Raw genomic sequence first — 115,924 nt, 5'->3', positions numbered from 1 at the left:
ATGTGCACAAGAGGTTGTAAGGTAAGAATGAGTGTTTTTAACTCAACCATCTAGCTATAAAAGACAGTCATGTTGCTCTTAACAGACACCATCTCACTCTTTAAGGTCTGTTATCCCATGAACCACTAGTTGTAGGTCTTCTTCCATCTTGAATAGTTGATGGTCAACTATAGTATTGGAAGAAGGCTAATCGTGCATAGATGGACTGATGGTGTCAAGAAGGGCTATGGAAGGCTCTGTCTCTTCTGCCTTAGACTTAAATGAAGATGATGAGACAAATTTTCTCTTTCTTGATTTGACCCAATTTCCATCTTCATCCTCTTTATATCCCATTAGAAGTAAGGTCGCCTGGTTGAGATGCTTGGCTGGATTTGTGTAAATCTTCTTGAATTCTCCTAAAACAATTATTTTGGCATCCAATATGGTACTGACAGCCATACCACAAGCTAGTACCATGTTCTTCCCATTAAATGCATTGATCATCCAACTGACAATGCAAAATCACAAATCCACTCTTTTCATAGTGATAATCATGTATATTAATCATAAATATTCATTATTTGAGCAAAATTGTCTTTCTTAGGCGAGAGAACTTGAATATAAATTAAATGAATAAGCCTATTATAGAGTGATAGTCTTGTCATGTCATCCACATTTTTGGTCAATGAATCATTTTAAAAAATGACTTTGGTGGCTTCAACAATATTAAATGGCCAAGATTGATAACTTTCCCCTTCGTTGGGTATCTTAAAACAATTGTGAATCAACGATGTGTTTAGTTCAAACCTACTCCCCACAACGTTTGTTGTAAACCTATGGTCAGATTTTCTCCCTTTGTACATGTTCCAAACATTTGATTAAAATACACATACAACATCCATAGTGTGAGCAGAAGATCTACAAAACAAGATAGTTAGTGCAATATAATCGAAAACAAAATTAAATGAAAAATACACAAAGTATTAAATAACTCCCTTTGGTAATCACGATTAATGCATTCAAGGCTCATATTTGGGCAACAAATCACCACTTTGGCAACTCCAAGAATAAGGCCACCAAGCCCTAATGAAAACCCAACCCCAAATTGCCCAAGTCTCCCATCTCTCTCGGCCAAAAAAATGAAACGCTCTTGCCAACAGAATGCTCTTCCAAGAATTGACCATACCAAATATATAAAGAAAAAAATCGGTGAGGTGTGGTCCAAGAATGACAAGGAGATCATCGCACAAACCAGCAAGGAAGCAAATCAGCAAGGGGATGTCGCACAAAGTGGCAAGGAAAGTTGGCGAATGAGGAGGAGACATTGGCGCCGACAAGATGAGAGAGGGGGAGAGACTTAAGTCTCCAAAGAGACAAACAAGGTTTATATATGAGGTAGCTAAGGCATCCAACAAATAGGCTTGCACAAAGCAAATGGGCCATCACAATAAATGAGCTTACACAAAGGAAATGGGCCATCATAACAAATGGGCTTGCACAAAGCAAATGGGTTAGGCTTCTCCATCTCTTGAGCAAATGGGTCAAGGCCCATTTCTCCTCCAAAGAGATGGTAAATGGGCTTATGGCTCGATTTCTAATTGGCTGCCAATAAGTGGTGATATACTTCAATCATAAGCTAAAGCCTATGAAGATTATACCCGCCCGAAGCATCGTTACCACCTTGGGCCTTATTCGGAAACATAACCTAACAAATCTCCACCTTGTTTTCGAATAAGGCCATCACACACAGGCAACAAGCTATCATGCACATGCATCAAATGCATAATCATGCAACAAATGCATAAGTAATCACATACCTTTACCAATGTTTAGAAGAGCAAGGCAACTTCTAAATGTTGCCAATAGGAGCACCTAGTTCCCATATCCGAAGGGTTGTATTCTAAAATCACTTTCTCAAGCCTAATAACATCTTAAGACACAATATCATGTGAAACACAAGATTTTTACACAAATGAATTGTTGATTGACTATCATAGAAAATAGTCACAATATCACTTTAAAACACACAGTTCATTAAGTAATCTTTTAAGCCACTGAGCTTTCTTAATAGCTTTTGTAGCAGCAATGTATTCTAATTTAGTGGAAGAGAGTGCAACTAATGCACGAATCACACAAAGTGAACACATAGGATGACATGAATTTCCTATTGTCTCTATCACTAACATAATCAGATTTCGATAAACCCTCTAAGTTTCGCACTATCAGAATGATGTTTATACACTAAGTAAGTACCCTTCAAATAGCTTCCTAAAGGTAAAGATACTGGTTTGCTATCATGCATTCCAAAAACTTTAACACATATGATGATTAATGCAGAAACAACAATGAATTTGACCTATCTCTTTCAATTTCCACACCTAAGATTCTCTTAGCAATCCCTAGGTCTTTTATATCAAATTCACTACTTAAAGTTGTTTTATGCCATTAATCATCTTAACATTTGAGCTAATAAGGAGCATAACATTAAAATACAATAAAAGAAACACACCATCTTTAATTTACGTGAAAACACAAGCAATGATAAAAAAATACTTCTTTTGAAAACCAATTGATTTAACAAATAAATCTTACAGGTTTATTTTTACTAATGCCCTTCTTAACCTTATAAATCCATTTACATCTTATAATGGACTTGTCTTTAGGTTTTGGCACTAACTCCCAAGATGGTTTTTAGAGAAAGAACTCATCTCCTCTTTCATTGTTTTTACTCACTCTTTAGAGTATTCACTTCTAAAAGGCTTCCTCATATATGTTTGGCTCATTGTCGGGTAGCACTTGATAGCTAGCATAGGCTACATCAAAATTTTTTAGCCTTTGATGTATTCTTCGAGATCTCCTTTCTCTATTTCAGGATAACTGGAAATCAAACAAAGGTGATTGATCAATGAGGATGCCCATCTACTATTGTTTCTCTTTCCTCATCTAATAGAGGTTGGCTTTGTTTCTCCACCTCACTCGAGGTGGTGGGAATGCAGATACTCAATTTACTTGACTCTCATTTGGGGTTTCTCATGCTCATTTTCTTGTTGATTTTCATTAACTGATGACAACTTAGACTTATTAAATGTGACATCCCTACTCACAAAGATTCTCACTCCCTTTTGGCTCGTATCCCAAAATCTATAACCCTTGACTCCCTCAGGGTAACCTAGAAAAACACATTTTCTAGCTCTAGGTTCTAATTTTTCCTCATTTTAGTGAGAAAAAGTAGCACAACCAAAAGTTTTGAGAATTGAATAGCTAACACATATTCCATGCCATTTTTCATATGTAGCAGATGGACATAACATGCAGCATAACTGTCTTGCCCCAAAGAGACTTAGAGATGCCTGAACTAATCATCATACACCTAACTTTATCCAGAAGAGTCCTATTAATGCTTTTTGCCACCCCATACTTCAATAGTAGACACATAAATTCCATTTTTCCTAATACCACCATATCTCCTTTAATCATTTTTAATATATCTCACTTGGATCATAAGAGGTAACCCATACTTCAATATATCTCTCTCATTTTCTTTTTGTTTGCCCTTCTCGGCATAACAATCATTAATGAAGTGTCTGATTTTTCCACAACCGTAACACTTTTCACCTTTCCCTTGGGCTTTGGATTTAAACCTACTTTTTACTTTCTTCTCATCACCTCTTTCTTGATTCCTAAATTGAGGTCTACCCCTCATCATGTGGACCTCACCATATTTTCTCACTCCTTAATTCCATTTTCTTACTCCTAAGAGAATCTATGACAATTTCAGGGGTTAATGTGTCCCTACCATACTTAATGTCATTTTTAACTTCTTTATAAATATCAAGAATAGCATTTAACAAAATAACTGCCTTATATTCCTCCGACATTATTTCATCACCGTTTGTGATATCTTGTACTAATTTGTTAAAAATATCTAAATTGTCATCTAGATCCTTAGAGGGGTCAATTTTAAAGCTGAAAAAACTTTCAAGTAAGAAAAGTTTATTTGGAGTGGATTTTTTTCGCACAAAGTTGTTCAAGCTTTTCCCAAAGCTCTTTTGTGGTTTTTAATTTTCCAACCTTTCTTAAAATTGAATCAGAGAGGTGCAAGATTATAGATGTGTAGGCTAGTTCATCGGATTCTATATTTTGTTCTGTTGTGTTAGTTGTAGGAAATTTGCCATCAATGGCTTTTAAAACCTTTTGTTGAACTAAAATTCCTTTCATTTTTTATTGCCAAATAGAAAAATCACATTTTTCATTGAAAACACCCAATTCAAAATGATGTGTAGTCATGTTCATAAAGAATATGCACAACACAAAAAATTGCAACCTATAAAAGGGACTATGAAACACAAAGTTTCAATCCAAATAACTAGGCAGCCTATTCACAAAGAATAACTTCAACTAGGGCAAATTTTCAAGCAACAATCAACTAATACAGATTTACTTGCAGTATTTTAAAAAAAATGCACTTAACAGTTAATAATCACAAGTAAAACACACATAAAAATATTCAGAATAAAAATACAGTTACCATAATGAAGATAAAAAACAAATTCTGATACTAGAGAAAAGGTCGAAAATCAAATTGTCGTAGGTTCATGCGCTAATACATGCACCGCCTCTGGTTGCTCCACGCGTCACCACCGATCGGCGAATAGGCTCACATGCACTACATAGATCTAAAGCCCAATGATTGTTGGCTCCGGTTAGGGGATTATTTTGCCCCAAACCAAGATCTGCACACAACAATTTGAGAGAAATCAAATCTAGTTAATACAAAACTTATTGTGAAATTGGATCCGAAAATGAATGGGTTTTTTCGATCTAGCTTCAAATATGACAACCCAAAATCCTACCAAGGCTCTGATACCATTTGTGAGTGGAAGATCTACAAAACAAGATAGTTAGTGCAATATAATAAAAAAAAAAAAAAATACACAAAGTATTAAAGAACTCCCTCTGACTGTCACGATTAACGCATTCAATGCTCAGATCTGGGTAACAAATCACCACTTAAGCAACTCCAAGAATAAGGCCACCAATCCCCAACAAAAACCTAAACCCGAACTGCCCAAATAGCCCATCTTTCTTAGCTAAAAAAATGAAACCCTTTTGCCAACAGAATGCTCTTCCAAGAATCAGCCATACCAAATATATAGAGAAGAAAAACAGTGAGGCGCGGTCCAAGAATGGCAAGGAGATCACCGCATAAACTAGCAAGGAAGAAAATCAACAAGGAGATGTTGCACGACAAGGAAAGTCGGTGAATGAGGAGTAGACATCAGCGTCAACAAGAGAAGAGAGGGGGAGAGACTTAAGTCTCCAAAGAGACAAACAAGGTTTATATATGAGGCAGGTAGGGCATCCAACAAATGGGCTTGCACAAAGCAAATGGGCCATCATAATAAATGGGCTTACACAAAGGAAATGGGCCATCACAACAAATGGGCTAGGCTTTTCCATTTCTTGAGCCAATGGGCTAAGGCCCATTTCTCCTCCAAAGAGATGGTAAATGGGCTTATGGCCCGACTTCTAATTGGGCTTCCAATAAATGGTGATATTTGGGTTATACTTCAATCATGAGCCAAATCCTATGAAGATCTTACCCGCTCAAAGCATCGTCACCGCCTTGGGCCTTATTCGGAAACCCAACCTAACATGGAGCGTGATGAAATCCCACCAACCAAACACTAAAAACGCTAAGTATGGAAAGTTAATCAACTCTAGGAAGGGGATTTCAATGAACCTACCAAGGCATCTCAATTTGCAACATGATTAGAATACTTCTCCAACTGCTTCCTATTATTAAAACATTGTTAGATGTGTGTGGGCTCATGAGATTGGCGACTAGAATTTCCGTTAGCTTTCTTGGAACATACCATTGTTAAGATTAAATGAAGATTTTTAGAGGTTTTTGGCTCAAATTCAAAAGAAATGAGTTGGGGGCCAAAAGATGAACAAAAACTCAGTTGAAAATAGGATGGTCGATGGTTAGAATCGAAGTAGTAGTTTAAGAGTTGCCTAGATTGGGGCTTAGTCGATAGATACGGGTTTGAAATGTAGAGGAAATGAAGAGTCGAGGGTTTAAAAATGAGTTTTTAACAAAATTAGTCAATAGTTTTAAATTCTTTTGAGAAACTCTCGACAATTTTATGTGTCTGTATTGTATTTAGACCTTGCAAAAAAAAAATAGTCGACCATTTGCTAAAAATTAGCAAACAATTTTTCCCATTTCTAGAAAAAAAACCCGTCTAAATATCACAAATCATTTAAGTATCGTTCAATTTAGATAAATGCTACAAACACATATATGCAATCACATAATTTTTTTTAAAGAATGTGTTATTCTCCATTATTTTGGAAAATAATACCATTCATAAAGCATTTTTTTTTGAAAATTCATTTCAAATCTACAAACATAATGCATTCAAGGATTTATACACAAGAAAAAAAAATAGATATCAAATATTAATTATATCAACTCAAACATAAGGCTAATAATTAATATAAATGCACAAGGAAATAGACATATACCATCTAATATTGAATTTAAACATTTCTTACTCTTGGTTGGTAATTCTTCATTTGAGGGATTATTTCCTCATTCACTTTTCTCTTTTCTTCATGCCTGGTTTATCTTTTAATATTTTAACTTGCAGCTCCCTTTGGATGTCAAGCATGCTTGCAAAATTCATTTATCCACATGTTTTTGGTATCTAAACCATTTTGGGTCCATTATTATTAGCATAGAAAGTTCACTTTGGAACCCATATTTGTTTAAGTGTGGTGGGATAGTTTCTTATAAAGCACTTGTTGATAGAATGGCTACATTTTCCACCATAATGACAAATAATATTAGAATGTGATGCAAAAGATTTTTGTTCCATTTATATAAAATTGTTTTGCTCATTTCTTCTTTTATGAAAATCCTTTCTTTGGTTATCAAGAACAATTTTCAACATTTCCTTTTCTTTGTTGAGAATTTCAAGAGAAATCTTTAAATCTTGATTATTCTCTTGATATTCATCGTTTTGATTTTTCAAAGCATTTACTTTATTTTCTAAAGATAGTATTTTCTTTTTTAACTAAACATTTTTTCAAACTTAATTTCTTAAACTCATGGGCTAACTCATCAAAAGTATCTTGTAATTCTTCAAAAGAAAGCTTATCTTCTAAAGTAGCAAAATTTTGAGATATAACCTCAAGATTTTCATGTTAAACCATTAAGTAAATGTTTCCATCATCATCTTCATCATTTTATTTATTGCTTCATGTAGATTGATCTTCATCACTCTAAGTTGCAAGGGCTTTCTTTTTGGATTACTTCTCATTCTTCTCGACCAATGGATATTCGACTTTGACATATCCAAGCCTTTTGCATCCAAAATACTTGATTTCTTTTCTACATCGCTTCCCTTTATCTTGTATTTTTTCTCCCTTGGGTTTCTTTTTTCCATCCATTTATTCTCTCTAATAAATCTCTTCAAATTCCTTGTTACATCATCATCCTTTTCACTTTCTTCATCTTCACTTGAGGATTGTGATGCTTTGAAAGCAAGAAACTTATTATTTTTTTTCGGGTCTTCACTATCTTCTCATTTCATCATAATCTCATGAGTCATGAGAGATCCAATTAATTCATTAAAAGATAGGATATCCAAATCTTTAGTTTCTTAAATGGTCGTTACCTTGGGATCCCACTCCTTGGATTTACTTCTTAGTATTTTTCTAACTTTCTCCCTATTCAAGAAAGTCTTTTCAATGCCTTCCAAATCTTTGATAATATCATTAAATCTTGTGAACATATCCTTGATAGATTCCCAAGATTTCATTATAAAAAACTAAATAAGTAAATTTACTTTTGTTTCCTTAACTCGATTGATATGTTCATGAGTGATTTCCAACTTGTTTCAAATTTCTTTTGTTGTTTTGCATGTGGAAACTCTATTGGATTCCTCTGGGCTCTATGAACAATATAAAATGTTAATGACCTTAGCATTTAACTCACTCTCTTTGCTCCCCTATGCTCCAATCATTGATATTCTCCATTGATGGAACTTTTGCTCCATTTAAAATGGTTTCATGATCTTGGAATCCTGCATCATGACAGCAAAATATTCTGTTTTTTCAATACCCATAGTTGGTCTTGTTAAATATGGTAATCTGGTAATGCTTTGGCCTTCGGCTTGTTAAGCTCCAATAAGATGTGTCATTTGATATGATTTTCCTTAGGTAGTTAAACCTAAAAAACAAGGAGATAGTATTTGATACCAATTATTAAACAACCTTTACTTGTTTGAAACTACACACTCAAGAGGGGGTTGAATTGGATGTTTTAAAAAATCTGTTTTGAAGATCATTTTTGAAAAGCAGTGAATAGTATGAATGTTAAAATTTTGTAATTAAAGTGTAATGCAATGAAAAGTTTTGAGAAAATGTAAAAGCACAACAGACAAGAATATTTTAGAGTGGTTCAGCTATCCCAACCTATATCCATTACTCTAACTCTTCATTAGATGTTTCCAAATCCACTAAATCAAGACCCGGACTGCAAATCACAAAACAATACACTCGCTAGTTGTGACGATCCGAATTTTTTTCCCCAATTTTTAACTACAATTCAACTAATATCCCAATTTTTTCAATTACAATTCACTAATAATCATACATCACAGGAGTTCTGCCCCAAAATAATACAACGGAAGTTGGATAATTACGAAATAACCACTCAGGGGCTTAATCATACATGATAACATCACAACTAATCAAATCAAACAAACCACGATATTCGGGCCCCCGATCACATCTCGCACCTCACAGATCTTTTAGTTGGGATTGCCCTATACACAACTATCTACAACTGACACGCCAAACGGACATGCCATGGCATTAGCTCTCACACCTAAAATGATGGTAAAAATAAGATGAACCACAAGGCTCAGCAAGCATATCCAATGAATATAGGTAAGGCTGGGTATAGACCATCCACACTAGAGTACATCCCACTAAATACAGGTAAGACAGTCCAAAACTAGAAATAACCATACCCAACATATGCCTCGCTAGACAAAGATAAACCAGAAATAAACTACAATCAAAGTACACCTCACAACATAACAATGACAGTGCTAGGAATACATCTCTCACCTAGAATACACTTGCACAAAGTGCAATGCAGCATATGAACATGCCATGCCATACCGTGCAATAGAGAATCCAGTACTCCGCATAAATATAACAATGCACATAATAGTCCTTGGGGCCCACATAAGAAATGCACATCCTGGCACCCAAGTCCCAGCATACAAACCTGCCACAACCATGAACTGGCTGGTATAAAGCTCATGAGCCCGAGGCTCTCACAACACAATCCACACGAGCTCGAAGCTCTCATAACAGTCACATACTGGAGTCCCCGTGTCATAGCTATCTGGAGCCCAGCTCACACTCATAGCTATCGAGGGTCAACTCCATACTACAAACCACAATCATATACCAAATCAAACGGTAACCACGCAATGCAACAGATAATAAATGCAATGGCTATTGCACCATTAACGTGATGACAAAGCTCCCATAAGCCAAGCATCAAGCCATGTTACACCCATATAAGAATCCACACAAGCAAAATGCTCTAAATGCACATGCTCGCCTATTGTACCCAAATTGGCACTCAACAGGCCAACCGTGTTATGCTAATGAGCACACTTCCCCGTACATACAAAGTATGACCCCTAATGAATGTAAACCCAATCCCATGCACTATAATGTCACGCAGTATGCCACATAATGGCAGAGCCAATCGACAGTGATCAAGTATCGGTCGACAATCTGTAACTAGGAACAACCGGTCAACAGTCGCCCTCGGCCCGATGACGGTTGCTCCAGTGTCACAAACAGTCAACACGTTACCTCACCGAACGACAGTTCACACCGCTTGTCATTACCATTCACGCCCACAAGAAACTATAACCACATCATGATAGACACTACACCAAAAATGGGTGTCCGACGGTACTAGCTTGCCCGACCCGTCTATAGTCTATCATAACAACTGATAACTGGCGTCCATACATCCAACCATCAACTGCCACGACCCAACAATCGACGGTCAGTAGCTGTATACCCCACACCCTACAACTCACACAAGTAAAACCCCAAGACTCTCGGTTACAACAACTCATCCTAGAGGGTACCCACAACCATAATTGACTCACTAAGAACCTAGCCCAAACCAGGTTTAACATCATTCCCAAGGAAGTAGGTGGTGTTGTATTTTTTGTGTATTAGTTTTAATGATGAAAAACATATATTGGTTTAATCCCTAAGTTATGAGTCAAGTGTATGATTTTCAACATATATCAATTTAATATCAAGTATCACTTTGTGAAAATGAAAACTCTGTTTTGACTAAGTCTAGAAGGTTAGCACCTTATAAGGAGACATATATGAAAATATTTTCATTTTGGAAAACTATCTCCCGGTATTTTGATACCTAACATTCATAAGTGCTAAAACGATTTTTAATGAATTTTTCATTAAATAGAAAGTATATATTTTAGAGGTGGTTAAATCGCAAAATTGTAAGTTTGTACTAAAACTCAAAATCTACTTTCTTATTGTTTTGGATTTTGATTTTTTAGATATTTTTATTGAATCCAAATAGGGGGTACTTCGTTATTTACATTTATGTATTAAAGTAAATGGAGATAAAATATAAATAAAAGAAAATAGAGGTAAGTAAAATATAAATAAAAGAAAATAGAGGTAAAATGTAAATAAGCTGTGATGTATACATGCTGTGAATTGTGTTGTAATGCAAATGTTTCTGTAAATATGTTGTGTTTCCATGCATGTTTCGAAACCCCTTTGAAAATGTTTTCAAGTGCATATGCTATTTCGAAACATCTATGTATTAACATTTGTTTCAGGTTTTGAACTATGTTTCGAAACCTATATATCATGTTTCGAAACCTCATTTCCAGAGAGGTGTGTTTCGAAACCTATGATGGTATGTTTTGAAACCTATGATAGTATGTTTTGAAACCTCTGACATTCTGTCAACAGATTTATTCAAAATTGAGATGCATGTGTGCTGCATTTTTGTATGCTTCTCATAACATTTTTTAATGCATTCTCCATGGCTTGCAAAATTCAAATTCAAATTTGAAGTGGAGATCATTATTATGTGTTGGTGGGGAATAGATTATGTCTCCCACTCATTGTTGTCTCTTGGTGCATATCCAGCTGTAAAGGCTGTATGTTTCGAAACATGAGGAGTATGTTTCGAAACCTATTTTTTTGTCTTGTTTCTAACGACTATAAAACGGCCAGATTTCTATCTTTTGGTATAAATAGCAGGTATTTGAAGACAAGAAGAGATTGATTGAGAGACAACAAGTAAGAACAAGTGAGCACATACTAGAGACACACACAAGCACAAATGATATAAACCTATTCTTTTGACAAAGCTTTCAAAGAAGATCCATTCATCCATTTCTAGATGTGCATTGTGATGTGAAAAGGGAGAAACAAGTGCAAACAATGAGTCTCATCCTTCCAGCTCCTCCTCACCTCAAGTTAAGATGTTTGTACAACCACATTGGTAAGATATTCATTGCTATACTTTCTATTGGGTTGTAAAGATAAACTTTATTTATCTTGATTGTTATAAGGTTTGAGTTTAGCCTAAAACTCATTGTGGTGTAAAGCTTTGAGTTGAGCCTAAAATTCATTGTATCGAAGGTTCGAGTTTAGCCTTAAAACTCACTTGGTGTAAAATTTGAGTTAAGCCCGTAAAAACTCACTTGGTGCTAGGTTTGAGTTGAACCCATAAAAACCCACTTTATAAGGTTTTGGGGTGAACTGTGGTAAAACCCTTATTGTGGTGATCACTAGTAAAAGTGATTGGAATTACAAATCCTTCAAGTGGGTAAACTTGAAGGTAGTGGAGTAGGTGGGTGCCGAACCACTATATATCTTATGTGCAAGTATTCTTTAGCTTTCATGTATCATTATTGCTTATTGCACATGCTTGCATAAGTTTTGTTATCAAAGACTAAAATAGTTTTCTTGAGAACAAGTTTATACATATACATAGAAAACATATTTTTGATATACTCTTAATTACATAAATCATCTTTTCCAAAGATCGTTATTTTGAACTACAAGGTAAAAGATTTCGAATCAAGCAAAATATTGAAGTAGATTTCGAAACATACATTTCATATTTCGAAACTTGTAAAACAATGAGCTATATTTCTAAACATATATAGTAGATTTCGAAACCTACTTAACAAAAAGGTTTATTTCGAAACATATAACTTATATTTCGAAACCTAGTATTCTACCAACAATCAAAGTTTTAAATTATTGAAAATCTATACAAATTCCAATTCACCCCCCCTCTTGGAATATATTTGCCATCATTAGGAACCAACAATAGAGGCGCTACAATACCTCGTAAGTACTTACCGAATTAAACCCTGGAAGTCTCCTATTTAATTTAATTTAATAAAATTTGCACGATAATTAACTATAACGAACACAGTTAATTTCTATAACCAAATTGGGTTGAGGAAGGATATAGAATTCATAAATTGAATGAGAATCACGAAGGGAGTAAAAAGCTTGCCTTAAATTAACTAATTTCGATGATTATACGCCCACACACCGCTAAATTAATACATGCTGCAAATTAGTTTAATTTGATCAAAAATTAATAAAATCGTAGCCTAAATAAAATTTCAACCACACAATACTCTCAATATGATTTTCCTACTTACATGGCTAATTTAATCTTTAATTAAAATAAGTTTACTTGTAATTTATACCAAATTTTCTCTAATTTCTTAGTTTCTATGCCATCTTCTTCTCCCCAATTCCTTATCTGTTACTGCAAAATTACCCTGGCCAAATGCTCACTATAATTGGCTTAAATTGGCAAAAGAAATGGGCCACCAGAAGCTGGCGCGTGGCAGCCAGCTAGTGCCACTGCCTAGCCCCAAAACGAGTTTGTTGATTAAAATCAGCATTTTCCTCCCCTAACGCACGAAGCCTCCGCGGTTCAAACCCGCATCCAACACATGTACCCCTCACGTGCGTGCCACCCACACTACTTGCCCTCACTCAAACTTATAAACACACTACATTAAACTTAAGGTGATCCCACAACAGTTCTCAAAAATTACATTTAGACCCCCACACTTCCATAAGTTCTCACATACACCCATATAAAAAATAACTCTTATATCCACATTTTTCAACAATTAATTACCCATCACTCTAACATAAAATAAATTAATATTTCCCTTAAACTCATACATATTCGATAATTATCATAAATATAATAATTAATAATTACCTTAATTATAGTAATTAATAACTATTAACCATTCCAATTTAAGTTGTTAAATATTTCCTATTCCCAATTAATTTAACAATTACTAACTATTCTCAATCAAATTAATAATCATTAATTATTTTCGAATTACTGGGATGTTACACTAGTTATCCCACTAACCTTTTTGCTCTTCTTATTAGAAAAAACTATTTACAAAGAAGAATAAGAAATATACAACTAAAAACAAGAATCTCAACACGAGATTTGTTACCACAAGACTAAAATATATTTTATAGAATAAGAATTAGCCTTGAATGAGAAAAGATTGAAACAATTGCGTTTAAAAAGTGATTTGAAAATCTAATCTCTTAAATGAACAAGCCTACTCTTTCAATTGCTTATAAGATATTCAAAATGACTAGTATTTATAATGTCTCATGCAGAATTCTAACCGTTGGAGATTGAAATTACAAAGAATTAGTTTGCAGAAAACTAGTTGTTAGTAATTTTTCAATAGAAACAATCAATAATTTCAAAATGTAGTTAATAGTTTATTTCAAAATATTGAAAAACCAGTCAATAGTTTTTCCAAAAAACAAAAATTAGTCGATTGTTTAGTCTTAGAAAATAAATCTAAAATGTATATATTAAATTGGTTGACTTGTTTTAAAAGACAATTTACAATTATGAAGAATTGATCGACAAACTCAAAGAAGAAGTCGACAACTTGAAAAAAATCAGTTGATAGTCACATAGAATAGGTTAATAGTTTTGGATCGGATTCAATGTTTAGTTGATTTTTTTTCCATTTTTAATATTATTTTAGGATCCATAAGATTTCATTGATTTAAAAGACAAGTTCAAAAACTATTTTCAAAAATTGTTTAAAATTAAAATCTTGAAATCCAAAACATTTATCTCAACATGTCCAAAACCTTTTAAGTTCAATATCATCGACACTTTATTAAAGTTTTATGTTTAAAATATACAAAATCAAAATCAAGTCAACATCATTAGGGTAATTTTGGGTTCTTTTTGCATCTGATGTGAAATTTTTCTTAAAACTACATTTATAAAATCAAATATAAAATTATTTCTTATAAAATTATTTTTAGAAAAATTTCACATCAAAACTCCATTGGTTTGGTAAAAAATAATACCCCTGTACTTGTTACCCCTATACTTTTTTAAAATAACACCAACATTCCTTAACTTTCACCATTGTGCAATTCTTTTCCACTTGCCATTGTTTGATGTCATAAAAATTTTAAAAAGACCAAACTACTCCAATTTTCACTCACCCTAATATTTGTATATATATAAAACGAAAGTATCACAAAAAATTGATGCTTGAAATAGTGCTTGGCCCTCTTTTTCTCACATGCACATATTCGGACCTAGAATTCTCAACAGGTTCTAATCTAAAACCCATTGACGGTGCATGGTTTTTTTTATTAGGGTTTTGGGGTCAATCACTACCCAATTCATGCTACAATTGTGCTCTATTTAGGTTCTTCTTGATCTAGAGCCTAAGATTATCTAAATTGGTTCTTCATACGAAAAGAAAGTGGGGCTTAATCCTTCAGTAGATCTATCGACACTCAAGTTAGTTACTATACTTGGGAATGATGTAGTAGTGATAGAATAAATGTGTAATAAATATTATATCTAACTTTTGAGAGACCTTACTTTTATACAGACAGGATAAAAGGTTAGTATATGGTAGGATAATGTTACGTGGATGGTTAGATTTGATCCTCTAAATAGACTAGGTGAGCCAACTATGGCAATAAGCTTGGGCCTAGGCCCAAGCCCTCATTGGTACTCCTTGTTTGGATATCTTTGGACTAGGTTTGAAGTAGGCCCAATCCTTCAACCTCATATTATTGGGGTCTCAAATTAAATTTGGGTTGTTGTGGACTTGGGGTTTTGCCCCAAGGAGTTGGAGATCCTATCATTAGTTTTGATCAAAACCTAGAATGAGAAAGAAAGAGAAAGAGTACCTCATCCATGGCTGATTGTTTTCTCTTATGCATCAATAATGACAATGGGTACGTTGATCGTCCTTTTTTCCCCTCTCATTTCTTTTTCTTTTATTTGTTTCCTTACTTCTCATTTTCCCTTGTTTCTAGTTGGTATTGTTCTTTTTGGTAACAAGTTCATGGTTGCCACCCCATTGATCATGATGGGATTTCAACTATTAGATAGCGACAAACTAACAACTAAAACCCTATCAAGATTTGATGAGGTTTTAATCATTAAATGACGATAGGCTTTGATCGTTGCTAGAATAAGACCAAGAATAGAAAAGGAGAACGATGAAGAGCAAAAGGAAAGATGAGAGAAAATGAGACTATAGAAGAACTACGACATTTTTGGAGATAATGACAATGACTACTCCAATTGAGGGAGAATTAGGATAGGTTCAATTTGATGAAAATAAAGAGATAGGTAAGAGGAGGTGAGAACATAGAGGAAAGGGAAAGACCGTAGAAGTTTAAATATAGGTATAAAATGGTCAATTTTAATTATTAATTAATAAGAGAGGTTTACATTATTTTAAAAAAAAAAATGGATGATGAATGCCTTCCTGACAAATCTCAAAGGTGTCTTGTGAAATTTAACCTGTTTATATCAATTTGTTTGTAATAGTATTATATGTATTTTGATGGATAATTGAAAAATGCCTTTGTTTTGACAAATCTCAAAGCTTGTTTGTGGTGGCTTCAATAAGGCCTTTGTTTTGTATAACTACTACTAATCAAGTTATTGGAATGCCAACTGTAATAAGAAATCTTCCCAAGGACATCTAGGAAGGAACATGTTTCTTGGGAAAAACTTTTAATAGGTTAACCTACCAATAAAAATGGCGCCCACCCACCCGGCCACCCCAAAATTTTGATAATTTGCAAGAGCATCTTTTGATTTTTCTACCCTCCAATTTACTTTGAGGCTCCCAACAACCAATTTTGGCACAAGGTCACAGCGCTGAGCCACCGGGATTCCCTTGGCTTTCTGTGTATCACTACTTCCATGTGTGCCACTTCGCAGTCAGCTCTAGCCCTGGAAAGATGGAAGATCATCTCCCCTTACTTCATTGGTTTCTTTTAGTACCAAATGCAATGAAATTTACACTGATGTCATCAGATAGAGCCCATCGTCCAGTCAGGGGGTTGTATACAAATCCAGCTAACTCTTGGACCTGAACAAACAAGAATAAAGGAAGGAAACACCTTCACCAATGAAGCAAAGAGAAATCTAAAAAAGTACGAGATAGAGGTGGCTAAATTTTCAAGATGCAGTTTACTTACCGTTATGGAAGCATGCTGTAGGATCAGCACTAGCTCTTCAGGAGTAAGTAAAGTCGACCACTGATGCGTGCCTTTTGGGAGCTGTTTGAGGATCAAATGCACAAATGCAGAAAAAAAAAATCAAAACAAGCACAGTTTGGGCAAACATAAAACATTCGGATGATCATTCAGAAGCATGAAATCTAAAAAGTTTATTTGTGTAGCACCTCATCATCAGCATACTAATTAAGGAAATAAATAAAAGAGAATTCTCCAATAACAACCCCACCCCCCCTCCTTCTCTCCTTCCTTGCATTGGGCATGGCACCTGTATGTTGCCCCTAAATTGGATCCATGCACACATCCTTGACGAAGAGTGCTTCAATAAATGCACTTACATTTCTTGTAGGACTGGTAAGAGATCAACTCAAAAGCTACACTATTCCTTTTTTATTATGTTGATCATTTTAAGTAAAGAAACCATGCATGGAACAATTATTTTATTATTTTTACTTATTTACTGTTTTATTTTTTGCAAAATGACCCCATCTAGTTGTTGTGGTGTAGCCCACCAGGAGAGTTTTTCCAAAATAGCCAATGCATTAGCAATCCCGGATGAGGCAATCCCTTCAGTGAAAGACCTTCTCAAGGTTAGGGTATATCTCTCCTGAGAAAGCCCTTGATTGCCCATCATTCGTCTGGGACTAGCTTCCCGAACTTGCATGATTCCCCTGGTCGAGCCATGCTCTCGGAGGAATCCAGGGAGATATGTCCCCCGCCTGCATTACCACGCATTACCCCCCACAACAATGTGGCTCGCTTGTACTAGGCCCACTTCCTACTGGGGGTCCTTCCCAACAGAGGGGTTTCTCCCGAAGGCCCTTTCGAGCTTAACTTCGAAATAACACCGTGGATGGGGGAGACGCACTGCCCCTTCTCGGGAAGGAGCACCACACCTTCACACACACGTCACGTGTCCTTGTCCCCCATTGATGCCTATAAATAGCCCTAAACTCTCTCATTTTGGGACAAGTCCAGACAAGTGAAGTATGCCTAAGCTAAGCTAGCTAGAGCAACGACCTTAGAGTGATGCTCTTTCCGTTCATCACAAATTTCCCCCACACGACATTTCTACATCTTGTACTACATGACAAGCTCATTTCACTTAAGCATTGGAGGGCCCGCACTTGAGAAATCCCTATGTGCCTCTGACTACTTTTTGTCTTACAGACCTGCTCATAAGATAAAAGATCTCCTGCCGTCTCTCAACAATACTAGTTGTAATGACCCGTTTATTTATGATTTATTGAATATTTGTGGATTTGAGAATTTATGGAAGAAATTAGAATTTAATGTAATTCTAAAGAGGGAGGTGATTGTGATTTTTCAAAAGATTTTGGGGTCTAAGTATGATTTCGGAAACTATAAGCGGGATTAGCTTAAATTTAATGATTGCACATATATAGGTGAAGAGGCTTGCAGATAGGGCAATCGTGCACGAGAGCAGGTTCTGGGTTTGAATAGTGGGGCAGGCGGACGTGTGGGCTGTTGGAGGAAAATGTTGGAATTTTTCTAGCCAAGGGGGGCCAAAACGACGTCTTTTTGGGCCCCACACGGTGGCCATGCAGCTGCCTTGCTGCGCCACGCAGTGGCTGGAGCTGCCCTGCTGTTGTCTGCCCCTAGTAATGCATGAAGCCCTCCCAGCCAAGTGATTTTAGGTGAGCAGAACGCATGCAATCTTGGGTTGAGGAATTACAGTGGTCTTGCAGCTAGAAATTAATTTAGGCTGAAGGTAGGTTATAATTGCAATGAGTGGAATTAAGAGTAAATAGGGAGGGAACTTGGAGAAGGAGGCGTAACTTTGCAAAGAAAATTAAAGGAAAAAAAGGTCAGCGTGAGAATAGAAGGGAAAAGCCAGTGAAGGCTAAGGCCAAAGGTAAGTGGAAAAAAAAAAAAAAAGGATGGAGTTGGGTCTAAGTCTCACGCCTTAACATTGTTGTTTTATTATGTTTTGCTAGTAGAAATCCGAAGTGTGCAACGGTGATTTGAAATCTTCTGAGAAAGTTCTTCTTCCTCTTTTTCTTTTAAGAGACAAGTTCCTTTACTTCTTATTCTCCTTTTTAGTTGCAAGTTCTTCTATAACAACAACATATCCAGCCTTTATCCCACTATGTGGGGTCGGCTATATGAATTCTAGACTTTCATGTATTTCTGTCTTTTGTCATATCTTCATTTAGACCCATACATTTCATATCAAACTTTAATGTCTCTCCCAAAGTTTTCTATGTTCTTATTAATTTGCTAAATCTTGATGAAATCCTTTGGAGCTCAAATAGGGTTTGTTTCACCCTATAATTCTTTAGGAATGATGTTTTCTTTGCTAGAATAGAGAACATGCAAGGATTTGATGTTACTTGTATGGATGTTGTTCTTGTGCATGCTGTTTCGGATTGCAGGTTGCAGAGACTGTTGACCGTTTTGCTTGGACTGTTGACAGTTCATGAGGTGGCTTTGTTCTGGCGGTTGCCCGACTGTCCCATGTGTCACATTCTTAGGGTTAGCTAGGATTGTGATAGGAATTAGGAGAGAAATCAGAATTGAAGAAGGGGGAAATCAGTAGAAAGAGGGAGAGATATTGAGAGAAAGAGGGAGAGAAACAAGAGGGAGATTGGGGAGAAATCTTAGAGAGAGAAATGAGAGTTTCATTCATTCAATTCAAGCATGCCTTTCTTTACATATTAGGGCTTACTTATAGGCTATTTAATAGTAAATGAAATATGGAAAATAGCATCCATGTGCTCCTAACAACTCACAAAATACCTCCTACTAACTACTACAATCTTATTACAATAATACCCTTCTAACTACCCTTGAGTTGTGACATTCCCCTCCCCTTGAAATGTTTCTTGTCCCCAAGAAACTTATTACAACCAAGCCACTATTTTTTCATCCAATGACCATCTTCACCCATTGGTTTCTTCTTCACTTTTCCTTCTTCTTACCTTGTTTTTCCTTGTTCTTTTGCTTTCTCTTTTCTTTCTCCTCAGCAACAATAACATTATGTCTTGCTGCAACACCAATGGAAACATAAATAAGCAAAACAACAAGAGTCTTGGTCCCTTCAATAAAAAATCCCTTCCCTTTCTTCCTTTCATCTTGTTTCACTTTATCCTTTTGCGTCCTCCATTGGTCCAGATCAAAAACGTACTGCTGAAAGGTTTTAGTGTAATCAATTTCAGGCAAGCATCCTCTAACCAATCTTGAACTGCCCTCCATTAGTTATCCACTTCGATTAAGGCACAAGTGTCCTCCCAATTGACTAATTTCTCAGTTGGAGTTATGTGATTCATAGTAGGAAATTCAACAACTCCTTCCATTCCTATTCTTTCAAGAGAAATAAATTTAAGATCTCCACAATCTAAGACTGTTGTGGTCGTCTCCATTCCAAAATCTTTGGCTCCCGGATTGCTAGCAAACATCTCAGTTTCATCCTCAACAGTTACCTCCTCCAACAGTGTCATATTGAGGGTTTTAGCATCTGGATTCTCAGTACCAGTAGGGGTGCTTGAGATGCTACCAACCATTGAACTGCCATCCCCCAATTCTTCAATCCCTTCTTCCATGTACTCCTCAGCCCTCTCCATAGCCAAGACCAAGAGAGTAGTATGCTTAGACCCTTCCATATCTTCAGTAGGGGCCTCCTCAAGTGGAAATACTTTTAGTTGCTGGTAGCTGGAGTACACCAAGAATTTACTTTCAACAAGGTTGTCCTCCTTCGGCTGCTTCACTTTAAGGAATTCCTCCTTGTTAAAACTTCCTCGATAATCATCGAAGTATTGTGGGGAAGTTGTAATGATACTTCTTAGTCAGTATCATTGCAAACTCCTGTAGCTTCTCGCGGAATATTCGACCGAATTCCTCACACTCTTCATGTATCCCACTGGTTGTTTCCTTGCGCCTTAGATTGAACTGATTATCCATTTTCTTTTCCCATGTCCCATGATTCTGGCCAAACTCATGGTTTCTGTTATATCCAACTGAGATTATAACATTCTGCTTCATGTATGCACTGCCTCCCCTAGCTTCACGAGTAGGACACCCTACTGAAAATGCAGCCTTATTCTGTTGCAATTGAGACTCCATTGTTCTCATACGTGCACTGCCGTCATGGCTGAAATCTTGTGCTACAATTGAGGCTCCCATGGTCTCATGTGTGCACTGTTCGTCATGGAAGAAAGCTCACGAGCAAGACAAGCTAAAGGCCAATAAACAGGAGCTCCGTACATCTTCTAAAATTAGCAACCGAGGGTCACTTGCTGGAATTTCGAATTCTGTCAAATCCACCAATCTCTGGAACAATCGATTCACCGAGGTTGCCTAGATCTATTGGGTAATCAATCTCCTCATAGCAGTTGGCAACCTATAATCGGCTTTTGTGGCTTATGGTTAATAAGCGCCCACCTCACCCGCTGCTTCAAGAAGTCGCCCAGATTTAATCTACCTCAAAGGGAACCCGCCAAGAGCTGGGTCTGCTTCACCTTCAATTCTGGACTCGATTAAATCAAGCAGAAAGAGTTGGTGGCTAAGAAACTACTCAATTAACTCAGTTGAAATTTCTTTGGACTGAATTGCACTTGCCGATGTTTAGCGATTGTTACTTAGGTTCGGTCAGATTTGTGCTCTCTAATGGAAAGCTTCGCACCCAATCAATCGGCAAATTTTCTTAGACTCTCGTCTCCTTCCTCCGGTTTTGCTCTACCTGCGATCACTTCCAGTTGCGAACCTTTTGCCAGTGACAACCCAACTAGTGATGCATCAACGCTTCCTTCTTCAAGTCCACTCATTGACCAAACCACGATCGCCAGAAACCGATGCACAACCGCAATCGCTAGGAACTCCTGCACCAGTCACGACCTCTTGGCCATTCACGTCAACCTCTGGTCACCCATTCTAGTCGTCCGACCAACTCGCATCACCCTCTCTAGTCACGACCTTTTGGGCCGAGGACCACTAGCAGATGGTAGCTCCTTGAATTCGCCTGGGTTGCCGAGAATCGTGGCCATATCTCACCTCCTCTATCACGGTCGGATCTGAAAAATCACTAGCTTGATACCATCCTTCGAAGTCGCCTCCAGAAGTCGGCAACACTCTCGAGTTTCACAACCGAGAGTCACTGCCAGCTTCACCTTCAAAACTTGGACATGAGTGTCTTTGATCTGCAACTGAATTGCCGATCAAATCCACCTAACACAATGGATCAGCCACCTCCATACTCTGGTTTTAATCACTAAAATTAATTTCAGTAGCCTTTTAATCGCATCCGAACCAAAGTCAGGGAACAACTACCACCAGATTTGATTGCGGTCACTGGTAATCGATTTTGTTGCAGTTGTTGGTCTCACCAAATTGCCGTTCAAGCATGTCACCCGAATCGTTTGGGTTATCTCCTAAGATTTCAACCTACCTTGTTGCTACCTGTTTCCGAAATCACTTTCAGATTTCGTGAATCCACTGCATCGAACAGTAACCATGGACTTTCAACGGACCTTAATCAGTAACAAAAATGGCCGAGGAACGATGCTCTGCTCAATCAATTCCGACGAGTCATCGGAATCAACTACCAAAATTACATGAACCACAACTGAAGAAAGACCGCTCTGATACCAATTTGTCACATTCCTAGGGTTAGCTAGGATTGTGATAGGAATTAGGAGAGAAATCAGAATTGAAGGAAAGGGGAAATCAATAGAAAGAGGGAGAGATATTGAGAGAAATAGGGGGAGAAACAAGAGGGAGATTGGGGATAAATCTTAGAGGGAGAAATGAGAGTTTCATTCATTCAATTCAAGCATGTCTTTCTCTACATATTAGGGCCTATTTATAGGCTATTCAACAGTAAATGAAATCTGGAAAATAGCATCCATGTGCTCCTAACAACTCACAAAACACCTCCTACTAACTACTACAATCTTATTACAATAATACCCTAACTACCCTTGAGTTTTGACACCATGTTGTCGATTGTTAGATGTATGGGCTCTAGCCGTCGACCGTTGGGTTGAAAAATGCCTAAGCTATTGACCGGTGTTTGGTAGCTGTCGATTGTTTCGTCCCTGCTAGCCCAATGCTTCAATGTTAAGTTATGTTGTTGTTAACTTGTTCCCTCCTTGATTCTATATTATGATTGCTTGTTCTTGAGGGCAAAGTGCATACATTCATGGGCATGTCAATGGGTTCATGTGGGATCATGTGAAAGAATATGCTAAGAGATTGTTATGAGTATGGTTATAGTGGTGTATGCACAAGTGCATAGCATAGGCATAAACATGTTTTGAAAGGTATAATGTTTCATGTTTTGAAAGATGGTTTGGAGTATGTATTTAATAGCCTTGGGTTGAGCTAGATATGGGCCCAAGGACCGTATGGTATGGATGTTAAGGCTTTGGGTTGAGCTATAGATGGGCCCCAAAGACCGTTTGCTATGTTTATATGAAATCATGTGATTTGAAAGGCCTATGCGGCATAAATGTTTGCATGTTTTGTACACTATTTTCATGATGTGACGAAGCATGGCATAGGAGCATGTGATGATGTTAGCGGTGTTGTGTTGCATTGATTCTCGCTGGTGATTCTCTCTATTGTTGACTCCTATTGCCTCGTGGTCTTATATAGAGTTGTTTCCATTGCTCCATGTCCATTCTATATTATGCTTGCTGGGCCTTGTGGCTCATTCTTGTTTGCATCATTCTAGATAAGGGGAAAGCTAAGACTATGGGTGAGCTTGGTGAAGCTTGATTTTGATCCTTGTTTGATAGTTAGGTGTATAGAGGCCTCCTGACTAAAAGGTCTTGGGGATGGTTTGGGTGCAAAGGAAGGTAGTTAAGTTTGTTGTAATTCTATTGAGATGTTTGGGCGATTAAGCCCTAATGTATATGTTAGATGAATGGTGTTGTTAAGTAAAAGATTATGGCTTCCGTTGTTATATGAGGAATGCTTGTGATTGTATGTATTTGAGTTTTCCTTTGTACAATTCTTTTAGGCACTCCCTCTTGGATTCCTTGGTTTCGGGGATTCTGGGAGCGAGGTCCTGACACCAGTTCCTCCAACTCCATAGCTTTCCCAACCAGCGGATCGAGCCTCTTTTGGGTCAATGGACCAAGTCCACCTTAGATGACTTCCTTCTCCCTTGGGTCTTGCAGTCAGGATAGGAAGGCTAAGGGACACCTCGGGTTCTTCCGATTGCTCGTTGAGTTTCCTCACAACAAATAAATTTTAATTGTTATATCCTAGTAACAACAATAGTGGGATTATGGCATATGATTATTGTTATTATCGATTTATTTATTTGCAAAATGAAATGAATTTCATAATTCTAGCTTTATTGTTTTTCATGTCAATGTAAAATATTCTACCATGTATAGTTTCTTTTTCAGAAATTAGTTAGGGTTTTAAGGAATTGGGGGTTTTACATGCAAGGTTTTCAAAAAGGGGTTTTGCATCTAAGGGATTAGATTTAGGGTTATGAAAACTTAAAATTGATTTTTAGATTAGGGGTTTTCATGTAAGGAGGTTTACATGAAAGGGATTCTTGGTTTATGAAAGAAGGCAGGTTTCAAAACCAAACAATAAACACACAAAAGCTTGCAAGAACTATTTCTGGGTAAGGGGTATAGAGTTTTCAAAATAGCCAAGTAGGGCTTCAAACCAAGAAATAAACATGGGAAAACACATTTGGGAAAGGGGTTTAGGGTTTTTGAAACAAGAAATTAGGTTTCCAACCCTCATTTATGCTCTCCAAACAAGGGGAAAGAAACGAAAAACAAAGTTAAGAGGGCTAAAAGCCTTCTTGTTGTGAACCTTGTCCTTGTCATCAGCATAGCACCCTCCCAGGGGGGTAGGGTGTGTATCTGAGATATAAAATCAATATAAGACTAGGGTTCAAATGGCTTACTTCACCCCAGAAGTTGCCCCAATGCATCAGTTGTACGGGCAAGTGCAAAATTATCTCAACCCTCCAACCAGATGAAGGTATTTTTGTCTATTAACATTCAGTTAAAATATCTGCTACTGTCCGAGCAGAAAGCCAACAGAAAAAAGTCAATGCACCCACTTCACATCTGTTTAACAGAGGGGAATGTAATGTAATTTCTATAATGAGAGGGGGAAAAACTATAATTTAGTGAAACCTCAGGAGTGCCAAGTTTAATTTACTCTAAAATTTAAGGGTAAATTACACATAGTACCCCTAAGGTTTCACTAAATTACAGCATGTACTCCCATATTCTAAAAATTACACCAGGTGCTAGCCTCCCCTTGGGCAAATAATTGTTAAGAAATACATGCAATTTTATAGAACTCCAAGAGTACCACATATAATGAAAATCTAACCTAGAGGTGATCTGATAGAAATTTTGAACAGTAAGGGTAGTTAGTGTAATTCAAAAAAGTGGGCGTACTCTTTGTATTTATACCAAATCTCAAAGGCATCAAGTGTAATTCACCCAAAATATAATAATCCAAATTCCTCATAATATGCCTTCTCTTATTTCATCCAAATAACATATGCAAAGGTGCCTAGTCTTGAATATGCTCGATGACTTCATCCATCGTTAGAGCAAAAGGGACAAATGGCTGAATTGCCAATAACTCTCAAAGTCAAATTAGAAACATAAATGCATTATTAATTACAATAGACATTAGTGCATGAGTAGAAAGACCAATACTGAAGGACATAACTTCCTTGAAAAGCAAGGGAAGGATAATATCATGGAAAAGTATTGCAAGGATAATATAGAAAAGACAAACCCAGATGGTGGAGTTATTTCATCTCAAAAGAAGACAATAGAAAGCAAGAATACCATGTCAAATGCCAAGCAGAGTATTCCAAAAGCAAATGCCTAAACATATAATGTGGATATCAAGTAAGAAACAAATTAGATTTATACCCAGTGAAGGAGGTACTCGGCTGCAATAATGGCAGTGGCATAAGATCTCATTGTACGATTAATTGTTGATATCACAGTGGCTCCATCAGAAACAGTTAATGCTGCCAGAGATTTGCAGAATTCAGCAGGATCTGCAACATGCTCAACTACCTGAGTAAAATACAAACAATATTGAAGATTTCAAAATGAGTACAGATGAACAAGAAGGAACCCAAAGAGAAATAAATGCAGACCGACAATTTTCTATAATTAATAGTGTTGCAAGAAAAAAGCTTTAACCATCAGAGTACGGTATTTTGCAATTTATTTCTTAACAATGCTAAATCTGAAAGCTGAGATCAGATCATTGTTTCAGATATCCATGTCTCACGATGTACATTCAGCAGGTTTCATTGCAGCAACTTGAACCAAAATGGAAGTGGAAAGCCAATCATCTTTAACACAATCAAAGAATTCATGTTTGCACTTGTATTTTAAATTTATATAACCATTTTATAATGTCAGATACATGCATAGATAACAAACATATGAATATGCATACATGTAAAGTAGATTTTAGGATAGTTAAGCAGCAAGCAGTTCAAAGCAGATATTCCAGAATCCAACTTGATTAACAAGTTCCTGCTACTTTGAAAGTTCAGAACTACCATATCTTAGTTTGTGTTGGTGACAGTTAGCAATGGGAACATTTGCTGACATCAACCAATATAAAAAGTGAATTTGAAGTCTTAAAATTGATTCTCAATTACCAAAAAAGAAAAAAGACCAAAACATAGTAGAGATTAGGAGCTTTCTGTACAAAACAAGTTTGTCCCACTGCTTTCTGGGACAAATGCAACCTACTTGTCCTTATAATTTAAAACACACATTAACTCACTCAGATACCAACTTGAAAATAGAGAATTACAGATAAGAAAAAAGGTCTAGAAGAGAGAAAGGAAGAAGAAACTGGACGGAAATACTGTAGGTTGAAGCATGTATTTGTTTCCGACCTGCTCTATTTATTATAGTTGGAGAAAGAATACTAAAAATAAAAGGTTCTGACAATCAACTATCAAACAATCAGCTATCAATCAATCATCCTAAATTATAGCAATCAACAAAAGCATTTGTCAAGATTAATGAAATAAAAATCAATCAGGATTCTAGTTACTAATTCAAAAAGGCTAAAAACACCTTTTTGTCCCTAACTCTCCCTGTTTAACCACTTATGCCCCTTAACTCGAGGGGGGGGGGGGGGGGGGGGGGGGGGGGGACCTATTGTGCCCCTCAAGCTGCAAAAGGGACCTATTACACCCCTCAAGTTTCAATTTTAAACCAATCATGCACCTCATTGTCCAGTCAGCACCACAAGTGAAATCACACGCAGTTGAGGAAGGTGAGGGATGAAATGGGTCTCTCATCTCTCTGCCTTCTCTCTCTCTCCAGAGCCATCCCAAGCTTCTCTGTCAATGTCAGCGCCTCCATCTCCTCCATGGCGGTCGAACACCAATCCTAGGCAACATCTAATGATAAAATTTTATTTGGACATCAACATATATATATATATATTGTATTAATATAACATTTTGATATATAATTGTGTATAATTCATCAAAGATAAAATAATTATGTATAATTTATTAACATATATATTATATTAATATAAAATTTTGTCCAAGCGCGGGTATGTCACGTTCAGGATTTTGGGATTTGAGAGGTGTAATAGGTCTCTTTTTACAACTTGAGGGGCACAATAGGTCCCCCCTCAAGTTAAGGAGCATAAGTGGTTAAACGGGGAGACTTTAGGGGCAAAAAGATGTTTTTAGCCATTCAAAAATATCCAAGTATGTCACTGATCTTAATCATGAGAAACTAATCATTTAGCTCATATAGCACAAAAATCTCAAAAAGGCAGCACATAAACAAAATTTGATAACTTGAAGAACACATTGCTAAAAGGTAGCAATTATTAGCTAATAGCAGTTAAAAATAATATCATACCTCTAAAGCAATCACAGCATCAAACTCTCTGTGCTCCTCGACAAGTTTTTCTGTTCACGGAATTGGACGTGCAAGTTCTGTGTATTAGTTTAGGAGGTTTGAAATAAGGATAGGTAACATGAATGTGAAAAATTAGCCAAATAATTAAAGATCTGTGAGAACAGCTTTGGTATTCTTAAAATAATCTATCTTACTAGTCAAACGAGATAATTCCAAGGTCATATGGGAATTTCACAACTCTGTACAACAAAGCTAAGTGAAAAGTCCAACAGTAACTTGATAGAACACTTTCTAAATGAGCCAAAAACAAAATCTAAGAAGTATGAACAGTGATGCTTTTATGTAGCGCAATGTTGCTTCAATTTAGAGACGTTAAAGACTTTAAAATAAACACACATATGATACGTCAGGGAAAGTTTTCAGAAATTTTAATTACGCCCTGTTTGGAACTTCTTTTTCCCTTTTTCTTTTTTTTTTTTTTTTTTTTTTTTTTTGGGGGGGGGGGGGGGTGGTTTGTTATGGGAAGATAGCTAAGAAAAGCAACAGAAAAAAATAGTAGACGTTAAAGACTTTAAAATAAACACACATATGATACGCCAGGGAAAGTTTTCAGAAATTTTAATTATGCTCTGTTTGGCACTTCTTTTTCTCTCTTTTTTTCCCCCCCGGGGGGGAAAAGAAACAGAAAAAAACAGTAATTAAGTGTTTGATAACTGTCTAAAAAAGATACTTTTTGTTGGTCATTTGTAGAACACAATTTAAAAGGTAAGAGTAAATTAAACTAACCACCATTGAGGTTTGACATAATTACAGGAAGTATCCCTCTACTTTGGTAAATTAACTTGACCACTCCTACCATTAAAAATAAAGGTGAAATGACTATTTTGCCCGATAATTTTCTCTCCACTCTCCCCTTTTCTCTCTCCTCTGTTTTTTGAGTTAAAAAAAGAAAAACAACATCAGTAGCAGAGAAGTGGTGGCCAATGAACCCAAATTGTTTTTGAGTTCATGACCTAGATGTCATTGGGTTCGCATGAACCCAAGTCACCTGAACCCAACCAATGCTGAGTTCACCAAAATGTAGTTGTGGTTGGGTTGTGAACTTAGGCAGCGATGGATTCCAAGCAACCTAATATATATATATATATATATAAAGAGAGAGAGAGAGAGAGAGAGCTTAATGGCAATCCCTAATTTGCGTGCACACATATACACACAAATAGACAAATTAGGGACTTGTGATTCAGTCTTCATCGCCACTCCTTGGCGAAACCCTAGCCGCTACTACTATGGGTGACTTATGATTCTGCATGCCATCACTGGCAATGGAGCCCCTTCAAAGACTAGATATCCCTCAATTTATCTCCTTTCATCTCCGTCTGCCCTAGGCTGTCTTCTTTTTTATAGTCATACCCATAGTGTGGATGGATTCATCTCCCTCCTTTTTCGATTGTCAAAAGAAATAGGAGGGCTAAGCAGTGGGACTATTGACATTCTCGGACAAAAAGTGCCATCGCTACAATCATCGAAGGAGAGAGAGATTAAATAAGGGTATTTTTGACATTTAATACAAAATAACAACATAAGTTTAAGCATTTGAAAAAAATAACATAGGATATAATGATAAGGTAAAATAATATGGATTTGTAAGTCCCTCTAATTTTTCCGTTTAGGAATTCAAGAGACTAAAGTTCAAATTTGTTTATGAAAAAAGTTTTCTAAACTTTATAGTCACTTCTCTCTGAATATATGCAAAGAGAAAAATGGTATCCTAAAATTTTGATACACTTGATGAGTGTATAAGATGATGAAAAAATGAATAAATAATTATATTTCTATATACTTAAAAGTGTTGTCCTATTATTTCAAAACTACAATGTCAGTGTTATCGTTGTCACCTTGTATCTTTCCCTTGTCACCTATCCATGCCCTTGCTACTTAAACTCAGGAAGCTAAGAAGTCAGCTAACTAGCATTTGAATATAACTCGTGAAAGTGCCTGGGTAGATTAAGTAACAATTGCATGCTAATGTAGACATCATCATGGATGGTGACTCTGGCTGGAGAAGGAAAGGAGTGTGATACCTGAATTGTGTGTGTCACGTGGTTGCAATCTGGAGTTGTGCAATATGTGCTGCGCAAAGAGGAGAATGACTGGTTGAGAGCCATGACCAATGTGATGAACAGCAGGCGAGACAGCAGCTGGTGTCAGGCACACTTGGTGAAGATGACAGTGAGAACCACAACGAGCAGCAGCTGGGTTTTCTCCAAAAAAGGACTGCAATGGAGGACAGCAACAATGAAGACGACTGGGTCTTCATGAGAGAACAGATGAAGGAAACAATCAGATTGGAGGGGTGGTAAGGAATTGCACAGGAAATCACACCAAACTGGTGTTTCACGGATTTTTGTACAGCAATGATGTGGTTGAATCAGTTGATGCCATGTGCCCTTGGCAAAGACCCAGAGGTTGGAATTTGCTTCCTTGTGAAGGAGGAGACCAGATTTGAGAGGTAGCAAAGACTTGATGGAGAAGACCAGATCAGATAGTTGGACAAGTGTCATGAGGCACAAAGCAGCAGCATGTAACAGTGAAAAATAGATGTTCACAGCAACAGAGCAGAGTCACTAAGGTTGCTTCAGAAATTGAAGGAACCCTACCACTGTTTAATTTTCCATACCACATCAGATTTAACTGAGAGAGACATAAACAAGCAGTAATTGGAGAGCAGAGAACTGAGATTCATCCATGGGTAAAGTTACGAACTTTGGCTCATGCAACTAAGGTGAGAGGCCAAACCCCGAAGGTCACAGGGCAGCAACAATCGAAGACAGAGGATCGGATGCGCCTCCAAAAATCACTGTAATACCCTGAGAGACCGTAAAAATCTTGATTTTAGGCCCTAGAAAAATTATTAAAATTTTAGCGAGTATGTAGTGAAATTCATTTAATAATTTAAGTATGAGACCCTAAAGAAATTATTGGAATTTTAAATGTTTATGATGTTTAAATTTATTTTTTTAGTTGTATGTAATTAAATCATATAGTATATGCTTATTATATAGTATGCATATTACTGTTATATGTATATGTATGAAAAGAAGTGTAAATGTATAGGTATATGTACGTATGTATATATGTATGATATAAAGGTATATATATGTATATATCCGTATATATATATATATATAAATGCAAAATTTGGCAGAGAAGATCGGAGCAGGCACGCGCCATGCTCTGGCCGCGCCTACAAACAAGAAATCAAGGAGAGGGGGGGGCGTTTAATGGGAAATGACCTTAGGAATGGCCTCAGGGACGCGTGGCACCCTTGATTTGACCATTCGCGACCGAATTTCGTTATAAATAGCCGCGATCAAACAACCCCAGTCATCCAAAAAAATTTTACTTCTTAGAGCAGTCAATTGAACCAGCATTTGCGAGTTTTGAAAGTAGAGTTGTGATCCTTGCATCGTGGGCAAGCTTCATGGAGCATTTGGTGGCCAACGTAGCAGTGAAGGAGGAATCAAGCTCGCTGGAAAACGCACAAGTCGCCGGAGCCACACCTTCGATCGACAAATCGAGGTACCTCTTGTGCTTTTTTCTCGATTTTGAGGCTATATTTGGGTTCGGGAGATCGGGTTTAGGGGGGGGTAGGGGCCTCATTTCGAAGCTCGGAGGCCTGGGAGGTTCGCCGGCGACGAGGAAGCCGCCGGAGAAGAAGAACCAGACCGGGCGCGTGGTTGCACGTGCTTGCGAGTGGGAAGAAGGCGCGTGCCTTCCACGCGCCCGGCAGAAAATAAAATAAGAAAAGAAAAAGAAAAGAAAAGAAAAGAAAGGAAAAGGAAAGAAATAAAGAAAAAATAAAAATAAAAGAAATAAAATTTTGCAAATTTTTTTATTAAAACTGGAATTTTATTTATGTTATGTTTTGTGAAAAATATTTCTGGAAAATGTTAAATTAGCCATTTATTTAAATAGTTCTTCTATTATGGAAATAAGGAAAAATAGGAATTTAATTCAAAAAATTCCAAAAAAATTCCAGAATGTTAGAAATATTATTTAAGGAATATTGGTAAAGAGAAATTAGATTTTATGAAAGTCTAGATAATTTTTATGCAATTTTTGAAGAGATAAGGCTTAAAAATAAAAGAAAAATTGAAGAAATTATTAAAAATAGTAAAATGGTATTCTAAAAATAAGTTTAATGTTTTAGGAGTCCTTGAGGACAAGAAGAGTAAAAAATAGCCGCCCGTCACGATTTTTGAGGTCGGCACGCCTTTCAAGACAACTTAGCTGTAAGTGTACCGTTTCGAACTTAGTACGATTATAAATGTTTATCTTCGAGAATGCTTACATCATATTGACATGCTATGATATGTACCCAACACATAGACTGCATCTATGATATGATTATGAAATGCATAAATACACGTTGATGTCATTGATCACACGCATATGAGGCCGTAAGGAGTACGAACTGGCACCGCTGCCTTACCAAGAATGCACCCATACACCCCGGCTTCGATAGAGGTGGCCGCTAAAATGGTAGGTAGCATGAGGGTGCAGTTGACATCTACGAGGTAAGACATTGCATACACACATGACATAACATTATGTACCCTTACTTAGATGGTTCATCATCTAACTTGGGTTCGCTCCTGGAACATTCAACGTTCAAGTGGAGACTTGCAGTGATGATACCGAGGTTGGAGATGTGTAGTGATGCGAGACGTCAGGAAATGAGGAAATGTGCCATGTTATGATGTAATATGAATAGTTTAAGAATTATGTACAATTGTTTTATTTCAGAAGCTTCTGTAATAACTTCGTAATAAATGCTAAGTCCAGTTATTCATGTATGTATTGCCATAAGCAGGTTCGATTCAACTTACGCTTTGTATTTATTTTTTAGTGTAAATATCTCGCCTAGCATTAGATAAGGTCTTAGGGAATTTAAAAAAAAAAATAAGTCCAAATTTTCTAAGGCATAACACACCCTGAAGAGGTGGGCTGTTACAATTGGTATCAGAGCTCAACTCAGTGGAGTACTTAGGAAAGAAAACTTAGACTGATCCTAGCAGGTTGGAAGTGCCAACTCGAAGACAATTAGGGGTACTAACGGAAGTTGTGATAACAGGATGGCTGAAAATTTCTCGGAGCAGGTCTTGGTTGATCATTGGGCCCATTGTTTGGAGAATCGGATCCCGGAGCCAAACGAGGGCATCATGGAACACCTCGTCCAAATGGAGGAAATCCTTGATGACGTACCCCCCCAAGTTATCGACTCTGGCCTAACCTAGTCCAACTTCAGATAGACATGATGGTCGGTGTCTTGGAAGGCGACTTGCAGGATTTTGCAGATTGGATTCGACATGGCGAGCAGTTCCCTGATTTCAACCTCTATTGTGCATGGATTCGTGAGCTACTGGTAGAGCTGTACGAGCCAGTACTAGCAGATGAGCCCGACGAAGAAATAGGAGACCCGCTTGAGGAGGAAGAGGAAGAAGAAGTGGAGCGATCTGATTGAAGCAGAAGAAGAAGACAACATACCCATGTTCTGGGCCGGAGATGACCTTCTCGAGTTCGAGGACACCGATTCCGAAGGCGAGGAAGAGATTGAAGAAGTGATGGACGATCCCGAGGCACCGCCATACGAGTCTGAAGATGAGAAGAATGTTTAGATATGGAGGTCATCGGGACCAAAGTAGATCTAATTAGAAATATTCTAACTATCTATGTGACTCGTGTTGTGTGATATATGTGACTTATGTAGTACCTAGGACATTTTGCCGAATGTATAATATTTATAGAATTAATGAAGGAATTATCTTCTTGGATGGCAGGACCCTGTTATCTAATCCAGAATGCTACTGTCTTTTCAGATGGTGAATACTCAAAAGAGCTTAACAGTAGGACCTAGAACGCCAAACCAACAAGCTGGCAATACAGAAGGGAATACAAGTGGGCACCCGGAAGGCAACTCCAGCCAGAAGACCGGGAGTAGCTGACTGGATCAAATGGAAAGAATACTAGGGAGCATGGTGGGATTCATGCAAGAAACTCACTTTCGGGACAGCCATACGGTCAACATGCTCGACATTTACCATCGCAGAACCCTCCTGTCTTTCAAGGGAAGCTTGGCGCAGACCCCAACGAAAGGGAATTTTGGATCGAGCAAACAGAGAAGCTGCTAGACCACCTACATTGCGTAGAAGAAGAGAAAGTCAATTGTGCCACCTTCATGCTGCAAGATGAGGCAGATAGATGGTGGAAGGGAGTCAAAAGGGCAATGACCCCTAGATCTAGGGCACCCTACATCACTTGGGAGCGATTCAAGGAACTCTTCAATGAGAAGTACTTTCCCTGAATTTAAGAATGAAGAAAGAGAGAGAATTCATGGAGCTAAAGCAAACCGGGGACATGTCTGTCGCCCAGTACGAGGATGCTTTTAGCTGATTGATCCGGTACATGCCTATTTATGAAGGAGATGAAAAGATCAAAGCTCAGAAGTTTTTGGGAGGGCTAAATCTGAAGCTTCAGAGGGCGTTGAGTAGTATAAGTACTCAGTCCTATTCAGAAGTGGTGTTGCAAGCCTTTACCATTGAGGCTAACCTAAGCCGGATCGAAGCTATCCAAGGAGAAAGTCAGCAAGGGAGCAGTCATAAAGCAGGCGAGAAGCTGGAACTTCAGAGGCCGAAGTTCAAGCCTAGTACTCTGTGCCAAAAATGCCAGAAGCAACACCATGGGAAGTCGTGCCGACTTGGAATGAAAGGTTGCTACAACTGTGGAGAAATGGGACATCTCAACCAGAACTGCCTAAAGAGAGGAATCACTTGTTTCAACTGCTAGCAGACGGATCATTTTGCAAAGGACTGTCCCAAGCCGCGACTGATGAGCCAACCTCAAGGGACGTCCGGGAATGCTAGAATGCTAGAGTACAGCAGAGAAAAGTGTTTCATCTGACGCGACAAGATACGGCAGAAGACCACGGCAGAAGACCCAGCCATAATTGAAGGTACCATGTTATTATCTGGTATTCCCATGCATGTTTTGATAGATTCAAGCGCAAGTCACCGATTCATTTCACATGCATTTGCTGAAGTATTAGAAGAAAAACCAGAAAACATGAATTGTCGTATGATTGTGGCAACCCCAATGGGGAAGTCTCTAGAAACTTCTTCAGGATACAAAAATAGGAAGATTCAGATAGAAGAAGTTGAGTTCCTGGTGGATCTAATCCTTCTGGAATTTCAAGATTTTGATGTGATTTTAGGAATGGACTTCCTAACCAAGTACAACGCTACATTGGACTGTAAAGCTAAAACAGTCTATCTTAAGAGCGGAGACTTGAACCTCAAGTTTTGAGGGCAAAAGGGGGCAAGTGATCGGAAGTGGATCTCGGCTCTAGAGGTTGAAAAACTATTACGTCAAGGAGCACAAGGATACTTGGCTTGTGTCAAAGGAAAAAGCGAGGAGCCGTTAAAAATCGAAGAAGTGCGAATCGTTAGAGAGTTCGGAGATGTGTTTCCCGAAGAATTGCCTGGATTGCCACCCTAGCGAGAGATCGAGTTCTCGATAGAAATAGTACCAGGGGCAGGTCCGGTTTCAATACCCCCGTATAAAATGGCTCCTGCAGAATTAAGAGAACTAAAAACCCAACTTCAAGAGTTGTTGGACAAAGGGTTCATCGAACCAAGTATGTCGCCATGGGGAGCACCAATACTCTTTGTTAAGAAAAAGGACGGGAATCTGAGGATGTGTATCGACTATCGACAGCTAAACAAGATAACGGTCAAGAATAAGTACCTACTCCCCAGAATCGATGAGCTGTTTGACCAGTTACAAGGAGCCAAGGTCTTCTAAAAAATCGACTTGAGATCAGGGTACTATCAATTGAGGATTAAGGCAGAAGATGTGCCCAAGACCGCTTTTCGTTCTCGATACGGGCACTACAAATTTCTGGTGATGCCGTTCGGGCTGACCAATGTCCCAGCAGCTTTTATGGATACTATGAATCGAGTCTTCAGACCATTTTTGGACAAATTTGTGATCGTGTTTATAGATGACATACTGATATACTCTCCCTCGGAAGAAGAGCACGAATCACATTTAAGAGTAATATTGCAAACGTTGCAGGAACATAAGCTGTATGCCAAATTCTCAAAATGTGAATTTTGGTTATACCAGGTGGCGTTTTTGGGGCATGTTATATCGGCCGAAGGAACATCGGTCGACCCGGCCAAGATGGCAGCTGTGACGAATTGGAAGCAACCTCGGTCAGTTACTGAGATTAAGAGCTTCTTGGGATTAGCTGGATATTATAGAAAGTTCGTGGAAAGGTTTTCCAAGATTGCAACACCCCTCACCAAGTTAACTCAAAAGGGGGTGAAGTTTGACTGGAGTGAACGGTGCGAAGAAAGTTTTCAGACACTTAAGGATAAGCTGACAACCGCTCCAGTACTAGCCATGTCAAAAGGATCAAGAGGATTTATGGTGTACACTGACGCCTCTAGAAATGGGTTGGGGTGTGTACTAATGCAGCACGGTAGAGTCATTGCCTATGGATCCCGACAGCTCAAGAATCACGAGAGAAACTACCCGACTCACGATTTGGAGTTGGCTGCGGTGGTATTTTCCTTAAAGATTTGGAGACATTATTTGTATGGCGAGAAGTTCGAAATTTTTACTGATCACAAGAGTCTACAATACGTCTTCTCGCAAAAAGAATTAAACATGAGACAACGGAGATGGATGGAGCAGTTAAAAGATTATGACTGCACTATTCAATACCATCCCGGTAAAGCTAACGTTGTAACAGATGCTCTAAGTAGGAAAGAAACCACTTGCGTGGCCGGAATGATGGTGGCAGAATGGAAGCTAGTTGAAGCCTTTAGCCTGATGACGGTAGGAGTAATTTCCCAAGGAAACTCTGCCTACGCAGCTAGTCTCACGTTTCAACCAGAATTAATGGATCAAATACGACAAGCCTACTCAAAAGACTCTCGAATTAAGATGTGGGTTGACGAGCATGGGCAAGTAAAGAGACCAAAATTTGAGGTAAGAGAAAACATCCTTCGTTTTCAAGATAGGATATATGTACCTCGTGTTAGGGAATTGCGGTAAGTAATTTTGGGAGAAGCCCATCGATCTAGATACTCAATACACCCTGGCGCCACCAAAACGTACCAAGACTTGAGGGCTATGTATTGGTGGCCAGGAATGAAGAAAAGCGTGGCAAGATACGTGAGTCAATGCGACACGTGTCAAAGAATCAAGATCGAGCATCAGAAACCAGGTGAAAGTTTACAACCATTAGAAATCTCGGAATGGAAATGGGAACACATTACGATGGATTTTGTGACTGGATTGCCAAGAAGTCCTAAAGGAAATGATGCCATTTGGGTGATCGTTGACAGACTGTCTAAGTCTGCTCATTTCTTGGCTATGAAAGTAAGCTAACCAATCAGCAAGTTAGCTCAGCAATATCTTAACAAGATTGTCAGGTTGCATGGAGTGCTTGTAAGCATTGTATCAGATCGCGACCCGAGGTTCACTTCTAGGTTTTGGGAAAATCTGCAAGAGTTTAGGTACTCAGCTTAGGCTAAATACAGCCTATCATCCCCAGATAGATGGTCAATCAGAAAGGACCATTCAAACCCTAGAAGATATGCTGCGAGCTTGTGCTATCGATTTTCCAAGTAGCTGGGAGGAGCATTTTCCATTAGTAGAGTTCGCTTACAATAACAGCTACCACAACAGCATTGGAATGGCCCCCTATGAAGCCCTGTATGGACGAAAATGTAGGTCCCCGATATGTTGGACTGAGGTAGGTGAACGCCAAATCTTGGGACACGAGATAGTTCAGGAGACGACAGAAAAGATAAAGATCATTCAAGGGAGAATTAAAGAAGCTCAGAATCGCCAGAAATCCTACGCAGATACGAGAAGAAGGAAATTGGAGTTCCAAGTAGGTGACAAAGTATACCTAAAGATATCTCCACTAAGAATGGTGACCAGAAGCAATAAGAAAAGGGGCAAGTTAAGCCCCCGGTATATAGGACCATATGATATAGTGGAAAGAATTGGACCAGTCGCTTATCGACTTGCTCTACCCCTGGCCCTATCAAACCTCCACGACGTGTTTCATGTATTGCAACTTCGTAAGCATGAGCCAGATCCCTCTCAGGTAATGCCAACTGAAGCTATCGAGATTCAAGAAAATCTCTCGTACGTTGAGAAACCAGTCAGAATTTTGGATCATAGGGATCAGGTCCTGAGAAGTAAGTCAATTCCTCTTGTACAAGTTTTGTGGAGAAACCCAGTGAGCGAAGAGATAACTTGGGAACGAGAAGAAGACATGAAGCTTAATTTTCCATACCTATTTGAAGACCCTATAGTTGGAATGAGTGAGGAATGATCAAATTTAGAGGACGAAATTTTGTAAGGATGGGAGAATGTAATACCCTGAGATACCGTAAAAATCTTGATTTTAGGCCCTAAAAAAATTATTAAAATTTTAGCGAGTATGTAGTGAAATTCATTTAATAATTTAAGTACCTGACCCTAAAGAAATTATTGGAATTTGAAATGTTTATGATGTTTAAATTTAGTTTTTTAGTTGTATGTAATTAAATCATATAATATATGCTTATTATATAGTATGCATATTACTGTTATATGTATATGTATGAAAAGAAGTGTAAATGTATAGGTATATGTACGTATGTATATATGTATGATATAAAGGTATATATATGTATATATCCGTATATATATATATATATAAAAATGCAAAATCTGGCAGAAAAGATCAGAGCAGGTGCGCGCCATGCTCTGGCCGCGCCTGCAAACAAGAAATCAGGGAGAGGGGGGGGCGTTTAATGGGAAATGACCTTAGGAATGGCCTCAGGGACGCGTGGCACCCTTGATTTGACCATTCGCGGTCGAGTTTGGTTATAAATAGCCGCGATCAAACAACCCCAGTCATCCAAATTTTTTTTACTTCTTAGAGCAGTCGATTGAGGCAGCATTTGCGAGTTTTGAAAGTAGGGTTGTGATCTTTGCATCGTGGGCAAGCTTCCTGGAGCATTTGGTGGCCAACGGAGCAGTGAAGAAGGAGGAATTGAGCTCGCCGAAAAACGCGCAAGTCGCCGGAGCCGCACCTTCGATCGACAAATCAAGGTACCTCTTGTGCTTTTTTCTCGATTTTGAGGCTATATTTGGGTTCGGGAGGTCGGATTTAGGGGGGGTAGGGCCTCATTTCGAAGCTCGGAGACCCGGGAGGTTCGCCGGCAGCAAGGAAGCTGCCGGAGAAGAAGAACCAGACCGGGCGCGTGGCTGCACGCGCCTGTGAGTGGGAAGAAGGTGCGTGCCTTCCACACGCCCGACAGAAAATAAAATAAGAAAAGAAAAGAAAAAGAAAAGAAAAGAAAAGAAAGGAAAGAAATAAAGAAAAAATAAAAATTAAAGAAATAAAATTTTGCAAAAACTTTTATTAAAACTGGAATTTTATTTATGTCATGTTTTGTGAAAAATATTTCTGGAAAATGTTAAATTAGCCATTTATTTAAATAGTTCTTCTATTATGGAAATAAGGAAAAATAGGAATTTAATTCAAAAAATTTCAAGAAAATTCCAGAATGTTAGAAATATTATTTAAAGAATATTGGTAAAGAGAAATTAGATTTTATGAAAGACTAGATAATTTTTATGCAATTTTTGAAGAGATAAGGCTTAGAAATAAAAGAAAAATTGAAGAAATTATGAAAAATAGTAAAATGATATTCTAAAAATAAGTTTAATGTTTTAGGAGTCCTTGAGAATGAGAAGAGTAAGAAATAGCCGCCCGTCACGATTTTCGAGGTCGGCACGCCTTTCGAGACAACTTAGCTGTAAGTGTACCGTTTCGAACTTAGTACAATTATAAATGTTTATCTTCGAGAATGCTTATATCATATTGACATGCTATGATATGTACCCAACACGTAGACTGCATCCATGACATGATTATGAAATGCATAAATACACGTTGATGTCATTGATCACACGCATATGAGGCCGTAGGGAGTACGAACTGGCACCGCTGCCTTACCAAGAATGCACCCATACACCCCTGCTTCGATAGAGGTGGCCGCTAAACTAGTAGGTAGCATGAGGGTGCAGTTGACACCTACGAGGTAAGACATTGCATACACACATAGCATAGCATTATGTACCCTTAGTTAGATAGTTCATCATCTAACTTGGGTTCGCTCCTAGAACATTCAACGTTCAAGTGGAGACTTGCAGTAATGATACCGAGGTTGGAGATGTGTAGTGATGCGAGACGTCAGGAAATGAGGAAATGTGCCATGTTATGATGTAATATGAATAGTTTAAGAATTATGTACAATTGTTTTATTTTAGAAGCTTATCGTAATAAATGCTAAGTCCATTTATTCATGTATGTATTGTCATGAGCAGGTTCGATTCAGCTTCCGCTTTGTATTTATTTTCTAGTGTAAATATCTCACCTAGCACTAGATAAGGTCTTAGGGAATTTTAAAAAAAAAAAAAAAAGTCCAAATTTCTTAAGGCATAACACGCCCTGAAGAGGTGGGCTGTTACAATCACAGTGGTATGGGTCAGCATGGACTGAGGAAGAAGATGTCAGAGAAAGTCCTGGATCATCTCCAGCAAGATGGCAGAGGCAAGGTGGCATGAGAGGGCCAGGTCTTTGCTGCCAAAGCAGCAGTGGCAAGATCCAGGCAAAGGGTAACCAGTGGCAACAGGGTTAAACAATGAGTCTTACTGTGCAGAGAGACGAGGTTGATGGCAGCTGTGGCGACATAGTGGCATTGCAATGGAGAGACAATGAGCAGCACAGTGATTTGGTGATGCAGTGATGACGAGGAGGAGTTATCAGTTGTGACATTGGCAGAGGTCTTACAAAAATGTGGATCTCAAACCACAGTTACCAGATTCACTCAGCACCCCTAGAACTGTGATCCAGATCAAGCGTTGCAGATCGCTGTTCTTTTGTGGCCCCAAATCGCTGGCAACGCAATCTGGATCCCTAAAAAGGGGGAACCCAAGCTGCGTAAACTCAGTTAAAACAAGAGAAGAAATTTAAACTAAAAATAAGTTTCAAAGAAAATTAGACAAAAGAAAGTTTGCATACTTCCCCAAAAATGGGGATCCCAAGCTATGTGTAAACTCAGTTAAAACAATTTAAAACAAGAGAAGAAATTTAAAGTAAAATAAGTTTCAAAGAAAATTAGACAAAAGAAAGCTTGCATACTTCACTTTCTTGAATGTTCTATTGCATTTCGTATATTTTGTTGTAGGTCTCTGTTTTGAGGAAGAATGCTGAATCTCTCTCTCCCTCCCTTCGTTTAAACTTCGAAGGATGGTTAGGCAAGGGAAAGGAGAAAGTGTGAGATGGGGTAGAGGAATAGATAAAAAGAACTAATTCTGGTGTTGCTCTTTGTTTTGAGTAAGAATGCAGAATCTCTATCCATCTCTTTGGTTAAACTTCCAAGGACGGGCTGGAAAACGTTAGATGGGGTAGAGGAATAGATAAAAAGAACTAATAGGAGTTTTCTTCGGTATTCTGAAGATTTCTGACCAAAGGGGACGGATGACTAGTTACCGTTTCAAGTGTTTTAGTTTTACGTAAACAGAATAAATAGGAATTTACTTCAATATTTGAGATCTTTCTGACCAGGTAGAGGAAAATAAAAACGTTTTATATCATTAGTTGAGGAGACAAGAGAAGATAGCTGTACAAAATTAAAAACTTGTGGTAATATTTCCAAGAGAAGGCAGTTGTAGAAGATAAAATGATGTTTCTTTATATTTTTTAATGAAAGATTTTCTTTATTTGGCACTTCCTGGAATAGTTCTAATAAATAAGTATGATTGATTTACAATAGATGCATATGATATACTCAATACAGAATATAGCAAAGTATCAACCCAACTAATTTTGACCCAAGTGCAACCATAAAACTGTTAACGGATCGAGTCCATGGGCGATTAGCTAAATCAAAAGCTAATCCCTTCAAGGACTTTCATCCCTGCCGACCTATGTTGAACTAGGGCTCATTAGAGAGAACCCTTCGATGTCTTGCACACAATGTATGCTGGAAAAATAATTCTCATTATTCCTTCTAATCAACTACAAGGGAATGTTTATAATCAAACCCTAAAAGTAAGACTCCTACTAGGAGACAAATAGCAACTAATTGCAGTCTCTAATCCAACTGCAGTCTCCCAATCCAACAGAAAAACAAAGAATCTAACTGAAAATAAAGACTAATAATAGTAATGGGAAACAGAAAAACAAGGACTCCTAATAGTAATGGGCAACTGACTAATCAAAAATAGGAATAGCAATAATCCTATTCTAATCAAATTAGGCAGCAATAGATATAAGCCTATTCCATTTTGGTTTTAGATCTACGCTTGTAGATTTGGTTAATTGGAGGACGGCTAATCTTGCCCTTAACAAAAACATACGACGACCCCAACTAACAAACCAATTAAGCCTAACCCCACCGAACCAAAAATTAGCAAACACACATCCTACACCACATTCCTGGTAACAATGTCTCAAACTTCCACACAACACAGAGAACAAAGGCTTGAAGATGATGATGCAGCAAACAAGGAAAAAAGCATAGAGAAATTAAAAGAACTTGCTCCATAGAGAACAAAGAGGTTCCTTATGTTGTACAGTATACCCATTCATCCTCCACCTGTCCTATACTCAAGTGAGTTTGAAGTATGTCAAGAAAGATGTTGAGATTTCAACTTTTCCACCACTAACTAAAAATCTATTCCTAAATGGTGGAGACAAAACAAATAAAGCAAAAAATAGGGAAACCTATTGCTAATAGAAGCTAATCTGTCACTGGCCAAGCAATAAAGATTGGGAAATAGATCCCAAGAAAGGCAATGACCACACCAATAAAAAGCCAAAACTACCAATCTTGAAGGAAACAAACTTAAAAGAATTAGCTGAGACTTTCATGATCCTACCACCCAATAAGGAGACCAGCTCCCAATTGTAGACCACAGCCCCACTGGGGACATACCTGAACCCAATCTAGAGCCTATCCCTCACAGACAAACCTCCAAAACCAATTTCCTAGCAAGGCCTTGGTGGAGACCATTCCCTAAATCCAAACCTCCTGCAGCTACAGGAGACCAAATCCCATCTCAACTGACTTGATGGTATTTGAACTCATCCCCCAAGCCACTCAAAGGAAATCCCACTGCAAGTTTCAAAGCCTAGCGGCCACATGGCAAGAAAAAGAGAACAAGGACAAAAAGTATATAGAGGTGCTTAAGATGGTGCTATAAGAGTCACCCTCCCAACTTCAAATAAACATTCTTCTAAGAACCAAGTCTTGATTCACATTGTGGGCTCCTATACAACAACGTTAAGTGGAATGATTATTAAATCCAAAAGAACCCCTCTTGAAAGCAAATATAGAATTGCAAAAAGCATGAACTCTGACACCTATACATACCAAACCCATTTGATGCAACATAGATCAAAATTATCAACAACCAAATGACAGAGATTAACTTCATTTTAAATGTCATCAACAGCCCAAATCAAGAAAACAACATTGCTTAAACAAGTAACAGATGCAGATGCCGCAGTCATGATATTTGTTGAGAAAAGGAAATATAAGGCTTTTAAACCCTATCAGTTCAGTAGCAGTCTGAAAAATGTCTGCATTATATTATAAATGAGTGTCAAAATATTAGTAATCATTGATTGTGCAACCATGATAGGTAGCACCAGGCAGAACTCCAAAGACCAAACCTCAAGTATAGATTACTTCAGATTTGTTAAAGCACAAAGTTCATAATCATCTATTTATGAGAAGCAGTATACAAGACATGGTTTGTTAAAGCATAAAAGCCTGATGTAACCATCTATATATGAGAAGCAAGATGCAAGATGTGGTTTTATACACTTCACAGACCGAAAGTTTCCATACAATAACTGGAATTTCTATACCTGTATTTTTACGAACATCAACATAGAAAGGTACTACTTAAAATTTAAAAATGCTTCTGGTCCTATAGAGGCACCTCCCTGGCCTCAAATTACCATTTTCCACTCTTCCTAACATTTGAATAAATTTCAAGACACCAAAATAGTCAGGTATTCAGCTCAAGAACTAAAATTTTGAATCAGAAGGTGCCAAAGATTCACATACTGTCACTAGGACATTTTCTTTGATAAATTTAAGTTGGATCACTTATCTAATCTGGTAATTCTTGGACATGCCCGTAAAGCCTGATATATATCTACTTCAACTGCAAACTTGTTCCTCAAACAATTTGAAACCCAGTGAAACTAACTAAAACAGAATTCAAAAGAAAGTTAAGAAATATGATTTGATATGATCTAAGAGTTAATTTTATTTAAACTTTCACTATTTAGTGGTCTCACACTCACTCAAAGAACCTCATATGGCACTTAACCCTCCTTGGGAAGTTCCTACTTCCTTTCCTTCCCTTCCCCTTTTCCTGTTCTTTTTAGTACGTCCTGCTCAAAGGGGGTTACAAACAGCCAGTAGAGGCAGGGAGAAAAAAGATAAGAGCATAAAAATTGAATAAACAGCTTAAACTCTAGTAAATAAACAAAACTGCATGTACCAGCTGTTGCGTAACGATACTCAATTGCTGAAGTTAAGGGATCCAAATCCTGGAGAAGTGAATAATGTTCATGAGAATCAATGTTGAAGTTGTAAAAGCATTCTAACAATACTAATCAAGTCAGAACCAAACAACAATAATAAAGTAAATATTAGTAAGTGAATTCTGGGTTATAAGTACAGTTCATCTTGACCATCATTGTTAGAATTATTAGTATAATTGTATATATATTGTAATTATTGTATGTGTGTGTTTTATTTGTAATTATTTGTAATCAGATTAAGCCCACGGGGGTTTGAGACCCATTATGCCTATTATAAATAACAAGTTAAGAGAGACTAATCTCTTAAGTTTTTCTCTCATAATTATTTTCTCACATGGTATCAGAGCCACCAGTGAGAAAAATCCTAGGCATCGTTGTGTATTTTTTTTCCAGCGATCTTCAAACCCTAGCCATCGTCACTGCCCATGCCAGAAAACCATTGTCTGGCCACCATTTGCTAACACCACCACCACCCTAGGGTTAGCCACCACTAGATCGATCGACCGCCGAAGATCTATCGTCGACGAACCACCCAAGTGCCGCCATGCGCTGCCTCCGCTTCCACACATTGACACGTGATAGCGCGTCCGCCGATAAATTCCCTCTGGCTTCTCCAGATCTAATCCCCGATGACCCCTCAAGTTGTTTCCGGTGTCAAAGTCCTCCCCATATTTGATCTTAGTGACGCGGTTTCTGCCGGTGCTTCTCCCACTTCGGCATTAGTTGCCCATGTTGTCTCTCAATCCTTCGTTGTGTCCAATCTTGGGACAGCCAATATTACCATTGTCAGGTTGATAGGGTCTACCAATTATCTCTCATGGGCAGCCTCTATCAAAATGTGGTTCAAAAGGCAAAACCAAGCGGATCATCTTACCACAAAGGCTGAAAGTGTGCCAAAAGCTAATCGGGCTAGATGGAAATAAGTTGATACCCAGTTATATAGCCTTCTATGGTAGTCTATTGATCCGTCTATCATGCAAATTTTTTGCCCGTTTGAAACTTGTGTTGATGTGTGGAAGGAAGCTGAAGAATGTTATACAAATGATATCCAACGTTTGTACACTATGGTCTCTAATATCAAGAATCTCAAGTAAGAGTCGTCCATGAAATCTTATTTGGGGCAAGTTCGGGCTCTTATGCAAGAATTTGATGCTCTTCTTCCTCTTACTACGACTCGCACCGAACAGATTACTCAACGAGAAAAGTTTTATATGGTTATTGTGAAAGAAAATGTTACATAAGCTATTTGATTTTTTTGTTATTCATTTATATTGTATATGTTGATGTATGTTGTAGCAATAGTTAGTTTAAACTTGCGCTTATTGCTGATTCTTTTATTATGTCGATAGTTTAGATTTAGCTAAGTATATATAATCAGCTTAGCCTTATTTCTATAATTCATTAATTCCATCTATCGAAATATTCAGAGCATTCTCCTCCTCATTGTTTGTGTTCTATTCTCTGCCCTAGCTCAATCTTTACATGGTATCAGAGCCAATGACTAAGGTCAATGGCATTCAATTCTAATCATAGTGCTTCTTCCTTTCTTCCTCCTCGATCTCTTTCAGCTTTATCTTCTGCCTCAAATCTGATTTTTCAGCGATGGCAAAAGCTTTTAGCTATATACCTATCAAACTGGATCCGAACAACTACATTTTCTAGAAGGTGCAGATTTCTGCTATAATTCGAGCGTTTGATCTTCAATCCTTTCTCAACAAATCTCAGCCTCCTTCTAAGTATATCATAGATCCGAATGCTAACGAAGACAGAGCACCAATGTTGAATCCAGAATTTTTTAGTTGAACGCGATCGGATCAGCTGCTTCTTGGTTGGCTCTTCTCGACAATTGACAAAGAAGTCTTGACGCAGGTGATTCACTATGAATCATCTGTTGAGGTATGCTTGGCACTTGAAAATTTATACTCTCGTCAAACAATTGACAAGTCTTTTCAATTAAAGCAGCAACTTAGGTCAATTAAGAAGGACTCTTTGTCTATAAATGACTACATCCTTAAGATCAAAACTATAGGTCACTCTCTTGCTGCCATTGGAGAACCTCTAAGCGATAAAGATTTGCTTTTAGCAATCTTAAATGGACTGGATTATGATTATGAGACAGTAGTCAGTCTCATCACATATCAAATGGATGATATAGATCTTGAGAAGGTTCAATGCTTGCTATTGATGCATGAACAAAGATTAAACTCTAAAAATTTGGCACATACGTCAACTGTTAATGTTTAGTCAGTTATGCCTTCGTCTATGCAAGTAAACACAGTTGCTTATACACAAAAGAGTTCTAGAAATTCTGTTAATAATAGAGGAGGTTTTGCTCAAAATAGAGGTGGTTTTGTAACTCGAGGAGGTAGAGGCAAAGGTAGACAATCAGGAAAAAGATTTTGCTGCCAGCTTTGTGGCAAGCCAGGGCATTTTGTTGATAAATTTTATCATCGGTTTGATAGAAATTTTCAAAGAAGTTCTCCTATGTCTAGTTCAAATTTTGGAAGGCCACCTATGGTTTCCCAACAATCAGATTCAAGAGCTTTTGTAGCTTCTCTTAGTGATTCTAACAAAGCTTACATGAGTGATCTAGGTTTTACACAAGGAACTCATTATAATCATTTTTCTCAACCTATTGATTATAATACATCTTTGTCACAGCCTTCTTTTCAAGATCCAGCTTAGTTTGTTGACTCAGGAGCTACAAACCACATAACCTCAAACTTCAATAACCTCTCACTTCATGCTCCTTACAACGGGAATAACAAAGTCTCCGTTGGTAATGGTAAGCAACTTTCAATTTCTAATATTAGTCTTGGACATTTGTTTACTCAAACTGCACTGATCAGCATATTTTGCACTCTTATTTAGTGGTTCAAGCTTAGCATTTAAGTATTCAATGAACATGATTGCTACTCATTTTGGGCTCAATATTTGTCAATAGAATCATGCTAGATGTACACCCATTTTATACATCTTGAGCTACATAAGGGGGTATTATGACCAAAATACCCTGCGCCTCACATGCGCCTCACGCGCCTCATGAGGGGTTTTTTTTGTCATAATACCCCCTTATGTAGCCCAAGATGTACAAAATGGATGTACCAATAGCATTTTCCTTGTCAATATAGGTACACATCACATGCAAAGCGGACATGGAACAAAAAGAAACAATTTTGGTGCATGATAGGAGTGGAAGAGAAACTTAAAGGCATGGTCAGCTATCAACTTGAAATAAGATGGAGAAAGTGAAAGTGGAACAAGAGAGAAAAGTGAAAAGCGAAGAAGAAAGAGGCTAAGGAAGAAATCTAGTGGCCTATAGCAGAATGCATACCGCTGTAAAACCGTTATAAGAATTAGTTTCTAGAGCTCACGGTCCTATAGCGAAATGCATACTGCTGTAAGACCGCTTTAGGAATTGCTATATGGAGCTCACAGGTCTGCAACAACAAGCATACCGCGGTAGGACCGCAGTAGCGTTCTGAATTTCAATTCAAAGCCCGATTTCAGCCCATCTCTGTCCAAATCAATGGGAAACGAGAGTTTTTACTGTGCACGACTTTAATAACCTAAAAAACATTATATAAAGACTTATTCTTGAGGGATTTAGGGAGTTTTTTCGATGGAGAAGAAGCCGACGGAAGATTGAGGAGGTGAAGGAAGGCAACTTGAAGATTATACTTTTGATTGTATTTTTCTTTTCTTTCTCAATCTCTGCTATGGATTCCAACTCTTTTCTTTTTCTTTTGATTGCAAGAATGCATTGTTAAGTGTTTATAGCTAGGGTGAATGATGAAACCTCCACTTCTAATGGTTTGATTTAAAGTTACTCGGTTTGTTATTTTCTTATTCATTTGGATTGATTGTTTGTTATGTTCATAATGCCATTTTAATGCTTGATCACCATTGAAACATATTTGTGATTCGTATTGCTTTCGAGAAATTCAATATGGATTAGACATGGTAGCAAACAATGTAGAGTCCTATAATAGATAGAGATACCGTTATGCCCTATGAAATCATTTTGTGATGATCACCGTGATTGAATGCATGTTTATATGTTCGAAGGTTGACTAGAGATAGTTAATCTCATATATATACATAGAACTGAATAACCATCAAGAGAGGTTTTTTTATTGTAATTGGATCATCGATTTTCAACCTAAGATAAGGAATAGTAAGATCCGAGTAATGAACAATTGAATCATAGAAGGCCGACGGTGGATTCATAAACTCTAGTGCCTTATCCTTGTGAGTTTTGAATCAAAGAAATTGTTTTAGTTGCATCTTTTATTAGTGAATTAGTTTTCATTACAGTTGAAGTCTTTGTTAATGTGTGTGTTGGGTTAAGGTTAAATCAGTTAGAGTAAACGTCAAAAATTCATCCTCGTGGGTACGACACTCTATTCATCACTATATTACTTGTCACGATCCGTTCACTTACGGGATAGAATTAGGCGGACAAGTTTTTAGCGCCGTTGTCAGGAACTAGCTCTTTTGATTATTGCTTTGATTGATAATAGCTTTAACTGTAAAATTTTGTTTTCATTATTTTTTGGGCTGAGCTATTTCAATTTGTGTGTGTGCAGGGATTGAGATAGTGCATGAGCTATTCCGAACGATCGCATATTTGTGAGTTCGATCATGAGATAGAAAGAACGTTCTATCAAAGGCATCGTGAACAAAGAGCAAGGAGGGAAGAGCAACTGAGTAATATGGGTGACAACGCAAACCAACTTGTTCAAATGACGCAACCCGTTGAAGTTAATGAAAGAGACATTCTGATGGGGAACTTCATGATGCCCCCAACGATTGAGAACTAGTCAAGCATAATCTATCCTCCCTACGGGCATGAAAACTTTCAATTGAGGCTGGACGTGATCAATCTCTTCGCCAACAACATATCCTTTTATGGAATGAGCGAGGAAAATCCACACCATCACTTGTCTCGATTTCTGGAATATTGTGGGAATTTCAAGTATCAAGGAATTAATGAAGAGGCACTCATGATGCGCCTTTTCCCTCACACTCTGAAGAATAGGGCTCGAGAATGGTTAGATTCATTATCACCAGGTAGCATTACTACATGGACAAATTTGGTACAGAAGTTCACACTTAAATACTTCCCACTAGCCAAGATTAACAAGCTTAAGCATGAGATTTCAACTTTTCAGCAAGCTGAGTCTGAAAATTTTCATGAAACATGGGAGAGGTTCAAGGAGCTATTGAGGAAGTGTCCTAGTCATGGTTTTCCATTACTAGCTCAAAATCATTTTTTCTATGCTAGACTCACTCCTCATAGCCGCTCTGCAATTGATTCTACAGCAGGAGGATCAATTCGAAACAAATCAGCCGAGGAGCTTCATGACCTTTTTGAGACAATGGGTGAGCAATTGGTGATGTGGCCAGATAAAAACTCACATAAGAGAGTAGCCGAAGTGCATGAGGTGGATGTTAACACGTTGATGTTGGCCAAGATTGATGCACTATCAAAGCAGATGGAAGCCTTAAAGTATAGTTCGAATGTTAATATGGTGTAAGGATCACTCCCCATATGTGAAACTTGTGGAGCAACTCATCCATCATCTGAATGCCCGTTGCTTATAAATCCACCATTCACGGAGCAAGCTGCCTATGCAAAAAATTTCCAAAGGCAGTAGAATAACCCATTCTCACAGACATACAACATGGGTTGGAGGAATCATCCTTATTTCTCTTATGGTAATACTCAGAACATCCAAAATCCACTAAAACAAGGGCGTCCACAAGGGGAAAAAGGAGGATGGGAAGAAGCAGTTTCAAATCAAGAACAAAGTGACCGGACCGATGCAGCTATTAAGAATATTGAAAATCAGATTGAGCAGCTAGCAAAAATCCTAACAGAGAGGCAACCGGGCACGTGGCCTAGCAACACTGAGGTGAACCCGAAGGAGCAAGTAAATGAATCACAACAAGGAGCAAGGTATAACTCCCAGAAATTCATGTTAAGAGGCCCAGAGTTGCGAAAGAGACTAAAAAAGTTCAAGAGACACCAGCAGAATCAAATGAATTCGAGGCTCCAAATAATCAAGAGGAACAAGAAGCTTCAGCTAAACAAGAGCTCCAAGAGAAGGTGATGCCACCACCGGTGAAGCCATATGTCCCTCCGATTCCATTCCCTCAGAGGTTGCGCAAGTACAAGATGGATAAGCAATATGAGAAGTCTTTGGAGGTATTCAAGAAACTTCATATTAATATACCGTTTGCGGATGCCTTAGCCCAATTGCCCAGCTATGCAAAGTTCATGAAGGAGATCCTTTCGAATAAAAGGAGGTTGGACGAGCACGAGACTGTCATGTTGACGAAGGAGAGTAGTGCTATATTGCAAAATAAGCTACCACCAAAATTGAAGGATCTAGGGAGTTTCACTATCCCTTGTACCATTGGTAGTTTATATTTTGAACAAGCTTTATGTGATTTGGATGCTAGTATTAATTTAATGCCTTATTCTATTTTCAGGGAACTCGGGCTAGGAGAAGCAAAGCCTACAAGGATGTCATTGCAATTGGCGGACAGATCGGTGAAACATCCATGTGGAATTGTCGAAGATCTCTTGGTGAAAGTGGATAAATTCATATTCCCTGCTGATTTCGTCATTTTGAATATGGGAGAAGATAGGGATGTTCCACTCATATTGGGGTGACCTTTCCTAGCCACGGGACGAGCCCTCATTGATGTGCAGAAGGGACAATTAATGTTAAGACTGAATGAGGAGCAAATCACTTTCAATGTGTTTAAGGCACTCAAACTAAGCTCATCAGATTCATGCTTCCAAATAGATATTGTGGACAGAGAAGTAGAGAAATTTTTCAAATTAGAGCATCCAGCAAATCCTTGGGAGGCATGCATCATGCACTCACAGGATGAAAATTCAGTTTCAGCTACCATTGAAGAGTGTGCAGTATTTGCAAGGCTCGAAACCCATGAGAAGAGGGAGACAATACATGGAATTGGGTGTCAGTCCTTCTCGGCCACTCCCTTCAATTCAACAAGCACCAAAACTTGAGTTGAGGCAGCTGCCCTCACATCTTTGTTATGCTTATTTGGGGGAATCCTCTACTCTTCCAATTATCATTGCCAATTCTATCAACAAAGACGAGGAAGATAAATTACTTCGGGTGCTTCGGGAATACAAATCGACTATTGGATGGACTATAGCGGATATCAAAGGCATTAGTCCCTCCCTTTGCATGCACAAGATCCTCATGGAAGAAACTTATAAGTCTGTAGTGCAACATTAACGTCGACTAAACCCTCATCTTCAAAATGTGGTCAGAGCTGAGGTATTGAAATTGCTTGATGTTGGGATTATTTACTCCATATCGGATAGTGCATGGGTTAGTCCTGTTCAAGTGGTGCCTAAAAAGGGAGGTATTGTAGTGGAAAAGAACGAAAACAACGAGCTCATTCCAGTTCGACCTATTACCGGATGGCGGGTTTGCATTGACTATCGTAAGTTGAATGATGCAACGTGAAAAGATCATTTTCCCCTACCATTCATTGATCAAATGTTGGAGCGCTTAGCAGGTCATTCTCACTATTGTTTCCTTGATGGCTATTCGGAATATAATCAAATTCCAATAGCTCCAGAAGACCAAGAGAAGACAACATTCACTTGTCCATATGGTACGTTCGCTTACCGACGGATGCCATTTGGTTAGTGTAATGCCCGTGCCACTTTTCAGCGTTGTATGATATCAATCTTCTCTGATATGGTAGAAAGATTTATTGAAGTGTTCATGGATGATTTCTCAGTCTTTGGTTCTTCATATGACGAATGCTTAAAGAACTTGACAATTGTTTTGAAGCGCTATGAAGAAACAAACTTGGTGCTCAATTGAGAGAAATGTCACTTCATGGTCCAAGAGGGAATATAGTGACAAGTAATATAATGATGAATAGAGTGTCGTACCCACGAGGACTAACTTTTGATGTTTACTCTAACTGATTTAACCTTAACCTAACACACACATTAACAAAGACTTCAACTGTAATGAAAACTAATTCACTAATAAAAGATGCAACTAAAACAATTTCTTTGATTCAAAACTCACAAGGATAAGGCACTAGGGTTTGTGAATCCACCGTCAGCCTTCTATGATTCAATTGTTCATTACTTGGATCTTACTATTCATTATCTTAGGTTGAAAATCGATGATCCAATTACAACCAAAAACCTCTCTCGATAGTCATTCAGTTCTATGCATATATATGAGACTAACTATCTCGAGTCAATCTTCGAACATATAAGCATGCATTCAATCACGAAGATCATCACAAAATGATTTCATAGGGCATAACGGTATCTCCACCTATTATAGGACCCTACGTTGTTTGCTACCATGTCTAATCCATACTGAATCTCTAGAAAGCAATACAAATCACAAATATGTTTCAAGATCAAGCATTAAAACGACATTATGAACATAACAAACAATCAACCCCAATGAATAAGGAAATAACAAACCGAGTAACTTTAAATCAAACCATTAGAAGTCAAGGTTTCATCATTCACCCTAGCTATAAACACTTAGCAATGCATTCTTGCAATAAAAAAAAAAAAAGAGTTGGAATCCATAACAAAGATTTGAGAAAGAAAAGAAAAATACAACCGAAGAGTATAGTCTTCAATCTTCCGTTCGCTCTTCTTCCATCCAAAACTCCCCAAATCCCTCAAGAATAAGTCTTTATATAGTGCTTTTTAGGTTATTAAAGTCGTTCACAGTGAAAACTCTCGTTTCCCATTGATTTGGATGGAGACGGGCCGAAATCGCGCTTTGAATTGAAGTTCAGAACTCTACCGCGGTATGCTTGTTGTTGTAGACCCGTGAGCTCTAGATAGCAATTCCTAAAGCAGTCTTACAGCGGCATGCATTCCACTGTAAGACCGTGAGCTCCAGAAACTAATTCATATAGCGGTCCTACAATGGTATACACTCCGCTATAGGCCACTAGATTTCTTCCTTAGCCTCTTTCTTTTTCGCTTTTCATTTTTCACTCTTGTTCCACTTTCACTTTCTCCATCTCATTTCAAGTTGATAGTTGACCATGCATTCAAGTTTTATTTCCACTCTTATCATGCACCAAAATCATTTCTTTTTGTTCCATGTCTGCTTTGCATGTGATTTGTACCTATATTGACAATATTGAGCCCAAAAAAAGTAGCAATCATGTTCATTGAATACTTAAATGCTAAGATTGAACCACTAAATAAGAGTGCAAAATATACTGATGAAACACCCCCAAACTTAGCCTCTTAGTCGTCCCGAACAAGATTATCACTCACGCACACCTTAGATAACCTTACCATTAGTCTCAGATTTTGGTATCTTTTAAAATTCACAATGAGTTATCAAGTAATGCTCCACTATAGTTTTGGACACATTCCATGCTTGACGTGTGTGTGTGCATAGTCGGATTCTTTATCACGCATAAAGTTGTTGCTACCCGACCCTTTGATAGTCCTATTTTCCTTTCCATCGTATGACTTGCACTTCACCCCCAAACTTAAAACTTTTATTCAATCCCTAGGTATCCTATGGTCACTCTCTCTTTTTTTTGGTCTAGTTGGGTCTAGCTAGAGATAGGTCTAGCTAGAGATAACGCTACCTCAATCTGTGAAGATTCTCCTTAATTTTGAGTGCTTTGACATTCCAACCTCTACCAAGCAGTCAAACCCACTAGTTTTCTTCATCCCCCACAATATAAGTGTCAGCACAATCATCCTTTACTTTTTTTTTTTTTAGCAAAGCCTCTCCCCATTAAGCTTTCTAGAAGAACCTTATAGCAAGCTTTCAGTTGATGACTCCCAAGTCAGATGACCTTAGGACACCAAGTGTTGAGACACCCCTACGGACTTAATCACCCGATTCAACTAGGCTACGAAGAGAGGTGCATAATATATATACAGGATGATTGATATAGTGTGCATGACATAACAATAGGGGGATAAGATTTCTAGCCTTTGGTCATTGCTTAGCTTTTGTTAGTTTGTCTACACACTCCACACAAATTTTAAACATGCATGGAATCAACACACTCCTCAGTAGACACTACCAAAGCTTGACCTTTCCCCAAACTTTTTCATTTCTTTTTTTTATGAGTTACAATACTAAGCCGAAGGGGAAAGTCCACTAGCCATCTAGGTGAGTGTGTTCAACCTATGCAATGTGTAACCCGACGCAAGTGCTCAATAAAAGTCATCACATGAACATATGAGTAATTCAAACAATGTGAGGGGCATCACTATCAACTACTCTGTGAATCATAAAATTACCATGTAGTTTTCATCATTGCTGGTAGAGCTATCCATTTTTCTTTTTTTTTTTTGCTACAACCAAGTAGGCTAACACATCATGCATGATCGGATCAACCAAACCCTCCCCCCAAACTTAAAATGAGCCATTGTCCCAAGGGCTCGGAAAGCATTAAACAAGAAGGAAGGTACTTGGGATGGAGAATCGGTGTAGTGATTGCCAGAGTGAATCAATGGTCTTCGGGATGCGACGGTGGCTGGTACCAAAATAGTTGGGCAAACATGGATCTCACCTCCTCATGCTAGGTACGAAGGTCGGCTCTGAGAACATCCAAGCCCGCTTGCAACAAGTGGAATTGTTCATCTTGCTCCTCTCGATTTTCTTGTATCTGTGCTTGCATGGCCTCCAAGGTGGGGCCGAAGTTGACCCCTCCAGGCCGGCGTCGAGGTGGTGGTCTCACTGCTAGTGGTGCTTCGGGTTCCATGTATTCCTCAGCTGCATCTTCTTCCCCGGCCTCTGCTGCTGCGTCTCGCATTTGAGCTGCATGTCGGCGCTGGGCAATCTGAGTCTGCGACTGCCGGATAGTGTATAGATTGATTAGTGTGGGTTTCGTCTTGTCGAGCTCTGATGATGATGTAAGAACTTTGGCTTGTTTGCACAACGCCGAGATGAGTGCTGGAAAATAAATCCTCTTCTTACTACCCTTGGTCAAGGCGAGGGTGACAATTTGTTGGAAGATGCGCTCGCCAAAATTCAAATCATGTCCAGTAGCCAAGGTATACAGCAGTTGCATTCGTGGAGGATATATCTCAGTCATGTGAGGATGGAGCGATGTTAGAGGATAAGATGTAATGGAACATCTTCGCCTTGAGGTTGAGCTCGTTATGGAGCACCACATTGTGGCGTGGCCACACCGGTGGGATGTCCTCGTTGAAGCAAAAACGAGCCACTTGATTCCAGTCTGCTATGTGCGGGAGATCTGTCATTGGTGTCACTTGATAAAAGTGGTGAATGATGTCAGGACTGAATGGTACCCATATTCCTCGCACATATGTATGGAAGGCATGAGCTTCTTCATCGTCACCTCCAAGAATGTTCGCATTGAAATTGGCGAGGAATTCTCGAACCACAGAAGGATAGATCTTGTGAGGCTTGGCACAAAATTTGTGCCACTTCTTGGCATGAATAACTTCAGAAACACCTGTGATCTCAATGCTAGCGAGGTCAACTTCTTGCTCCCTGTGGAGAGGCCAGGACTCTATCACCTGAGCCCGTTTTTCAGCTTTGGCAGTAAGGTAGATGAGATAGGATGGATGGTCAGCTCGCGGTCGTTTGGAATCATTTGAACTTGTTGCAATGGCTTTACCCTTGTTTGTGATTGGAGTGTAGCAAGTTTTGGGTGCCATCTTTGCTTGTGATCGTTCCTGCAAGCACAAAACCAACCATTAGAATGGGAATGAAGAAGGGAAATAATCAATTATTTCTCTATTTGTTTGTTTCTTATCTTCTTTTTTTTTTTTATATACATATTTTGTAGAAGCCAAATGTGTCACAATATCCCCCAAACTAAACTCATGTCACTCCCCCAACTCATAGTGCAATGTGTGTGAAAATGTGTGGTTGGGGCATTTCATCGAACACTTGGTGTGCATGCTGAGGGGAAAAGAAGAAAATAGGGCTAAATCCACTAAATTTCCCCAAACAAAAGCATAACAAATAGCAACAACATCACCAACCACAATATCTGTGCTCCCATTCACAAATCAACTCAACACCCATTTCCACAATGGAGCTTCAATCCATACAAAAAAAACACTAAAAGGATTCCACACATACCTTAAATGTTGAAGTTGGAGAGTGTAGAGGGGAGGTTCATGAGGAAAATCTTGGGAAATTGGGATGGGAGCAGCTAGGAGAATAGTGGGAGGCTAGGCAAGGGTGGGGTGAGGGAAATTTTGAGAGGGAAAAGAGAACGAGAGGGCGGGCGCGGGGGGGGGGGGGGGGGGGGGGAACAAATGGGCAAGGGTCGGCCTATTAAGGCCGACCCGTACCGCGGTGCGACCGCAGCATGCACACCAAGTGTTCGATAAAATGCCCCAACCACACATTTTCACACACATTGCATTATAAGTTAGGGGAGTGACATGAGTTTAGTTTGGGGGATATTGTGACACCTTTGGCTTCTAAAAAATATATATACCAAAAAAAAAAAAAAAAGAAGAAGAAGATAAGAAACAAACAAATAGAGAAATAATTGATTCTTTCCCTTCTTCATTCCCATTCCAATGGTTGGTTTTGTGCTTGCAGGAATAATCACAAGCAAAGATGGCACCCAAAACTCACTACACTCCAGCCGCAAACAAGGGTAAAGCCATTGCAACAAGTTCAAATGCTTCAAAACGACCACGAGCTGACCCACCATCCTATCCCATCCACCTTACTGCCAAAGTTGAAGAACGGACCCAAGTGATAAAGTCCTGGCCTCTCCACAGGGAGCGAGAAGTTGACCTCGCTAGCATTGAGATCACAGGTGTTTCTGAAGTTATTCACGCCAAGAAGTGGCACAAATTTTGTGCCAAGCCTCACAAGATCTATCCTTCCGTGGTTCGAGAATTCCTCGCCAATTTCAATGCGAACATTCTTGAAGGTGACGATGAAAATGAAGAAGCTCATGCCTTCCATAAATATGTGCGAGGAGTATGGGTACCATTCAGTCCTGACATCATCCACCACTTTTATCAAGTGACACCAAGGACAGATCTCCCGCACATAGCGGACTGAAATCAAGTGGCTCGTTTTTGCTTCAACGAGGACATCCCACCAGTGTGGCCACGCCACAATGTGGTGCTCCATAACGAGCTCAACCTCAAGGCGAAGATGTTCCATTACATCTTATCTTCTAACATCGCTCCATCCTCACACATGACTGAGATATATCCTCCACGAATGCAGCTGCTGTATACCTTGGCTACTGGACATGATTTGAATTTTGGCGAGCGTATCTTCCAACAAATTGTCACCCTCGCCTTGACCAAGGGTAGTAAGAACAAGATTTATTTTCCAGCACTCATCTCGGCGTTGTGCAAGCAAGCCAAAGTTCCTACATCATCATCAGAGCTCGACAAGACGAAACCCACACTAATCAATCTATACACTATCCGGCAGTCGCAGACTCAGATTGCCCAGTGCCGACATGCAGCTCAAATGCGAGACGCAGCAGCAGAGGCCGGGGAAGAAGATGCAGCTGAGGAGTAAATGGAACCCGAAGCACCACTAGCAATGAGACAACCACCTCGACGCCGGCTTGGAGGGGTCAACTTCGGCCCCACCTTGGAGGCCATGCAAGCACATCAACAATTCCACTAGTTGCAAGCGGGTCTGGATGTTCTCAGAGCCGACCTTCGTACCTAGCATAAGGAGGTGAGATCCATGTTTGCCCAGCTATTCTGGTACCAGCCATCGTCGTGTCCCGAAAACCATTGATTCACTCCGGCAATCACTGCATCGATTCTCCATCCCAAGTACCTTCCTTCTTGTTTAATGCTTTCCGAGCCCTTGGGACAATGGCTCATTTTAAGTTTGGGGGGAGGGTTTGGTTGGTCCGATCATGCATGATGTGTTAGCCTACTTGGTTGTAGCAAAAAAAAAAAAAAAGAAAAATGGATAGCTCTACCAACAATGATGAAGACTACATGATATTTTTATGATTCACAGAGTAGTTGATAGTGATGCCCCTCACATTGTTTGAATTACTAATATGTCCATGTGATGACTTCTATTGAGCACTTGCGTCGGGTTACACATTGCATAGGTTGAACACACTCACCTAGATGGCTAGTGGACTCTCCCCTTCGACTTAGTATTGTAACTCATTTAAAAAACAAAGAAAGAAAGAGAGTTTGGAGAAGGTCAAGCTGTGGTAGTGTCTACCGAGGAATGTGTAGATTCCGTGCATGTTAAAATTTGTGTGGAGTATGTAGACAAACTAACGGAAGCTGAGCAATGACCAAAGGCTAGAAATCTTATCCCTCTATTGTTGTGTTATGGACATTATATCAATCATCCTGTATATATATTATGCACCGCTCTTCGTAGCCTAGTTGAATCGGGTGATTAAGTCTGTAGGGGTGTCTCAACACCTGATGCCCTAAGGTCATTTGACTTGGGAGTCATCGGCTGAAAGCTCGTTACAAGGTTCTTCTAGAAAGCTTAATGGGGAGAGACTTTGCTAAAAAAAAAAAAGAGTAAAGGGTGATTGCGCTGACACTTACATTGTGGGGATGAAGAAAGTTAGTGGGTTTGACTGCTTGGTAGAGGTTGGAATGTTAAAGCACTTAAAATTAAGGAGAATCTTCACAGACTGAGGTAGCATTATCTCTAGCTTAACCTAACTGGACTTATAAAAATAACATAAAAAAATAAATGAGAGTAACCATAGGATACCTAGGGATTGAATAAAAGTATTAAGTTTGGGGGTGGAGTGGAAGTCATAAGAGGGAAAGGAAAACATGACCATTGAAGGGTTGGGTAGCAACAACCTAATGCATGATAAAGAATCCAACAATGCACACACACCTGTTAGGCATGGAATGAATCCAAAAACTATGGTGGAGCATTACTTGATAACTCATTGTGAATTTTAAAAGATACCAAAATCTGAGACTAATGGTAAGGCTATCCAATGTGTGCATGAGTCATAATCTTGTTCGGGACGACCAAGAGGCTAAGTTTGGGGGTATTTGATCAGCATATTTTGCACTCAATATTGTCAATATAGGTACACATCACATGCAAAGCGGACATGGAACAAAAAGAAACAATTTTGGTGCATGATAGGAGTGGAAGAGAAACTTGAAGGCATGGTCAGCTATCAATTTGAAATAAGATGGAGAAAGTGAAAATGGAACAAGAGAGAAAAGTGAAAAGCGAAGAAGAAAGAGGCTAAGGAAAAAATCTAGTGGCCTACTGCGGAATGCATACCGCTGTAGGACTACTATAAGAATTAGTTTATGGAGCTCACGGTCCTACAACGGAATGCATACCGCTTTAAGACCGCTTTAGGAATTGCTATATGAAGCTCACGAGTCTGCAGCAACAAGCATACTGCAGTAGGACCGCGGTAGCATTCTAAACTTTAATTCAAAGCCCGATTTCAGCCCATCTCCGTCCAAATCAATGGGAAACGAGAGTTTTCATTGTGCACGACTTTAATAACCTAAAAAGCACTATATAAAGACTTATTCTTGAGGGATTTTGTCATGAACCTAGGGTTCAAGACGGACTGAAATGGACAATCGGAAAGATCCGATTGAATTAAGGTTAAGAGCAGAATGTATTAGAGGAAAAATTGAAGAAGAATGGGGGAGAAATTAGAGAGAAAATGAGGGAGAGCAGAATAGAGAAATGAAAGGGAGATTGTAGAGAAATTGTAGAGAGAGAATCAGATTTCAATTATCAATTCAAGCATGCCTTCCATCCTCTCTAGCTGTGGCTTATATAGCCTCACAGCATTGCCCATGCACCCATGTGCAGTTACAACAATAACTATAACTATCTATAGCCTAAACAATTAGTTATAACAGAAAGAAGAAAGGAAATTACAAAGTATAATAATGCATGTAAGCTAAAAATTATTATATTTCCTACTCTATCCTTGGGGATCCTTGGGGTCATGACAGATTTAGGGAGTTTTTCGATGGAGAAGAAGCTGACGAAGATTGAGGAGGTGAAGGAAGGCAACTTGAAGATTATACTTTTGGTTGTATTTTTCTTTTCTTTCTCAATCTCTGCTATGGATTCCAACTTTTCTCGTTTTCTTTTGATTGCAAGAATGCATTGCTAAGTGTTTATAGCTAGGGTGAATGATGAAACCTCCACTTCTAATGGTTTGATTTAAAGTTACTCGGTTTGTTATTTCCTTATTCATTCGAGTTGATTGTTTGTTATGTTCATAATGTCGTTTTAATGCTTGATCACCATTGAAACATATTTGTGATTTGTATTGCTTTCGAGAAATTCAATATGGATTAGACATGATAGCAAACAACGTAGGGTCCTATAATAGGTAGAGATACCGTTATGCCCTATGAAATCATTTTGTGATGATCACCGTGATTGAATGCATGTTTATATGTTCGAAGGTTGACTAGAGATAGTTAATCTCATATATATACATAAAACTGAATGACCATCGAGAGAGGCTTTTGGTTGTAATTGGATCATCGATTTTCAACCTAAGATAAGGAATAGTAAGATCCGAGTAATGAACAATTGAATCATAGAAGGCCGACGGTAGATTCACAAACCCTAGTGCCTTATCCTTGTGAGTTTTGAATCAAAGAAATTGTTTTAGTTGCATCTTTTATTAATGAATTAGTTTTCATTATAGTTGAAATCTTTGTTAATGTGTGTGTTAGGTTAAGGTTAAATCAGTTAGAGTAAACGTCCAAAGTTAGTCCTCGTGGGTACGACACTCTATTCATCACTATATTACTTGTCACGATCCGTCCACTTGTGGGATAGAATTAGGCGGACATGCACCTATTTCAAACATTTATTTGCCAAATGTTTTAGATGTTCCTGCCATGAAAAATAATCTCATCAGTGTCTCACAACTTACAAGAGACCATGATCTTGTGGCAGAATTTGATTCTAGTTCTTGTTTGATTAAGGACAAGAATACCAGGGAGGTGCTACTCAAAGGATGCCTTAAGGATGGGCTATATCAATTGAGTTCAGCAATTAATTATGTTATTCCTTGTGCTTCAACCCAGCCTATTGAGTCTAATTCTATTTCTATCAGTACATGTACATCTTCATTTGATTGTAATGTTTTTCCTTCAAATAAATGTAAGGGATAGCTTCCATTATGTTCTGGTCTATCACCTAATGTTCATCTAGCTCAAACTAAAAGAATGTATAATCAATGGCATGCCAAGCTAGGGCATCCATCATTCAATGTACTTCGTTTCATTCTTAATAAAATTCGTTTTCCTTGTTCTCATTCCAATGTTTCTTTTTGTGATTCATGTAAGATTGGCAAACTTAGTCAACTTCCCTTTGCTGATTGTCCTATTACAGCAAAGAAACCTCTTGAGTTGATTTACTCAGACTTATGGGGTCCTTCTCCTACTTTGTTCTTCTCTTACTTTGTCCATTGATGACTTCCCTGGGTGATTAAAGTTGATTGCTCCAAGGTCAGGTCTGTAGGCTTCAGCATGAATTTCATACGGCTTTCCTCCCTTCGAACTTCCGCAAACGCCTCTCTTAGACTTTGCAAAGGCTTTGTACCAAGAATTCTCCCTCTTACTCCATCTAGGTTTTTGTTCAAACCTATGAGAAACTTGAATAGTCTCTTCTTTTCCACAATCTGCTTGTACCTTGCTGAATCATCTGTACACTTCCATTGGATAGTATCATACTTATCCAATTGAAGCCAATACTTGTTTACGGAGTTAAAATACTGTGTAACATGGGAATCTCCTTTCTTTAGATCATCAAGCATGCTCTCTATCTCAAATAATTCAGAGGTATTCTCAATATGTGAGTAGGCTTCCCTAGTAGCCACCCAAATCTCTTGTGCAGAGTTATAAAGAAAAAAATTCTCACCTATTTCGTTTGTCATAGAGTTGATGAGCCAAGACATCACCATATTATTTTCGAACTTCCAAGCTTTGAATCCTGGTTCTGCTTCTCCTGGTTTGGTTGTGGCTCCGATTAAGTAATCATCTTTTCCCTTGCCACATAAACATCAACACTGATTGTGGCCATTGAAGATAGTTCTGACCATTTAGCTTGTGCCCTGTAATGGTGAACATGTTGTTGTCAATAGTTCCAGGGTTGCTGTTTGGTAGTGGAATGATCTCAGAAGATTGGCTGCTTCTGCCGGCCATTGTGAATAATGGCAAGACTGGCAGGTACTGGTAGAAGGGAGCTGGATTATGCAGCAGCTAATCCCCTAAGGTTTGATAACAGGAAAAAAATCTTGCTCTAATACATGTAGAAAATAATTAGGAGAAAGGAAATCTCTACCTTTTCATTCGTGCATGGGATGTATATATACATATGCGTACAAGACATCTATCTCCTATAGAAGTCTGCTCTATTTACAAGATATCTAAGTTATTTAAAATACAAACTAGCTATCTCTAAATTTTAGAAATACAATTTAAACTAAATTATATAAACTGAATTATCTTTTTTTCCCCGCTATCTCTAACTTTCATAGGATTTCGGATCCTCATCTTGCACTATTCTCAGCCTGTTGGCCTCCCAATCTCTTAATTCCACCTTGTTACAAAGCAATTAGTAGAAAATATGGGAAAAGATGGAAACTACACCCTGTTAGAAAACGAGTAGATCCTTGCCTTCCTAAGATGGCTCTTTCCTAATCTAATCTAGATTGTGTGCGTGCACCAATTGATTTGATTGTCTTTCTATTGATTTGATTATATTTGTACTGTAGTTTACAGTTGTAAAGTCTTTCTTTTTCTGTACATATTTCCTAAGCTAGTTTAGGAAACTATCTAATTAGGAATCTTCCTAATTAGACTTAGGAAACTGCCTATTCGAATGATAGGTGTGCATATATGCTGATTGAGCCTTGGAATGAATAAGATTGGATGGTTTTCGTCTCTTTTGACACACCCAATACAGCAGGCTGGTATCTTTTTGTAATAACAGATAGTAATTGCATCCCATAGTTAAGTAATTTGATGAGCTCCTCAAATTTTTACTTAAGAAGACCATGCACTCTCCCATTTGTAATGCAACAGTATACCAATTTAAGATGAATAAAGTTTCAGGTAAATTAAGGTCCATGACTCCATGAGATGTCAAAAGAATATCAGATTCCCAATCCTCTGACTGCTGAATATACAGCAGTTCATGCAATAAGAAATAACTCAATTATGAAAGGTAAGCAGACTCTTTTGTAGAATGCTGCCAAGACATTGACAATACTAACAAGAAAGCAGTGACCACAAGCTAAGAAGCATTGACTTATACATGGACAAAGAAACATAAATGATCTTGGAAAAAATATGAATACAGATACAGCAAAAATATGGGATAAAGTTAATTTTTTTGTGTTTTTATTTGTGATGTTTACAAACTTTACAACTAAAAAATAAAAAATCATTGAAAAAATACCCCTAATCCAATACTAAAATATATACCATTGTTATATAATAAGACAATACATAAAGATACCACTAATCCAATTTAATGAATAAACATCATATTCAAAATAGAAAAGAATTAGCTATTCTTGTTGGAGTCCTAATTAGGATTACTTTTGTGTTTTTAATTCTTTACCCAAAAACTTATTGTATTTGTAAATTTTAACCCTAAAAGATGTTAACAACTCTATTAAAAACTCCATCATGTTATTCTATTGTGTTCTTTCTGTGGCCAACCCATGTGCAAGCATGTACATTTGATGTCCTAACAGTGTCCAAAAATGAAAATAATAATAAAAAATTAGGACACTCCATATAGAGCATTTACGAGTCAGACATGGCTAAAGCACCCCAAAATGAAGCATCTGATCCTTCCTAGACCAGAAGATGCAAAAATGTCACAGATGACATGAAATTTGCTCATGAATTAGCCAAAGGAGTTTGAGGCCCCCATAAATTCACCACAGCATACAACTTTTTTGTGTAGCACTTGCCTTAATACAGTTCTATTATTTCTGCGTGTGGATTGAAACAGGTAGGGTAGGGAGCCTAGAACCCAACCAGACCCGTTAAAGAATCTCCCAATTAATCCCCAACCTGCAGAAACAACCCAACCTGAACCATTAAAACAATTTCCCAATTAATCCCCAACCTGCTTCTAACCCATCATAATCCCACCCAACTCAGCTAATGTTAATTCCCCCAATTATTTCCCACTTCACCCGGTTAGTTTTCTCCTTTGCCATTTGCCTTCCCTGGTCTTTGAAAAAGTATTATCCTCCAGAAATTCCTCAAGTGCTCCCTCCCCTCCCACCTTAAGATCTGAGTCTATATTCACCATTTTGAGTCCTCTGTCTTCTCTCGTTCATTTGTGGAGTGCTTCTCTCTATTTCTCTCTCTCTCTCACTTGTCTAAATGTCTCCAATATCATTACAAACCCACTCAAATTCCCAACTTCCCCTACCTAATCCAAACCCCTAGCTTCCTTCCATTGATCCTCAATCTGCCTCAATAACCTTTTACCCACAACCACCTATTTATAGCTTCCAATACCATGAAATTCTTCAATGTCAACCAACAAAAACTAAATGTATTCAACATCTTTGATTCTTCAATCAGATAACTGCAGTAATAATAAAGGATTGAGAACGGCCAGTGGTGGCTACAATGGAGTTCACCTCCTGTGAGTTTCTAGCAAGACAAATGCTAAAATCTAGTAAGTGATGTTGATCCTTTTTCTTTTTCTTTTTCTTTTTTGACAAAACAGTCCTTAAGTTCCGAAACATGATATACAAGTTTTGGAACACACGAAAGATGCGAAACCTGTTTCAATAATTTCAAAACACATGATTAATCTGAAAGTTTCAAAACATGCTCTACAAGTTTCGAAAATGTTTCTAATCCAGCTTTAAAAGTTTCAAAGCTCTTCAAATTTGTCTAGCAGAGAAATAAAGGATTAAGTTATGTAAACTACTTTTTTCTCTGTATGTGTATATGTTTATCTATATTTATTTTGAATCTTTTCAAATTTTAGAGCCAAAACGTGTGTAATGATATTTTTCATATCACATTTAGTGCTGAATGTATGCTGTTTGTTTCAGAAAAGCTAGTCTCAAAACTGAAGTACTCAAAATCTGTACTTACTCCAACGGCTAGTTTCTCAACAGTTTCTTTTTTTTTTTTTTTTTTTTTTTTGAGCTTATAAATACCAAGTCTTGAAGGCTTCAAAGGTAGAGACACACACGAAGGACACTACTAAAAATCCTTGAAGCATTCTTACAAGCACAAAGGCTTCCCAAGAAAACTTTTTCATTGTTTTATCTATACATGTAAAACCTATGTTAAACTATTTATTCTTAAAGGTGCTTGTATTTCAAGCGTATCAACTATTTGTATTGTCATAAAAAATGTTGGTAGTTGAGCCTTGGAGAAATTACTTGGTGTTTTGCAAAGGATTCGAGGTGAACACATGAAAACCTTTGGTTTGTTTTGTGTTTGTTGAGTTATATGGTTATAATCTAGGGTTAATCTTATATTAGAGCCCATGGCCCATGGCCCATTGTATTTGTATATATAGGTGTATAATTTATGAGTTTAATTAGGTTGTAAATACATAATAAAAGCTAGGGTTTTCTTCCTAAGCTTCACATGGTATTAGAGCCAAAATACAAACCCTAGCAGCCGCCACTATTGCCGCTGCTGCTGCCGTTGCCCACATCACCGACGACCATCGTCGGTCACGTAGCCACTGATTGCCGCAGCCTGCCGAGCCATCGTCGTCGCTGCTCATGCACACTGCCACCACCGTGCTCGCGCTACTGGTCTGCAGCGGGTCTTCACTGTCCGGCCACCGATCACGCACACCGCCACCACCGGTGAGTTCACCGGCCTCCGATCTGTCGACCCCCGGAGGATCATCACCGTTGTCGCCGCCACGCACTGCCTTGATGGGATTCAACACAGTAGGTAGGATTTTCCAGAGAATTAGGTGAGTTTTCTGCTATATTGCAACTCTCAATTACAAAGAGAAACAATGGAAATAAGCAACAAAACTGGGCATTCGAGAGGCCCAGGACTCTCCTACCAGAAACTCCAAATTCTTCACACCTTCTCTCCCTTCTAACCTCCTTTTTATAGGTTGTTATCCCTCAGCCCATGCACATGCTAGTTTGTTACACAAACCAGCCAAGTGCCTATTCTACCCTTGACGCACATGCTGGCCGTTACTCCCCTTCGTTGTGTCACTCATATTCCCTTGATCCTTGTTACGCCTTTGGTATGTTTGCCGTATTGGTGGCCTAACAATACTCCCCCCCCCCAACTTTCACCTTGTCCTCAAGGTGGAAAGAGGGAAATTGCTGCTGAATAAGGCTATAAGGCTCCCAAGTGGCTTCCAAAGGAGGTAACCCCTTCCACTGGAGTAGGACATCCATTTCCCGAACATTACTTCCTGTTCCAGGCCTGACCCCCAGCACTGCCTCTGGTTCAACCAACATTTCCAATTCTGCACTTAATTGATTAGGAATTTCCCTAGTGGCTTGCAACGCACCTTTGGCTTCTCGTAGCTGGGACACATGGAAGACTGGGTGGACGCTGCAGTGTGGAGGCAGCTTTAACTAGTAAGCTACAAGCCCAATTTCCTTTTCCACTTCAAAGGGACCACAGAATCAAGGAGCCAACTTCTCATTGGAATGACCAGCCAATGTCTTTCGCCGGTAGGGTCTTAATTTCAAGTAAACTAAGTCCCCAACCTTAAACTTCACTGCTCTTCTTTTCATATCAGCCCCCTTCTTCATTACTGCTTGAGCCCTTAATAGTTGTGCCTTAAATTCCTCCAAAATGTGATCTCTTTCAACCAATTGTTGCTCCACTACTGAAACAGGAGTGGAACCCACTTCAACCCTCAATATTGCTGGTGGTTCGCGCCCATAAACGTCCTGGAATGGTGTAATTCTTGAGGCTGTGTGGTACGAAGTGTTGTACCAAAGTTCAGCCCAAGGCAGCCACACAAACCAAGCTTTCGGTTTAGAGGAAGCAAAACAGGGTAGGTATGTCTCCAATGTCCTGTTCAGCACCTCCGTTTGTCCATCCGTTTGTGGATGATAAGTTGTGCTGCGGTGGAGCTTGGTGCCTTGGAGGCGAAACAACTCTTCCCAAAATTTGCTCATGAAGATCTTGTCCCGATCGAATACAATGGACCGGGGTAAACCATGAAGCCGTATCACTTCCTTGATGAAGATTCCTGCCACCTCTCCAGCTGTAAAAGGGTGTTTAAGCCCGATGAAATGCCCATACTTACTGAGTCTATCTACTACCACCAAAATCGAGTCCATTTTGCTCGACCTTGGTAAGCCTTCGATAAAGTCCATAGCAATGTCATCCCAAATTTGGTTTGGGATAGGAAGGGGCTGCAGGAGCCCTCCCGGTTTCAGGGCTAGTACCTTGTTTTGTTGGCATACAGCACAAAGGCTCACATACATGTGTATGTCCCTCTTCATACCTGGCCGGTATACACTGGCTGCAATCCGCTTGTAGGATTTCAAGAATCCCGAGTGCCCTCCTACCTTCCCATCATGTTACTCATGTAAAAGCAATGGAATGAGAGAAGAGCCCTTCGGTAGGTACAGCCTACCCTTGTAGAGGAGGTGGCTGTCCACCAACTGGAAATGGGGCCTGGAAGTAGGATCAAGCTGGAGATCCTTGACCACCCCTTGCAGCCACTCATTTGCTTCTACTTCCCGAGCCAGCTGATCAAGTTGGAGAACCTGGGGAACGGTTAATGTTAAGAGGGCAGCAGAGTGGCTGATGCGGGACAATCCATCTACTACCTTGTTTTCCATTCCCGGCCTATATTGAATTTCGAATTGAAACCCCATTAACTTGAGCATCCACTTCTGATATTCTGGGCTAATCAACCTTTGCTCCATCAGGAATTTGAGGCTCTTTTGGTCGGTCCTGACCACAAACTTCTGTCCCAACAAATAATGCCGCCACTTTTGCACCGCAAATACAATTGCCATCAATTCTCTCTCATAAACTGATTTCCTCTTCCCTAACTGATTAAAGGCATGACTGAAATAGGCAATAGGTCTATGATCTTGCATTAAAACTGCCCCCATACCATGTCCAGACGCATCTGTCTCAACCACAAATGGTTTGTCAAAGTTCGGCAAAGCCAAAACAGGCAGTGATACCATGGCAGCCTTGAGCCGTTGGAAAGCTTGCTCAGCTGCCTCATCCCAGAAAAAATTGTTCTTTCGAAGGCGCTCCGTGAGAAACCATGCTAACCTGCCATAGTCCTTAACAAAACGCCGATAGTATCCCGTGAGACCAAGGAAACCACGCAACTCCTTCAATGTGGTGGGAGTGGGCCAATCTAACATAGCTTTTATCTTGCTACAATCAGCTGAAACCCCTTGCTGTGATATAATGTGGCCTAAGTACTCAATTTCCAATTGTCCAAACAAACACTTCTTCCTATTTGCAAATAGTTGGTTAGTTGCCAGCACTTCCAGAACACAACATAAGTGTTGTGCATGCTGTTCAAAATCCTTGCTGAAAACCAGTATGTCATAAAAAAAAACTAACACAAAACGCCTCATGTGCTCCCTGAAGATATCATTCATCAGCGATTGGAACGTGGCTGGCGCATTAGTCAGCCCAAAAGGCATTACGAGGAACTCGTAATGGCCTTCATGCATCCGAAAGGCGGTCTTTGGGATGTCCTCAGCTCTAACGCGAATTTGATGATATCCAGATTTAAGGTCGAGTTTGGAAAAAACCTTGGCCCCATGAAGCTCATCCAACAACTCCTCAATCACTGGAATTGGAAACTTGTCGGGCACGGTCACCTTATTCAAAGCCCTATAATCCACACAAAAGCACCACCCGCCATCCTTTTTCTTGACAAGAAGAACCGGGCTAGAGAAAGGGCTGGAACTTGGTTGTATAATCCCTGCCGCTAGCATCTCTCCTACCATCTTCTTAATCTCGTTTTTCTGTAGATAAGGATAACGATAGGGCCGCACACTAACCGGTACTGTACCTGGTAGTAGGTTGATTGCATGATCCTTTTTTCTGGAAGGAGGCAACCCTTCAGGTGTTGTGAACACCCCCTCAAACTCAGCTAACACCTCTTTTAGGAATAATGGAACCTCTACCTGACTGTCATGGTATTCAGCTGCCCAGCGTCCCCAGTTCAAACAACATTCCTTCTCCATTCTCCTTGAAGGCCTTCATCATAGCCTTCAAGGATACCAAGCTTTTGCTCAAGTTGGGATCCCCTTGCAAGGTCACAGCCAATCCCCCAATCTGAAACTTCATAGTCAAAGCCTTCCAATCCACTCTCATCTTCCCCACTGCTGCCAGCCACTTCATCCCAAGGATTACATCAAAACTACCCAATTCCAAGGGTAGAAAATCCTCCACGATTTGTAAGTTTTGCAGGTGCAATTTCACCCCCTTGCAAATACCAGCCCCTTGCACCGCCATTCCCATCCCCATGATCACCCCATAACCAGTAGTTTCTGTTCTTGGCAACCCCAACCGCTGCACCAGTTCTGCAGCTATAAAGTTGTGCGTTGCCTCCCCATCAATAAGTACTACCACTGGTTGCCCTTCTATATCCCCTTGTAGCTTCGTTGTTTGCGGTGTTGTCAACCCCACCACTGAATTCATGGAGAGTTCGATGACCTCACTGCCATGCCCAACTTCCTCTTCTTCTTCTCTTCCATCTCCTGTTTCCACCTCGGCTCCTTCCTCTTCCCTTTCTTCATCATAAATCATCATAACGTGCAGCTCCTTGTTCTTACACCTGTGGCCAACTGAATATTTCTCATCACAACAAAAGCATAATCCTTTTTCCCTTTTGGCTTTCCACTCGGCCTCACTGAGTCGTTTAAAAGAGCCATTGCTGCCACTACTAGCCGCTGGCAGCTTGTTGCTCACCTAACCAAAGACTCTCGAATGAGGAGTCGGGCTTCTTGATTGTATGGGAAGGGTTCGAACAACGTTGGTTGTAGAGTGGGTAGAAAATTGCTCCTCGCTGGTCCGAACGCCCTACTGCAGCTGAGTATGGCTGCATTTTTATCCTCGATACACTGTGCCATCATCATGATCCGATCCAACCCCCGAGGTTGCAGCACCCTGATCTCCGCCTTGATTTCTGGTTTAAGGCCGTTGATGAAATGGCCTTCCAAGAACGCCTCGGAGATGTCCGACACTGGAGCGGCCAAAGTCTCGAACCTCAGCCGGTAATCCTTGACATCACCATCTTGTCGTAGAGCCAAGAACCTCTCCTCTAGCGACCCCTCTTGAGTTGAACGGAATCAGTTGAGAATTTCCTGCTTGAGCCCTTCCCAACTACGGATCCCCCTGCGCCTAGACTCCCACTGGAACCAAGCGAAGGCCCCTGCCTCGAAGCACAACGCGGCAGACTCGATCTTCTCATCATCGGACAGCTGGTTGATTGAGAAGTACCTCTCTGCCCTGAAAATCCAGTCGTCCGGGTTGTCTCCCACGAAGGTTGGCATTTCCAGTCGCCGACCTCTCCCTTCCTGACGCCATGCAACACTCATGCCCCCCTCCATTCCTTGGTTCATGCCGCCCCCCCATGGGCCTTAGCCTTCCTTTCTCGTTCCTGTTCGTCCCACCTTGTTCACAGGATGGCGAACTGTTCGAGCATTTCTACTACGTTGCGGTTTATTGTTTGAATCTCGCTCCTCATCGTGTCTACCTTCTCCTCCAGGTCCCCTACCCTCTCGGTTAAGTTCACCATGGTGATCGACGAATGCTCTGATACCAAATTGATGGGATTCAACACAATAGGTAGGATTTTCCAGAGAATTAGGTGAGTTTTCTGCTATATTGCAACTCTCAATTACAAAGAAAAACAATGGAAATAAGCAACAAAACTAGGCATTCGAGAGGCCCAGGACTTTCCTACCAGAAACCCCAAATTCTTCACACCTTCTCTCCCTTCTAACCTCCTTTTTATAGGTTGTTATCCCTCAGCCCATGCACATGCTGGTTTGTTACACAAACCAACCAAGTGCCTATTCTACCCCTGATGCACATGCTGGCCGTTACTCCCCTTCGTTGTGTCACTCATATTCCCTTGATCCTTGTTACGCCTTTGGTATGTTTGTCGTATTGGTGACCTAACATGCCTCTCTCGCATCGTTCAGAGACTTTTTTTTGGCTCCGATCTCTCTCCAGTGCTCCGATCGCGACGTCGTCTTCACCATTGGACCTACCTCCTTCAGTCCATCCCAGTCCAGGTGGTTTTGTCGCCATCCGCTGCCGCCAATCACCGGCATCCGCTATCTTCTATCTCCAGTGCGCCTCATTCTCTGTGTTGGATTATCCAGCCTCTCTATTTGGCTATTTTTAACCCCTTTTGTTTCAGATCTGTTCATCTTGCAGGGCTCCCTTTTGTCCAACATGGTTGGTACCAGTAAATCTGGCTCATTCTCTGGTATTTTGTCTCCCTCTCCAGCCATTGCTACTGAGAAATTGATGGGCAATTCCAATTATATCTCTTGGTCCAAGCCGGTTGAACTATGGTGTATGGGTCAAGGTTTACAGGATCATCTAACGACCAAGGCCGAGAATGTGACCACAACTAAAACTGAGTGGCAGAGAGCTGATGCTCTATTGTGCAGTCTCATATGGCAGTCAATTGATCCTTCTCTTCATCCGATCTATACTAACTACACCACGTGCTGTGAGTTGTAGGCTCAAGCCAAGGCACTATACACTAATGACATTCAACGTCTGTATTCAATAGTGTCTAATCTGCTTAGTTTACAACAGCAGGGTTTGACTCTTCCTGATTTCCTTGGTCGGATGGCCTCTATTAAAGCTGAATTTAACTCCTTGTTACCAGCTGGTAAGACTGCTACAGATGATCTAGCTCAGCGAGATAAGTTCTTCATGGTGTATACTCTTGCTACCATTGGTCCTGACCTTGCTTCTGTTCGTGATCAGATTCTTGCTAGTCCTACTGTACCTACTATGGATGAAGTGTATTCTCGTCTTCTTCAGATTTCATCTGTTCCTACAATACCTCCATCTTCTACAGGTGATCATTCAGTTATGGTTTCACAGGTTCAGAGTAGTGGCGAACAAGGAGGATATCGTGGTAATCGGGGCAAACGCCCCAAGTGTAACTACTGTCACAAGTGGGGGCATTTCAGTCATCCTCTTTAGGACCATGGGTCCTGGATTCAGGTGCTTCTAACCATATCTCTGGTAATCCCCATTTGTTCTCTCATTTTATTAATTTTATTTCTTTACCTTCTGAAACATTAGCCAATGGGTCCAAAGCGGTTGCTAAAGCTGTTGGCACTGCCAAACCCTTACCTTCTCTACCTTTAGATTCTGTCATTTATCTTCCTCATTGTCCCTTTAATCTTGTCTCTGTTAGTAAACTTACGCGTGCCTTAAATTGCTCTATTACCTTTGATGATCATTCTATTACTATCCAGGATCGCGGTACGGGATAGATGATTGACGTCGGATGTGAGTCGTAGGGTCTCTATCATCTCAACCTTCCAGCATCTCTTGTTGCTTGCTTGGTGACTGAGTCTCCTACTCTTCTCCACAATCATTTGGGACATCCTAGTTTGGCTAAGTTTCAGAAGATGCTCCCCAGTTTGTCTAGTTTGTCATCTTTTCATTATGAGTCTTGTCAACTTGGAAAACAGTCTCACACTTCTTTTCCAAAGCGTGCCAATAATCGAGTTGTGTCCCCATTTGCTTTAGTTCATTTTGATGTCTGGAGTCCTAGTCGTGTCGTGTCTATTTTGGGTTTTCAATATTTTGTAACGTTTATCAACGATTATTCTCGTTGCACATGGTTATATTTAATGAAAAATCGTTCCGAGTTATTCTCAATTTTTGAATCCTTTTGTGCTAAAATCAAAACGCAATTTCATACCTCTGTCCAAGTATTACGCAGTGACAATGCCCCCGAGTATTTTTCTATTCCCTTTGCTACTTTTATTTCTTCTCAGGGGATCTTGCATCAGTCATCTTGTGCATATACACCATAGCAAAATGGGGTTGCTGAGCGTAAAAATAGACATTTGATTGAAACTGCTCGCACTCTTCTTCTACATCATCATGTCCCCTTTCGCTTTTGGGCTAAAGCTGTCATTGCTGCTTGCTATCTCATTAATAGGATGCCCTCCTCGGTTCTTCTGTACCGGATTCCTCACTCTCTCTTGTTTCCTAATCAACCATTATATATTCTTCCTCCCTATGTCTTTGGTTGCACCTGCTTTGTCCATAACTTGTCTCCCAGTCAAGATAAATTGTCTGCTCGGTCCATCAAGTGCATTTTTCTTGGTTACTCTCGCTTTCAGAAGGGTTATCGGTGTTATTCTCCTGACATCCGCCGCAATTTTCTTTCGGCGGATGTTATCTTCTTTGAGTCGTCTCCTTTCTACTCTTCAACTCCTTCCGACTGTCAACCCATTTTTGAGGCAATCCCTCTTCCCGCAAGCCCTCTTGCTTCTATTCTCCTTGTTCCTTCTTCTACCCCATTGTAGGTGTATCATCAGCGTCATCAGACTTGGTCTCCTCTCGATGGAGATGTTGTTCCTGCGCCTTCTCCCGTGTCTCCTACTACTTCAGCAACTCCTGCTGCCTCACATCCTGCTCCAGTCTCTCCACCTGTTGCGGTCTTGCCTTCTGAGGATCTGCTTCCTATTGCCCTTCGAAAAGATACCCATTCTTTTCGCAATCCTCACCCCATTTATAATTTTCTTAGCTATCACCGTCTCTCGTCTCCTTTTTGTACTTTTGTGTCTTCCTTATCCTCTATTTTAGTACCTAAGACTGTTCGTGAGGCAATTTTTGATCCGGGGTGGCGACAAGCAATGGTGGATGAGATAACTGCTTTGCATTCCAATGGTACTTGGGATTTGGTCCCTTTACCCCCAGGGAAATCTCTTGTTGGCAGTCGGTGGATCTATACTGTCAAGGTGGGTCCTGATGGGCAGGTTGATCGCCTTAAGGCCTGTTTGGTTGCCAAGGGGTATACTCAGGTTTATGGTCTTGACTATGGTGACACTTTTTTCCCTATTGCTAAGATATCCTCTGTGCATTTGTTTCTCTCTATAGCAGCTATGCACCATTGGCCGTTGTATCAGCTGGACATTAAGAATGCCTTCTTACATAGTGAGCTTCAAGAGAAGATTTATATGGAGCAACCTCTTGGGTTTGTTGCTCAGGGGGAGTCTAGGCAGGTTTGTAAACTCTGTCGCTCACTATATGGGTTGAACCAGTCTCCTCGAGCCTAGTTTGGTCGTTTCAGTGCTATCATTCAAGACTTTGGTATGACTCGTAGTGAGTCTGATCATTCGATTTTTTATAAACACAGATCACATGGGAAGTGTATATACTTGGTTGTCTATGTAGATGATATTGTTATTATAGGTGATGATCAGGATGGTATTGTTCAGTTAAAAAAATATCTTTTCCATCATTTTCAAACTAAGGACTTGGGGTTACTTAAATACTTTCTTGGCATAGAAGTTGCTCAATCCAGTTCTGGTATTGTTATCTCTCAACGAAAACATATGTTAAGACATTCCGAAAGAAATTGGGATGCTTGATTGTAAACCTATAGATTCTCCTATGGACCCTAATATAAAGCTCTTACCAAGACAGGGGGAGCTTCTTGTTGATCTTGGAAGATACCGCAGGCTAGTCGGAAAACTTAATTATCTCACTATCACTTGCCCGAATATTTATTTCTCAGTCAGTGTTGTCAGTCAGTTTTTGCAGTCTCCTTGTAATAGCCACTGGGATGCGGTATTCCGGATTCTCAGGTATATTAAGGGAGCTCCAGGTAGAGGACTATTGTACGAGGACAAAGGTCATACTCAAGTAGTCGGATATTCTGATGCTGATTGGGCAGGTTCTTTCTCTGATAGACGGTCTACTTCAGGATATTGTGTTCTAGTTGGAGGAAACCTAATATCTTGGAAAAGTAAGAAGCAGGAGGTTGTTGCTAGGTCGAGTGCAGAGGCAGAATATCATGCTATGACCTTGGCAACGTGTGAATTTATCTGGTTAAAACAATTGCTTCAGGAGCTCAAGTTTGGGGAGATATCACAGATGAGATTAATTTGCGACAATAAGCTGCATTACATATTGCTTCCAATCCAGTCTTTCATGAGAGGACCAAATATATCGAGATAGATTGTCACTTCATCCAAGAGAAGATTTTATCTAGTTGTATTACCACAGATTTTGTCAATTCCAATGACCAATTAGCAAATGTCTTCACTAAATCTCTCGGGAGTCCTCGAATTGAGCATATTTGTAGCAAGCTCGGTGCATATGATATATATGCTCCAGCTTAAAGGGAAGTGTTGAATTATATGGTTATAATCTAGGGTTAATCTTATATTAGAGCCCATGGCCCATGGCTCATTGTATTTGTATATATAGGTGTATAATCTATGAGTTTAATTAGGTTGTAAATACATAATAAAATCTAGGGTTTTCTTCCTAAGCTTCACAGTGTTGATAGTGAAAATATCTCCAAAATGAAAGCTAGGAGGGAGTGGAGTAGGCTAGAGCTCAACCACTATAAATTCTTGTGTCTCCTTGATTGATTTCTTGCCCTCTTGCTTATTTCAAGCTAAATTCATCATAAAAATTCATCGAATCAACTTTTAAAACATCTAAGAATATTAGCTCAAAGTTATTTATTGTTGCTTTACACTAAAATCTTTTATTTCACAGGTTATCAGACTCTGTAACATTAAAGTTTTGAAACATAACATTTAAAGTTTTGAAACAACCTAACCAAAGTTTTGTGAAATTATTCTGCTGTAACAAGTGATACCAAAAATCTTACAAGTGAATGATGATAGTTGCCACAATAATGAACCACAAACAATGATGATGTGCCAACTGATGATGATGGCTATGGACAAGGGAACTGCCAAGTGAACAGGGTGAGCTTTTGAGGGTTTAAGCTTGATTGATTGATTGGATGCATAAACAAGTACAAACAAGTAAGATATGGTTTTGTTCATATGACCTGAAAAATAATGGGGATACTCAACTGCACTCGAGCCAATTTTCTACACAATTAAAGTCTCTAAATGGGGAATTTTGTGCAGGGTTGGGTGGGGTTTGTCCCATCCTTACCCAGCTTGCCATCCTTACCTCTGCATTGTCTCGGTAGTGTACCATCATTCCATCCATATGATTATACACGCAAACCATTTTTCAAACAGTTAATCCTTTCAATATATCATAGAACAGACCATACCGCATGAAGGCAAGCAATCTTGATATTTCTCTCAACAGCATCAATACCTGTAACAGTAGCTCCCATTCGAGCCAAAGGCTGAATGAGGGAGGGAAAAAATACAAAACACGAGAGGCATATAACTGTGAGTAAATATTATGATCAACTAAAATCAGGAATAGTCAAAAAAGCTGAAGTACATAGAAATGTCATGAATGTTTTGAGTTTCTTTTTCATTTGTAGCCATGAGATATAAAGCATTTCTTTAATAATTGAAGCTATTTTAATAGCTACTATTGCATAATAATATATTAGAGCTCGATTCCCGGATGTAGCTCTTGAGAAACTGGTCTGATGGCAGACGGAACTCGCATGAAAAATCTCGAGTTGCAGCTGCAACAATTTAGCTCGACTATGATAGAATTTTAGAACAAAGCCGATTAGTTGGAGATTGGATCTACACAGAATCACGAGGTGATCATGGCGATGGATCGCAAGCTAGATAGCTCAATGGAAGGATTGGAACGGAGGTTGGATGGGGCTCTCTCGCAAATTCGGGAGGAGATGGGAGTACAGTTGCAGCAGTTTATGGTGATGTTCACTCGCCAGAATTCAGTAGGGATTTCTCCAGATTTTTCTTCTAGGGAGAGAATAGAGCTTATATTACCTGGAAATAGAATGAACAACCGTATGACTGAAACCTCTAAAATTAAGGTGGATCCAAGGGAAGAAGGAGAAGCAGTGATGGATAAGAGACAGGATGGCCATGCCACCCCACATCAACTGGGGTTTCCTATGCCCCGGATGGAGATCCCAGTGTTTGAAGGGGTCAATCCCAAATGGTGGTTGAGGAAGTGTGAGAAGTTGTTTAATTGGTATAACACACCCAAGGGACAAAGGATATCCTTGGCCACAACATACTTCAATGATGCAAAGGATGCTTGGTTTCAAGGGTCATCTAGAGTAAGAGGGGATTATACTCGAGAGGAGTTTGTTGAAAAACTTTGTGAATGCTTCGGTGAAAGGAGTATAATGGATATAATAGAGGAGTTCAACAAGCTTAGACAATCTGGAGAAGTAAGGGCCTATCAGAGGAGGTTTGAGGAATTGAGGTCTCTAATGATCAACCACAATCCTCATCTTTTAGAGGTCTATTTTATTTCTAGTTTCATGAGTGGTCTTAGTGATGAGCTTAGACCAATGGTTAAAATGTTGCAGCCTCGAACAGTGGAGCAGGTAGCTGAGAGTTCCCAATTGCAGGAGATAGTGATGGAGGCCCTAATGAGGAAGCGAAGGCAACAACAGAGGGGGGTGACTCTGGGAACAACCACTCAAGGGGGAAAGAGCTATAACAGAGAGTTGGTGAAGGGAAGTACAGAGATGAAGAGTTTGGGTGGACCAAGTTCAAGCCACAACACGACACCACAAGGAGGAAGACTGATTGAGCAGAGAAGACAAAGTTGGGTTGTGCTTCAGGTGTGGGGATAAATATTATCCCAGACACCAATGCAAACGACAACTACTACTCCTGGAAAGGGAGGATGGAGAGATACTGGAGGAAGGGGAACTAGTAAGTGTGGAGACTTGGGAGAGGAAGACAATGGAGTGATTTCCATACGTGCTTTGAAGGGGTTAACAAATAACAAGATTATCAAGGTAAGAGGTAAGAAGAGTGATTGCAGCCTTATGATCTTAATAGATAGTGGGAGTACTCACAATTTTCTAGATGAAGGCACAGCTAGGAGGTTGAAATGTCAGCTCATGGGTACCCAACCCTTGAGTGTGACAGTGGCTAATGGAAACAAGGTGGTAAGCAAATCAACATGTATGGGCTTTTGTTGGGAGATGTAGGGAGAGGAATTTGATGTTGATTTGAGACTCCTACAGTTGGGAGGTTGTGACATAGTGCTAGGAGTAGATTGGATGAAGGGGAAGAGCCCCATAAGTTTTTATTTCAATCGAATAGAGGTTTCCTTTGAGAAAAAAGGAAGGAAGATGACATTTACAGGAGGAAAAGAGGTTGCGGCTTGCAAAATGATTATGGGAAGAAGGTTACACAAGGTATTTAGGAGCCAGTGGAACCAATGGAGGAGGGCAATGACAACAAGGCAATGCAGGGAGAGTTCTACCTAACGGTCATTACACCTCTAGGAAGGCATGATCAGGTACACCATCTAGGCCTTCTTGATGAATTGTTGGTAGAATTTGAGGACTTTTTTATTGAACCTACATCCCTTCCCCCCACTCGAATGTATGACCATGCCATCAATCTCAAACCTAATGCTGAACCCATCAACATTAGGTCCTACCACTATCCCCCAAACCAAAAGATAGAGATTGAAAAAATGGTTAGAGAAATGTTATACCAATCCATTATTAAACCAAGCCAAAATCCTTTTACTTCACCTGTTTTGTTAGTCAAGAAAAAGGATGGATCATGATGTTTTTGTGTGGACTATCACCAACTTAATGCCATGACCATTAAAGAAAATTTCCTATACCCCTTGTTGAAGACCTTTTGGATGAATTACACCATGCCAAATTTTTCTCTTAACATAATCTACACTCGGGCTATCACTAAATCAAAATGAAGCCCGAGGATATACCCAAGACAGCTTTTAGAACAACCCATGGACACTTTGAATTCTTGGTGATGCCATTTGGGCTCACCAATGCACCAGCCACCTTTCAAGCCCTTATGAACCGAATCTTTGAGCCTTATCTACGAAAATTTATACTAGTATTCTTTGATAACATACTTGTCTATAGCCCTACATTTGACCAACATTTGACTCACCTAAGAATTACCTTTGAGGTCCTTAGGTCTAACCAACTCTTTATCAAGAGGACTAAGTGTGTTTTTGGTCAGGGTCAGGTGGAATATTTGAGGCATCTAATATCAAGGGATGGGGTCAGCACAGATCCAAGAAAGGCGGAAGCCATGGTGGCCTAGCCCAAACCTACTACGCTGAAGGCATTGAGGGAGTTTCTAGGATTAACCGAATACTATCATCGGTTTGTAAAAAATTATGGGGTTATTAGTAGACCCCTAACAGAGCTTTTAACAAGAAGCAGAGGAAGCCTCTGAGAAGCTAAAGGGGGCTATAAGCATGGTTCTTGTCCTAGGGTTGCCTGATTTCAACAAACTCTTTGTTCTAGAGACTGATGCATGTGGGACAGGTATTGGGGCAATTTTGATGCAGGAAGGAAGGCTATTGGCATTTCTAAGCCAAGCCTTGGGTCCTAGGCACATAGGCTCAGTATATATAAGAAGGACTTCCTAGTTATGTCAACAGTTGTTGAGAAGTGGAGGCATTACTTGGAAAGGGGTCGGTTTATAATTAAAACTGATCACAAGAGTTTGAAATTTATGTTGTAACAAAAATTGCCCACTTAGCTACAGAAGAAGGGGATGGCTCAACTAATGGGATTAGACTATGTTATACAATACAAGAAGGGTAGTGAAAATGTGGCAACAAATGCCTTCTCAAGGTGCCATGAGGAAGGAAGCTCAGCAGCTATAACCACTATAGTTCTTGAGTAGTGCCAAGAAGTAATAGCCAGCTATGAGGGGGATGAAAAAGTAAGGGAATTGTTGGAGAAATTGCTTGTGGGTTCTAATGAGGGAGATGGATATACCTTGTGGAAGGAATGTTAAGGTACCAAGGTAGGCTTGTGATTGGGAACAATAAAGCACTCAAGAGGAGGATCCTACAGGCCTTACATGAGTCACTATTTGGGGGGGGGGAGCATTCTAGAGTTCAGAATACCTACCATCGGGTAAGGCAGCTGTTCTATTGGCCCAAGATCAAAACCGAGGTGAAGGAGTTTGAGTTAGCTTGTGACACCTGCAAAAAGTGTAAGAATGAGATCATAGCTTACCCGAGTCTCTTACAGCCTCTACCCATCCCTAACCAAGCATGGACCAGTGTGTCTATGGATTTTATTGAGGGCTTACCTAAGTCAGAAGGGAAGGACAGCATATTGGTGCTTGTTGATAGGTTAACAAAATTTGCCCATTTTATAAGGCTTACTCATCCCTATACAACCCAAGAGGTGGCTGGGGTTTTTCTGAATCAAGTGGTGAAATTGCATGGGACCCCTCAGTCTATAATTTCATATCGTGACAAGATCTCTTCATTAGCCTATTGTGGCAGGAGCTAATGAAAGCTTTAGGAACCAAATTAAACATGTCCACATCCTATCACCCCTAATTTGATAGGCAAACAAGAGGGTGAACCAGAGTTTGGAAACATACTTAAGGTGCATTTGCTTCCTACAACCTAAAGGTTGGCATAGGTGGTTGTCCCTAGCTCAATGGTGGTATAACTCCAACCACCATACCTCCCTCAAAATGTCACCATTTGAGGCCTTATTTGGTTACAAACCACCCATTTTATTGACTCTGGGGAAATACACTACTATAGCAAAGGTTGAAGAGTATCTACAGCAGAGAAAAAAGGTGTTGCAGCAACTAAAGGAGGAGTTAGCCTCAGCTCAAAATAAAATGAAACAGTTTGCTGATCGAAAGAGGAGTTAGGGAATTTTCAATGGGGAGGAGGTGTACTTAAGGCTAAGTTATCCTCACCTAAAGTCCATCGCTCAGGGACTGATGTCTAAACTAAGCCCCAGGTATAGATCGTTTCCCATAATTGCTAAGATTAGGAGGATGGCCTACCGTTTGCAGTTACTAGAAGGATCCCAAATCCACTATGTGTTCCACATTTCTCTTTTGAAGAAATCTATGGGCACACAACAAGTGAGTCTTACATTACCCCTACTTCCTAAGGAGGCCAACAAAACTGTGGAGCCTGAAGCCATAATAGACAAACGGGTGGTATACAAGCAAGGGGCACCACTTATACAAGTTTTGGTGAAGTGGCAAAATAACCATGCAGCTAATGGCACTTGGGAGTACTTACCTGATTTACTCAAGCAGTTTCCCCAGTCTACGAGCCTTTTTAGCATTTATTGAGGACAAGAAATATGTTGAGGGGAAAATTTTCATGAGAAGGGTCATTTGGTTTATGGGTTTTTAATTTTTTGTTGCTTTCTTTCCTGTTGTTATAAGTTTGTTGCAGTAGGGAGTAGCCACATGCAAGTGGTTACAACCATAGCATAGTGTAGAAGCTGGATGTTATAACCGTGGAAGGGTGTAGAATATGCCTTGGCGGGGATCCTCCCTCCCGACATCTTGTATAAAAACCCTATTGATCCTTTCGAATTGGGGCATTGATGAGAATGTAAAATGTCATGTTTTACTCCCTTAATATTTAGTCTCTTATATTTATTTGGTGCCTAAATGTACTCATTATTTTTATATTTTGATTTAGGATGCAAATGGAGGCATTAAGTGCAAAACAAAGCTAATTGGGTGATTTTGGACAGTTTCGATATCGCTTCGTAATCCGGGCATAACTCTCTCATCTGAGCTCTGATTGAGATGATTCGAGATGCTATGGAACAACAAGAAAAAGCTCTACAACTTTTATGTTTTGAATTTTGAGAGATACTGGCTGCATTAAGATCGAAATGGGGCTTGAAGTTGCTGCACCTACATTGTTGACATTCTGGAACTCCCTTAGCTTGCAAGTCTAATACGCGGATTTGACACAGTTTATTTTCTGAAATTCCCAGATCTGGAAAGACAAGAAAAATTGAAGCAGAAGCCACGAAGAAATTGCAATTGGTGGACTTGGAGGCCCAAATACATTATTCTAATCAATTGAAATTCATGTGGGGCCCATAAAATTGAAAGGAAAAGGAGAATTGAAGCCCACATATAATATTAATTAATTAAAAGAATTGGTAGCAAGCAATTGAAGAGCCCAGGAAGCCATGAAGACTCAAATTCAAATTGGAAGTGCAATTTAAGGGGGCCCATGAATATGGAGGGCTAGGGCACCACACATGCATGTATATATATTAATAATACATTAATATGAAGGAGGCAATTGGAAATTCACACATCAAAGGGGGACTAGCAGCAAGGGATGGATTTACATGGAATTAACAAAGACGCCTCTCTTTCCCCTCTTTTCTTACTTCTCATTTGAGTTTTCATTATGGCCTTGTGTGGCTAATTTTTTATAATTCATCTAAGGAAATGGAAGCTTCGGAATCAATAAAACTGTGAGATCTAATTTTTTTTGTATTATTCAATTTATGCTTTGAGTATCTAATGTTCTTCTATACCTATCTTCATGATTGTCTCATTTAATTACTAGGAGGCCTACTAGTTTATTATTCGTTGCAATCTACTGCTAAGTTAGATATCAAATCCATAATTGTTTGATCCCTCTAGTTTGTGAAGCAACTAAGATTTAATGATTTGTTGCATCAGAAATTATTAGATCTTAGGAAGAACGCTCGACTGAATTAAATACAACCGCTTGTGCTTGTGTTGTTTAGCTTTCATCAATCTCTCCAATTCTTAAGGCTGCTATTAGATTAAACCTTTCGCGCTTGTCTTGGGTTATTTAGAAGTTAGGGTTGATTAGATCGTCTGTTTTCTAATTAATTATGACTAAGATGAGATAGGAAAATAGTTCCAACGGTGAATATTGAATATTCAAAGTGTGAATTGATATATACTTGCATCGATGATCAATTGTAAGATTCCGATGGTGGAGACCAAGGTTTGTTCTTTTGATTGATTTCGATATTCCAATTTGAATTGTTCCTTAGTCGTTTTTCTTAAAATTGTTTTCGTTATACTCAACCCCCCCCCCCCCCTCTCCCCCATCATTGTTCACATAGCATAAATTAGGCTAGATACTCTCCGTGAGAACGATCCTTACTCGCACCACTACATAAATTTTTAGGAGTATAAGTTTTATTTTTGGTTGCTTGTGACAACACACCAAATTTTACAAAAGTGATGAAAATAAGGAAATGGAAGCTTCGGAATCAATAAAACTGTGAGATCTATTTTTTTTTGTATTATTCAATTTATGCTTTGAGTATCTAATGTTCTTCTATACCTATCTTCATGATTGTCTCATTTAATTACTAGGAGGCCTACTAGTTTATTATTCGTTGCAATCTACTACTAAGTTAGATATCAAATCCATAATTGTTTGATCCCTCTAGTTTGTGAAGCAACTAAGATTTAATGATTTGTTGCATCAGAAATTATTAGATCTTAGGAAGAACGCTCGACTGAATTAAATACAACCGCTTGTGCTTGTGTTGTTTAGCTTTCATCAATCTCTCCAATTCTTAAGGCTGCTATTAGATTAAACCTTTCGCGCTTGTCTTGGGTTATTTAGAAGTTAGGGTTGATTAGATCGTCTGTTTTCTAATTAATTATGACTAAGATGAGATAGGAAAATAGTTCCAACGGTGAATATTGAATATTCAAAGTGTGAATTGATATATACTTGCATCGATGATCAATTGTAAGATTCCGATGGTGGAGACCAAGGTTTGTTCTTTTGATTGATTTCGATATTCCAATTTGAATTGTTCCTTAGTCGTTTTTCTTAAAATTGTTTTCGTTATACTCAACCCCCCCCCCCCCTCTCCCCCATCATTGTTCACATAGCATAAATTAGGCTAGATACTCTCCGTGAGAACGATCCTTACTCGCACCACTACATAAATTTTTAGGAGTATAAGTTTTATTTTTGGTTGCTTGTGACAACACACCAAATTTTACAAAAGTGATGAAAATAAGGAAATGGAAGCTTCGGAATCAATAAAACTGTGAGATCTATTTTTTTTTGTATTATTCAATTTATGCTTTGAGTATCTAATGTTCTTCTATACCTATCTTCATGATTGTCTCATTTAATTACTAGGAGGCCTACTAGTTTATTATTCGTTGCAATCTACTACTAAGTTAGATATCAAATCCATAATTGTTTGATCCCTCTAGTTTGTGAAGCAACTAAGATTTAATGATTTGTTGCATCAGAAATTATTAGATCTTAGGAAGAACGCTCGACTGAATTAAATACAACCGCTTGTGCTTGTGTTGTTTAGCTTTCATCAATCTCTCCAATTCTTAAGGCTGCTATTAGATTAAACCTTTCGCGCTTGTCTTGGGTTATTTAGAAGTTAGGGTTGATTAGATCGTCTGTTTTCTAATTAATTATGACTAAGATGAGATAGGAAAATAGTTCCAACGGTGAATATTGAATATTCAAAGTGTGAATTGATATATACTTGCATCGATGATCAATTGTAAGATTCCGATGGTGGAGACCAAGGTTTGTTCTTTTGATTGATTTCGATATTCCAATTTGAATTGTTCCTTAGTCGTTTTTCTTAAAATTGTTTTCGTTATACTCAACCCCCCCCCCCCCCTCTCCCCCATCATTGTTCACATAGCATAAATTAGGCTAGATACTCTCCGTGAGAACGATCCTTACTCGCACCACTACATAAATTTTTAGGAGTATAAGTTTTATTTTTGGTTGCTTGTGACAACACACCAAATTTTACAAAAGTGATGAAAATAAGTAAGAATTTTACGCTATAACACAAACTATCAAGGGATTTTTTTTTTTTTAAATTTCAAGAACAAAATAAGGACCACAATAAGCACAAAAATCAACTAGAATCACTCCCTAGCAACGGCGCCAAAATTTGGTGTACTGTCATAGGCAACCAAAATAAAACCTATACTTCTAAAAATTTATGTAGTGGTGCGAGTAAGGATCGTTCCCATGGAGAGTATCTAGCCTAGGTTATGCTACGTGAACAATGATGGGGGGTGAGTACAACGAAAACAATTTTAAGAAAAACGACTAAGGAACAATTCAAATTGGAATATCGAAATCAATCAAAAGAACAAACCTTGGTCTAAGTCAACATCTACCATCGGAATCTTACAACTGATCATCGATGCAAATATATATCAATTCACACTTTGAAAATTCATCGTTGGAACTATTTTCCTATCTCTTCTTAGTTATAATTAATTAGAAAACATGTGATCTAATCAACCCTAACTACTAAATAACCCAAGACAAGCGCGAAAGGTTTAATCTAGTAGCAGCCTTAAGAATTAGAGAGATCGATGAAAGCTAAACAACACAAGCACAAGCGATTGTATTTAATTCAGTCGAGCATTCTTCCTAAAATCTAATAATTTCTGACACAGCAAATCATTAAATCTTAGTTGTTTCACAAATTAGAAGGATCAAACAATTACGAATTTAATATCTAACTTAATAGTAGATTGCAACGAATAATAAACTAGTAGGTCTCCTAGTAATTAAATGAGACAATCATGAAGATAGGTGCAGAAGAACATCCAAAACTCAAAGCATAAATTGAATAATAAAAACAAATTAGATCTCACAGTTTTATTGATTCCGAGGCTTTCGTTTCCTTTGATCAATTATAAAAAATTAGCCACGCAGGGCCATAATGAAAACTCAAATGAGAAGTAAAAAAATAGGGGAAAGAAAGGTGTCTCTATTAATTCCGAGAAAATCCGCCCCTTGCTACTAATGCCCCTTCAATGTGTGAATCTCCAATTGCCTCATTCATATTAATGTATTATTAATATATATACATGCATGTGTGGGGCCCTAGCCCTCCATAGTCATGGGCCCCTTGAAATTGCACTTCCAATTTGAATTGGAGTCTTCTCAGCTTCTTGGGCTCTTCAATTGCTTGCTACCAATTCTTTTAATTAATTAATATTATATGTGGGCTTCAATTCTCCTTTTCCTTTCAATTTCATGGGCCCCACTTGAACTTCAATTGATTAGAATAATATATTTGGACCTCCAAGTCCACCAATTGCAATTTCTCACAGCTTCTACTCCAATTTTTCTTGTCTTTCCAAATCTGGGAATTTCAGAAAATAAACTACGTCAAATCCATGTATTAGACTTGCAGGCTAAGGGAGTTCCAGAATGTCAACAGTGTAGATGCAGCAACTTCAAGCCCAATTTCAATCTTAATGCAGCCAGTATCTCTCAAAACTCAAAACATGAAAGTTGTAGAGTTTTTTCTTGTTGTTCCATAGCATCTTGAATCATCTCAATCAGAGCTTGGATGAGAGAGTTATGTCCGGATTATGAAGCTATATCAAAACTGTCCAAAATCGCCCAATTAGCTTCGTTTTGCACTTAATGCCTCCATTTGCATCCTAAATCAAAATATAAAAATAATGAGTACGTTTAGGCACCAAATAAATATAAAAGACTAAATATTAAGGGAGTAAAATATGACATTTTAGATTCTCATCAGGCATCCAGAAATTGACGAGAATTCTACCTTCTCCTCCTCCAATTTATCTCTCTCTCTCTCTCTCACATTCTAAATTCTGCTCTTTGTTCTTCTTCTCTCTCTCTCATTCTAAATTCTGCTATTTGTTCTTCTTCTCTCTTTGTTTTGTACCTTCCTAATTCATATCGGAAGGAAGAAGACCATTGTCAGGCCTAGGCCGTGACATAATACTACTTCAAGATGGGCAGCAAAACACTAGCAAGGAACAATTTGAGCATTTTTATTTATATTACAGCATGCATGCCAACTGCAAGGGCATTCTGAACCCCAGGACCCAAGCGCTTACCACCAGGCCAAAAGCTTAAGCTGTTAGCCATGGTGCAACTTTTATCCTATGAGCGCAACAGGTAGCGCCATCACCAAGCTCAAGCCCAAAGACCAATCACTGGATCAATTTTTGGGTGCCCACAAACCTGCCAGGCATTTATCCAGGGACTACCAATATTAAACCCAACACATTTCTAATTCTCAGGTTTGAGTAAAGCATACTACAATCTCCTAGGGGGTCTAAGGATATGACATACCAAGAAACCATGTTAATTTTTTTTTTAATCTTTTTCTCTATGTTTGGAGTGGGAAAAATAGACCACGCAAAATATTATGAATTTTTCTAGATGCACATAGGGTAAAGATAAAATCCAATCACTATGGATGGCAATGGGAAAAGTATGGGTAAGGGGACTTCTCTACCCGTCCTCGTACCCACATTTCTATTCTTGTCCCCGTACTCGTACTCGTACCTTCAAGGTACTTTGATTAACCCTCATCTCCATACTTGCAAGGTAATGGATATTCAATGGGTACCTGTGTATATTCGATTGATAGGGGACCCTATCCTTGCTACCCTCCCTATGCCCAACGAGTATTTTAAATACCTTACCCGTACCCTTCCCATGGGTATTTTTGATACCCAAACCCTCCCCATCAAGGGAAGGTTTTGGTAAGTACCCATAAGGAAGGGTACCCATTGCCATCCCTACCAATCACGAAGCACCCTTGGCAATAGTGTATTATATCTCATACATGTAAATATTATTATTATGCAATTGTTTTGTTGTATGTTAGGTATGCTAAGAGAAGTTACTAATTACTCCACAATTATCTAATTATACAATAAAATTACATTGTCCTATATAGAAGTATATTAAAAAATAGTATATGTCATGTTATACACAAGCCAATATAATTAAATACAATTATTAAAAATATTAAAATAACTTGTCAGGTTATAAGTATTTAAGTATATATAATATAACATACTATATTAGTGTTAAATTATTAACCACCATCTCATATAGAAGATTAAGCTATTAGATAGATGTCAGGAACCTAGGTTTAACCTAGGGTTTTAAGAGGAAATTGGAAGAAACCGAGGGAAAGAGAACAGAAAGGGAGGGAAAAATTAGAAGAACAGGAGAAGAATTCAGAGAGAAACAAAGAGAGATTAGGGGGAAATCAGGGAGCAATTGAGAGAGAATTGATGAGAGAGAAATCTGAAAATCTGATTATCATTCAACTATGACTATTCTCTAACTGACCTAGCCTATTTATAGGTCTTTCTATCCTTTCAGTTACAATACAACTGAAAGATACAAACTGCTACAGCAACAAAGTATAACCAAAAAGAAATGCATCTAATATACAATTACTAATACATCCTTAGGGTCATAACAACTCCCCTTTCCTTAAAGATTTCTTGTCCCCAAGAAAATTAAAACAACTAGCTACTATTTCTTCATCTAATCCTTGTTTTCACTATTTAGTTCAGCCTTCGCCTTCTCTTGTTCCTTTCTATGTTCTTTTTCCTCTTTTTCTTTCTCCTTCTTGGCTTTTTCTCTTTTTCTGTTTCTTTTTCCAATTGATCTGTATTCTGAGCTCTCCTTAAAAATCTATTTGCTTTCCTCCAAACAGAAGTTCCATAGATTTCCTTGATCATCATGCAGTCACACGCCTTTCTTCAGCCTCCAACTTCTTTCTTTGGTCCGAGTACTCATTGAATGCCTGTCTACACTCATCAAAAGTGCTTAAAACCCCATACCCCGTCATTGATGATTACTCGCATTGCCTGCCCCCAAGTCCAGTTGGACTCAACATTTACAGACTTCAATAGTGCTTTTAAAGCATTTATTGCTTCTTGCTTGCTAGCAAACGCCAAAACTTCATCTGCAAAAAATTTCTCTTTCAATGTTGTCGCAGTGAATGAATCCATGTTTTGTTCCAATTCAGACTGTGCCTCAGTTTCCTGTAAGTCAAAAATCTCAGAAAGGACTCTAGGGCCAATATCTACACAGATGGATGATCTTTCAGTCGAAATTGTTTGATCCAATGCTAATTCATCAGCTTCCTGTCACAACTCAAGGGTAGTTAGAAGGGTATTATTGTAATAAGGTTGTAGTAGTTAGTAGGAAGTATTTTGTGAGTTGTTAAGAGCACATGGGTGCTATTTTCCAAATTTCATTTATTGTTGAATAGCCTATAAATAGGCCCTAATATGTAGAGAAAGGCATGCTTAATTTGATTGAATGAAACTCTCATTTATCTCTCTAAGATTTCTCCCCAATCTCCCTCTTGTTTCTCCCCCCTTTCTCTCAATATTTCTCCCTCTTTCTACTGATTTCCACCTTCAATTCTGATTTCTCTCCTAATTCCTATCACAATCCTAGCTAACCCTAGGAATGTGACACTTCCTACAAATTGGAAGCATTAGGTAGGATTCCAGTGCCTGCTCGAATTGGTTCTACAGTGGAACTTGAAAGAAATTCCATTGGTAGATTGATTTGAAACCACTTTGAAATCGTAATCATTAAGTCATCCAGCTTTTGGTTGTGGTTAGTGAATTCTTCCATAAATTTTCTGTCAATTGCCTGCAAACTTCTTTTCAAGGTTTGCACATTTCTTTCCAAGGTTTGCACAACTTCTTTGGTCGCTGCATTCTCCTCTACTAAGACTCACCTCCTCCAAGTCTGCTTTAAACCTAGTTCTAAAACATCCAGCCTCACCTCCAACTATTTCATCCTTGTACCTTCCTCTATGTCCTGAATTCACTTAAAAAAAAAAAAAACGTTTTCGATCTACTTCCAAGGATAGCCTATGTAATCACCTATAATCAGCAATCACCTGAATTCCACTTCTGAAATCGCCTTCCTATATCGCCTAAATCACAATTCAGCAACCTGAATTCGCCTTTTCAAACTGCTTCCAGGAATTGCCTAAATCTAGATTCAGCAAGCCTAAATCCACCTCTGTCAACAAGAATTGCCTTGCTTTGTTCACTTCAAAATCTAAATTCAGCTACTAACAATTTCGCCAAATGCCAGAATTACAATGAAGAATCAACGGCTCTAATCCGCCTTCCAAAATCGCCATGATTACAATTTAGCAACTGAAGACCGTTGCTCTGCAATGAATCCAAAGAATCAATTGGATATGTCTCCGAAAACAGCCTTTAGGATCGCCTAGATCTGCCTCAATTAATAGCCAATAATCATTGGAATCACAGCCCAGAACTATTGGCTTTGATACCAAATGTCAGGAAACTAGGTTTAACCTAGGGTTTTAAGAGGAAATTGGGAGAAAGGGAGGGAGAAATCAAAACAGGAGAAGAATTCAGAAAGAACAGAGAAAGAGATAGAGATTAGGGGGAAATCAGGGAGGAAGTCGAGAGAGAATTGATGAGGGAGAAGTTTGGAAATCTGATTATCATTCAACTATGATTATTCTCTAACTAATCTAGCCTATTTAGAGGCTTTTCTATCATTTCAGTTACAATACAACTGACAGGTATAAACTACTATAGCAACAAAGTACAACAAAAAAGAAATACATATAATATACAATTAATTACTAACACATATATATACAATTACTAATACATCCTTGGGGTCTTGACAATAGAGTTATCTTTTATATTATCATTTTTACTCTTGACATGCTCACTCACATGTGGGCAAGCTTTAATGCATAACTGGTCCAAACATGTGCAATAATTTAAATATTCGTTAGTGGTGAGACTTGAACTTAGGACCTTTGTTTACTCTGATGTCATGTTAAATTGTTAACTAGCTCTCCATCTAAAAGCTTAAGTTGATAGATAGAATGTTAACTTTATCTTTTAATAATTACTTTTACTCTCAATAAAAAAATATATATATTCTTTACTCTCAACAATTAGAGCATTAGTTTATATATATTATTAGAATACAACTATATTGAAGCATGCATAATATTTATAATGATAACATGCATGTCGAAAAGCGAGAACCTTGCATTCCAAGGACACCCTTTTATGCATGTAATATAATCTACATATTTATAAAAGTCAGGTTATATAAAATAATGTAATAATATATATCAAGTAATGTGGTCATCAATGGTGTATTTTAAAAGGATAATATGGCAAATTGCTTCTTTCTTGGGCATTTGCTGATCCCACCTAGTGGGATTATGGCTTTTGACTGTTGTTGTTGCTCCTTTTTAGGCATTTATCCTACAAATGATATTCAAACCCCAAGTACCATATATGTTTCCATGTACAAGGATCATGCAGTCATGTCAAGAGATTTTCATTCCACAAGTCCTGAAGGTCCTGAACATAAGAAATCTTAGGCCTTACTTCAGCCTAGGCTGTTGGAGCCACTAAAGCCACTGCACTCATTGCAGCCACCCTTCAACGGTAATCTTCATTAAGCAAAGTATACTACTAGGAGTGGGGTGAACAGTAAGGCGCTTGGGTGGATGATTCTTCTTGCCAAGCCCTCAAGGTGCTGCAAGCATTCATGTACTAAGGCAGGCAGTAATATATCTTAACTTATTTTTGAAAGGCTCATCAAGTAATAAGTCAATTTTATAGGTTTTGCTACATTGTTGAATAGCCAACTCCATCTCTGCACTACAATCACTTGGTTCACTTTTTTTCCTTATTTGGGATCAGTTTCACTCCTTGTGTGCAAGTCTAAATCTGCTGCAACAAGCAAACTGTACCTAAACTCTACTTTGGCTCACAAAAATAGGAGCACATTTACATATCAATTCAATCTACTTTATGCCTATTAAATTTCACAGTCCTCAAACCAATACAGATCCTTTCTTAGATCCCGTCTCTAACAAGTAAACTAAATTCTGCATGCAGACAGCATGCAATTAAAAAGCCATTAATGTAGCAGCAAATATTTATTACCAAGTCCAATAAATAAATCATGTAGCCAACCCCAAATAGTGGGAGTAAAACCTTGGTATATTCCCGTTATTATTGTTGTTCAAGTCCAGAACATAAATCATTTAAGTGCAAATTTTAATGAGACTGAAGCACTATTGAACTACACACGAATGAAAGTTCAGTTTCACAAAACTGAGGCAGATCCAATTTGAACCTTCAGATTTCAAAGCTCTGTGTTACACATCATTCTATATTATTTAAGATATAAAATAACACACTGTTTGATTATGATACACTACATTGTCATGTCCTTGAGATTCTAGCATTGGAGATGAGCAGCAGCATTCTAGAATATTGGATTATTGAACCATCATCAAACTAAAGAGAGTTTTATGAAACATATATAGTCCAAAATGGAAGTTGTAACAGTGTCTTCTGTACTGAATGACTGGATTGATAACCACACTAAGATATGAATCAATTATACTATGTGGCATATCCAATAGTGATGATGCAAAGGCATCAAAAATATATATCCAAACATGCCAAGTAGCTTGCCTAATTGTGGTGACTTAGTTGAAGTTGGAAGTTGGGACTCTCAATCTATTTTTTTTTCCTTCTTTCTTGTGAGTTTCAATGAACATTGGATGTTAATTTGTGCTTTTAAACTACATCAATGTATTGGATTATGAATTTTAAGTGCATATGAATTTTATCCAATTTTTATGGATAATTATGGACAATTTAATTAAAATGTTTGTTATATTTGTGGTACCAATTGTATATGTGAAACAGTATTATAATGTAAATGATATCAGATTTGTGACTTGAATGGTAATTTTCATGTTGAATTAGTGTTATATTTTCATATTTTCCCAGTCAAAGTAGTGCCTATATCCATATCTATATCCATATCCATATCCATATCCATACACCATTCTTAGAGAATCCTAAACAATGAAAAAAGAATACCTCAGATAAAATTCCCCCTCCACAACCAACATCCACAATTCTCAGTCCTTCCAAAGGCCTAGCACAATATGGATCTTTTCTGAAACAATAAATACAGACAAGAGTCATAAAATTCTCAAACCAAAAAAGTCTTGTATACCAATAGAGATATACAAGGAACCAGGAAAAAGTAGATGAACAACATTACTCTAACAAACCCTCTTTTTTTATAAATAAAGCAATGCTCTGACAAATCTTGGAAGAGGACCACAAAATATTCTTAAACATACAACATTTGTTTGATTAACAAATATGTTGATATTTGTTAATCCTGGTGGCATGTATTCAATTTTCACCACACATCCTTACAGGAATTCAATGTTCTGTCACATTCCAAGGGTAGTGTTTGTAATTTTATTTTCCTTTCTATTACAGATATTTGCCCTTAGCTATAGGTGGTTATGATTTCTGTTGAAGAGCGCAAGGGTGTTGTTTCTAGAACCTACTCCTAGTTATAAATAGGCTATAGTACGTAAAGAATGGGCAGGAAATGAAATATTGAATTTAGGCTTCTTCCCTTACCTTTCTCTCTCTCGTTCTCCCCTATCCCCCCCCCCTCTAATTCTTCTCAATTTCCTTTCTAGCCTAACCCTAGGGTGTGACAATTGGTATTAGAACCAGTGGTCCTCCAACCATTGGACGGTGATAGGGTGAGACAAAGGCACTGATTCCAATGAGAAAGGAAGGCGTGAAGTGGAAGCTAGTTTGGGGGCGATTATTGAATCATGGCAATCGTTGAATCATGGCGATCACAAATAGAGTCCGAGCGATCTTGAATCTGCTATGATCGTGGGCGATAGCGATCAGTTGTAAGAGTTCCGACAAACAGTTTGTAGGGGTTTTGACAATCGATTTGGACTGGGGTGGGTCTCTTCGCCTGCTATTTCCTGGAGCTGACTGTAGATCAGCAATTCACGAAAAAATTAACAAGCTAGTGATTATCAAAAGTTAGTTTTAGAGTTGCAAACCTAAGCTAGAGATGATTCTCTCAATTCCAACTGGAGAGAGCAACGAAGCGAAGCCAAGCAATCCCCAACCCTTGATCTAGCTCAAGCCAACGGTGAGCAGCGATTCTAAGCAATTGGTGCTCATCGTAGGTGGTGGCAGTCGAAATTCAAATTTCAAAATTTGATCAGGTGAACCGTGACAGTTGATCGATTTAAGGCTTGATTGGTGAACTGAGTGATGGCCAAAGGCATGAGAATGAAGCAACTAGAAACTCGATTGAACACGTTGGAGCTCGGCTTTCAATAGCACCAGAAGCAACTAGAGGAGAGGTTTGAGACAATGGAACTTGGCCTCCATCAAACTCAAGAAGAAGTGAGTCGAGGCAGAGCTGAAACGATGGCGGTGGAGAGGAACCTGAGGGAAGATTTCTCCAATCTCCAGGAGGAATTTTCTGGGTTCAGACAGCAACTCAGCACGGTCTTGACCCTATTCTGCAAACATCCTAATGCAAACCTATTAGCAGATTTTCCACCAAGGACCAATCGGGCTCTGATACTTGCTAGGGGCTGAGCCAGACAGCGCACTCTGGAGCAAGTGGAAACAGAGGAGCAGCCGGAATTGGTGCCAGAACCAGTGATGAGAGGTGCTTATACTAATCCTAACTTGATTCCAATGCCGAGACTAGACATCCCGGTATTTGAAGGGGATAAACCGAGATGGTGGTTACGAAGGTGCGAATATTTTTTTTAACCAATATTGAGTGGCAAAAGGGCAGAAGGTGAACATAGCAACTGCCTATCTCAATGACACCAAGGATATATGGTTTCAAGGATGGAGTAGGAGGAGGACAGCACTAAGTTGGCCGGAGTTTGTGGAAGATTTTTGTATGCAATTCGAGGAAAGAACTAGGACGAACATCATCAAAGAATTCAATAAGCTAAGGCAAGAAGGTTCAATAAATGAGTATCAAACTAGATTTGAGGAGCTGAAATCGTTAGTGATCATATCATATCTAACCTTGAATGAAGCATATTTTGTGTCTAGTTGCGTGAATGGGTTGAATGACGAATTAAAACTGATTGTGAAGATGATGCAGCCGAAAATAGTGCACCAAACAGTTGAGAAGACGAGCATGCAGGAGCTTGCATTAGAAGCTATTTGTTATAATTGGGAGCACTGGCAGCCTTTATTCCTCTCAAGAAACCAATCAAACACCTTCCGATCACACTCTCAGTCACTCTCAACTCATTGGCCAATAAACCACAAAGTAAACATATAATAAAGAATATAAATTAATCAAAAGAACATAACAAGAAATGAAACACGCAAACCACATAACAAGACAGAATTTTATCCTAGTTCATGCCATGTGAATGGCACTACATCCAGCCTTGAAACCACCACCGAGCAACCTTCTTTATTGATGAAAACAGTACAAGACTTCCCTCTTCTCTCTCTCATGATACAAGCCTTCCCAAAAGTGTACAAGACTACAACTTTCTCACTCTCTAGGCTCTTGCGAAATCAGAAGAGAACATGCGGTATTGTCCCTCAGCCCCCCTACCCTATTTATAGAAAATAGGGTGATATTTCCTAGGGCCAGTTATGATATTTCCGGTTTTGCCCTCCACTAATAACTAATATTACAAGAAAGTCACCCATCTATCAACTAATCCCATAACCGCATACAAATCTGTGTATTAACCTATCACTAACTCTAGACAATCTTTAACATTATTTTCAAAAAGCATGGAACTCTATCAGAAGGTTATCCTCCAAGCAATTAGGAGGTGGGAGAAAATGCTTGGACTGCAGCCTCTGGTCTAACTCAAGGAAAAGAGCATCCTAGGGTTCACACTAACCCTGAGGCAGCTAAACCCTTATCATGGAGCCAAGGAGAAGGCTCAGATTATGCTTTAAATGTGGGACAAATTTAGTCTAGGCCACCAATGCGGAAGACAATTGCTGAATATGGAAGGTTTTGAGGAAGACAACAAAGTAGGAGAGTGTCACGACCCTAGGATTTAGCTAGGGTCTAGGAAGGAATCGGGAGGGAAACGGAAAAGAATTTGAGGGAGATATACAACAGAAATCAAAAGAAATGAGAGAGAATTAAGAAGAATGAGAGGGAGAAAGTAAGGAGGGAAAATATGAATTCACTATATTATTTCAGCATAGTTTTCTCCACATACTAGGGCCTATTTATAGACTATTCAACAGTAAATGAAATCTGGAAAATAGCACCCATGTGCTCCTAACAACTTACAAAATACCTCCTACTAACTACTACAACCTTATTACAATAATACCCTTCTAACTACCCTTGAGTTGTGACATTCCCCTCCCCTTGAAAGGTTTCTTGTCCCCAAGAAACTTATTACAACCAAGCTATTGTTTCTTTATCCAATGCCCATCTTCACCCATTGGTTTCTTCTTCGTTTTTCCTTCTACTTATCTTGTTTTTCCCTTTTCTTCCTTTCATCTTGTTTCTCTTTATCCTTCTACTTCCTCAATTGCTCCAAATCAAAAACATATTGTTGAAAGGTTTTAGTGTAATCAATATCATGCAAGCATCCTCCCTTAACCTCTGACCAATCTTGAACTGGCCTCCACTAGTTATCCACTTCAATTAAGGCACAAGTTTCCTCCCAATTAACTAATTTCTCAGTTGGCGTTACCTGATCCATAGTAAGTAATTCAGCAACTCCTTCCATTCCTATTCTTTCAAGAGAAATAGATTTAAGATCTCCACAATCTAAGACTGTTGTGGTCGTTTCCATTCCAAGATCTTTGGCTCCCGGATTGCTAGCGAACATCTCAGCTTCATCCTCAATAGTTACCTCCTCCAACGATGTCATATTGAGGGTTTTAGCATCTGGATTCTCAGTACCAGTGGGGGTGCTTGAGATGCCGCCAACTGTTGGAATGCCATCCCCCAATTCTTCAATCCCTCCTTCCACTTCCTTTTCTTCCTCATCAGCTTCTTGCATCTCCAGATTAACAGCCTTAGAAGTTCCCTTGATAATATAGGTTTTGGTTCTTTCTCCAAACCGGTTACACAAGTTAATTACAAACTGTGGCCAGCTCAATTCCAGCCTTTCCCAGCTCCAATTCTGGAACCAAATGCATGGAATTCCACTCAGATTAGCTAAAGCCATTTTTACCTTCTCCCTTTCAGCTACTCAATGTTGGTAAAACACCCATTCATATTGTCAGATCCACCATTTGGGCCTATCCCTGTCAAACACCGGAATAGCCAATGGAGCAAAAGTGGGCAAATCGGCACTTAGAATTGAAGTCAACAAAGTCCGATTAGCAATCTAAAATTTATGTGAACACAGGATCAAAAAATCGTCTGACTGCCTACGGAGGTCCTTAATTTCCTTTGTTGTAGCAATTAGTCCTTTGGCCATCTCCTCAGTTCAATTCCTTAAAATTACACCCTGCAACAGTGTAGCGACCCGTAAATGGCAAATTAATTTAATTATTGAGTTAATTTAAATTAAAAGGAATATTAAAATAATTTGTTGTTATAAATAATAATAGATTATGTGATTTTAAGAAAATAAGAAATTAGGGTAATTAATTAATTATTTTAGAATATTTTCTGGAATAAGAAAAAAATTAAAATAAATTAAACTGTGGAATTTTTAAAAGTTTCGGGCGTTAGTATAATTAATTAAGGGGGGTGTGTGTGTGAATAATGAAAGTTAGTGGGGTGCTGGTGCGAAATTCAGAAAGGGCCAAAAATCACTTCAAATATAACATAAGGCGTATATAGGTTGAAGGTGGCGTGCGGGTGCGAGCGATGGCGCGCGAGGTGGCCAGGTAGCGGACGCGAGTTCGATTCCGCGGGTGGGCAAGCGCGCGAGGCTAGAATTTTGGCTGATTTTTAATCAGCCCAGGCGTCCGAAACGACGCCGTTTCGGTGAGGCCATGGCCTCCCAGTGGCTGGCCTGCGCGTTGCCACATGGCCGCGCCTCCTCCGCTCATTTTTTGCTCGATTTAAGCCCAATTTCGGGCGTTCTTTTTGCATCAGATCAGCCAGCAAAATTGGGAGAAAAGCAGCGTGCGCGCGGGGGAAAATTTGGAGAATTTTGGTGGAAAATTCAGATTAAATCCAGTTTAATTCAAGATTTAATTTGCCAGGTATGTAGAGAAGCTAGTAATAAATATTCTATACAGTCGAAATTTCGTTTAAAGTCCAAATTTGTTAATTTTGACAAATAATTTGGATGTTGCAGTTTATATAAATTTTACCGTGTTGGGTCAAATCGAGCCTAAGGATATCTTCGTAAAGGCAAGTTCTTTATACTCTCCTCGTCGATTCTTTCGTTGTCAATTTATTTGACCTCCCTTCGTTTGTTTTAGCTATTAATAAATTATGGAATTTTTAACGGTTTGTTTTAAAATTTAATTTATTAAACTGGCCTCGAGGATTTTATTCGTTGGTTGCCTACGGGGGTTTGTGCCATCCCCAAGCCTGTAGGAATGATGCCGTACTCACTCGGAGCTAGGTTCTTAGTTGTTCGGGTATTATTATGGATTTTGGTTGTTTATAGGCTAGAGCGGTTGTGTAGTGGAGGTAAGGATCGGTTGTTCAGTGACGGAGTGATTGTCGTACAGTCTATCTTAGGCCGTCAGCTGGTCTCTCCTGTCCACTGACCGTTGACCGGTGCCAAGCACTGTTGACTAGCTCTACCATTACGTGATTATAGCGTGACTGGTATCATTTATTTCTTGTTGCATGTTTTGGTGTGCACATGGATACGGGCTGCATGTTGGGGTTTTCATGATCTGGTTATGCTTGGTCACGGACATCCTAGCTTGGTTATGATGCATCCAGCACAGGCATATGCATTGCGTGTAGTTTACTATATGGGCGGAGCATGGCCTAATGCCTGGATATATGGGCGCCATGTATCACGTTGATACTCACTACGCCATTGCATTTTTATGTGCATTGCATGGTTACTGGCAGTTATTAGTTCTCGGACGGAAATACCGTTCCAAGGGAGCCTATGGCTCGGGTGTCGGGAGTACCGACATGGATACGGGTGACGGGAGTACCGACCCGGGACAGTGCGCATAGATTTGTTGGAGATCTATGTTGCCTTTCAGGGCAGCGGCAGGTTGGTATGGGACTTGGGTGTCAAGTGTCTTATGTGGGCCCCAAGGATCGGTATGTGCTTTTATTATGCTGCACTATTGTATTGTTGCGTCACATGGCTTGTGTGTACGTGCAGGACTATGTTGGGGTGATCTCCTCTATTTACTGTACAGCCTTCATTTTCTTATAACTTGCTGAGTCTTGCGATTCACCTTGCTTTCCATCATTCCAGGTAAGGGTAAAGCAAAAGCTGAGGGCGAGGACCGCGCCATCTAGCAGTTAGCCGTGTCAATAGGTTGTACAGTTAGCTGCCCCCGTTATCTCTGATATTTTGTTAGAACTTTTGTCTCTTATTTTTAACTGTGCCAGGTTGTCCCTTGTATCTTCTATTTGTTGACACAGGGTTTGTATATATTTATATACTCCGTGATCGCTTTTTCAACGGGGTACTCGTGGGCATGCATGTTTGTCATTTTGCTTCCGCTGTTGCTTTTCCTTACATATGCATGCCAAGGTATTTTTGTCTTATGGTTTATTTCTCTTCCCTTATGCAAGCGCTTTCGTTCGGATAGACCAGGTGGTTGGGATATCCGGGCGGGGGTGCTTACAAACAGCCTCTTGATCAGCTTCCAAGGATCTCTTCAGAAATTTTCCTATACTAAAATTCAGCAACCCAAGCCAATGCAATTGTTACTTCCAATTCAGCAACCTTAATCTGCTTCAGACCTTGCCCTAGCAATAGCCTAGACCTAAATCAGCTTTTTAGCTACAGCTGAATGTCCTCCAAATCAATTTCTGAGATCTGATCAAGTTTGTTCGGCCTTCAAGTTAGCCTACTATCAACTTCCAACTTCACCCAAAACCTCTGCCTTAGTTACGATAGAGTATCTAAGGACTGTCGCCTTCCAAATTTCAGCTTCTTAATAGTTTGATTGGCTCCCGTTGCAACTTCTTGTGAATTGCCGACTCTCACTTTCCCAAGTCACCGAAATTCCGTCCGAAATCAGCACATAGTAGTCGCCTAGGAGAATCACCCACCTCACAGTAGTCGTCTTGGTCACATAGCCGAGGAGGAACTTCTTGTGAATCGCCGACTCTCACTTTCCCAAGTCACCAAAATTCCGTCCGAAATCAGCACATAGTAGTCGCCTAGGAGAATGACCCACCTCACAGTAGTCGTTTTGGTCACATAGCCGAGGATTCCTCCTGCTTTGCCTTGGCAATTCAAATATGAGCCGAAATTCACAGTCGCAAGACTTCTTCACTTCTCGCCTGCGTCAAGTTAGAATTCGCATAGGACTCACCTCTCGCTCAACTTCCAAATCTAAGTTGAGGATCACAATTAAAATCAAGGCAATTGAGAATCACCGCTTGCAGAATTCTCCTCTGGACCGTTTCCAATGGTGCCTGGCTTCACAACTCAATCACATGCAGTGACCTAGATTTGCTTTGGATAATAGCAGAAGTCACATGCAGTGGCCGCGCCTTCCTTCTCGCCTTGCTCAAGGCTATGATGCTTCCTATTCTCCCAAATCAACAACTCTGATCTACAATTGAATTGCCGATTATCGGACTTGCTTGCATCTGATCGCTATCTACCCATGGTCCAGCGGATTCAATGATTGCCCAGCCCAATGCCTTCTTCTCCACCCAATCACCGACCTCTAGTTGTTGGAATTCACCTGAATTCCGTGCCTCAATTAATTGAATCGACTCTACCTCAATACGTTTCTACTGGAATCTAGTTAGAAATAACTTGAAACTTGCCTCCCTCAGCTTCCAGAGAAGCAAGAAGATCCACTTTGCTAGGATCACTTCTAATCAACAATTCGCTGATGTTCCACAATCACACAAGAGATTGTTTCCTGCCTTCCTCAAAATCCAAATTCAGCAATATTGAGCTCGCCTCAATCAACTGCACATGACCGCGTATGTTCGCAGTCACTGTCGGAATCGCCTTCCGAGTTTCGAACACAATTTACCAAAATTCATAGTTGGAATCAACTCCTAACTCCGCCTTCAAATCCGTTTCCAATCCCACAATCCACTGCGCCACTCTGATTTGACTTCAAATTCAAATTGAAATTATTGCTGGGCGATAGATCTGAATCAGCCCCCTGATATCACCTGCTAAAATTGCCCAGGTCCACAAAATCAATGTTCTAAAGGATTCTCCTAAAATTTAATCACCTCCTGAAGTTGATCACTCCGTTTCAGTCTCCGTCGGCGATCACTTATGATCCACTTCCAACCGCTTCACCCTGAACTACCTTCAGATTCTCTCGAAATCATTGTAGGAACTCACCTAGCCGCTTCGTCTCCAACTCCTAGCCCGAAGTGCTTTTGCTCTGATTAATTTTCTAGTCACCAGAATTGCATCCAGGACTGTTGGAAATTAATCCGCCACTAAGCATCAGAAATCACTACTTCAAATCTCCAAACCTACTGCCTCGATCAATTCCTCAATCTATCGTCTGAATTTGCTGTGGAATCGCCTTAGTCAATTGCTACGACTTCCAATTCACAACCGAGAATCATCGGCTCTGATACCAAATATCACGACCCTAGGATTTAGCTAGGGTCTAGGAAGGAATCGGGAGACAAATGGAGAAGAATTGGAGGGAGATATACAGCAGAAATCAAAAGAAATGAGAGAAAATTAGGAAGAATGAGAGGGAGAAAGTAAGGAGGGAAAATATGAATTCACTATGTTATTTCAACATAGTTTTCTCTACATACTAGGGCCTATTTATAGGCTATTCAACACTAAATGAAATCTGGAAAATAGCACCCATGTGCTCCTAACAACTCACAAAATACCTCCTACTAATTACTACAACCTTATTACAATAATACCCTTCTAACTACCCTTGAGTTGTGACAGAGAGCCAGCCAAAATCGGATAAAGGAACAATAGCTCAATCGTAATAAGTTTTTTGGGGACAAGAAACATTTCATGTGGGGGGAAATTTGTCAGATTCCAAGAGTAGTGTTTGTAATTTTCTTTTCCTTTCTGTTAGAGATATTTGTCCTTAGTTATAGGTGGTTATGATTTCTATGGAAGAGCACATGGGTGTTGTTTCGGAGAGGAGATCAACTAATAACTTCACTATAACTGTAGAATCAAGGCGAGTGTACCTTTTTTATTTATCCAAAAATGGGGAAAATAAAAATACATTCTGCATCTAAATTGATTATTCTTTTCATAACGAAACAAGACAAAAAAACAAAGTTATAATTGAACACAATATTGGAGAATATTTTAGTAGCATAATAATCGTATGAAATTTACTTTAGGTTTTTGATTGGTATCCCTCCATCCCCTAAACATTTGGCTTTTGTGCAACCCTTCTTCCACAAACAATATCTCACAGTCAATTTATTCAGAAATCTAGTGATGGTAGATGCATTATTGTTTAAAATGATGTCACAAGAACCCATGAAATAGAAAGTGATAAAAAGAGCAAAAAACAAAAGAAGAAAATAAGCAAGAAGCAAAACACCTGAAATGCCTGCAGAGAGTAGAGCGGATAAAAGCTAATCTTGTTGGATTCATTGCGTGCAATGGCTTGAACGGTCCATCAGCGTCCCACCTAATTACATATAAAAATGGGCTCATATTATGTATTTCCTCATAGGCACCATAATTGTGTCAAGGTTCACTATAAGTTCAATAACGTGTAATTTCTCCAATGCTGTGGAAATGGCACACTCCATCTAGTTATGATTAGTAACTCAAATAACATAAACCAACACAGCCAAAGTAACTAGGTGAAAAATTAGGACTTTGAGAAGTGCCCAAAATTAGGAAGGAATATGAATGGTCTTTTCCTTTCTTATTTCCTATTATTATGGGCAATCCAAAAAATGAAGCTCACATATCCTAAAAATTAATAGAACATTAGATTTAATTTTTTTTTAATTCCAACTCATTTGAACTCCATGGATGGCTACATGATATACGAAGTAATTTGGAAAGATCTGCATCCACAATTTATCTCGTTCACCATGCACATTGGCAACACATGAAACAGCAGAACATTTTAACTCATATATCTTTTCTCTTTCACAAAAGCATGTAAATGCAATGATTAAACAGAAAAAAAGAAATATACATGACCTAGTACCATGACTTCTCAAACGGTTATCACTTGGAGCTCTAAGGGATCAACAAAAACATGGGGAGAGAATGAAAAGGGCCATTTTCTACCCATTATCAAGGATTTTACAAGCCCCATCTCCTAACAGGAATCCTTCTGTGCCCCAAACCATATTTATCGAATTCCCTCCTACCCCCTTGTAACTGCAATCTGGATCACACGTTTAGATTTGTGATTCTTTTGTGTCCCAAGATCACAAGTAACATGATCTAGATCCCCATGAATGGGGATCTCAAGTAGTGCATGAGTTTATTTAAAACAATATAAAAAAAACTAGGAAACAAACTTAAATTCAAAATAATTTTCCAAGAAAATTAGAGAAAATAATGCATGTCTATTTTTCTTCCATATTTTATTCCATTTAGAAATATACTCAAACCTAATATTTTGCATAAGATTCTTCATTCTACAAGTTATGCAAGAACATAGAAAAGAATTCAAAACAAAACAAGCCAACTTCTATAATAGCGAAGTATCAATTTATCTAATTTTGACTTGAGTACATTTATAAATTGTACCACGACCAGAAATAACAAACGAATTAAGCCTGCCTACCATTTCCGTACCACAATATTGGCATACTGACATCCCCTATACTTGTTCCCATACCATGGCGTGGAACGTACCATGTTCCTGGTAACTATGCCCCAAACGACAAAATGCTAAAAAGAAAAGGGAAAGTGTGGACAAAGAGTGCTTCACAGTTGAACAAACGTGAAATAATTTGGGAAATATGATAACATGTATACAAAACACGCAATCGCAATCTTCGATTTATGTTCTATTACTACAAATTGTTATTCTTCTTTTCGCCCAACCGTTTAAAGCGCAACAAAACAGAAGAATCATAGAGTAAAAGAAAATAAAAAAAATCAAAAAAACTACACGGACCAAGTTTCAGCAATGGCGGCGAATTTAGCGAGCTCAGGTTCATTCAGAGAAGAACTCAAGGAAATTGAAGTCCGACTAACAATCTTCGTATCGGTGTTAGGGCTTTCGGGTAACGAGGGATCGATTGGAACCGGTTGAGAAGCAACACCCTCGGAGTAACATCTTGCAAATAGGGCTTTTTGAGAAGCTGCCAAATCCAACCGCTTGGATGGAGAATAATTAGGGTTAGGGCTCGTCCGTACGTGACGGAGAATGCGGCGGCAGCCGTTTCTCAGAAGCCCCGGAAAAGCCATGGTCGAAAAAGAAGAGATCGGGAAGTAAACGAAGACGGAGCTCAGGCGAGTCGACCAGCAGCGAACAGAAACTGGAAAATAAACTGGAATTTCGTGGGCCTTCCCATGGGCCGACGAAATAAATGATATCATTACTGCCATTAAAATACCTTCTGGACCGCCATAATTAGGCCGACTAACTCGGCCCATAGGAGCAAAAGGATTATTTCTCTTAATAAAATAAATTTATTATTTTAACTAATTTTCAAGTTTTTTATATAATAATTTGGAGCAAAGTCTTTAAAACAATCAATTTGACGTTAACCTTTTAACCATGCAAATTAATAACTTTAGTGATTGACTTAATTGACAACTCTCAATTTATTATAATTTTTTTATAAAAAATAAAAAATATCATTATCATCAATTTATTATAATTTTTTTATAATTTTTATATTTAGAATAACATAATTCAAAAGAGGAAAAATTTTACGCGGTGGTATCTTGAGAAAGTAATCACTAATATTTAAGAAAATATAGAGAGTACTTTTGAGATTTAATGTTAGATTACAATCTATGTACTGTTAATTAACTCTCGTTAAATATTAAAAAAATTAAAATATTATTGTATTTAAACACTTTTTTTTCTCATTTTTTATTTTTGTTTCTCTTTCTCCTCAAATCCTTCTTTTCTTTCTCTTTTTTCAAATTGATGACAATACTAATAAATGTTTCTCTCTTTTTTCTTTTTCTTCTATTTTTTATATTCATTTTCTTCTTCTCATATTCTCTATTTTTCTCTCTTCTTAAACCCAGATACAAATTCATCACCAACTTCTTCTTCTTCTTTTTCCTCTTTTATCCAATTTTCTCAAATCCAAATTTATATTCATCGCTAACTTCTTCTTTTTATTCTTTTTTTTTTTTCTTCTCAAACTAAGATCTAGGTTCTTCTTCTTCAATCCAAATCTAAGTTCATCGCCCAAGGTTCATCCCCACATGTCGAGCAATGAACCTATATCTATTATCAACTTTTTATCTTTCTTCTCATTTTTTTATCTTATTTTATTTTATTTTTTCTCTTCATCTTCTTGAACCAATGGTGATAAGCCCAAATTTAGATTTCTTCTTTTTCTTCTTTAACCTAAATCTGGGTTTCATCCCCATTCGTTGGCGATGAAGCTAGTGGGTTTCCACATAATTGTTTTTTAATATGAAAAGAAATGAGAAAAAATAAAAGATAAATTGATCATTTTATCCCTTTATTTAAAATAAGGGTGATCATTGCCATTTCTCAAACATTAAGAGATTTCTTGTAATTTCGCCAAATCTCAAAGGGTATTATTTGCAATTTACCCTTTAAAATATAGAGTTCAATTGAAATTCATAATTTTATTGTTGAAAGAATTGAAGTTAATTTCATTTGCTCATATTTCCAACAATACCCATAATATAAAAACGTTGTTAAAGTGAAGACAAAAATACTTGTTACAAAAAATATATATACATATTGTATATTTTGCAAAATATACATATATATTAAAGTTGAAAATTAACATTGCAATTTGGAATTAATTAAATATATTATATTCAACAATTTCAAAAACTAAATATAAATAAAATAAAGTAATAGAATAAAGTTATACCCAAAAAGACTTGACTTGCAATTTCCAACAATGACATCAATCAAACTGGTGAGTGTCGACGACAACAACGAAGAAGATCAATAGCGGAGAAAGAGATAGAATTTGGTTGGTATAATTGAATTACACGAAATTCAATTCTATGAATTGAAATTTATTTATTTTTGCAAATATAAAAAAATTAAAATTAAAAATAAATTTTATTCATATCAAATAGTGAGGATAAAAGCTCAAGATGAGTCTGCAAAGTAAAGTAGGAAAAACCTTCTTGAATGAGTCCAGTGTACACAAATTTTTAGGTAATAGTGCAAATATTTATTATATTTATATATTTAATCTAATATTTACATTTTTTCCATTTATGATGTATTGAGTTAATATATTAATGATGTTTTGATGATGATGCTGATCATTTAATATTAATGAAATACTTTAATTCATAATGTATCTCATAATTAACTGAGCTTTTGTAATTAAATCAAGAATTTTAATAATATACTTGATTTGAATCTTTTGTTAATCGAGTGAATATAATGTGAAAATTAGACTTAGCAAACTTTCAAACCATCACTCAAGTGTTCATGTATTAGTAATCAAGTAGAAAAATATTTTAGACTTACTATAATATAGTATTTTAGTAAGCATTGAAAAAATAAATCAAGTATCTACTTGTCAATCTTAATATCTCTCTATCAATCTTCGATTGAGTACTTAAAAGTGTATTCATCTATCTCATTCATCAATCGAGGAAACTATTTAAGGAATCAAGTGAATAAATGAGCTATAATATCAAATTATCTCAATACTTGTATGTTCAATCGATTAAAAGATTCTTCCAATCGAATGGTAGATAAGTTGCATAGTGTTAGGTATCACTTCCTTGATAGTAATCAACTGAAATTTATGGTCAATCGAGTATTTTTCTTTCTAGTTGGGTAAGCTTAATACTATAGTTGAATTGTTTGTAAAGAGCATATATCAGGTCTTTGTGTCTCATCTTTTAACTGAACTATCAAGTATTAAATACTCGAGTGATGACATGATTCAATCGAGTACCAAGAATGATCAATTGATTGAGATTGATCTAGTATTCATGTAAGTGTTATCACACAATCAAGTATACAGTGTGATTCAATCGAGTGAAATTGTTTAAATAGAGAGTTAGTCTCTGTAATCTAAAAAGTAATTGATCGAGTGTTTCATACAATCGAATAAAGTTTATGCTCAATTGACTACCTATTAAATCCACTCAAGTATGTGCTAATTTTTTCACTCGAGTATCTGTGTGACAAAATTGAAAATTATAGTCGTTAATTAACCATAACACAGAGTGATTAAAAATGACAATTTCAATCGTTTGATCTTTCTTTCATTATTTTATGCGGTTTGATTACTTTCTCTTAAGATAGAATGAAAAATATGTTACATATATTGTGCAAGAAGATTTATCATTTTATATGTAATTTTGTAAACAAACTTAACTGTTATTAGTCAAATTAGAGAAGCTATTGAGAATTGTAGGTAACAAACATTCAATTCAAGAACTCGAAATTTTTATAAAAAGGTCATAAGCTACACGAGATCAAACTGCTCATTCTTAGTCATCTTAAGCTAAAGTTGTGTTTCTACGGGCACTTTTGCAAGTGTTTCCAAAGCCTTGATTCAGCTTGAGTCTTTGTCTGGTTGTGCCACACATTAATTCTTTTTTCAAAACCAACAAACATCAAGAGAGTGGAGTGATTAATTCTTATTCTTTACACTCTTCTTATATAAATCTTCATGAGCCTTGTTTCTTATTCTTAGAGGGATACTTCTTGTTGAAAGCTTACTATTTAATTATTCTTTCAATAAGTAGTTGTAAAAGTTCTATCTCATCCCATTAAAGGTGCGTAAGATTGTTGCTTTCTCCATAAAAGTAGAGGTTATTATTGAAGTTGAAAAAACAGATATTCTAATTTAGCTTTAAAAAGTTGAGGCTTCAGTTTAACTTATAAAAATTGATGTTTTACTTGAACCTAATCCTGTAAAAATTGTGTAAGAATTATAATTGATCCCTTGAAAATATATTCTTTTAATGGAGTCTTTAAAATTCTTGACGAAAAATCAAGGTAGTGAATATAAATCTTTTGGTTGAAGTATTATAAATGTTGTGTCTTGTGAGTGCTTCTTATTTCCTTTTGCATTTGATTTTCACTTGTTGCATGTCTTTACATTTCAAGCATAACTATTTTTCAATGAAATATGAAATTTGAAATCACAAATGTTTATCATTATTAATTATTATTCTCAACAACAGTTTTTGTTTGGATATAAATTTACTCAAAATTAGTGTTTATACATAAATTTCAAAATTATGATTTTTTTTTAAATTACACAATTCAAACCACCCCCCCCCCCCCCCCCCTCTTAAGTGCACACTCATAAAGGTAACTTAGAAGTGATATTTTGCACTTAAAGGTAACTTAGAAGTGATATTAAAACAGATGCTCTTATTTGTGGCTTAATCATCAAGAGTGATGCAAAGTCATCATAAGAATTTCAATGTTAAGGAAGACATATCTTACTGATACTGTTTTTTATTTTTTTTTACTTTGATGATATTATTTATGATCAAGGGACTAAATATTTTTATTTATATGATCATATGTTAAAATAGATGTTGATATGGATTGGGTTATCTCAAATCTACTTTGTCAAAATCACAAATTTCTCTGTAGCATATTTATTCACGAAAATATGTTTTAAGCTTTTGAAAATACTCTTTACGAAAATTTGTTGATTATCATTATCCTTCTAACACAACGTTGCTATTGCTTTTGTTCAAACATATGCTTAGAAGAAATGAAGAAGATAAGGTAATCTCTATTTCTACATTTGTTATTAGTGACTATGTTGCATGGAAACTTCTTGGAGGAGCCGTTTGTCCGTTTCCGAAAACGTATTTAAAACGATTCTCATTCTTGTTTCAGACCCTATTTATGTTTATTTTTTTAGAAAAATCTCTGTTTCAACGTTTGTGTGCAGCATAGATTAGTGATAAGTGTGTTACTTAAGTAATGATGTTGATGTTGAAACCTGTGTTAAAATTCCTAATAAATGCCTTCAAAAGTGATGAATTTGAAAAATGCCTATTTTCATAAAAGATTTCAAAATCAGTTGTATTATTTGTCAATTTGTTTTTTGTTTTTTTTAGCAAAAGAAATTTCATGTCAAAAATTATTTCTCTGAGCTTATGAAAGGATAAGCATGCTAAGCACAACTTGAGGCTACCATGTTACAATTCCTATCTTGAAAGAAATATCATCAATATTGAAAATTAGGTCACATTATATAAATGATTGATTAAGAAATCTTTAGGTGGACCTAAGTCTATACGATTTTTCTTATTAAGGATTTTTGAATTTATTGACTATCCTACTAACCCTTATAGATCCAAAGAAAATAGATACCAAAATGTTCCTTCTAAAATTGGCCGTAACACTTAAAGAGCCCAAGTTTAGGTGGGCATCATGATTAATTTTTGAATGTTTAAAAATTGATTAGAGATGTGTTTAGGTCAAATGACTAAAGTTGGAGAGGGTGTTTGGTCAATTTATCTGAAGTTTCGTGAAAACTTAAGAGAAAGAAAAAAAAGAAAGAAATCCAATTGGTATCGCGTTGTCAGTTGGCAAGTGAATTCCTAATTACATAGATAAATGACATGTAGGGGTGTAAAACCAGTGAACTCTTTGAATAGCTCATGAATAAACTCAATTTATATTTATTTATTAATTAATTGAATGAAAATGAATAAAATTTTTAAACTTGTTTAATAAGCGAATTGAGCTCAAATATGGGTATGTGTCATGTCATTTATGTTTATGAATAAGTTTGTTCATGTTTATAAACAAACTCATTCATTTATTGTTTATATATAGGTATGTTTAGAGCTATATATTGTTTATTTAACAAAAATATCAATATATATTTATATAGACAGTAAATTGTACCAAATCTGGTATGAATTGGACTATTTACATGGAGATTCCTTGTGATTTAAATTTAGGGTTTAGTTGTTAAACGATCCTTTTACATGGAAATCTTTTGTGATTAAACTAAATTTTATTTAAACTAAATTTAACAAAAATAAACAAAAAAAAAAATAAAAAGTTACAATTGATTTGAACCCTCACCGATAAAGAGTTCTAACTAGTGATGAACTCATTGCTAGTGTTGATGATGGGTTTGCTAAAATTGCCAACAACTAGTGATAATCGATTCAACTTGACGGACTCATAAGTGATGGCAACTACAAGCTTTGATGGAATCGGCAATGGTAGCGACGAGGTTCATCGACATCAACGATAAGACAAGGAGAGATTGGAGGGGAGAAAAATGAGAGAGATAAAATTATAGAAATATGAATAATTCGCAAAATATCAAAACTCCAAGTCCACAACAAGCATTACCATTTAGGGCCATATTCTCTTCTATAAGATAAAATTTTAGTATAAATTAGTAATTTGGTTGATGATTGGCATAGAGAAGCATTTAAGTTGGGGGAGAAAGAGATCATGGAAATAGGCTTCAACAAAGCAACAATGCTTGCTTAGTATAGATGATGATTTGACATAATAGAAATTGCCAAATGCATATATATATATATATATATACAGAGTTCAGCCAAGTTTGAGCATTTTAATTTGCTTGACATAAATTCCAAATTCCAAAAATGTTTTATTATATTTTCTGACAGATTCTACAAGTGCTTTTATTTTTGTTGGTTGGTTGAGATATTTGGTCGCATTTTTTATCATATACTTTTTACTTGTAATATTTTTTATATTTTATATATATATATATATATATATCTTAGATAACAAACACTACCTAAAATATAAAATAAAATGCTATCAATACTTCTTCACCGTCTATCATCAAAGAACAACATTTGGTAACTCAACATTCATGCATACGATATCAATTGAGTTTCTTTTCTTGTGTATGTAAACTCTAAATCTTAAATTTTGATGGTTGTAAATATAAGATAAAAGACTAATTTGCCTTTGTATGCAATATGTGTAGATTTTTATTTTTTTAATTGACAGAGACCAATTATTGACATGACAAATTGGTCTTTAGATCCATCACCCAACATCTTATTTGACTAACGGAAGACTACTTTAATTCTATTATTATATTTAAATATATAGATACCATAAGCAATGACAATTAGTGTTAGTGAAATATTATTGTCACATCACCGGTTATATTATAGACTACATAATATAGTTAAAATGTTTAAAATATTCTTTATCTAAAGTGATAAATTGAGGTGGTGAGGCGACACGAAGCGATGAGACACTGAGATGCGAGAAATATTTTTATCATTTAAAATACATTATGTAATCTATGGTGTAGCCAATAAAATACTAATAGTATGGTCTATCAATGTTATCTATATAAAAAATTAATAAGTTGAGTTTGACGGTGATGGTTTATTTTTTAATTTTTTAAAATAAATTATTAAATAAACTGAGTATTGATAAAATAATAAAATTGTTTAAGAAATTAGTTGCTATTTTAAAATTATGAATTTAAATATTATTTTTTAAAGAAAATACACAAAAAAATATTTTATTAAAAAAATTTCATGGTACCGAAATATATTATTTAATTATATTATTATTATAATATGTGAGGGAGATTCATTGCAAAGCAAATGTGGCAGAGGCTCACGTGGGCACTGCAGCACTTGTGCTGGTACAAACTTTACTTGAATTTGAATAAACCCCTGCCTCTGCGCTTCTCCAATTTTGGGCAAAGGGATGAACCATGTTTGGCTCATCCAAGCTAAAATTATCTTTGCCCTTTTTGATGAAAATTTATGGGTCAAATATTACTTATATGTTTTTTTTATTTAGATATTTAAACTTTTTATTTATGTAATTATTATTTTATTTTAGCAAATCCTATTAGAAAGGGTTTTACTTTTAATAAAGTAAAGGTTTTTTTTTTATTTACTCCTTTGTCCAAAAAAAATAATAAAAAAGAAATAAACTTTGTTTTAAAAAGCTACCAAACCAAACATGGCCTTACTCACTCAATTGCTTTCTCAACGGTCCAATCGCATTTGTCAGTATGGTCTGCATCATATTATTGGCCTGAAAACTAGTATCATGTGACTTATTAATATTGATAAATTCATTTTTACAGAAAAATATAAAATTGAAAGTGTTTTATAATTATGGGAAATGGGAACACATCATGTTTGCACAATTTAATTAAGCAAATATTCACATAATTATCAACTGATACAACTTATTTATATTGACTTAGGGTTTTGATGGAGATGTAGAGATGTGAATCAATGAGGAGACACATTTGATTTAGTGAAATTGACCAATCAAGAGTGAAAATAGATTTGGGTGGTGATAAAAATGGTGAAATTGCTGAGTTTTATCTAGGCGAAAATGAACCCATGATGTTGAAGATTGAATGCGATGATACTAGTGTTGAATTTAACTAGGAAGAGAGATTCTCCAAGATTTCAAAGTCTAGAGTGGTGTTATAAGTTTGACGAGTAAAGTGAGATTTCTCGTTATTATAAATGTGTTATAATCATCGTTCAATTATTTTTGAAAGGCTAAAAGCAGTGAAGCACAAAAATGAGAAGTTCATTTCGGTGTTTCTAAATCATTTTTAAAACCAAGAACGTTTTCCAATTATTTTTTTTAAAAAAATACTCATTTTCTTGTTTTTATTTCATATTAAAAATATTTTATGTTTCTATTTTTGTGTAACTTAAATTGGAAGAACTCATTTATACATTCTCAAATACTTGAAACTAGAATTGGCAAATGAGTCGACCCGATACTATAACAAATTAGTCATGCCGTGTTAGTATTTTGTGGCATGCGATCTGACCTATCAAAATGGTCCAATTCATAAAAAATGAGGGTGGTGATCAAAAATGGAGATGGCCCATTAAAATGGCCCGACCCAATCGTCTTGATTCATTTATCAAGGGACATAGGGTCATGTTAATCCCTCGTTTCCTATTACTCAGCTCGATTTGCTTGTCTCTTTCGTGAGGCAAATTCAATTTGGCCAACTAAATGAATGGGTCAAGTTAGAGGCCGGCCGGCCCGAACTAAACATTTGCCAACTCTAATTGGAACCCGTAATTGACACCCCGGGGGGGGGGGGGGGGGGGGGGGGGGGGGGGGGTGTTCACAGGATTTAGGATTGAGGGGGGCAAACAAGTGAGCGTTCATTAGGTGTGTTGGTGATGGAAGCGTTGGGGGTTGGGGCTGGGGCTGGGGAGAAATGAGGAGTTGATGTTTGACAGTTGACACTTGAATTGAATCATGGTGATGTGGGTGTCGGTGGGCCTCTCTTTTTTTTCATGTTTGCTTTTGTACTACTCCCTCCTTCCTTCCTCATAACACAGACAGTCCGTACGTACGTATGTCTCCCCCTGCCTTTATTCCTTTCTCAAAGATTGATTGATAGATAGATAGATAGATAGGCGGGCGGGTTCATCACCCCCCACAACTTTTTTTTTTCTTTACTTACACGCTATCACTTCGCTCGCCGAACCCATTACAGGATTATCGAGGAGAAGGTAAATTAGGTATGTATCTAGATAGATGTCAAAAGTTTGAAGTTGTGTCCTAGTACTACTTACTAAGAATCACTCTCAAAAAAACATATAGATTTACTTCCCTCAAAAATCAATCCCACCACAGGATCTTCTTCTTCTTAATTTTGTTCTTCATTGTATGTGTTGTTACTGTTTCATGTAAATCTTCACGTCTTTCATATTCTTCTATGTAATGTTACTTGACCCAAATTGACTGATACACAAGATGATTAAAAATATTAAAAAATAAAAATATTCTCACCTTAAAACTATTATTTTACCTTAAAACATGCGTCCAAATAAAGTCGAGTAGACTTCATTATGGATGAAGTCCGCTCAAATTGAATAGGTCGCCCGCCTAGCAGTGGGTAAGTTGTTGGGCGGACGAAGTCCATCAGCTGCTATGCGGGCGAATTTTATTTTAATTATTTTTTATATTATAATTATAATTTGATTTAATTTTTATATTATAATTTTAATTATTTTTTATTTTTATTTATTTTTTTATTTTATTTTTAATAACAGTGTGTTGGGCGAATTTCATCTTAGATGAAGTTTGTCGAACCTTGGCCGAGCGAGTTTCATTCTGTTCGATCATTTCATGCGTCAACTATTCGTACACTGGAACAGGGCTCCTCTCTTATTGCTTTAACCTCCATTCAAATGATCCCAATGATTGCCTAAACAAACAAACAAAAATTGTAGATTTAAAAGCGCAACCTTAAATAAAACTTAATTTACTTTAAAGGTTGAACGAATATTTTTAATATAATTCTTGAGCTTCCGATGATGTTACATGGTTGTATATTGAGGGAGTTGGTTTAACATATGTCACGATTCAATAATCAAATTCTGAGAGACTAAAGAATTTTTTTTTTTTTGTATTTTAATTTTTAGTTTTAAATTAATTTTTAATTTTATATTTTGAGTGTCTCTATTTTGAGATTACTGAAAATTTATTTTTTTATTTATAGTATTTTCTGTGTCTTAAAAATTTTAAGTGTTTGTAATAAAAACAACCAAAATAACTTTTTATTATTTTGAGTTTTTTTACAATTTTTTTATTTTTTAAAATATAAAAATAAATATATATTTACTATTTTAAAAAATTAAAAACAATCTAAAACCAATAAAGAGAACAGGGACTAATTATTTAGAGTTGAAGATGATTGTGAAGACTTTCAATTGTGTGAGCCCAAACTAGATTGTTTATGTTTAAATTTAATATATTATTATTTTATTTTTATTTTTATTTTGGGTGTGTTAACTTTTTTTTAAGAAAAAATCAAATTAATTATTCTTTTGAAACAAACAAAAATAGGGAACCAAATCAAGATGGTAACATTATATCATTTATTTGTTTTGAAAATAACTACATTAGTAATATATATTCTTAGTATTTTGAGTAGATAAATGACAAATATAAACGTAACTCACAAAATTAAAAACTTTATATAACTAGCTAATACTTGATAGAAAAGATGAAAGATGAAGTTGATCAGGATAAAGTATGAAATTGTTGTGTATTTATTGCGATACAATACATATTTTAATCTCTATATTTGTACATTTTTTCTCATTTAGACACTTAAATTTTTTATTATTTTAAAAATACCTCTGAATTTTTTATTTTAAGTCAATTACATTCATGAATTTTTTGTTATTTTAATTACATCCCTCAATTCATAATTCTCAACAAATTTATCAAGGTGTTCAATTAATTCAAAATTACATAATTTAGAGTTATAATTAAAATAACAAAAAATTTAAGGGTACAGTTAACTCAAAATTATATACTTCATGAGTATAATTATAATAATAAAAAAAATTAATATTTAAATAAAAAATATATACAAGTACATGGGCTAAAATATGTATTTAGCCTATTTATTATATATATCTTGAGTGCGTGCGTGCGTGCATGCATGCGTTCGATATATATATAATTCTGATTTATGATCAATACTTAATAAATAAATATAAATAAATAAATAATATATAAAAACATTTATATAGAAAATATTCTCAAAATATTTTAACAAAACTATTTATGGTAATCACTTATAAAACAATCTAAAAATATTAAGTAACGTAAAAAACAATACTTAATAAAATAATTTATCATTTTCTTCGACTTAGAGTAGCATTCAAAAGTCAAAAGAAAATAGTAGATTTCAGCAGTAAGACAAAAGCTAGGTTATTGTTGTACAATAGATTTTATTAGTTCTTCCATATAGAAAATGATTTAAGATGTTGGAAAAATTTTCACACCAACACTTTAATTTTTAAATTAAATTTCATAGTTAAAAGAGTTGGTAATAATTTCATAGTTAAAAGAGTTTAATTTTAGCGACATACTTTTAGAAAATAATGATTCA

At 37.9% G+C, this 115,924-nt stretch overlaps 1 protein-coding gene and 1 non-coding gene across 2 annotated transcripts; both read right to left on the bottom strand.

Moving 5' to 3' along the window:
* Positions 1–15,925: 15,925 nt before the first annotated feature.
* On the bottom strand, positions 15,926–104,400 carry LOC127792476 (ubiquinone biosynthesis O-methyltransferase, mitochondrial). Its single transcript, XM_052322976.1, has 9 exons — positions 104,008–104,400; positions 102,460–102,549; positions 92,860–92,938; positions 76,506–76,583; positions 44,196–44,244; positions 27,537–27,586; positions 25,554–25,703; positions 16,630–16,710; positions 15,926–16,520 (listed from the first exon to the last, which is right to left on the bottom strand). Exons 1-9 carry the CDS (start codon positions 104,298–104,300, stop codon positions 16,413–16,415), a joined length of 978 nt encoding a protein of 325 aa, XP_052178936.1. The 5' UTR covers positions 104,301–104,400; the 3' UTR covers positions 15,926–16,412.
* Positions 49,383–49,489, bottom strand: LOC127792707 (small nucleolar RNA R71). Its single transcript, XR_008021179.1, has one exon. It is a non-coding gene; the product is annotated as a small nucleolar RNA R71 (small nucleolar RNA).
* Positions 104,401–115,924: the final 11,524 nt, after the last annotated feature.

This window comes from Diospyros lotus, chromosome 15 (assembly GCF_014633365.1).
Source record: "Diospyros lotus cultivar Yz01 chromosome 15, ASM1463336v1, whole genome shotgun sequence".
In the NCBI taxonomy this organism is placed as follows: Eukaryota; Viridiplantae; Streptophyta; class Magnoliopsida; order Ericales; family Ebenaceae; genus Diospyros; species Diospyros lotus.
The sequence above is the reverse complement of the archived record's forward strand: the minus strand, read 5'-3'. Positions and strand labels throughout refer to the sequence as shown.

Bases quoted from the DNA above. Each gene is read 5' to 3' on its own strand.
- LOC127792476 (XM_052322976.1), bottom strand. From the start codon at position 104,300: ATGGCTTTTCCGGGGCTTCTGAGAAACGGCTGCCGCCGCATTCTCCGT. The intron at 44,245-76,505 runs GTATGGTCTGTT...TCACTTCTCCAG, and splicing joins AGATTGCTTGCCTTCATGCG to GATTTGGATCCCTTAACTTC. The intron at 25,704-27,536 runs GTATGATATTAT...TATTTTACTCAG, and splicing joins ATGCTGTGATTGCTTTAGAG to GTAGTTGAGCATGTTGCAGA.